The 136768-nt window shown below is 53.7% G+C and overlaps 7 protein-coding genes, 1 long non-coding RNA gene, 1 other non-coding gene and 1 pseudogene across 17 annotated transcripts in view; 6 read left to right on the top strand and 4 right to left on the bottom strand.

Moving 5' to 3' along the window:
• Window positions 1-66, top strand: part of PRR35 (proline rich 35) — a 17333-nt gene extending 17267 nt beyond the window's left edge. For both annotated transcript variants that reach the window (XM_048961617.1, XM_048961616.1), the window contains one exon: window positions 1-66. This exon is cut by the window's left edge and continues 3363 nt beyond it. The gene's annotated coding sequence lies outside the window, so the exon portion shown is untranslated.
• Window positions 67-4003: 3937 nt separating this feature from the next.
• On the top strand, window positions 4004-39055 carry PIGQ (phosphatidylinositol glycan anchor biosynthesis class Q). Of its 6 annotated transcripts, none has more exons than XM_048961634.1 (11): window positions 4004-4245; window positions 10115-10806; window positions 16215-16346; window positions 17523-17643; window positions 23204-23330; window positions 24286-24439; window positions 27371-27482; window positions 29160-29240; window positions 30185-30299; window positions 34217-34278; window positions 38425-39055. In XM_048961634.1, exons 2-11 carry the CDS (start codon window positions 10142-10144, stop codon window positions 38575-38577), a joined length of 1722 nt encoding a protein of 573 aa, XP_048817591.1. In that variant the 5' UTR covers window positions 4004-4245; window positions 10115-10141; the 3' UTR covers window positions 38578-39055. The 6 variants fall into 6 exon arrangements, with proteins under 6 accessions (XP_048817591.1, XP_048817589.1, XP_048817590.1 ...); XM_048961632.1 differs by lacking the exon at window positions 4004-4245 and adding an exon at window positions 6415-7302; XM_048961633.1 differs by lacking the exon at window positions 4004-4245 and adding an exon at window positions 7312-7698.
• Window positions 39056-43140: 4085 nt separating this feature from the next.
• RAB40C (RAB40C, member RAS oncogene family) lies at window positions 43141-68020 on the top strand. The gene is made up of 7 exons (XM_048961655.1): window positions 43141-43227; window positions 43392-43646; window positions 55928-55988; window positions 56911-56971; window positions 62975-63052; window positions 63442-63664; window positions 65218-68020. Exons 2-7 carry the CDS (start codon window positions 43505-43507, stop codon window positions 65496-65498), a joined length of 846 nt encoding a protein of 281 aa, XP_048817612.1. The 5' UTR covers window positions 43141-43227; window positions 43392-43504; the 3' UTR covers window positions 65499-68020.
• LOC125700657 (uncharacterized) lies at window positions 49867-52774 on the top strand. Its single transcript, XR_007379989.1, has 3 exons — window positions 49867-50807; window positions 50918-51012; window positions 51681-52774. It is a non-coding gene; the product is annotated as an uncharacterized LOC125700657 (long non-coding RNA).
• Window positions 68021-69729: 1709 nt separating the features above from the next.
• Window positions 69730-73173, top strand: WFIKKN1 (WAP, follistatin/kazal, immunoglobulin, kunitz and netrin domain containing 1). Its single transcript, XM_048961627.1, has 2 exons — window positions 69730-70433; window positions 71201-73173. Exons 1-2 carry the CDS (start codon window positions 70194-70196, stop codon window positions 72689-72691), a joined length of 1731 nt encoding a protein of 576 aa, XP_048817584.1. The 5' UTR covers window positions 69730-70193; the 3' UTR covers window positions 72692-73173.
• A 2062-nt stretch (window positions 73174-75235) lies between these two features.
• On the bottom strand, window positions 75236-75306 carry TRNAG-CCC (transfer RNA glycine (anticodon CCC)). The gene has a single exon. It is a non-coding gene; the product is annotated as a tRNA-Gly (tRNA).
• A 775-nt stretch (window positions 75307-76081) lies between these two features.
• Window positions 76082-78896, top strand: MCRIP2 (MAPK regulated corepressor interacting protein 2). Its single transcript, XM_048961659.1, has 5 exons — window positions 76082-76229; window positions 76350-76428; window positions 77987-78114; window positions 78200-78301; window positions 78784-78896. The coding sequence occupies exons 1-5, from the start codon at window positions 76178-76180 to the stop codon at window positions 78852-78854; spliced, it is 432 nt and encodes a 143-aa protein (XP_048817616.1). The 5' UTR covers window positions 76082-76177; the 3' UTR covers window positions 78855-78896.
• A 49-nt stretch (window positions 78897-78945) lies between these two features.
• On the bottom strand, window positions 78946-106683 carry ABCA3 (ATP binding cassette subfamily A member 3). Of its 2 annotated transcripts, none has more exons than XM_048961589.1 (31): window positions 106610-106683; window positions 102202-102294; window positions 100003-100267; window positions 98069-98196; window positions 97772-97937; window positions 96471-96730; window positions 95757-95873; window positions 95080-95200; window positions 94360-94533; window positions 93492-93673; window positions 92195-92341; window positions 91465-91594; window positions 90943-91097; window positions 90469-90624; window positions 89967-90177; window positions 89498-89648; window positions 88794-88892; window positions 87991-88183; window positions 86860-87163; window positions 86299-86572; window positions 85623-85827; window positions 85300-85519; window positions 84928-85086; window positions 84189-84361; window positions 83861-83995; window positions 83547-83741; window positions 82799-82986; window positions 82530-82700; window positions 82245-82432; window positions 82090-82163; window positions 78946-81748 (listed from the first exon to the last, which is right to left on the bottom strand). In XM_048961589.1, exons 2-31 carry the CDS (start codon window positions 102253-102255, stop codon window positions 81617-81619), a joined length of 5127 nt encoding a protein of 1708 aa, XP_048817546.1. In that variant the 5' UTR covers window positions 102256-102294; window positions 106610-106683; the 3' UTR covers window positions 78946-81616. The 2 variants fall into 2 exon arrangements, with proteins under 2 accessions (XP_048817546.1, XP_048817548.1); XM_048961591.1 differs by lacking the exon at window positions 106610-106683 and adding an exon at window positions 103641-104169.
• A 4189-nt stretch (window positions 106684-110872) lies between these two features.
• On the bottom strand, window positions 110873-115103 carry LOC125700918 (cyclin-F-like; annotated as a pseudogene).
• Window positions 115104-115762: 659 nt separating this feature from the next.
• On the bottom strand, window positions 115763-136128 carry LOC125700652 (protein unc-80 homolog). Of its 2 annotated transcripts, XM_048961657.1 has the most exons (4): window positions 124881-125679; window positions 124550-124627; window positions 123469-123609; window positions 115763-115830 (listed from the first exon to the last, which is right to left on the bottom strand). In XM_048961657.1, exons 1-4 carry the CDS (start codon window positions 125221-125223, stop codon window positions 115796-115798), a joined length of 597 nt encoding a protein of 198 aa, XP_048817614.1. In that variant the 5' UTR covers window positions 125224-125679; the 3' UTR covers window positions 115763-115795. The 2 variants fall into 2 exon arrangements, 1 of the variants encoding a protein (XP_048817614.1); XR_007379987.1 differs by lacking the exons at window positions 123469-123609; window positions 124550-124627; window positions 124881-125679 and adding an exon at window positions 135990-136128.
• Between the last annotated feature and the right edge of the window lie 640 nt (window positions 136129-136768).

The following is a 136768-nucleotide window of genomic DNA, read 5'->3' as shown; positions in this document are numbered from 1 at the left end:
GCAGGAGGTAGAGGCCAACCACACACTATTTATTGTTCACAGTTTTACGAATGTACAAAACGAAAACCAAACCATTAAAAAGAAAAACCTCCGAGGGCTGCTGCTGTCTGCTGTGTTGATGCCAAGGGCATGCACTTGGGCTCTCCATCCCAGTGCCCGTGCATCTCTGGGTTTTGAGGGTTTGTCCCCTCGCTATGACTGAAGCCAGCTGCTATGGGGACGGTGAGTTTGGCTGTCCCTGTCTTCAGAGCTGGCAAGACGGTGCTAGCATCTCTTGCTCCAGAGTGCCAGTGTGGGAAGCAGCAGAAGGGAAGGTGTGGGATTGAGTCCCACGACCTCAGTGTCACCCAGCCTCCCTGCCCCAGTGGTGCCTGTGGCACCCCGCAAAGGGGACAGACCCCCTCCTTGCCTGCTGTAGCTGCCTGGCGCTCCTGCAATGGCCATGAGTGCCTCCAGGAGGCAGCAGCCTGTGGCACTGTTCCAGCTCCAAAGGTGGAAGCATTTACCTTTGCATTTAAATAATGGATGGGAGTTGAACTACCAGGGTGCTTTATCCAGGCTGCAATCTGTGCCCTTGGGGCCCTCAGCCCACTCCAGCACGGGGCCCATTACACGGCTATTTGGTCACCCTAAAGGCATCTGATGGCTGGCCATTACCCACCCTTTGCAGCTGGCCCACCCGATAGCCATCTTCCTCTGTCACGGCTGACTAAAGCCTCCCTGCTCATGCATCCCCCCGAGTTCCTTGGCAGTGCCAAGGCTCGATCCCATCACTCCCCGGAGGACCCATCTGAATGAGGCTGAATTCCTCCCTGGTCGATTCTGCGTGGCGGAGAGACGCTGGGTCACAGCAGGTCCTTGGCTCAGCACTGAGACCAGAAGCTCCTGCTCAATGGAGCTGCACGGCTTTTATGGGTTTCTTACCCTGGGTGGGTAGAGCTGCTCCTGCTCAGGTATTCCTTCTCCTCCGGGTTCAAGAGCAAAGGACAGCTAAGGGAGGGGGGGGAGGTTTGAAGTTTTCTAATAAACAACCCCCCAGGGAAGGCTTCTCTCAGGCAAGGGACAAAGCTTCAGGGTAACTTGTGCAGGAGGAAGTTATGGCTCTGCAACCTTCCGGCACAAGGACGTGGCTCCAGGGTTTCTGGGAACAGAGCTGGGATGCAATGGGTGGGATTGCTGCATCCCAACCCATTTTTCCAGCCATGGTGCCTTGGCTGTGATCACGAAGACCAGCAACAAGAAGCAGAGGCAGGCATAGCCCTGTGCTCAATGAGCTGGGCCTGGAGCATTGCTGGATGGCCATGCAGGCTGTGCCATGGTAGGACCATGTGCAATGTGGTAGGGATGCTGGGCACTCATTCATAGCGGTGGGATCCCAGGTGGAACCAGCTGGGCACGAGAAGTGGTTCCTGCCCAGCACAACCAGTTCTCTCCTAACTTGACACGGGCAGGCCAGAGCTCGGAGCAGTGGAAAGTTACCGAACGTGGACTAAAGAAGGGCCAAGGTCGGCAAGGAGATTTCTGAGCAGATACGTGAAGCTGCTGAGACAACCTACAGCAGAGCTGCTCTGTCTGAGCAGGAGGGAACAAGGAGCTGGTTTCTGAACTGTGAGCTGGGGGAGGCAGCCAACCTCTTCAGTTATGCGGGAGAAAAAAAAAGAGTAGAAAAGCCGACAACATTTCCCTGCTGCCTTTCTTCCCCAGCCCATCCATTATTCCAGTTGGAGGTTTCCTTTCCCAGCTCCTGGATACTTCCGAATGGATGTGAACAGATTAGTTCCCTGGGTGTTTGCCCAGGGCAGAACCACTCTGGCTTTGGAGTTGGATAAAAGGCTCAGAGAGCGAAGCAGGGAGGGTTTAAGTACTTGAAAGTGATGTTGGGAGTATGTAGGAGAGCCGCGGTCTGGCTCGGGGGCACGTGGTCCCCAAGGGCAGCCTGGAAGAGCAAAAGCGAGAGCGTGAGCAAGAGAGAGAGTGAGAGCAGGTCTCCCTCAGGCCTCTCGTGGGCCTCCTTCTGCTCCAGGGGATGCAGATGATGCCGGGAACCAGCGCCGGGTGCCACCCTAGGAGCCACTCGTGGCCCAGCACTGGGCTGCCACAGCCTGGGGACAGATGAGGAAGGGGCAGCGCATGGATCTGCTCCTGCAGGGAAGGGGCTTCCTGCCGGTGCCCGCTGATCTGCACTGCCTTTGGCCCTTTTGGTCAGACAGCAGAGAGCTAGATGTCCCAAACTGGATTAATTTCTTAATCCTCTGGTGAGCCTCGTGGTGGAGAAAAGGCTGTGCAGGAGGAGGGATGGGGCTTTCCTATTGCTCTGCCAGAAGAGCTCGGTCCCTATCAGACACTGCAGAACCTTCTCCATAGGTTAGATGGCTGACAATGGGGACTCTGGTGTCTCACAGGGTGAACATATTTCCAGGGGCCAGGAGCAGGACAGCTGTAGGGTTTCCCAACCAATGCTCTCAGAGCAGTCTGAGACACTGCTGTTCTACTTCAGGTCTGTCTGAGAACAGTCCCAGCCTTCAGCCTAAATCTCTCCAAGGCAACTGAAACCCTCCATGGATGCCATGGCCATCTACGTTCCCCTTATCCTCCCCCCATCCCTGCAGATGTGATCTAAGTAAGTTTGGGTTATGTTTTTTTCACAACTCTACCTCTAGGTAAGCAATCTCATGGGATAAGCCACCCAGCACACACGTATGGCGCTAGGCAGGTGTTGTGCCCCATCCGCTGGGCACAGAGCTTTCCGTGTGCACACTCAGGCCAGAACTCATGGGCCTGGGATAAGGGGAGAAAAAACCCCAAGGGCTGAAGGTCAGTGCTAATGCCTGCCAGTGCCATGCTCTGGGAAAACCTGAATTGCACCCAAGCTCTCCTCACCTGGTACATCTGTAGTATGGGCAGCCAGACCATGCCCCCGTCTTTGAACCTTGCAGCTCCCAGTGTTGGCGTGGGCACGGGTTGTACCATGACACAGGTGCCTCCTGAGGTCCAGGGGTGGCTTCAAAACGGGTTGTGACAGAGGCACGGTCCTGGAAAGGTGAACAGGAGCCCCAGGGCCAGGCTGTGTTTGTTTATCATGGTGATGGAGCACACAACAGTGAAACAAAAGGTCAGACCCTGTTGCCCTGGGAGATGGTTTTTGAAGCTGCCTATGTCCTGCTGGGACTTGGATGGAGTGGCCCCAGTGCTTGTCATGTCAGGTTATTTTGTAGTTTTGTCTGGTAATAGGCCTGAAGCAGCCCTCCAGACCTTGTGAGCTTCAGGGATGCACTGATAGGACCAGAAGATCCCCAAGCACTAAATCACGAGCTCCCAGTCCAGGGCTCCGGAGGCAGCTCCCCATCCTGCAGCCCCTACAGTCAGCAGGGTCCAACTGCCTCCAAGCACTCCATAAGATGGAAAAATGGGGGGAGATTGATCCAAACTTCATGGCCTTTGGCTCATGTAGGTAACGGACAGACACAAACATTATTAAGGCCAAGAAAAACCTTGGCCACATTTAAGGTGGATGCTTTGAACTCGTCCTTGGCCAGGGTGGACCCCACACTACGCAAATCCAGTGCTGAGCAGTGCCTTACAGGTGGGACCTCACTGGTTCTGCATTTACTCTTCACCTTCTTTGCTTGAACCAATCAGTGCTACCTCCAAGTCAGAACACAGCCTTGCACAGCAGCAGGGAGCCATGGTTGACAGACATGGAGATAAAGAGCGTTTCCATTAGACCCCTGCCAAAATCCCCATCTCCTCCCATAAACTGGGGCACCCAACTGCACGTGACCCAGGCTGGGAGCACACAGGGAGCCGTGGAGGAGCAGTGAGATAAGTTAAGAGTCCTGACCCAAGGTGTGGGAGTGTCCCCACCCCACTTCCCAAAGGATGTTTCACTCAGGTGCTGCATATTGCTCCCTTTGTCTGAAGCTCTGCAGTAAAGCCCTTAATTGTCACTGCACCTGAGCACCTTGGGGCCTTTCCTCCTCTGATCCTGGAGGAAAGACACCTTCTGTCTGGGCACCAGACCAGCAGGGAATAAAAACTGGGTGCACCAGCCCTTGTCTTGCTGCTTCTGGTTGTCAGCACAAGAAGCTGTTGTGTTTACCCACATTCAAGGGCAATTGTCCGTCACTAACAACACACAGCACCATCAGCCCCACCACCCTAAGCCTGGCCAGGGAGCAGGACAGAGCCAGCAGGAGGGCAGCATTGCTGGGAAGGACAGGCAGCCCCAGGACATCCAGACTAGAGGTAGGAGCTGGGCTCCCGGCTGTGCACAGTCACTGAGCTGTGCTGGGGATGGGGTCACGGCCAGCAAAGTGGCCACTTGTATTTTTGGGGTTGTGGTGGCTGGCAGCTTAGCCTCTTGGCTAGTAACTTGCTTTTTACCAACTCTGGAAGCCAGTTTATTGGATTTAAACTCTGCTCAGTTCTTCAGGAAGACCCCGATGCGCCATGGCAGCAGTGTGAGGGCTGGAGGAAGGCTTGGTGCCACCTTTCAGCTCCCTGCTGCCAGGGGCTGAAGCACACTTCCCCTGCACTGAGGGAAGAAGATGAGAAATTTGTCCTCAAGCCACAGATCCAACAGGAGCCGGATTCACACTCGCTCTCATGTAGTTGCATTTGGTATCTCTGCAGATACTTGGGGAATGATGTTTCAGACGTTTGCAGTGTTTGCATTTGGGAAGGATACACCCAGTATGCCTCAGCCCAGCACAACCCTCCAGTGCTGGCTTGGGGAAGTATTACTCTTGCAGGCAGTGTAGAACAGCAGCCAGTCATGGGACACAGGGCAATCAAGGCGGAGCAGTGGCTTGCAAACAGAACAGCTGAATGTGTCCTTTATAACGATAATTATGAGAACATTTAAAGCAAGGTTAACTTCTGCCTCTCCAGGATCCTCACCAAGGTCACGTTTCTCTTAGCAGCTCCTCTCTGCTGAAGAGCAGGGCTGTAGACTCTGGGTTTTGCAGGACCCAACCTTCATATCTGTGGTTGTAAAACAGAGTGGGCAAAAGAGAAATGGTGGTTGCTGTGCTGGCTCTCGCATCTGAAAGAAGGTGTAACCCACTTCTGAAATGTTTGTGGAGGCTGAATCAGAGCAATACCTCTCTTTTTCCTCCTGCTAAGGCATTGGCTGTTTCCAGAATACATTGGTTTGGATGGAAAGAGGCTGCCCTTAGCAAACACACGCCCTGGCCAGGTGTGAAATCTGACCCTCACGGGAGTGGAGGAAAAGTTATCCTCAGCCAGTGCAAGCAGGGACTGAGCATGGCTTAGGGAGATATGGCTTAGAGAAAATAGGGTAAAGAAGTGTGAAGGACCTGAGAGAAGCTGCTGATCTTAAGAACTGGAGAGATGGAGTTCAGCCCAGTGCACTTACACACAGGGCTGTCCCTTCTGCGTAAACCCTCAGGACAGATCTGTCACTCAAACTGGCATTGAAGCCCATGCACTGTTCTGGTTGCAGATCCAGCTTTGCTCCCCTTTGATTTTTGTCCCTGTGTACATTTTGAGCACATAATTAGTGGGCAGGACTGAGCTGCTCTCTGTTGCTTTGGCGTGAATCCAGCCTAGCACCAACACCTTGGTCCTGTGTATTCAGCAAGCACCTGAGCTCAGAGCATGTCCCTAGAGATCGGTCAGTAATAGGCCTTCCACTTACTCTAAACAGGGATGAGAGTCTCATCATGGACTCCACTCTGGAGACCAGCCAGCAGAAGGAGAAGCTTCTGAAAGCCCTCTACACCCTTCAGCTGAAGTCAAACACCACTCTACAGACTGCCAGCCCGCTGCTGAGCAGCCAGCAGGGCATGGGCATGGTGACACAGCTCCAAGTCCACCAGCTGGCAGACAAGACCAAAAGCCTGTGTAGAGACCTGGACAACATCAAGAACCTCCTCCACTATCGTCAGGATGAGCTGGTGCGGCAGATCCCCAACCCCACTGGCAGCCGTTACGGGTGTGTAAGTGGAATCCATTGCTCCCGGGATGGCTCCATCTATGTGACAGCCGAGGGTGCTCCCTGGGTGCACGTGCTCAGCAGCACAGGCCAAGTGCTGAAGTCCCTGCCCTGCTGGCAAACGGGAAGGGAAGGTGGCAGCTTTTTGCCGGAGGATGTGACTGTGACTCGGGCAGGAACAGTGGCCGTAGCTGACATGACAAATGGGGCTGTCTGGGTCTTCAATCCTCACACCACCCCCTCCAAAGGAGAATGGATAAAGATCGGGAAGTTTGGCTCCCCCAGGGGTGTTGGAGTGGACTCCACGGGCAAGATCTTAGTAGCAGACTATGCCCAAGGCCAAGTCTGCAGCTTTGCACTGGACCATGCTTTCAGGGCACTGAACATTCACTCAGTCCCCAACCTGCAGGGACCTCGCTATGTCAGCCCGGCACCCCATGGAGGCTTCGTGGTAAGTGAGGAGTGCGGAGACGTCAAGGTGTTCATGAGCAGTCATAAACTCGTTTGCTCCCTCAGCAGCAAATATGGACACCAGTTTGGCAACCCGGCGGGGGTGTGTGTGGATGCAGAAGGCAGTGTGGTGGTGGCAGACGAGCAGCACCGCACCGTCCATTTGTTCCCAGAGAGCGGGGCTCCCATCTGCCTGGTGTCCGCAGGGCTGCGGAGGCCGGCTGGCGTGGCCTGCTCCCCCTTTGGGCACCTCTTCGTGGCAGACGCAGGTGAGAACTGTGTGAAAGTCTTCAAGTACCACGTGAGGCCCCGGCTGCCCTTGGGCACCCTGTGACAACCTTCAGAGTGGGGCCGGTTCCACCACAACCCTGCTGAGCTTTGGGTCCGCTGGTGGGTTGCAAATGAAGGCGCTCCTGTTGTCCCTGCACTCAACCACCTTGTTGCCATTCAGCTTTTCCAGATGGCAGAAACAAGGACTACAGCGACAACGGTTCAGCTCCACCCTTCCTGGATCCACCAGAGTAGCTGAAGGGCTGAGATAGGACGGTGGGCATGGAACTGCCTCCCCAGGGCAATGGGACACTGCTCAGACAGAGGGTTTGGGTTTGGCTGGTGCTGTGTGGGGCCAGGGGTTGGTACCCATGGTCCTTATGGCTCCCTTCCAACTTGAAGGATTCTCTGGTTCTATAAAAATTGATGGTGTGTTGGTGCTTTGGAAATTTACCACCATCCTCCTGTGTGTCTTTTCAATGAAATAATTCCTTCTCTCCCACACACACCCATCTTACGTGGCCACGCTTCTGCCTCCCTGATGTCCAAGATGGAGCACAGCCAGAGGGGTAAGGCCAGGACAGAGCTGAGTTTGCAGCACCCTCCAGGAGAACATTAAAAGAAAGGTAACAAATTCCGTGCCACATTCCTGACCTCTACAGGGAAGCAGCAACTACTGCACAGAGCGCGTTTCCTATCTGCACGTCCCATTGCTCACACAACATTGGGGCTGCACAGTTCAGGAGCCACGTCGCTATCAGCAGAGAGAGGGCAAGGTGTGGTGGCACAGGGAAGGCTGCTTTCCTCTCCTGCTCCGGCTTATGGCAGTGCAGGCTGCCCCACAGCTCCGAGGCTGCAGCTGATGCCTCCGGGCTCCCAGGGCTCTCAGCCTGGCTGTGCTGGGTGCACCACTGTGCACACGGTGCTGTGATCTGTGCCCCATAGCTGCCAGAGGTTCTTATCCCGCATCCCAAGCACGCCCCACTGGATGCCCCTTCCCATCGCGTTTGGGCAGCAGGAGGGTAAGCCAGGGACAGAGTGCGGGGAGAGGCTGCGAGGCACCGCGAGGCACCACGAGGCCCTGGAGCCGAGCGCCGTGGCTACGAGAGATAGCAGGACCGAGCGCTGGCGCTGCTTATCTCACGGGCTCAGCAGCAGCTGCGGGTTACACCGCGCGGCTCCCAGCCCTGCGAGGACGCCTCGGGTCTGTGCTGCGGGGCGAGATCCTGGAAACCCAGCGCGAAGCGGGGCCTGGGGAGAGGGGCGAAACGAGCAGCGCAGCGGGCGGAACGCGGGACGCCGGGCTGTGGGGCCGGCCGGGCACAGCGCGGTGCGCAGGCGGCGTCTCCGAGCAACCGGCACCCGGAAGCGGGCGGCGCGGAGCGGTAGGCGGCGTTGGGCCGGAGCGGGGCGCGGGGCGGCGCGGGGCGGGGGGGCGCTACAACTGCGGGCCGCCGGCGGGGAGCGCTGCACTGCGGGCGGGACGCGGGCGCGTTCCGTTGTGTGCTGCGCTTCCAGGCCCGGCGGCACCGAGGCCGGCGGCAAGAGCTCGGGGTTCCCGGGCAGGGATTTAGCTTGGGCTGCTTCGTCCCCTGCGCGCCCCGAGCGGCCCGGCATGCGTAGAATGGCCTTGTCACCAAAGGAAGGCCCTGCCATGGTCTGAGCCCCACAGCTCAGCTGCCCAGGACCCAACCGTGGCCATGGGCGCCTCCAGGGATGGGCGCCCGCAGCTCCGGGCAGCAGTGCCAGCGCCTCACCGCCCTCTGAGTGAAGGATTTCCTCCTCCCATCTCACCTCAATCATCCCTCTTTTAGTCCAAAGCCGTTCCCCCTCGTCCTGTCCTTGTCTGCTGGTTGTGTGCTGTGCTAGCAGCAGGGGCTCGATTTTTGGCTGCAGAGGTATGGGTGCAAGGTGGGAGTCGTGCCCCTGGTTTATTTCCTTCTACCTGGGGTGTATGTGACCCTTAGCAAAGGGACGGTGCTTGTGCAAACAGCACAGCAGCAACTTCTTTCCAAAAGAAACAAATGTGTGATGCAGGGACAGGTTTTATTTTAGACTTTTTTAGGACCAGTCTAATTAATTGGCAGCTGATTTTCACTGTTTTCCTGTGCATTTCAGGCGTTATTCTAATTGAGTGTCTGTCCTTTGTCTTCATGATTTTCCACCCCAAACAGCAAAACCACCCTCATTTGGGCTGTGTCAATAGGAGTGGATAAGCAGGATGTCCTGTTTTTGAGTCTGTTTGGGTCTAATGATTGTTGGGGTTTGGTGATACTGTTTCTCAGTTGGACTGCAGTTCCCTCATCTTTCCCATGCCCGGTGCTGCACCTTTCCAGTCTCAGGATGTCACACCTCCCAGTTTTCTACTTTTGATATGTTTTCCCTTCCCAATCTGCTGGAGGTTTGAAGCCCTTTGAAAAAAAATACAGATTATTAAAGGTTCTCTCAAGATGCTCTCAGGCTCCACGTCTCTACAGTTATCCTCGGTCATAGAGGAGGAGACATCATTCCTTCTGTGGGCTCCCAAAGCTGCCCTCCCCATGGGCTGGAGCCCCCAGTACCTGCAGATGCTGTGCTCAGCAGCAGAACCTCCCTGAGCACCCTGATAGAGGGAATGCCCTGGGGTGAGCTTCTCAGTGCTCCTGTGTGAGCCATATTTGCAGGGCTGTGGGCCTGGGAGCTGCTTAACCACGTGCCTCTGCTGCTGCCCCATCACCTACTCCATTCCACTGCAAATTGCCCAGTGCTGAGATTTACTCGATCAATTGTCCTGTATTAAAAAGGGAGGAAAGAAACCAAACCACAGGGACCTGCGCGCTGTGCATCCTCTGTGCGTGTTATAAATACACTCCGTTTCTCTTTCCGACTGACTGGGTCCCTCGCAGAGCAGCCAGCCTCGGGGGCTGGGGAGTTTTCACATCTCTAACAAAGCACTGAAGGACAGAAAAGGACAACGGGTGCCAGATGCCGATTGTTGTGTGCGAGCTCTCTCCTTACAGCAATTATATTTCTGTTAGAAACCTTCACCTTATTTAAAGAGACATTGTCAGCTGCCCTGAAGCTTCTTTTAATAAAAGTCTTACAAAGCCATTGAGGTATTTTCTTAATGACATCAAGAAAAATACTTCAGGTACGGAGCACTGATAAAGCAGAGATGCCTCTCCTGGTTTGGGATCTTGCATCTAATGAATTGAAGCTGCTTTGTAAGCTTCAATCAGTCAGTCATTGTAGTCTGCTTGCAACAAACTTCTTGTCTTTGTTTCTAGGTGAGAGGAGGGGATGAGTGCTGTGGCCAGGGCTGTTCAGCGTGTTTGTTACCGAGTTCAGCTCTGGGTGCCTGGGTGATACAGGAGACCTCCTTGCTGGTGACTTTGGCCAGCTCATGTTGTCCTTGCATCTAATCACCACTCCAAATTCTGTTTCTGTGTCTGTTGGCAGGTGTCCCATCCTCCAGGGATTGCTGGCATGGTCCTTAAGGTCTTCTTTCCTTCGTGCTGCTCCTCGGCAGAAAGCGGCATTTTGATCGGCCGCTGGATCCCAGAACAGAGCTCTGCTGTTATCCTCGCCGTGGTCCATTTCCCCTTTATTCCTGTTCAGGTGAAGCAATATCTCAGGGAAGTCCAGCAGGTGACTAAGGTCAGCATTTCTGTGCTCGGCTCATGGAACAACAGCAAACAGGAGAAAGAAGAGAGCCTGAGTGAGTTCTTGGAAGACCTTGGGACGATATTTTCTCATGAGCCATGGATTCAGATAAGCAAAGAGGGAAACAGCAAATTCTGGAACTGTTCTACCCTTCAGAAACAGTCTGACAACCACAGAGAAGAAGAAATCATCTTAGTGTATTATGACCAACGTAAAGTCATGCTGTCCCATCTGCACCCCCCCTTGGACACGGCTGACCTCGGGGCAGAGGATGCCTCCAAGCTCTCTGCCATCTTTAACACAGTTGCAAGCAGCAAGGTGCTCTTCATGACAGACAGATACGATGATGGGCCCATTAAGATGACCCACTGGCAGTCGGATGGCGTTGAAGCAAGTATCATTGTGGAGCTGATGAAGCAGGCCTCGGTGCCTGCCTGCATGCTGCTGACGTTCCTGCTTTCACTTGTTTCTGGGGTCTGCAACAGCAGGTGAGTGCTGCAGCCTGCTTGCATTCGGTGAGGAGATGTAGTTTGTGTGTAGGCATCGCAGAGCATTGTGAGGTTCCTGCTAAAACTCCATCAGTATTAGTCACAGAGCATCTCTTGGTGCTGCTTCTAGTTTCAGGTAACCTTGCAGGCAGCCAAGAGGAATACTTTTCTGATCTCTGAGATCACCAGTGTGCAAAAGGATGGGCTCATGGTGACAGGCAATGCCAACTGTGGCACAGCTCCTCTCATGCTCTCTAACCGTGGCAGGCTGTGGGTCAGTCTGGTGGACGTCCTGGGCAGTCCCACCACATCTGCAGACCCCATGCTAACCAGTCACACGTCAGGTTCTGTGGACAACAGCAGGCTGAGAATCTCCTGAATAAACCTGCTGTTGGAAACAGGCTGCTGCAGAGCTGCTCTGAAAGCATGGGGAGCTCCACTGCACAAGGTAGAAACCCTCGGACACCTGGAGGTGTGGGGAGGTTTTCTGGGGAGGCAGTGAGCCGTTGCCCATGTGCAGCAGGGGTAGCTCAGTCCCGCTTCAGTTTCATCACGGCTGAAATGTTTTTCCAACTATTACGTGGCTGGCAGACTGATGTGAGGGTTTTCTTAATGGCTGGATAGCTGAGACTCTTCAGTCCCTGTTTGCTGTGGAAACCTCACTGACTGCATACATCATTTAATAGTATGTCTGAACCCATCACCTCTTGGACCTCATAGGAGGTTGCAGGCAGAGCTGGTCTGTGTGACGCCTTGGTGGGATCCCGCTGTGACAACGGCGAAACTGAGTAGGATGCTTGAAATGTCATGCGTGGCAAATATGTGCTCTAAAGAGGAATTCTGAGCAGATTTGAAGGGCAGGAGCTTCTGCATCCAGTGCTGAATAACACGGCTGGTCAGCCAGCAGCCAGCCTGGTGAGTGCCAGCGTGCCAGAGCGGGTGCTGCAAATCAGCTTCCAAGCTGCAAGGGGACACTTTGATTGATCAGATTTGGATAACAGCTACTGCTGTAGTCATGGTTAAATCTTCTCAAGTGCAGCCTGAGGGTATGGGGAGCAGACTCTTTTAACAGGTTTCTAATTGTATGATGCTGTCATGAAAAATTACAGCACAGCTCTTCATATGCAGAGATTTACTGAGCAGTTGGGTTATGTGCACTGGTACATGAGGGGAAAGCTGTCCGTTTTTGGACTACTCTGCTGGAAGAGATTTAGGGTCAGAATACAACCTGTTGTAATCAGGAGCCACCAGGGCCTGCTGGGGTGGCTGTAAGATATTGACCATGCACTTGGCTGTAAGTGGAAGTGAAGGCAGAGCTTTGTGATTGGATAGAAGGTATTGAAGTCAGCTCCAAGGGTCCTTGTTTTTTTGGCTGTGCATGGGCTGTGTTCAACAACTAACAAGCAGGGTGATCCTTTTCTATCCAGGCCCATTGGGATTCAGACTTATGGTCAGCTTAAGCCCAAGCCTCACAGCTCTCCGAAAGGCCATAGCCCAAGCATAACATGGGAGTTTGAGCCTGTTCCTTGCAGCCTGGCAGGCTGGACACAGAAAGCCACAGCATGTTTATCAGCAGCCATTCTAATTTCAGCTTTTACTAAGCCCAGTGTGGATGTTTGAAGCCCAAGCAGCAGCTTTGCTAGCAGCCAGCTGCACATATCAGCAGGCAGAATGCAAGGCTCGCTGTGCTTAGACCTGAGCTGAATTCGTTCTTAACCTTGGGACATAAATGGAGGTTTATTTCTGCTTTGTTTTATTCACCTGTAGCACCTGCATGATATTTTTCAGTGGTTTCAAGTATCACTCTCGATTTATGACAGAGATTCTGCTCAACCTTCTAAGTCATTCAGTGCAGTTTAGTTCCATTTACCACTTGGTGTAGTACAGCTGAATCGTGCCAGTATCTGCAGTGCAAGAGGGGTTCAAGGATGGCATGTGTAAGCGTCCTACCGTTCCCCTCCTCCCTGTGCAGTAGTGTTGCTGTTGGATCAGGGATGTTTCCTGAAGCACCACTTGCTCCAGGAGAGCTGCTTTGGATGGTTTCCTTGGTTTGTGTGGGGGTTGGATCTTCCTGGGGGAGGAAGTGAAGGAGGCCTTGTTGCCCAGGAGCACCACATGCAGAGGCAGCCTGAAATGGGACTGGTTGGTAACGGAGCCATTCCCCAGTGAGGCTTCTTGGGTGCCTGCTTTCACTTCAGAGGTTTTGTGTCACTCAGGCTTTGACTTAGAGAAAACGAGCTACTGGGGTACATCATGTTTTGGGTGCCTTGTGGACAGGTCGCTGTTTGCCTGGGGAAGAGGAAGGTCCTTCCCATGGGCAGCTTGGTGATGGGTTCTCAGCTCTGAAGTCTCCTTCTTGCCCTTGCTCTGACAACTTCTCTGTCTGCAGTTACTGCAGTACCACTTTTGTCCCCAGATCTCTGTGATCCTAAGGGACAGTTGGATCTGAAGAGCAGGAGGAGGAGTTCAGTGACATCTGCTCAGGCTGCAGAGGCCTGGAGCTGCTGTGGAGAGCCCTGTGTTGTATGTTTGTGCTGGGTAAATAGGGAGGTAGCATTAGGAATCAGAGAAAGTGAGCGCTGACATCAACCCGACCTCACCAAACAGCTCTCTGATCTCAAATGAAAGCATTTCTTCAGCACCACCTTGTGCTTAGCAGTGCCCAGTGCAGCTCAGCATTCGGAGCGTGCAGAATTTCCCCACCACAGGCAGGGCTCCAGGGAGCTGTTTGGAGCAGCAGGATGGTTTGTATTGGGGTAATAAACTGCATGCCGTGCTTTGTTTATTCTAAAAGCCCTCTTACCATGCTCTTAATGACACCAGGACCTCTGTCTGATGCCTCACCCAGAAGGGAGGCTTTGTTCCTGTGGTTTCTAGGAAAGAGCAAAAAGAAGCCGGGGGGCTCTGCTTAACGGGGCTGTAATGTCTGTGTGTGATCTGGGCCCCAAAGACTGCTTTCCTTTGGATATCTGGAGAATCCCTCAGCCCTGGGATAAAAAAAATAATACTGGAAACTGAAGATTTATTCCTGCAGGCTATGTTAATTTATTTCCTTCTATTTGGAAGTACCCCAAAGGTCTCCTGCTTAAATAAGGCAAACATGTATCATTCATATTTTATGTGTACGGTTTGGTTTTCCATTGCACTTACAAAAACCAGTGCATATACTGTGTGACAAACAGGTGGGAGCATCTACGGCGATGCAGAGTTGCTATGCATAGGGAAGGAGACCACGCAAGAAGTATTTTTGGCTTTCTTTCTCATTACTGTTGCAGATGGGAGTTTCCATAGCACATCTTGCAACTATTATATCAAGGTTTATGCAGCATGTTTGTATTTTTATTTAAATGAATGTGTATGTAGTGACTTGACAAAGGAAGAGTGTAAGTGGAACAATTCTGTGCTGTAGCAGAGGTTTTCCAGGTTGGGACTTGGAGCCACTGGGCTACGGGGGAAGGGGAAGGGGAAGGGGGAGGGGAAGGGGGAGGGGAAGGAGAAGGGGAAGGGGAAGGGGAAGGGAAGGGAAGGGAAGGGAAGGGAAGGGAAGGGAAGGGAAGGGAAGGGAAGGGAAGGGAAGGGAAGGGAAGGGAAGGGAAGGGAAGGGAAGGGAAGGGAAGGGAAGGGAAGGGAAGGGAAGGGATGGGGGAAGGGAAGGGAAAAAGGGAAGGGAAGGGAAAAAGGGAAGGGAAGGGAAAAAGGGAAGGGAAGGGAAGGGAAAAAGGGAAGGGAAGGGAAGGGAAGGGAAAGGAAGGGAAGGGAAGGGAAAAAGGGAAGGGAAGGGAAAAAGGGAAGGGAAAGGAAGGGAAGGAAGAGAAAAAGGAAAGGGAAGGGAAGGGAAAAAGGGAAGGGAAGGGAAGGGAAAAAGGGAAGGGAAGGGAAAAAGGGAAGGGAAGGGAAGGGAAGGGAAAAAGGGAAGGGAAGGGAAAAAGGGAAGGGAAAGGAAGGGAAGGAAGAGAAAAAGGAAAGGGAAGGGAAAAAGGGAAGGGAAGGGAAAAAGGGAAGGGAAGGGAAGGGAAAAAGGAAAGGGAAGGGAAGGGAAGGGAAAAAGGGAAGGGAAGGGAAGGGAAAAAGGGAAGGGAAGGGAAAAAGGGAAGGGAAAGGAAGGGAAGGAAGAGAAAAAGGAAAGGGAAGGGAAGGGAAAAAGGGAAGGGAAGGGAAGGGAAAAAGGGAAGGGAAGGGAAGGGAAGGGAAGGGAAGGGAAGGGAAGGGAAGGGAAAAGAGGAAAGAGGAAAGAGGAAAGAGGAAAAGGAAGGTAAAAGATGAAAAGGAAAAGGAAAAGGAAAAGGAAAAGGAAAAGGAAAAGGAAAAGGAAAAGGAAAGGTCCACAGCCTATGTGGGTCTGCAGAGGTCTCTGAGGCGGGCAGCACAGTTGCCCATGCTGCATCTCTCCTGTATGGAGCTCTTTTCTCCATCACTTTAGATGAAGTAAGTCAGCTGAACAACAGTGCATTCATTTGTCTCTAAGGTGGGAGGCTGAGAAGGAGAGCTGAGTAACTCTCAAGTTAAAAAGAATGATTCACAGTATGCTGCGTGCATTTTGGAATCAATGCCTGAAAGTTGAATGGGGAGGGGGAAGAGGGTTTCAGCACTGTTTGTTGAAGTGAGGAACCTTGCATGAAGTCTGGACAAAAGGGCTTGGGAAGTGTGAGGAGGAAAGGTAGAGCAACCGTACCGAAACCAAGCAGGATTTGGAACCAGCTGTAATGCTGCCATTTGTGTAAAATGTACCAGCAGGCAGAGGCTGGTCCTGGAGGCCTCTGCTGCCATGCTGCGGGCTGATTTCCTCCCAGAGGGCCAGGGGAGGCATGCAGACGTTCATGGAAGTCTCCGGGCCTCACTCACTAATGGTCCCAACAGCTGTCCAATTTCATAGGGGAAGCAGAATCCCAGGAATAATTTTAGCATTTGGAAGGAATGTAAACCGGAGGAGCGTGCCAGCACAGTGCAAGTGAGTGGGTGAAAGAGGTAACTGAAAGTGGAGATGGATTTCTAGTGAGTGAAATGGCCGTTGTGGGCAGGAAAGAAGTGATCCCGATTATATCAGCATCAGTTTATTCCCCACAGCAGCTGTGGTGCTTTGCGTCACTGCACCGCTGCTGGGCACTCTCTGACAAACCTGTATCCCATGTGTCATTCTGGGCTGTGCAAATCAAATTGTTCCTTCTTTTGTGCATTGTGTGGCAACGAAGATAACTGAGCATCATCTAGTGCACTGCTTCTCAGTCAAAGAAAAAAACAACACGTGAGTATTGCCTCCCCTCTGAGCCTGCAGTGGATGTTGACGTTGAGTATGTCAGTGCTGTTTCTGGTTACACAACCTTCACTTTACACTAAATGTTTTGCATGGAGCTTGTACAAACAGTATGCAGGCAGAAGGTAAAGGGGATGTTCCTGTTGTGTTTCTGCAGGGTTCTGAAGTTTTGGCCTTTGTCTTTCTTGTGGAGCAAACTCTCAACCTGTGAGCAGCTGGGCCACCGCCTGCAGCACCTCCAGGTCATCAGCAGCAGCAAGAAGGCTCAAAACCAGACCCAGCTAATGAGGTATGGAATGCACACAATGACACATATGGCCCCATCTCCTTTGGAGAACCCAAACCATGGATCCTGTGCCTGCCACAGGGCTCTGAGACTGGCCTGGCTGACAGAACAGCACTGCAGGATCCTTGCTGTTCCATGTCGTGCTACCTACCTTGCTTGCTCTGCTCCTTGGTACTTTGCAGATATCTTCCCTGTTCTCTCTTTTATCCTGCCTATGTCTTTTGCCAGGCATGGGCTTTTTTTTTCTGGGAAGGACGGCTGGGATCTTGCCCACAGAAAGCCTGTACTGCACCCTTGTGGATACTGCCTTGCTGTCAGTACTTCCACAAGCTCGTTGCTTGCATGCATGCTGCCAAGGTTAACCAAAAGCTGCCATCGGTATTCACAGCACTTTCCAAAAGAGCAGAAAGGTTTAGTTGCTGCCCTCTTTTGCCTGCTCCTTTCATGCAGTAACTGGAGATCAGAGGCTCCAAAAGCAGTGAGGAAGTCAGTGTGACAAAAAGCAAACGTGCAGTGCAGTGAGTGGAACAGGAGAGGCGGGGATCTGACACAGATACTGAATGTGCTATGGCAGTTACACAGCGAGTCTTGTTCTGGGTGGTTCTCTGAGCCTGGGGAAATGGACTACCAGAGAACACTCAGATTAGCAGATTTGAAGATGTAATTGTGGTTGTTTAGCCTGAAGAACTCACGTAATAGGATTTCCTTCAGACCCACTAGCAGTCAGGGGCAGTTCTGCAGCCCTGCTGGAGTTGCTTACATGCCCATGGATGCAACTGATTGCATTGACTGCAACTGAACTACATCTTTTGGAAAGCCATCTGATCTCCATGGGGATCCTCCAAGTGCTGGTGCCCTTGGGATTGTGGAATTCCCACTGAGTATACATGTACACCTTGTCCAACATTCTGCTTTGTAGCTTCAGCCCTGCTATTCACTTCCCTTGCTAAAAGAGGTTTCATGGTGTGGCATGCTCAGAGTGGCTCGGTGTTCAGCCACAGAAGTAGCAGCAGGTCAGTGAAAGTCAAAATATGTCTGTACCGTGTTTCTTTCCTAAGTTGTCCTTGTGTCCCTGGGACAAGAGAGGTAGCATGTAAGTGAAGCCAACAGCTGCCATTAAAACCTTAGGTGCTGTCCTTCCTTTTGCTCTAACGTTGTTTCTTTTTATCCTGCATGCAGGAAAGCCAACATCTTTGTCTCTCTGCTGATTGATGTGGCTCTGGGGATACTGCTAATGTCCTGGCTGTACAGAAAGAACCAGATCGGTCACCTTGCTGACACTCTCATCCCTGTGGCTGATGTAAGTATGGCTGGAGCCATTCCTCTCTCACCTTCTCTGGGTCCTGACCACCTCTTGGTGCCTGGGGTGGCTGTAAGGAGGCACTGCCTTACACACAAGGATTTCAGAGAGTCTGGTCCGAAGTCATGTAAATTGGGTCTCCTCAAGAACAGTGAAATCTTCAAATCAAGCCTGCTGGGCTGCTCAAAAGGAACACAGCTCTGCTTTGAGTGTGCAGTGAATAGTAATTAGATGCTTACTGGAGGGCTGTTCTAGTTCCCAAAGTAACAATTATGGCTTGGGCAGAGTTCTGCAGCTGCAAGTTGGAGTGGTTATCAAGTTCACAGAAGTATCCTCAAGCTGTTGCTTTATGGGGCATTTGGTAAAAGCCAGCTGTAACCTGCATTGAGTCTGATAAACTACTGAAAAGTCAAACTTGATAAGCATGCAAGTGTGCCAGTGAAGAGGAAAATTATGGGGAAATCCAAAGGCATTAGCTAGACAGGATGCAAACACCTGAAATCCTAAGAATTCTGATGTGCAGATGGTAAACCAGAAAAACTTGCTGTGTCCTGTGCTCTTCTCAGACATAACTCTTCTTGCCCGCTGAGATCCCTCAGCATCAGCATAAATTCACAAAGAACGAGCATGACTCACGCTATCCTGCTTTTCTGGTGGCTTGCTTTAAGTGCATCACTCCAATATATCTGTTTAGTGGCAGTAAGGAACAGATAATGCACTTCAGAGGCTGGAGGCCAGACTATTAATCTAAAGTTAGCTCTGATTTTAGAGCTTCTGTGTCTTGGGAATACATGTGTAGCTAGGGTCAAGCATGGCCATAGAGCTGCACAGCTTAATACTTTCTCTGCCCACTTTTCCTACACTTCTGGGAGAGGTTGTGGATCTTTCCATTGGTTTTTCTGGCAGCTGGAGGTCATCATCTTTGCTCTTTCTCCAGCAAAGTGGGACATTCCAGGGAGGAATTCTATTCTGATTAGAGAATTCCATCAGCAGTTTCTTTTTTGCTACTCGTCCTGTCTTTCTTGGGAGGAGATCGTAGTTCCCTCAACAATGATCTGTTTGGTCCATGTCTAACACTCTTGTTGTCACAAGCCACATGTCTCTGATCATTCTCATGCACACTGTGCTTCCAGAGAGTGTGTGTGGAGTGTGTCTGGAGATCCAGCATAGCTGTGGGTCATGTTACTGCTATTTCTGCTATTTGTTGTAGCCAAACTTTAGAGGATTGCACATTTTAGGGATTGATGCAGACCCTATTCAGCAGCAGTGATGGGGTATGAAGGACATTTCTTCTGCGACACGTTTGCTCCTGAGCTACTTGAGCTATAAACTAAAGATCTTCTTTACATCTTATTCCTAAATCTTCAGGTTTTTCAGCTTACCTTACAGATATTTCAGCTGAAAAAGCTGAAGTTCTCTAAAGCTCTCCTTGTGGGATTACTGCAAGTGTCCAGCTCTCAAAAATCTGATTTCTTAACAAGTCTGCAAGGAAGTGGCTCTTGGCAGCATTCCTGTTTGCACAGGTGGCTCCAGGAGGGGTTCCATCTGCCCAGTGTCTTTGGCAGATGGGCTCTCTCTGTGCTCAAGGTGTATCTGATCCCAGCACCTGGCCTGGACAGGCTTGCTTGTGAGAGTTGCTCATTCTTTCCTCTCTCAGAAGTTTAGCTCATCTGTCACTGTGCATAAATATCGGAACGTCACTTATTTTCATCAAGCCTTCTACACCTGTAGACCTCATTACCTCAGTATCACCAGGAGCTGCTTACTTACTTGCCTGGAAGTTCACTCCCCTTTGTACGGGTGGCTGGCAGTCTGTTTGTGCCTCCATCACCAAGCTTATCATTTCAGGCCACTTAACTCCCCTTACTTTCCAGCCTCGCTTTCTCCTTCCAAACGTATTAGATTGTGGACATAAAATCACTTGGAGTTCTTTTCCTGCCTTTGGTGGGCATTGATTTATGTGCATTATGTGCAGGCCTTAAAAAATGCAGTTCTGAGCAATCCCAAAATATACCAATGACTTCAGCATGTGGTATGCAAGCCAGCACCACTTCTTTTCCAGCATGACAGCAAAATCTCCCCTTAGCCATCCAACAGTAGGTTTCCATTTTGCTGCTGAGTGTCCATCTGGTACACATTATTCCCATCGCTTGAGCTTTCTCAAGTGCTTTGTGTTGCCAAGTTCAGCAATGCTAACTTTCCCATGTGCAGAAGGAGTTACTTTTCCCTTTTTCTTCCCTGATGCTCTTTGCTGTTCTGCTTTTGGTGAGGCCCGGACCTGCTGATGATATTGACCTTCTTACATCTCTGTGTATGTTAGTGAACAGAGCATGGGATAGATAGATAGATATTAATAATCATGTCATAATATGGTACAGCTTTTTTTTTTTAACCTTATGGCTTTGATTGATTTTAATCTTGACAAAATATAATCTAAACCCTTATTGGTTTCATTGATATTAATATTGACAAACCTTCAGCTGTCTGGGGGTTGGAAACGGTGCACTTCTTTTTTTTCCTAGTCCTAGACCTTTCCATCTCAGGGAAGAAACAGATGCACGTTGGTTATTTTGACTCTCAACAACTGCCAGGCTCACAAGCCCAGCCTGCTGACGTGAAGATGGAGCCATGTTCCTTAGCCATCATTCGTCAGGCCCTGATACAATGCTTTCCAAATCAGCACTTTGCTAGCAATTGACTGCAGCTCCCACTTTTCACAGCTTGATGAGCTGTGCTGTGCTGACTGTAATAACAAGTTGCTTTTGTTGGTAACTGAAGCAGATGTGATTCAGACACCTAGGGAGTAACCGGGGTGTAGCTGCATGCAATAGAAAGGGCTGATTTTGGAGCAGGCTTTCAAAACCAAGCATGGAAAATGCGAACGCTCTTCTCTCTGTGGGTGCCCTCACAACTCCTCCTTCCTCTCCCTCCCACCAGGCTTCCCATCAGCAGTCCCAGTTTTTGCCTTCCACAAAAATACCCAATTCAAAGTGCTTCATTTTTCTGGATTTAAACTGAAGAACAGCTTACAAACCCTCTTTCTCTTTCTCCTCCTTCACTTCTTGCATCCCGACTGATCTCTCTTTTCCTTAAGCTGTAATCTCCTTGAAACATGTAAATATTTATCATAGATCTTGCCTCCAAAAGTATTGCTGGGGCTTAGAGATAATTGGATGTGAGTTCCTGTTCAGTTCTGTTCTGTAATCCATAAACAAAGCCAGCAGAGAGGATGCAGCCTGGAAAATATTCTTAGATGCTAATTGGTGAAATCACAGGTAGGTGCCCGGTGGGGAGTGCCTGGGCTCAGCTTGCTCTGCCTTGCACTAGATGCTGCACTCAGGAAGCTTATGCTGCACTTTCCAGTGCCCACAGAGCCCCTCTCCAGTGGGCTGCATGTCTTTCTCCATCCATATCACACTGCCATCGGACACCACGTGTGGAGACAAACAAGAAGAGCATGGCTGCAAAGGAAATATTTCCACAGCCACCTCATCTGAGCCTTGTTAGCTGTGGTCTCTGCTTTAGTGACGTCCTTACCCTCCTTTATGAAACCACTTCCATGTAATTCACTGTTCCTCTTTTATTAATACTGGTCACATTCAGTATGCATGACTGCAACGAGAGGGTTAGGCTCCCAGTCACCTTTTCTTGTTTTGCTTGCTATTGATCAGTCCTAAAATATCCAGCTGCAAAACAGCTTGCAAGGTTATGCTTTAGGGCTGTGTTTGGAGATGCTCTGCCCAGCTAAATAGCAGGAGGCTTGGGCACCTTCCCAGAGCTACGTGCCACTGTCAGAATTTGGTGGCACCTCTGGAACTGGAAACCTCCAGAAGCATTCAGTGCTGGAAAACAAGCCTTGCTGCTGAAGGACTGCTTTCAAGCATTTAAATATTTCATTAAAATCCTCAAATGCTTTTTCTAAGTTACAAATCCAACGCTTTAAATATTAAAGCCAGTCTATTTATAAAGCAGCTAACGGTGCTCTGCATGGAGGTAAGATCTGTGGAGTCAAATCAGTTTCGACTCGCAGGGAGATGTTGAGACAGAGGGAAAGTGAATGAAATAAATAGGCAGTCCTGCTAGTAAGGGGAAATTGGGATAGATTGGAGGTAGAGCTCTGAATTTTACACTACACTAAGAGTAGATGAGCACAAACCCATATTGCAGTGATCCAGTTGGTTAATAAAATGGAATTGGTCCTTGGAAAACATTTCCCCTGTGAAGGTAGGAAGGTAGGCTGCAGCACATCCGCTTCAGGTCTTGATTCTGCTGCATGTGCACAGTTTGCACTGAAGCTCACGTGGGCCTGGTTATATTTGGGATTTTCAGAGGTGGAATTTCATTCACAGTCTCTGTGGAACAGTGTGCGAGGCCCCTTCTTCCAGGTGTGTTCCCATCTGCTTGCTGGAGGTTACTGTTCTCAGCCTGGTGAATGAACTTCACCATTTATTTCAGTGTAGGTGGGTCGTTCAGGCACACATTGCTGGGAAGGAACAGCATCTTCTGCCCTGCCTACTGCAGGCAAAGTAGTGTAGGACAGAGAGAAAGTCCATCAATAATTTGGTCATAGAATCCTAGAATGCCCTGGGTTGCAAAGGAGCACAATGCTCATCCAGCTCCAACCCCCTGCTGTGTGCAGGTCACCAACCAGCAGCCCAGGCTGCCCAGAGCCACATCCAGCCTGGCCTTGAATGCCTGCAGGGATGGGGCATCCACAGCCTCCTTGGGCAACCTGTGCCAGTGCCTCACCACCCTCTGGCTGAAAAACTTCCTCCTCATATCCAACCTAAACCTCCCCTGTCTCAGTTTAAAACCATTCCCCCTTGTCCTACCACTGTCCACCCTTGTAAACAGGTATTAAATCACCAGAAAGAGCGAGTCAAAGCCTTCAGTGATGTGGGAATGAACTCCATCAGCTTTGTTCTCAATGACTGAGGGCTTCTTTTTCCCTAGGATGCCAGGGACACTGTGTTTCATCTTGCCTAACGCCCCACAGGGTAGAAGGAAATCTGTTTATACTGAACCATGTTTACGTATTTGTGTTTTCTATTCTGCTGTACACACACAGTTTATTCCGTTGAAAAATCACCTGTTTTGTCCATGAGCGCACTCCATGCTGCCCCCTTTTAATTCCCAACTGCTTTCCCCATGGCTGGATTACTCCCTCAGTTCTGACTTTTCAGTTGTCTGCTGAATGAAGTTGGTTTGTGCTCCAGCATTGGCCGTGGATTTCAAGAACACCACGAATCCACACTGTGAGTCTACCAGCCGTGGCCATGAGCAAACACAAGTTCATGCTGCCAGCACTGGAACCATTTAAGCAGTTCAGCTTCCTCTCTGCTGTTATGTTCATGTTCAGTAAAAACTCATTTGCTAATAAAGGTGCCTTCCTAAATAAGTCGTTGTCTACAGAGCAGCCGCTTGGGTTTTTTCCCCACTGCATTGAAGGATGTGGTGAGAATACTTGGTGGAGGGCATCAGGTTCCATACACTGGACCTGTTTGGTGTGATGGACATCTTTTATCTCAGGTTGTTTCCGTGCTTGTTTCTGTGTTTGCAGCGTGTAGCTGAAGAGCTGCAGGACCTGCTCCAGTGGCTGATGGGAGCACCAGCTGGACTGAAAATGAACCGAGCTTTGGATCAGGTGCTGGGTCGGTTCTTCCTTTACCACATCCACCTCTGGATTAGTAAGTGCAATTGTTCAACATTTCAGCCTCCCTTTTCATCTCTTCCCTCCCAAGTGCTTCATGTTTGCCTAGAGGTGAATAATGAATCAAAATGCACTGTTGCAAGTACAGACTTGTCTGTGAGTCTTCCTGCTGTGGGAACTCAAGCCAGAGCTGGATTCCCACACAAGGAAGTCATGCATATGAAATAAAGTGCTTGTCCTGATGTTTTGCAAGAAGTGCAAGTCGCAGTGGACCTCACTTACTTGGTGCCATTAGCACTGAGTGTCCAAGAGAAGGTTTTAGGTCTTATGCCAGCTCTGCCCTCTAAGTGGCATTTGATCAGAAGGAGAAGTGTGCTCTCTGGATGCAAATGCAAACCTGCCCTACCACTGACTTGCTACACAGATTTTAGAGCTCTTCTCTATGTATTCCTTCCTTGAAGTAACACGCCCCAGTTATTCTTGATAAATGTCTTGAGGAAGGAGAATAGTTATGATGGGAACAAACTCCTTAGATATTATATTTACTCTGCTCCACATCATTGATGAAAGACACTGTATGTCTCCAGACTTTTATTTTGCAGAATTCATTTGCCATGGTTTTTTGTGGGAATAGGAAGAGAAGGGAGATGGCTTCAGTAAAGCTTGACTTGCGTGGTTAAAAATATGATTAGAACTGAATGCAGATCTAAAGAAGTAAATCCTGTATGGAGCAGGGTGACTGCTCTGTTGAAGCTGATTCTGTCCTTACATAGCTGCTATACTTGGATGTAAGCCTAGGGGGAAAGAGCTTTTGCTGGCTCTCCTAAGCAGAAAATGGCCATCCAAAGGAATTTTCCAGTGGTTTGGTGGCTATGATTTCTGGAGCACTGTTTGAACAGGGGGGAGAAATGGGACAAAGGGAAAATGAGGCTTTTGAAAGTGTGAGCAGGGAAGATGTCTCACTGAAATCTTGACACTGCAATGTTCACTAGGCTACATTCACCTGATGTCCCCATTCATCGAGATGATCCTGTGGTACGTTGGTCTGTCAGCTTGTCTGGGTCTGACCGTGGCTCTCTGCATCCTCTCTGACATCATTGCACTTCTGACCTTCCACATCTACTGCTTCTATGTCTATGGAGCGAGGTGAGTTAGTCTTCTTGGTTGTCTTGGACGTGTTTGTAGTCAAAGCAAGAACCTTTGACTCCAAGATGGAGTCAGTAATACAAGTCAGCTACAAGATGGACCCTCAAAATGCAGAAAGCAAACAGCAGGTGCTGGGGATACACGGGGCTGCTGTGGCTTGATTCCTCACCAAGAAATCCACAGAACTTACAAGTTGATATACTGGAATCTGTGAGACAATTAGCACTCTGATCCCAAGCCCAGTGTCATATTGGTGGCATTCAATCCTAGCGTAGTACTCCTGAATTCACACTTGAAGGCAGCAGTTAATTTATTGCATTTTTAATGCATGTAGAAATGATAGTCACAGCAGTGCAAACAATCTGCCTTTTGATTCTTTTGTATCTTGAAATATTGACTTGTGGTAGTGACCTGGAAAAAGAAAACTGTGATAGGTGGAGGGCAAGTTCACCCTAACCTTTCACAGTACGTTTCAGTGGCACCCTGCTCAGTTCAGAACAGGAGAGGAGGAGGAGAAATGAACCCTTGTTCTTCTGGAGAGGCCCACAAGTCTCTGCCTCTGCCTGGCTTCAGGGATTCCAGTCTGCATCATGGGTGGCAGCTCTGGGGGTGCAGCATGGCTGTGCCACCATCCTGGTGGCATTTTCTGGATATACTGCAGGGCCCCGCTGCCTGAAAGCAGGACAGAGGCTGTGAGGGAGCATGTGGGAGTGCAGAGGACTTTGGGGCATGCCTTGTGCTGGGCACGTTGGAATTACTGTGCCTGCTAACATGCTTTGTTCCTGCCTTCCATTAACAAGTGCTGCAGCAAAGCATCATGCAGACCACTGAAAAGGAGCTGCTTTTGCCAAGATGAGAGAGAAAGTAATGAGTAGGGGAACCTTTGGCTGATAAAGTGCAGAACTGCCATCATTCCTCTGCAGGCTGTGAGCAGAGGCCTTCGTGTTGCAAACAACAGAAGAAATGATAGAACTTGAGTTACAGCCAGCTTAGGGAATGGTTGTATTGAGATACAATTTATGAGTTATGTTATGTTATATATATGTTATGTTATTTATGAGTTATGTTGTGAGTGTAGGACTTGCACCTGAGATCAGTACTGTTGGTAACACAGAGGTTCTTCTCAGCAGGAGAAAAAGGGATTTCCTGCTTTTAGGAGGAAGTTTTTCCCCCAGAGGGTGGTGAGGCACTGGCACAGGTTGCCCAAGGAGGCTGTGGATCCCCATCCCTGCAGGCATTCAAGGCCAGGCTGGATGTGGCTCTGGGCAGCCTGGGCTGCTGGTTGGTGACCTGCACACAGCAGGGGGTTGGAACTGGGTGATCATTGAGGTCCTTTTCAACCCAGGGCATTCCGTGATTCTCTGACTCTATGATTCCATGAACAGCTCCAGTTTTCTGGAATTTCTGTTTGGGCTGTGAGGAATGGTCTTGGTCCCTTCTGCTTGTGAGTGGAAACAGGAAAAGCATTTTCTCTGCTGATTGCTTTCCTGTTGTGAGCTGCAGGGAGCCAGTCTACCAACCTGGGCTGTGTTAGAAGTGTGGAACAGCTATATGTTATCTTACTGCTGGCACCCAGCTGTCCCTGCTGTGTCAGCTGCCCCTATGAAGAGTCAGGACGAGGTACTGCTCACCCACATCAGCACAATCACCACAACACCTTGCCTTCCTGCAGCTGGAGGAACAAATTGCTGGGTTGGGTGCTGGTGAAGTCTGAGCACCCACCCACAATAGACTTTCCAGTGAAACAAGAGCTGGCATGTGTGCACAGGCAGCAGCAAAGGTGGGGCGGGTGCTCCATCAGGTCCACCTGCATGGTGTCAAAGCAGGATATGTGGGTGAGAGGCAGGAGCCATGGATGGTGTGCAGCAGCAAGCTGGAGGAGCCTGCTGGGAACCCTCTGGCCTGGAGATGAGTGCTCTGAGCCGTGCAGTCTGGGCACCTGCCTCATCCTTGAAGCAGCCAGTGTTCCTCAGACCAAATTCTTCTCTGGGATAAGACTCCTTGCCACTGCTTTCACAATGCCATCTTGAAGCCTGAGCAGCCTTGGTGCTTTGTGTAGGCTGGTTGACCAGTCTGGCTGCTGTAGGTCAGGCTCTCCCAAGCTCTGTTCTGCTCTGTAGATTGGGTCTCCCTTACTTACATTCCTGCTCTCTGAGGCTCTTTGTCCCTCTTTCCCCTTCCAGGGACTCTTTCTTCCTTTGTGTTGTTCTGTAGGTGTCTCTACTTCTCACCTCTCATCACCTCAGGCCTCTCACCATTGCCGTTTCCTCGGGTAGTTCCAAGTGTCATAGCACCAAGTTACTAAAGCCATGGGAAAGGATTCAGTAGAGGTGCCAGCAGCCATTTAGTTGATCTTTTCCCACTCTTATGGATGAAGGTGCAGTGCTCCATTCCTCCCCCTCACCTCAGTGCTGCAGAGGCAAAAGTAAATGGTGCTGACTCAAGCGCAAGCAATAAGGCCTTGGATGCTCCTGCCATGGAAAAGGGTGGAGTGAAGGGAAGAGAGGAAATCTGAAGAAACAGAGGTGGGCTGCAGGGAAAAAACTTGCAGCTCCTGCTGCAGGGAGGGTGGTAGCAATGGCTGCTCATAGCGGCCACCTCCAGCAGAACTTGGCACTTTGGGCATGCCAACCTCTTCATCACCAAGAGCAGGGAATCAGCCTGGCTGTAGCCATGGGGCATGGCACAGTGGTTGCCCCACAGTTGTCCAGAACTGCCTGCAGCAGCCTTCCTTGCCTGTACCAGGGGGCAGCCCCAGTTGGTTGACTGAGCAATGAACATTTTATCTGCATCATTCTCGGGTTGATTTCTTTTGCCAACCCGAGTTCTGTGACATCAGTAAGCGGGTGGGCACGGGGTGTCATGATGACAGCTGCTTTGTGTTGCTGAGGAGCTCACAGCTCTGATGTGTGGCATCTTCTCTTTGCTCAGACTCTACTGCCTGAAGATCTACGGCCTGTCGTCTCTCTGGCGTTTGTTCCGTGGGAAGAAGTGGAACGTCCTCCGGCAGCGGGTGGATTCCTGCTCCTATGACTTGGACCAGGTAGTGCTGCAGCATCAGGGCTTGCTGCAGGCAGGCAGGTGATCCTGGCTGCTTTGGTTACAGAGGCTGCGGATTGGACTCGGTGATTCTTGTGGGTCCCTTCCAACCTGGGGCATCCTTTGGCTGTGTGACTCCTGGGTTTGCAGCACTCCATGCTTCCCTGTGTGCCCTGTGGCAGGTGCTGGGTGCCCACCGTGCTCTGGGGGTGCTGGAGATGCTCTCAGCACAGAGTAGACATGGGGGAGGGAGGCAGTGCCCAGCAGTGTTGCCATAGGAACTGGCTTGGCTTGCCAGTGCTGCTATGAAAAAGCCCCCCTTCATTCACATGAAGCTGGAGCCTGGTGGCCCACACTTTCTCACTCAAACAGCAGAGGCAGTTGTTGGTTTTTTTTTTGTCAGATGCTGTAACCTCTTATGAAATCCTCCAACGCCATAGGAAGGCTGGGCAGAGCCATAGGAAGGCTGGGCCACACCTACTGTTGCAGACATCACTGAAATAATAAAGTGATGTTTGGTGACCCCCAGGTGCCTCTCTGTGTTCAGCAGATGAGCTCTGGCTTCTCACACCACCGCAGCAGAAGGTTTTCTCCTTTCCTTGGTGATGGAAAAGTCAGAGTGTCTGTCAGGATGATGGTTTGTGTCAGGCTCCCCTGTGTGCTCTGAGGAGGGTTGGTTTGGCCCTCCTGGCTCTATCCTGCTGCTCACGGGAGCTGTGTTGTTGGTCTGGGTGGGATGAGACACACAGAGCTGACCTTAAAAGTCTTCAAAAGACATTAAGGAACGGCATGGAGTGGCAGAGGAGGGGAGAAACAGTGGCTGTGAAGGGGATGGGTCAGGTTGTCATCTATGTCTGCTTCTGTGCGTGAAGCTGAGCCATCAATCCACCTCTGCAACAGGGCTGTTTTATTCCTTAACACATTGTGGCTGTGTTCTCTTCCTGCAGTGCCCCCTGGTCCTGTGTCCTCCCAGTCACCAGAACAGAGAATTGAAGAGTTGGGTCTCTATTTATCATAAATCTGTATTTCTCTGTTGGTTTCAGTTGAAATTAGTTTGGCTTATGCCAGCTGGGCCAACCTGACACTAAAATAACCAGTTCCATGGGCAGTGGAGCTAATGACATCTGCTTTCCTATGGATTTTTCTTATTCCTCTCAAAATATCACATCATCCTGCCCAGTCCCTATCTTCTTTGTCTCCCAGTTACCTACTGAGAGCAAGAGCCTTGATGTCCTTTGGCCGGCCAGTTGCTGCCCATTGAAAACTTACAGCCCAATTCTCCCAAACCAAGGAGGAACAAAAAAGTCCATAGATTTCCCTACCCAGTTTCTACTTTGCAACTTTCCCAGTAAAATACAGACCAATAGTTTTAAAACTCACAGAGGCAGGGCATGGTTGAACAGTGTAATCATAGAAGGTTTGCTTCCTAAGGAAGCCAACCTAAAATAGGAAATCTTGAGCATTGTTCATAAAGGAACAAATGCTTTCAGGATCTTTTCAAACAGTCATATAAAAGGCCCGAAAAGAGAATAATTACTGAAAATATTAGCAGAATTATTCACGTAGGGAATTTAAAAGAAAGTGTTAAGAGTCTTGCAAACTCTCTGCTTCAGCATTTCCTATTACTTTTATTTTGTTTTGCCATTGTTCTGCTGATGATTTTGTTTCTTTTTTCCCCTAGTTATTTATTGGCACGTTGCTGTTTACCATCCTGCTGTTCCTTCTGCCTACAACTGCACTGTACTATTTGGTGTTTACCCTGGTAAGATTTAACCCTTGAAGGCAGCTGTTTCCTGAGATATATGGATGTATAAGGGTGTCTTAGTCATTTACTGTCATCCACAAGGAAAACACAAGATTTGTGTGAGCGTCCAGGAGGAGCTGTCACACAGCCCATGCAGACCAAGTAAGACCAGGGTACGTGGCTGTGTTTCTCCAGAGGGAATTCCCAGCAAATGCAGGGCAGCAGGACACGCTGTTCCCCTGTCTTTTCCTCAGAAGTCATTTCAGTCTCTCCATCCCACGTCTCCAGTTTGATCCAGAACAGCTTCTTCAAGGAGTTAACCTGCTGTGTTAAATGCTCTCCACCAGGCTTTGCTAAGAGGGTTAGACTTCCTTCTTTTTCCTTCTCCAATATGACCAGTCCTGTCCATGGCCTGCCTGGAGCAGTATTTTCCACACGCAGTGGCCTTCACACAGGATTTCAATATCTTTTATGAGCCCTCTCTTCTGAGATGGGCTTGACAGCAAATATAAATGCAGTCTGACAAAAGGAGCCTTAGTCAGCACAATGCTAAGCAGGAAGCTCATTTCTGACTGCTTGGCTCTTGCTTAAATGCTCTACGTGGGGTTTCTTCAGACAGAAATAAAGCATTTTAGCTCACTGCTGGGAAGGGAAATTTGCATTCTCTGATGCAGGGTGATGGAGTTCAGTGGAACTGTGAGCATGAAATCTCCCTTTTTGACTGTGCCTGCTGAAAGGGGAATTGCTCTTGTGTCCTTATGGCTCACAGCATCTACAAACATGAGGCTTCGCTACAGTTAGACCCTTAAGAAACCTTATACAGGCACTGGATACCCAGCACTGTTAGACTTTTTAAGCTCACCTCAGGAGAGTTCAGCTTATGCACAATGTCAGAGTGCAGGCCAACTCCTGAGTTTGCAGGGCTGGTATCTCATGCTGCTTACTGAGCTGTTTCTCTTTAGCTCCGTTTGCTGGTGGTGATTGTGCAAGGCCTGATCCACTTGCTGGTTGACCTGATTGACTCTCTGCCTCTTTACTCAGTCATCCTTCGGTTGTGCAGATCCTACAGACTGGCAGGTAAGTCCTTCAGCGCTTCCATATGCAAAAGTTCAGGGTTTTTGCATTATGCATTTTGTCTTGGTGCAATTGATAGCTTCTAAATAGAAAATTCAGAGGGCTGGGAAGTGGCCCAGAGCATAAGCCATGCGGTTGTCCATGCATTTAACTAGCTGCTGCAAGGAGCTGGATGTCAGTGGAAAGGCATTTGGTGCTGAATCAGAATCAGAAGCGCCCTTACGAAGCCTGTGATAAATAAAAGTGACACCCAAGCAAACACCATTTAAATCAATTCATTTATTTTTTATTCCTGTTACAGCATACTAGATCAGGTAAAACTTCTGTTAACACTGGGGTTTTTGGCTGTGAAACAAATTGCAAAAGTACTTGGAAAGTCTGCATCATAAAGAATGTGAATCAATGGAGCTCCAGTTCTGTGCTGACTTGGTTAACTGGAGTCCTGCACTGAGATGTTTGGGTCAGATTCGGAGTTCTGGCCAGGTTTTCAGATCATCATTCCCTCTTTGAGATTAACCTGTCACCATTTCGGAGCTATTTGTTGTTGTTTCCTTTTTGACAGCGATGAGCCACGATTAGTATCAGAGTAAAGGATCATTTGGAAGTGGGCTTAACTGTCAGTGGACGTGGTTAATCCAGTTAAAATCAAGCTGGTCTAAATCGTTGTCTCCCATCCAATATAAGAGCACACAGGAGGAATTTTAGAAGCAAGGAATTTGCTCATCACCAAACCAGGGCTACTCATCAAGAGCAGAGGAAGCTGCTGGGAGCTGCTGTCAGCTCTGTGTGCTGGAGTGGTGCCAGGTTTGACTCTGGGAAGGTAGAGCTGAGCCGTGTTACCAAGTCTGTTGCTTTTCCATGTGCGCTTTCAGCGTGTTCCTATCAATTTCCTGGCAGAAACTTCTTCACCCTTGAGGGCTGTCTTTGGAGAGCAGGAAATACTGCAGAAGGAAACTGATCCAACAGACAGCGAGTCGGAGGGCAGAAGGATATCTTATTGCACTGGGAGCTGTGAGGCTGTGTACTCCCATCAGTCTTGGGTTACTTCTCAGTTTTGTTCTACCCTCTGTGGAGTAATAAGCCTCTGCCCAGGCTGTGGATTCTCTGCTTGGCAGTTTGTTAGCTGACTTCCATTGCTGGCTATTTGTTTGCTCCTCTTACACATTCTGTGAAAGCAAACGCTGCAGTACTCTGCTGCCTGCTCGATGAAGAGGTATCTCAGAGTTTCTGCAGCCTATGTTCCTGCTCTAGAATAAAAACATATCGTTGGAGTGGTGACAGATGGAGCAGTTGAATCAGATTCAAAGGACTTCAGAGAGTACGCGTTGCTTCATGTCCCCACTGCTGAGGTTTTGCTTCCCTTTTCAGACTCAGAAATCTTCTTGCCTGTGTTATGTATGGCATCTGATTATTTTGAGCACCATCAAGACAGTTCTACCAACGTGAATGGATAGCTTTTCCTATCAGCAAGGGTTTAAGTTCATCTCAGTTCAGTGCTGGCTTCCAAGTCTCTTGACTCAGCTTCTGAATTGACAAAATATTATATAGGTGAAGCCTGGGCCTGAATGGTTGGAAGATCCGTCCACACACCAGAAATGAAATCCGTGTTTTGTTTCCTCTATGCGATGGGAAATACTTTGGATTGTAAAAAGTCAGTGCAGATACATCCACAGTGACACCTTTTGTGCTCTGCCTGCCAGGTGTCAGCTGAAGGGATGCTCCTTGGCTGGGATGGTTCACTGTGCTGGTGATACAGAGCCTCAAGGAAGGCACAGCAGTGAGGCCGGGGGGTCTCAGCCTGCCCGTGTCTGATAGCAGGCAGTCAGTTCATTTTCTCCATCCTCCTCTTGCCTGTTCACAAACTCTGGGGCAAACGCTGTCATTCTCAGCACGGTTCTGTCGTCATGTTCCCCCATAATTACTGCAACACGAACAGCCATCAGTGCACTGTCGTGTGGAACAAAGCAAATGGAGCCGTGTCCTGACCTCTGGTGCTGATGGTGATGCCTGTGTACAAAAACATGCCCAACCCCGAGCTTTGGAGTTGGCTGGCAGTGACAGAAGGCTGAGGGTTCTTTGCTGCTGGAGTGATTTGGAGTTTTCCCCGTCTTCCTGCTTCATCTCTTAAGTGAATTGCTCAGATTTCTGAGTGTTGTGGTACTCTGTAGGTCATTCTGAAATAAATTTGTTAAGAACTGAAGACTTTTGAACAGTTAAATAACCTGTTCCAGAGATTACTAGCTTGCATCTGTGAAAGAGCAGCATGTGACTGTGACTTAGAGAAACAGCATTTGCTGATCTAATGGCCTGATGTTAGCACAAGGCTCCAGAGTGCTGCATCACCCACCTTGCAAGGCCAGTGCCTGTTTGGTTGTACCTCTGACAAGCTGCCTGCTTGAAAAGAAGATTTGGGGATGTCTCTGACGCTTTCTAGTAGCCAGAACTCAGTGAATCCCTTTGAAGACGTTTTCACTTCCAGCACATCTGCTCTGCTCAAGACCCAGCATACTCAGACTTCTTTTGGAAGCCATTGGAGGAGTCCATGTTCCAATGTAACCCAGCAATAAACAGATAATCCCTTCCTGCCTTGTACAAAAAAGGGCTGCGTGATTTGGGAAGAGCTCTTTACTAGGCAAGAGAGTTCTCTCCCAAAAGGAAGAATGAACCGTGTAATATCCATTAATTCAAAGCTAAGGGAAAAGAGAAACTGTTTTGGTTTTTAAATGTGTAAGAGCCATTTACACAGTGGCAGAGCCTGTAAAGATAAGAGTTTTATTTCTGTTTGTACTCCTGAGTTGCTGTTTGATCTGTGACAGATCACTTCATTACTCTGGCCCCATCCTCTCACCCATAGGAAGGAATAATAGGAAAGAAAAGAAGAAAAATGCCTCTCCAGCCCTAATTGTTACCATCCTTTGACGTGTTGCATTAAATGTTCATGAGCAGGATGTCACCATTGGAACCCAGAATCTTTAAAGTATTGGGATTGTTTCGAGTCCAAGAGGGAATATGAAAGTGTCAGGTTTGATGGGGTTATTAGTGTGTTAAAAACAGGAGTGCTGTGATTAATAGGCAGTGGTGGCTTTGAAATGTTCTGAATGCCTCTGGGCTGGCTGCTCTCCTTGCTCAGTCTGAAAGAGATTCGCACACGTGCTGCAGCCCCATGAGCACAAATCAAAGGTGATCCGTGCCTCTTGTTCACGTGAAGTTCCCGTTCTGATGGAAGTTTGGAAAGGCAAGGATTACTGCAGTCAGCAGCACTGCCTGCCTGATTTCTGGGCTTTGTGCTTTCTTCTGGACTGCAGTTGCAGCCTGGGACTCAGAGGGCTGATTTTAATGGAGCGCAGAGAAACACTGTTTGTCATTAGTCTCAAAGCCGTTCTGGGGGATATCTGTGCTTCCTGTTGAAAATTAGTAGGGGTTAACAATTCCAGAAAGGTGGAAGGCTGTTTCTGGAGCACGCAGCCAACAGCTGGTCAGCAAATCATAGAGTCACAGAATGCCCTGGGTTGAAAAGGAGCACAGTGCTCATCCAGCTCCAACCCCTGCTGTGTGCAGGTCGCCAACCAGCAGCCCAGGCTGCCCAGAGCCACCTCCAGCCTGGCCTTGAATGCCTGCAGGGATGGGGCATCCACAGCCTCCTTGGGCAACCTGTGCCAGTGCCTCACCACCCTCTGGGGGAAAAACTTCCTCCTAATATCCAACCTCAACCTCCCCTGTCTCAGTTTAAGACCATTCCCCCTTGTCCTGTCACCATCCACCCTCACAAACAGCCATTCCCCCTCCTGTTTATACGCTCCCTTCAAGTACTGGAAGGCCACAGTGAGGTTTCCCTGGAGCTTTCTCTTCTCTAAGCTAAACAAAATGGTGTGGGCCTTTCTCCAGCATGGATTTAGTTTTTGTGTTCTGTTTCTTTTCAGCTGGTGTGAAGTTCAGAGTCCTCCAGCAGCAGGATGGAAAACCTCTTCGACTCCTTATGCAGGTGAGCTGCGTGTGCTGGAGGAAAAGCCCTCCAGCTGACCCCCAGATCCTTTCTTTCCTCTTCTTGAGCTCTGAACTGGTCCCACAGCTTAGTGCCCTTTGCGTAAGGACCCAGCTTCAAGGATTGCATCTGTGAAATACTGAAACAAAGGAGGTGCTTTTGGCTGGCTTTCCGCTCTTCTAAACTGCTGCTTTCTCATCTTCTAAGTGCCTCGGCTGACTCTTCTGTTTGGAGAAAATGCAGGATCTTGTGTGATGTGAAATGAAGTGGGAGAAATTTGAGAAGCATGAAATACCATGTCAGTACTGCCACACTTTGTGGCTGCATGCAGCTGCACCTTAATAACTGCTGCACACTGAGATGAGCAGAAGAAGACAGCTGGAAGCATCTGGAATGAAGGATGGTTAAGGGCTAGGGAAAGAGTTTCACTTCCAGATGTGTTGAAAAGCTGCAGTTGTACCATGAGGCAGTCAGGGCAGGTGTGTGGATGGGACAAGAGAGGGAAGGGCCCCCTGTTCTCCTTAGTTGTCCTGTCAGGGCGCACAGGACAAGGCAACCTGTGCTTCTGTAGGACTGCATTTCCATGCTCTGTCACCGGAGATAAAAAATCAGTTTTCTTCTGCACAGAAGTGCTGTGATGGTAGCAGGGAGGTTGTTGTTACGCTTTCAGGAGTGATTCTGTGAAACTCTCCCGACTTTGCCGTATTTCAGGGTCGTTGTTGTTGCTCTTTGCATCTTGGGAAGGAAGTCTGTGAGTCAGGAGATGGAATTACAGAAACCATTTGCACACTTGGAAAGTGTGTGGGAAGGAATTAACCGCGGCTTCCCAGATCTTTTGCTTTTTCCATCACAGGTCCAACCCCAGCCCCATTTTGGCATAGGTGAGCTCAGCACCGAGCTCGCACATCATCCAGCAGCGATTCAGAAGGGAATCCCTCCTGCAGGTTCCTGCTGGGGCAAATTGAGTGTTTTTAAGGCACGCTGATCCCACTTCTTTTCGGTAGGATGGCGGTGGGAGAACCAAAATCTGTCATTCTCCTTCCCCAAAAAACTCCATAAAAAGGAAGCGGTGGCCACGAGTGGTGAAGCAGAGGAGCAGCTGAGCAGTTTGGCAGCAGTGTGTTTGTGAGCCGAGGTGGATAGCTGCTCCAGAGGAAAAATAGCAGGGCTGAGATAGAGAGCAGAGGCAGTGAGTCATATGAATGCGATGAATTTTCCTATCTAGAATATAGCATAAGTCATCGTATCAAAAGGTGGAAGCGCTGGAGTGGATGTCGCTTTTGGCCTTCTGCTCAAGTAATAATGAGCACAGAGTTGGTAAAGGCACTTTTTTCTACTCCCTTTGCGGTGGTGGAAATGAAAAATGGGCTCCTGTCAGAAATTCTGCTGAATGTGCTGCTTTCTGATAGGTCTTTTGAGAGGGAAATCTAAGAAGCCTGCTTTTAAGTGACATGCTGAAATTCTGATCTGTGCTGCACGATGGTTTTTCCCTTGCAGCAGTATCACGGTGGCTGTGTCCCCTCCCCATATGGTGGCCCTCTGATGCCATGTGTGATCAAAGTGTGGTTACATGCATGCGACCATGCCTGCAGTAATTGAAGCTGCAGGTGACTGTTACAATCCAAGCTGCCCTTTGAGGCACTGGTAATGGATGAGAAATCAATAATGCTGGGTTTGAGCATTCGTGTTCAGCTTGTGGTTCAGCCAAGTAGTCACTCTTACATTTAAGGAATGCTGTCCAGGCACAGGCAGCTGGGGGTGATGCTCCCATTCCAAATGCTGCTAGTTTTTCTCCATAGCTGACATAGCTGAGTGTTTTCATTAGTGTTTAAAAGTATTCGTTTCAGTCCACAAGAAGGATTTCTGGCAGCGTGGCTCAGCTCAGTGAGGACACACAGAGCGTTTAATTCATCTGTGTGCCTTCTGCCAGAAGTGTCATCCTTCAGAGCAATTGCTTTGAGAAGGGTTAAGCGAAAAAGGAAAGCAAAAGGGAGCAGCTCCCTTAGGAAACAAAGGATGCAGATGAGTATGATCAGGGCGTAGCATAACTCTGAAGGACAGAAACTGCAAAAAAGGAACTCATGGTGCAGCTTCCCTAATAAGCAGTTGCCTTTCTTTTGCTCGTTTGTTTCCATTTATAATAGGAGAGACAAAATATCTTGTGCTGGGGTTACGTTACTTCTCAGCAGAGAATGGCATCATCTCCCTGCCCAGGGAAACATTGTGTGCATCCTTCCAGCCCACACAGCTGATAGCCAGAGGCGTCCTGTCCTCCTCCAACGGCGCTGTGCAGAGCTGAGGAAGCAGGCAGTGATCATTGCTCGAGTTTTACTGTGCTGGGGTTTTTTATTTATTTATTTTGTGTGCACGTTTTGTTTTCTAATTGGGGAGAAAGGCATGGTTTCTTCCGCCTCCCTTCTTTCTTTCCTCCCTTCTTTCTCTCCTCTCTTCTTTCTTTCCTCCCTTCTTTCTCTCCTCTCTTCTTTCTTTCCTCCCTTCTTTCTCTCTTTCCTTCTTTCTCATCTGTTTTTCCTAATTGCTCACAGCCACAGTGCAGTGAGGTTGGTTATCGTGTCGAATAAATGCTGTGGTCCATCCCTGGCCATAAGGCTGTGTTTGAAATACGAGCTGCAGGAGTTTGGGTTGCCCATGTGTGAGCTCAGCTCTTGGGTTTTGGGTACAAACGTTCATTTGGGTGGAATTCAGCTTCCTGTGAATCTGTTTGAGTCACTGTCTTGCAGCTGGACCCTGTGCTGGGTCTGTTCATTGCCTTGCCCTGGCCTTCTTCTAAACTTCACAGGGATGCTTCTGAGCACAAGCGTTTTCCTCCTTCTGTTCTTTGAAACACATTTGATAAAGGTCTCTGAGACTAATTCTAAAGAACTCTTTGCTTAATTGCTCTTTCTTGAAGCTCCATCTTTGCAGGCACCCATCGTTCATCCCTTCTCTCCATGAGCACAGGAGAGCTGAAGCAGGCTGGTGGCATAAGCAAACTCCCAGAAAACTGGTCATTCATCAGTGGACAAAAGAAAAATTCAGCTTCTGGAACAGCAGTGTCTGTGTGTGTTTTTATTGCCCCTGTCCTTTCTGTGACTGCATTTTCCACCATGCATTCTCACCTCTTTCCTCGATCACGCAGCTGCTTGCTTGGTTCCAGCATACCTGGACCCTTTTATAGAGGAGGATTTCCTTCCATCTCTCTCCTCTGTCCAGTCTTCCCGAGGCTCTGTACGTCTCCTTGCCTTGGCACCTCTCACGGTCTGTTTTCTGACACCACTGTTTCTGTGTAATCATCTTCACTTTTCAGAGTCAGTCTACTGCTGTGCATCCTTCCCATGCATCTGAATTTGTCCAGACTGGCTCCTCTGCACCTCAGCTATCCCTCTGCCCCGAAAAATACTTCACTGGAATGAGTTTCCAAGAGCTGATGTGTTCCCTTCTCCATCTGTCTGACTGTCCCCATCATCCAAAGAACCAATACAGAAACTCTGTGACCTCAGTCAGAGGCTGTGAGCTTGCATAGGGACTCCAGGCAGATCTTTCTTGGGGCAGGGATTGAAGTTGCATTGAAAAGCTATGAATTCAGCCAAAGAGGTTTATTTTAAAATGATAGTGAGCAGCCCTGCCTGGTATTGCTTTGTATCCATCCTGTTCTGCTAGGACAGGATTCCATCAAGTGCTGAGAGAGATTCAGCTTAAACAACAGCTGTGGACTGGGGGCTGGCACCTTAAAAGGGAAATTCTAACTGACATTTAATGGAGAAGTTGCTACAACTTCAGTGCATGCCCAAAGGAGTACTGGTGTGTGCAATGAAGCCCCCCATCTCTCCAGCCACTACAAGCTGCTAGTGCAACAAGGTGACAGTCCTGCCTCTCACTGTAAGGTGAGCAGCTCAAATCCTTCTGACATTTACATCTGCTGCTCTGCTTGAAAACTGTTCTAATAATACTGTTTGCCAGGCTTGGTTTGTTAACGTTTCAGGGCTAAATAGCTTTAACTAGCAGGGAGGGAGTTTGACGTCTTCTGTAGCTGTGTGATGTTCTAACAGAGGCAGTGCTGCACAGAGCTTGCAATTACTGCCTCGTCTCCCTGTCCCTCCTGCTTCAGGGCATTTTCACTGCTGCTGTCTCTCTTTCTTCTCACAGATCAACCCTCTATCATATGGCAATGTGGTACAGACATACAGGCTGCCGACCTACAGCTGTTACCCCAAGGATTCCTGGGCGTCCCTGTGCAAGAAGCTGTTCCTTGGAGAGCTGATCTACCCTTGGAAACACAAAGGAGAGAAACAGGAGTAAAAAAACAAGACAAAACAAAAAACAAAGCAACCACAAGAGCCAGGACTGCAAGACTTGGTTAGAAAAACATATTGATTCCTAATGCTTTTGGACCAAAGGTATCTCAGAGCCAGCAGCTGCTGGATCCTTTTAATTACATTTTGGTAACGTGGGAGGGGCTGAATTTTTGAAGACAAATATTTTTAAATATTATTCTTCAACTTTCCATTTCCCCTACTGTGTGTTTGAACTGGTTTGGTTTCCAAGCTGTTTCTTGTTAATGCAGTGTTCATCCTACCTGAGATGTCTGCCTGCTGGCACCAGGGGCTAATGATTATTTTTGGAGCAAAAGGTTAAACCCACTGGTGGGTTTAACCTCATGGAACCAGCATTTAGTGTAATCAAGGAAGTACCTCCTGAGCATTTGATGCTGTGTACGTCTTGTTGTGAATTCACAGAGCCGTATTAAAAACAGCCCTTCTGGTGGTTCTAAATCACAGCGTTGAGGTGCGTTCCACCAAAGGATGTTCTGAATCTTTTATCTGCGATCAGAGCAGAGAGGAGCAGCTTTTGGTCACACACTGAAGGCTGCACAGTGGGATTATTTGGGTTTGCAGGATGTTCTTTTCCTTTGCATCGGGCTTGGATGCAGCACCAGCATGGGTACTGAGCTTAGAAACAATGGTACTGCAGGCCCAGAAACAAAGGCTGCTGTTTGACTGTGCCTACATGAGAGACAGAAAGTCTCATCGATGTTTTTCAGCAGCCAGTAGTGAGGTGGGGAGAGCTGAGCCCTGAGCTGACAGCAGAATTGGAAGTGCAGGGTGCACAACCCCAAACTGCCCGAGCTGACAGCAGCAAGCTGAGGCAGCTGAGAGCCTGGGACCCTGCCAAGCCTCGGGGCTCTTTCCTTCAGCTGCAGTCTAAGGCAAAGGCAGCTTTGCAAAGCCCAGCTGAGCCCAGCTGCAGCTTCTGCCAGAGGACTGCAGCAGCCTGGTGCTGTGCAGCTGAAGCAGCTTGGGGAAGCATGTGCTGCACTGTGCAGGGTCAGTACAACCCCTTGCTTCTCAGGACACAAATGGGAGCCTCTTCATGTGCTGCCTCATCTTTTGCACTTTCTGGTAGTCAAAGCCTTTTTTAAGTTATTTCAGATGAAGTATTAAAAGCCACTTCTTTCTCTGGACCTCTGGACACATTGGTCATAGGAGGGTGTTTCTGCACTGAACTCTGCAGTGCAGCAGCAGCTGGCTTTCCTGCATCCTGTACTGACAGCATGCTCATTTTGATGTCTGTTCCCCTTTCCAGCAAGCTATTCCTGCCTTGGGGAGAGTGCTTCTGTGCACAGGAGTGTGATGTCCTGCTGGGTACTTTGCTGGTGTGCAGTCAGTCCTTGCCTAAAAGCACACACTCTCCAGGTCTGCTTGCTCCTCTTGCCCTGGCTGAAACAACAATGCAGCATCACTGCACCCGCTGCTGCTCTGCGCTCCCAGGCAGCTGCAGTAACTGCAGCAGAGAGGCATGCTGGGTCTGCCCTCTTTTCCTTGGTCTCAGGGGGACCTCAGCTCTGTCCAAGGGAACTGAGGACTGTTGAGAAGGGTGTGTGTGCTGGCAATCTGCACCTCCATTCACAGGATACATTTCCTGTTCCAATCCCGTGCCTCATCCTTGTGCTTGGATGCATCACAGAAGAGCAGGGGTTATGGCTGCAGGGATGTCAGACGCTTTCAGTTGTCCATGGCCAGGTCTGTTTGGTTTGCCTGTGGCTGCTCACAGCCTCTGACAGCACTGCCTCTTCAGCTGCAGCATGATGGGAAGAAAATGGAGCTCTGTAAGTAGGCGTTTGGTCCGGATTTTCCTTAGCAGGCAAACACAGGAGCTGTCGAGGGCTTGCAGCTTTCTTAAGGACATCACCAGAGGAGGCAGCATTAACAGGTACTGCTACCTGTGATGGTGTGTTTCCTTCATTCCAGTGGCACAAAGTCCCCCAGCCACCGTCTGCTCCCCCTGGCTCTGGGTGGAACATCGCTGGCTGCAGAAACTGGAACGGAGCTTAAGGCTCCATCAAGGAATGGTCAGTGCTTAATGATCAGTGCTTAACAGCCCTGTACACGGTCCACTATTTTATTTTGTTCAGCATCAGTGCCTGAGTATTTCTCTCTACTCCAGGTTTGAGTAAGGCTGGATTGTGATCCATTCAGTGGGTGAATGCTCTTAGTAATGTATCTGCCTTCAGCATTAAGTCAGAGTGGTGGAAAGGCATCCTGACCTGGTGCACAGCAGAGCAGGTTTACACTTTAGCCCCTCTCATGTTTCCACTGGAGTAATTCAATGACATTCCTCTATTTCCTCCCATGCCTGCATAGCTTAGTTCACTAAAGGCTGAGGGAAACTTCATTATTTTTGGTATTGTGGAAATAATGTTCCTCATATGCTGCCTTTTCAAATTGATCTGTAAGACAAAACAGCTCAGGATGGTTCTAATGCTGGCTGCCCTTTGGGATCAAGTGACCTGAAAGCCCCGAGGACAGCACAAAGCAGCAAATGTGACCTTCCTGCTGGGGACCTGCCAAACACGTTAGGCATTCCAACACCAGGTCTGTTACTGAGGGCTGATACTGACACCAGGGGTGGCGAGATATCAGAGGGAAAAAGATTCTGCACAATCTCCAGAGCCTGGATCTCGTGGGTTGAGAGCCTTGGGTGCCCAGCTGGGGATTAAGGGCTCTCAGTGAGCATCATTCTCCAGTGCCATGCAGGACGGGTGCCTGCGCTGCTTACTGTTTTGGACTCGATGTCCTTATCCATGATGGTTCCTGAGCCTGTGAGTTTCTTCTGCTGGACACGTGCCATGTCTGTCCTCTTCCTTTCCAGTCACTGACGTGAAATAGTTTTCCCCCATCCTTTTCTGATGCTGCGCTGAGACATTACAACAACTTAGCAGAGATCCTGCTCGGGAGCGTTTGACTTCACGTCATCCCTAATTACAAGGTATGATCAGCATCGTCTTCCACAGCAATTCAAACTGGCCCAGTGCTGGCATTTCCTTGGGGAAGAGACTGCTGGTGAGGCTGTGGCACTAATTTACCCTCAGATTCACATTATCCAGCTAAGTCCCCAGACGAGAAGCAGTAAAAGCTTTCAGGTCTTCTCTGCCTCCCACCACACACGCCTCCTAGCAGGCGACAAGCAGGCTTTGCCAGCCGTCATTCAAAGATGATAATCTTGCTCAGTTTTTTGTCCTTTTTTTCCTTTTCCTGAATACCCCATTTTGCCTTTATTATTTATTCCATCTTATGGTTCCCAGTGCTGGCACAACACTTGATCTGCCTCTTCACACAGGCGTGATTTTTGTGAAGGAAAATGTAACTCAGTGCACGTAAAATTCCATCCTAGATGGAAGTTCTGCCTTTGAGAAATACTTTCCTTTCCTAACCAGCAAAGCATGTGACAATGCCGAAAGGAAATCTCAGTAATTACACTGCACCGAGGGCTCTGTTTATAGTTTTGGGAGGTTAATCCCTGATCCATCGGCTGGGCTGTGCCTCGTACTGCTGGCACGTGTGAATGTCTCATCGTTCCCAAAGAAAACAAGCACTGCATGTGTGTTTTACCCGTATGTTAACTTGCAACAGTTAACTGAGCAGTTAACTGGGGATCATTTGGGGTGACCCACCCCAGGTAGGGCTGGGTGAGGATGTCAGGGTGAGGACGGTGGATTGATGAGCGTTATCAGGGCTGCGGCTCCCAGCCCAGTGCTCCGTGCTTCCTCATGCATTTTCAGTGGCTGCGGGAAGGCTGTTTTAACAAAGCCTCGTCTAAAGGAGCCCTCCCAAGGGGCTTTGGATGGTGTGGCTCCGAGGCAGCAAATGAGCTCGAGCCCATCGAGGGATGCTGGAACCACCGAGGGGGGGGACACGCAGGGGCGGGTCCGTGCACATCTCCAGACTGGCACACAGGGTTTGGTGCTCACGGCTCCTCAGTGGGCCGAGGACCGACGCATTCATCCCTCCCCCTCCTTTGCAGGTTCCCCCGCTCGCAGTGTGAGCCCGTTCCCCGTGGAGGAGCATTCGGTGGGACCGACCCCGGTTCCCGAGCCTTTCCCCGGGTGCGGGCAGCCCCACCAGAATCTCACCCCGCTCTGTGCACTGGGGTTTGGGGACGCGTGTGAGCGTCACCCCGCGCAGAGCCGGGCCGTGCTCCGTGCCCCGCTTCCTGCTAGTGAAGCGTGTTTGCTCGGAAATGACCCGCGGCAGCAGATGGGATCTGGGGTACGGCTCCACGGTCCCACGGTGAGGCCAGGCGCCGCTTCCCAGTCCGGCCCAGCCTGAACCCGGGGAACCCGCGGGCTCCGTACGCCGCTTCCCCTCCCAGCCTCGCATTCCCGTCATGCTCCGTTCCGACGCTGCCCCGCGAGTCCGCGTCCGCCCCGCGCAAGGCACGTCGGGACCTGTAGTTTGCGGTCTCCTCGGCCGGCCCCGCCCTATCAGGGGCGGGTCTGGGCGGGGCCGCGCGTGATGACGTGTCTCTCAGCCAATAGCGCGCCGCGAGCGGAGGGCGGGGCTCAGGCAGCGCCTCTCCGGTTGCCGAGCGGGCGTTGCGCGGCGGCGCCAGGCGGAGGCTGCGGCCGTGGTGGCGGTGGCCCGGCCCGGCACCGGGGCGCCCGGCCGCGAGGTGAGCAGCGCGGGCCGCTCGGTCGCCGCCCGCCGCGGGGCTGCGGGGCTCTGGAGGGCGGGGGGCGGCGGGCCGGGCTGCGCGGGGCGGCGGGGCCTAGCGGCGGGCCGGGCGCGGGGCTTTGTCGGCGGCCGCGGGCTGAGCGCCGCTCTCCTCCCCCGCAGGTCCCGCTCCTCTCCGCAGATGGGCCGCGGTAAGGCGGAGCGCTGAGCCCCGCGGGAGGACCTGAGGGCGGCCGTCGGCCCGGCGGCGCCTGGAATGCGGCTGGGGAGCGAGGATGGGCACGCAGGGCAGCCCGGTGAAAAGCTACGATTACCTCCTCAAGTTCCTGCTGGTGGGAGACAGCGACGTGGGCAAAGGGGAGATCCTGGAGAGCCTCCAGGACGGCGCGTCCGAGTCCCCGTACGCCTACAGCAACGGTAAGGGCGAGGCGTTGGGGGGGGGGGGTCGGCGCTGCGGGGGCTGCGGGGGTCCGTCGTGGGCCGCCCGGTGCCCGGTGTGGCCGCCCGGTGCCGTCCCCGCGGCTCTGCCCCATTCACTGCCCGCTGCGTGCCGAGCCGCGCTGCGAGGAAGCGGGTCTGTAACAAAAGAACGGGAGCGTTATTTGCAGAGAGGAGCTGCTGGGCTCCGTGTGCTGCTGCTTCGTTTGTCCGCCTCCTACCAACGTCGAGGTGTGTGATGGAGCCCACGGCAAGCTATTAACTGTAGTGTCACAAGACCGTGATTAAAAGCCGAGGAGTGGCACTGTGCTATTTCCTGCAGCCCCGCGCTGCAGTTAAAGCATAGCACAGCCCGGCAGGGTGCGGGTCCTGGAGTGGCGTTCAATCTGTCATCCTTCTCTCTGGCCTCAGCGCAAAATAACGGCCCCGGGGGCTCAATAGAAGCCATGCAATGCAGATCCTTCGCCCTCCCCGCAGCTGACCCGATGGTTGGAGCAGTTGGTGCTCGGTTTTCTCAGTGAACGGCAGCCTGAGAGAGCCGGGTGCTTCTCAGGGCTTGGAACTGAAGCAGGCCTTGATGTAAAGGCATGGTGCACTCAGCCCTCAGAGCTGCCAGCAGCACTGCAGGAGTGATGGAAGTGCACACCTGGTACCTCCGAGGAGGCAGTGACTCAGAGCTTGGGAGGGCTATGAGATTAGAGTAACAAATTCTGGAAGCAGAAGGCTGTGGTACCGCTCATCCGTGGGGATGTGTGGCTGTGGTTTGGCTTTGAGGAGCTGCTCGGTGCTTTTAAGCATCCCCAGAGAGAGTTCCCATCCCTAAAGAACCCCGTGGTGGGAGCGATGGAGCTGCTCCCTGGGAATGAGGCTTACTGAGCAGGGCGGATCGAAGGGTGAAGTGGGCTGTTGGCATTGTGGTCGTGTTATGCTGTGGATGTTTTTGGCTGTTGTTCAGATGCTGATGAGGCAGGAGTAATGAGGGTGGTTGGGAAGTGAGTGTGTGTTCTTTGATACACGTGTGGAACCCAACACTGTGACTTAGCTATGGCTGGGAAGGGAGCCTCGCTGCACCCATTACTTTGTAACAGCAAAGTAACACCGTCTCTTTCTAGAAAAAAGAGATCTCAGTCAGCTAATGTCTTCAGAACCTTCCTTTTCTGTAAGCAAATGAGCCCGTTCTTAGTTAGGGAATTGAGTCACATGCTGTTGGTTTTTTGTTTGGTTGTTTTTTTACACTAATATGTGCTTTGATAGTCTCTGCTTCTATTGCTTCTGCTGAGCCTGTGATCGGATGGAGCAGCTTTGAAATTGGAGAGAGTTTGATCCTGAGCTATCCCTGACGGCCTTGGCAATTGGATGGCATCAGTCTTGGAGTGCTGGGGATGCACTGAAGGAGCAGGTCTCTGTGCTGTGTGCAGCTGTGCCCCATAGAGCATCCCAGGTGTGAAGGCACTTGGTGTTAGTGCTTGGCCTCCTCCATACCGTCTGCTTAATGCTGTCCTGAAACCACATCACAGCACTGTGGAAGGGTTCTCTTTGTAAGCTTCACTCTCATCAGTCCTCCTCCTTCCCTCTCTGACCGTCCCCCCACCCCACATCCTAATCTGAAAAAACTGATCACCCACAACTTGTTTCTTCTGTCCCAATGGCAAAGCTTGCCATCAGTCAGTGTCACTGTGAAGTGGAGTTTGCTTGAGGTTGATCCTGTGACTGGAGCACGTTCTGTCAGCATCTACTTGGTGAGGAACCACTGCTTGCTCCTGAAAGCCTGGAACTCTGTGATGTGTATTTCTAAAGCATCATAGATCCTTCTGTCTGTTCTCGTTCAGGACCCCAGGAGCAGAGTGTCCCTTCTCATTGCATTTGTGTAGCTTGGTACCTTGTGCTGCATCAGACCCTCAATGCAGAGCTTCTGGAGGCTTAAAAATGGCTCTTTGGATCAGAGGTTTGAATTTCAGCTGCTACCTGAGTTTCTCACCAGGTTGATGCTGAAGCTGCTGAGGCTGTGGGTCTCAGGGAGCACCAAGTCAACTGTGCTCCCTGCAAAGAGTGGATCCATCCCTTGGGAGCACTACTCGTGCCATGCAGCTGGATGTTGCCATCCCCAGGCTGGGAGAGTTTGGAACTGAGGTGGAGTTAAAGTTGCCTTTCTCTTAGGCAGTTTCGAAAGGCCTCGAGTTAGCATTTGTGCTGCTCTTTGGAGGAGGATATTCCCAGCTTTCTCCCTCAAACTTCCCACAGAGCCATCCCTGTGCAGCCTGGTGCTCATCACAGCAGGACCCATTGCCTGCTGAGTGCTGTGTCACAGCCTTTCTGGAACAGCTGGCTGTCAGCAGCTTACCCCAGAGCAATCCTGCCCAGCTCGTTGGGTGGCTTGCTGCAGGAGGCAGCAGTGTGACTCACGTGGAGTTGCTGCACGTTGCTTCCCTGGGTGCCGTGCAGCAGGAAGAGGCCAAGGCAGGCTCTGCCACTCTGATGTGGATGCCTTGTGTGCTCTTTGCTGATCCTTGCATGGCTGCATGATGCTTTGGGAGAGGGCTGCCCCCTCACCTGCTGCTGCTCCTGTAGGAAAGCTGAAATGTGTGCTCAGGACAGAATGGAGTGTGTTTCTGAACAGATGGCTTTGATTGGAAGGGGGATAGATAGATGTTGTTTCTCTCAGTTCACGTTAAGCTATCTTCCTCACGGCTTCCTTACGTCTGCTCTGCTCTCAGGCAGTGCTTGGAGCAGCACTGATGGCCCCGTCCTGTTGTGACCACCCCTCTGCAATGTGACTGTGCCCCTTGTTTCCCCCTTATGAAGTGCTGTTTACCCGCAGATAACATTGTTTCCTCAGCAGCCACCTCCTTGGATGTGCTCTCCTCTGCTGCTCTTTGTGCAGTTGTCTCAATTCGGAGCTCCCACTGCTGTTGTCTCAACCCTTTCTCTCCAGCAGTTGCTTTCTCACCCCCAGCAGTTCACCCCAACCCTCAGCCACCAGTGTGTGACCAGGAACATCACCCAGGGGCTGCTACAAACATCTGTTCTACCTGTGCAGCTTATGGCACGGCAGGACTCCGTGCATCTCTGGCAGCACTTCGCCTTCCCCTCTTCAGCACATGGCAATCAGTTGTGGCTGTGGCTGTGCTGGGTAAGAGCTCTGGCTGGGGCAGTGCTGCTGCAGTGACAGGTCTCTGTAGTAACTGGAATCATGGTTTATTTTGAGGTTTTAGCACTCTGATGGGAGCTGTGTTGAGGCAAAGCATTCTAAATGGAGACTTGCTATTGTCTTCCTGTGTGGGATCAGCCTGCAGGGAAAGCTTCAGGTCAGCCGTGCTGCTGGAAATCTCTTCCAGCTATGGAAGAGTGGGGAGTGTGTGTGAGCCAGGTCAGTGTGTCTGCCAGCGCCTGCACCCGTGTCCTTCAGGGATGGTTCTTTCCGTGTCATCAGGGATGCAAAACTGATCTCTTTGGAGCAGGCTGTGGCTTGGAAACAATTCCAGCATCTCTTGTTTCTCTCTCCTTTATTTCTTTTCCTTTGTTGTGTGATGATAATAATTCTGGATGTACTGCATTGATCCTCTGTCTCTGTTGTGGGACTGCCCGGCTGTGGCTTTAGAGCCCAAACAGGCCCAAGTCCCAAGCAGGTCTGGATGTCTTCTGCTGTCTTTTAAGTCAGGACAGGGGGTGCTCAGTGCATTGGGTGATGTGTGTCACCTTCCAGGTGCCCTCCTGGGGAGGGGAGCTGAGCACTTCCTTACCCTGAATAAGAGCTTTGCTGGTAGGGGACTCTGAACCTCAAGCCCCCAGGGTGATGTGAGCCTGGCACTGTAAATCTGGAATGGCTAGAATGCTCTTCTAATGAATTGAGTTAAAGGTTTCTCTTTGTTGTTTTTAGGGTTGTTTCTTCTTTCTGTTTCCATTTTACCCGATTCCAAGATGAGTCTGCTTCTGATGGTGTCTATTTTTCCTATCTAAACCACATAGGAAAGCCCACATAAAATTTCCTTCTCTGCCCCATCTCCCTCAGCTCCAGTTTCCAGCTGTTCCCTGGCATGCTCTCCTCAGCAGCTCCTTCCTTCCCTCCCTCTCACTGAAGAGCAGAGCATCTCTCTGTGCACTCACAAACAGCTGCACTACGAGCTTAGCTTTCCGAGCCAAGGATTTACAGCCTTGCTTTGCTCTCACCTCCTTGCCCTCTGACAGCCAGGCCTGGCAAGCAGGGTGCTGTATTATGCTGTACAGCTTTCGATTTGATTTGGAGCTGAGGAGGAGCAAGGAAGCTCTGATATGAGATCTCAGCTCGCCTGCACTGTTGTGCTGAGAGCCCCATCCCATGGGGAGCATCAGAGGTCTGCGCGATCCTTCAGGGGCTGCAGTAGCACTAAGGCTGTGACAGCAGTTCTGGGACTGAGTTTGCTCACATGGGGGTCCTGCTGGTGAGGAGTGCTCCCTTGCACATGGCTGTACCCTTCTGGACTTCTTCTCTCCCTCCCCATTAGGACAGCAGGCAGCACTGCTGTGTGGAGTTGCAGTGGGTCCATTCAACAGGCAGAACCTGCATCAGGCACAGGAGCAAGGAGTCCATGCACGTGGTGTCAGGAGGTGCCCGCATTAAGCACTGGGAGGGCAGTGTACTGAAGGTATTTCACACAATAACTTAGCCCTTTTTCAATGATTTTTTGTTGTTGTTTTTGTCTCCGAGTGCATCTTGGTGTTTGTATGGTGACCCAGCAACAATGCTGATTGTTATGGTGCCCTGCCATGCATCCTCACTGGCTGCCTTTGTTTCTGGGTGCAGCTGTATGGTTTTTATGGACATCAGAACTGCCGAGGATGAAGAAACTCTTTTGTTTGTAGAAGCTTCTGTGCATAAATTCAATCTTGATGTTCTTCTAAAGAACAAATCCACTTAACATTCCCAGTTCTGGACTGTCTTGTGGCTGTTTCAGCAGCTTGCTGGGTGCCCACTGAAATGGCTGGAGTTCCAGGAACAGATTTGCTTCTGGCTCCAAATACAGATTTCAGATACAGATGTCATCCTCAGCGTGGAACAGTTCCTCTGTGGGTATCCAGTGCTGCCAAAGCACCGCTGGGACGCGGAGCAGCAGCTGGCAGGCGAAGCACTCAGCAGGGCTGGGCATCCTGCAGGGAGTGAATGCACATTTTGCTTTTGGCTGGCTATAAACAAGCAATTTCTGGTCTGAGGTTCTGGCTACCTTGGAGTCGATAGCTGGATGCTTGGGAGCAAAGCACTTGGGAAACATTCTTGTGAGTCTCCCATCCCAGCTGTGATGCGCTCAGAGCTGAGTCGCTTCGCATCGGGTTGTGCAGCAGGAGTAGGGCTTGGATTGCTGCTGTGAGGAGGAGGTGATGAAGGCTGGAGCAAATGGCCCCTTGTGCCCTGCGTGGAGCAGCGCTGATCAGGGTGTTTGCTGGGAGCAGAGACCTCTGGTGCCTGTTCTGAAGGTAGCTTCCCATCACACCACGCTGCAGCACAGCAGTAGGAGTGCTGCTTTGTGGCCTTCTGCTCCACCCCTGCAGTCACCAGCCTGGGCTGTTCTGCAGCACTGCTGTTCAGGAACTTTATCACCGTGCTGACAGAAACAAAGCAATGCTGCGAGGTGTGTTAGTGCCAAAAGGCACAGACCTGAGATGAAGCCATCTTTGTTCAAAGCCATATGTTTTGTTGACCCCCGTTGCTGATGAAGATAATTTGTTATTTGTCTATGTGAGGAGTAGGTAATTGAATGCATGACTCAAGCTGATGAGCTCATGTGTTGTTTGGAAGGGACTTTTCTGTGGCTTACAGCTCTGAGCTGACGAGCTCAATTGCTGCTGTTAATGTGCTGTTGCACACGCTTTTTAAGGTCGGATGATTTCATCACTCGTTATTTGGACAGATTGAAATTCGCTTTTTTTTCATCAGCTACTGCTTATGTGCTCGTACCACCTTTCTCTGAATGATTTAACACCACTTACAGGCAGCACAGAGTCGGTTCAGCGCTGGTCCCGGCGCTGCCTTCTGCCCAGGAGAGGTTTGGTGATAAACTCCTGGTCCTCAGCCTTCCCAGCGGGGCACAAGCCCTGTTGTGAGCAGGTCTCATCCCCATGGAAGCTCAGCCAGGCGAGGTGTGCTGGCTGGAGCTGCATGTCTGCTGTGTGCTGCCCGGGTGAGATGTTAAAACCCAGCCACGTCAGTCATGGCAGAGAAACTTCTTGTTAACATCTGTAACACCCAGGGACTTGGCAGGGTAAGAGGTTGTCTTTGAGCACTTCTCAGTTATTGCTGACGTTTGGGATAAATGAGTTTCTGCTCTGGCTGCTTCAGGCTGTGCTGAAGAGCACAGGAATGCCGTTACAAACGGAGCCCCTCAGACGTGCTGCTCGCTGCACTGCTTTTTGCTTAGCTTTAATAACCTGCTTGTCTCTTCTCTGTTCTTCTACCTGAAATGTTTGCACAAGCTCTGCATGGAGGACAGGGAGGGAGCTTCCAGCAGCTTGTCTGGCACACACAGGGAAGCATTTCCAGCACAGAGGCTGACCGCACCTCCCAGGTGTGTGCGGGTGCGTTGGGTGCTTTCCATCAGCAGGCCACTCCATTTTTGCCTGCGTTGGTCTCAGGTCGGTGAGCTCACTTTATCCTGCTGTCAGATGAAACTGACAGCATTTCTAACCATCTCTCTGGCTGTACTGGAACACAGAGCAGTGCCAGGCTTGGTTCTGTTCCCCAGCAGCATCTGGGCTGGGACTGAAAACTTCAGTATTAATTATGGTGTTCTTGCTGGGCTCCACAGTATTATTTTGATGTTGTAGGTTAGCAACCGATGGTATTATCCCTCTCTGCTTAGCTGCACTTCTCAAAGTCCTTCTGATTAAGAAACTTTACTGAAGATTTTTTTCTGAACATCTTTCTAAAGAAGGGAACAAAAGATGACTTGTTCCATTGGCTCGCCCTGAAGTGTTTCTTGACATGTACGTCTTTATGTGATTGTTCTCACTGCCACAAGTGCAGCTGCACGGGATGCTGTGACTGCTGATCCTTCCTCGTCTGTTGAGTACGGATTTCCCTGACTCTCGTGCCTCACATTTGCTGCAGTCTGCAGTGCACCATGCTGACTGCGAGGTGTTCGTTGCTGCCCCGCTGTGAGGAGAAACAAGGTTTGTTCCTTACCCCGACGTTCTCCTGCTCTGCAGTCACAGTGTGTCTTCACGTTTTTCCAGTTATTTATTTGCCATATGCTCTGAGACCTGCTCTGCTTTTTCCCAAGCATCTTGTTGAACGCGGCGTGTTGCAACCGGCTCCGGTTACCTGAGGACACTGAAATTGGAGGCGGCTGAATCTTGGAAGTGTTCTCTATTTCAGGTTCCAGCTTTGCTTTTCTTCCTTTTTCTCTGGCCAGGGTGGCACTAAGCCTGTTCTCTCTGCTCCCCAGTGGGGACTAAGGCCTGCTCTGTGGGGGTTTGCTGCTTGGTGGGTGCTGCATCATTCTCCAGCAGCACACAGGGTGAGTGGGGAAGGAGGGCAGGGGCGTGCGGGCTGCCAGGTCAGGCTGGAGTCCTTGCAGAGGTGAATTCAGGTGTCCCTGGAGTTGCTGCTGTAGGGGAGTGGTGGGGCTTGAGAAGGATCCCATCCCTCCTGCCATCAGATGCTGGCAACATGAGCCTATTTACCTTAGTAAATACCTGGTAATGTGGACCCAGGCCTTCCTCTGGACTTGGCAGAGCTGATGACCTGTAAGAGAACAGAATGTCTGGGTGGAAACTGAATGTTTTCAGTTAGACAGCTGTGGCACATTGTCTTTGCTTGTACTGATGGCAAAGCTGCCCTGTCTCAAATAGAAGTGGGCTCCTGGCCTTGCTCTGAGGTCCCTCTCCTGGGGCTGCATCTCAGTGTCGTGTCCCCACTCAGTGCCCAGGGCTGCCCCATCCCAGTGCAGAATCCAGCACTGCTCCTGTTATTCCTCATGTGGCTGCCAGTGCACATCCCTCTAATCTGTTAAGATCTCTCTGCAATGCTTTTCCTCCCTCCAGGGAAGCAGCAGCTCTTCCCAGTTCTGTGTCTTCTGCAAACTGACTCAGTGTGTCTTCCAGCCCTGGATCCAAGTTGAAGAAGACATCAAAGAGAACTGGCCCCAAAACTGAGCCCTGCAAACCCTAGCAGTGACTGAAGCAGCAGAAGGGTTGCTCTGATTTGCACCCACTGTAAGGGATAAGCAGAGTGGCACTAGGACAGAAACTATCTGTAACTATGCCAGTGTCTCACTTGAATGCACCACATTTTTTCCTTTCCTTTGGGAAGTGATTTTTGGATGTCACCTGGAATGCCCTTTGATCCTGATTCATATATGAACTACATTTGTGTTTGGTTGTTTGTTTTGAGACATGACAGGCAGAGGCTGGAGCTGCTGCCAGCCTGGTGCAGTGCTGATATGGAGAAAAGTCCTGGGGACCCTATGGGCAGTTTGTTGCAATGGGGGCAGCTCTCCCTCCCCTCTGCCATGGCAGCTCCCTGTGTGTTTGCCCACCTGTAGGGCGAACATGTTGGCTTATCAGAGCCTCTCTCAGGGAGGATGGTACTCAGAGACCTAAAATGCACTGATGGCTCTGGCAGCTGCCACACTGCCTCTGTTGAAGGAGCGCTGGACTCGTTTTCATCCCAACACCTGCTGAGGATTGTCTCGGAAATCCAAAGGAGAAAATAATCTGTGTGCTGTTCTGATTGTTTTGTGGGAAAATTGAGAAGAGTTTGTGCAGATCCTGCTTTGTAAGGACAGAAGATGTGTGCAGGAGATTGTGGCAGGGTCAGCCTTGAGAGTCTACAACTGCAAAACTCCTGTTTTCCAGAGCAGGAACTTACATAAAGAACCACTGTGCTTACAGCAGTACAGAGCATTGGTTGCTTCAACATTTGAAGCAATTTTCTCAATATCTTCATCATTTGAAGGGGAGATCTCAAGAACTGCATGAAGTACAGCTCGAGAGCAGCATGAAGTACACATCCCTGTTATCTTTCTGCCTTTTCCAGTGACTTCCCAGCCCCTGTGCCTGCTTGTCCACCAGCCCTGCTCTGACTTTGGCTTTTGGCATGCTGCTGCTGTGCAGAGGGTGCCCAGTGCTCAGTGATGGTGTCGGGACACGTCCTGCAGGGCAGTGAGTTCCCAGGGGAAGGAGGCTGGCAGCCCCACCACGAAGTGCTGTCGAGTGCTGGAAGAAAAGTGTCACTTCTTGGCGGGGTTTTGCTTTTCCTGGTTACATCAGATGTAATCTCACAGCTGAAAGCTCGAATTTTAACTCGTCCGAGTTTTGTTTCAGCGGGCATTGATGTGAAGCATCCTGTGTTGGCATGAGTAATTTGGAATCGGTCAGAGATTCCTATGTACACCCTGCCCATTCCCATGGGAAAGTGGCTGGTGGGCAGGTTTCCCATATATTGCCTGGCAGAAGGGATAAAGGTTGGGATGCCCTGGAGCTTTGCCCAGGAATGATTATGGTGCTCGTGCGTGAAGCCCGGCCCTGGGAGGGGAGCGGGGTGTCTGTCCCCAGCCGTGGTGACAACAGGTTGCTGCGTGCCAGGTCGGCTGGCAGCTCCAACAGTGGGGTCATGTTGGCATCAGCATAAGCAGGAGCCTGAAGAAGAATAGCAGAGGGGTTGGACTGAATGCTAAATCACAGGGAACAGCCCCGACTTGTTCACCAAGCGTCGCTAGTTTGGTTACATCATGCTTGGTGTTGGTCAAGAGAGATGGGCTGATAGCTGCTGAGCTTTCAGCAGGGCTGCTTGCCTTCTGCAGGGCTGTGTGTCTGGGGGGCCAGGCGGGTGGCAGAGAGGCCAGGAAGGCTGCAGGAGCTGCAGGGATGTGGTGTGGGGTTGTGGCTGTGCATCCCTGCTGGAGGAGCTGAAATGGCAGTCCTGAAATGAGCCGTATGCAGCTGCCAGCTGAGGTGATGCTCGGGTTGGGGAAACCACTGATGACTACAGGAAGGAAAATTTAACACCTTTGCTGAGTTTATCAGTTTCTGAGCTGCCCAAAATGGAAATAAATAAATAAATAAAAATCTGTGGTACAGCGTGGCTGGCTGGGAGCGTCAGACTGCCAGCAGCGCTCTGGGCGACGATGACATCTAGTGGCTGCTGTGCCCGGCCAGCAGCAGCTCTGGGACAAGGAGCTGAGCTCCAGCCTAGGCTGCACAGCAGCGCCTCGGGCAGGGCCAGGTAGGGGCAGCCCTGCTCTGCATCCCCCTCAGTGCTGCACTGAGTTCAGGGGTGGCTGTGGCTGGCAGGGCAGCAGCACATGGGTTTGGCTTGTGTCACATAGGATCTGCTTCCTGCTCTGAGCACTGAGCCAGTGCAGGACAGATCCCTCCCCAGAACAGTTAGGTGCAAGCTTTAATGGAAGGGTCCCTTTGAGCTGGCCTGATGCACTGTGTGCATGCAGAGGGGAAGCAGAGCTGAAGCTGTCACAGATGTTGCAGCTGCACAGTCTTTGTTCTCACCACTGAGCTGGTAGGTGGAGGTTTTTTGCTCAAAGTAACTTGTACATTTAGCCCTTAATTCAAATGTGAGTGATGCGGATTGCACACAAAAGAATTACAGGATGGGTTGAAAAGGACCACAAGGATCATCTAGTTTCAGACCCACTGCTAATATGCAGGGTCACAGCCACCAGACCAGGCTGCCCAGAGCCACATCCAGCCTGGAAGGCATCGCTAGTTTCCAGCTTACTTTACCACGTGTGTTTAAATGCTGATTGTAGCCTAGAATAAAAAGACAAAACAGCTTTGCTTTTTGCTTGGGTGCACACAGCTTCCTCAGGCTGATTTCATCGCAGTCCTTCAGCGGTGCCATCCCCAAAGGCCGCTGCTCTTCTCTTCCAGCTGCGATGTGCAGGAGGAGCTGTGCATGGACCAGGGGACTGGCAGCTCCCAGAGTGTGAAACCCAGCCCTTGTGCCCTGCTTTGTGTGCTGTGAGCACGAGGTGCTGGATGTTGATGCCTCTTACTTTGCCCCGCTTTGGGAGCTAAGAGGATTCACAGGGATGTCCTGCTCTCTCGTGGGCATGGAGCAGGCTCACTGCTGCTTGCTGTCCCCAGGGATGCGGGTTTTATATCTGCCAAGCAAATAAATACAAACCACTCGTCTCTGGAGGATGATAAAAAGTAAACTATCTATTTTCTGTGATAAAGCACTGGAAATAGTTGGAATTTAAGATAATTATCTTGATTGCTTTTTATAGCACCCTGCAAAGACTGAAATCTAATTTGTTTCTCTCTAACAGGGAGCTCCTGCTGATGACTCAGACAAAAATCCATTTGCCTTATTGACAAACTTGTCTGTTTGGTTTTCAGGGCAGTGTTGTTGCAGAAGGGACATACAGGTGGTTACTCAGCAGTGAGTTTTTAATACATGTTCAGAGTTTGATATCTAGTAGCTGGAGGAGAGAATGAAGCTGATGCAATCGGAGGGAAGTTACTTGGCATTGCTACAGATGGCTGTAAATTACTTCATGCTCTGCAGTGGGTGCAGCAAGTGGTAGAGATCAGCCAGATGTGCAGGATCTTGCAGGGAAGCTGCAGGAAGGGTGGCTGTGCACAAAATCTGTATCTGAAGGTGCTGGGCACTCCTCATGTGACTGCAATTTCGGGGTCTTCTGCTGCTCTGGAGCTGGGGCCCTATGGGAAGCAGTTGTCCGTGCTGTTTTCTCAGCTGTTGTTGAGGAAGGAGTGCCTTCTGCCTGCTCAGCAGCCGAGCTGCTGGAGGATCCTCCTGAAGTTGCATCAGCCTGATTCGCAGGCACACGTGGCCCTAATGTGAAACCCCTCACATTGCTCCCCTGCTGAGAGGAAGGAAAATGAAATACAGAGGTGATGGAGCATGGCCGTGCCGTGGTGGGGCTTGTAACTGAGGGTTTCTGGGCTTCTCTCTCACTGGAACCCAACGCTCACATTGACTGCCCTGCATTGCTCTGCAGTACAGGCTGCTGTGTGCTGCTGTGCCCTCAAGGACGAGTGTAGAGGATGGTCATAGAAAAAGTAACGTTCTTCCAGAATACATTCACATTGAGTCAGTTCTTCCATCACCGAGTTTGAGACTTTCCTTGTTTAATGAAGTAAACAGTTTAATTTGCATGTCTCTATTAGCAAGCATAGCAGGTGTGCATGCCTTGTAGTTCTTCACTCCTTTTGTCCTTGCAGTCGGAAAGCAGCAGCTGCGTTCTCTGGGCAGGCTTCTCAGCATCACCACCTCCCTGCCTGTTTGACCCCTGTTCTTTTCTCTCTAGGAATTGACTACAAGACTACTACCATCCTGCTGGACGGCAGAAGGGTCAAGCTGGAGCTCTGGTGAGTTTGGCTTCTGAGCTGCACCACAGCATGGTGAGTGCAGAGCATCCCTGGCTGTATGCTGAGGCTTGGTAGCTCCTCTCCCCAGTAAGTTATCCTAGTGAATCAAACCCCTTTCTGTGACTGAGCAGCAACAGCAGCATGCTGTCCTTTGCCAAAGTGGTTCCATTTCAGCCTTTCTGCACCACAGCTGACTCTGTTCCCATACAGCTCTAAAGGAGTGATACTGTTTTGAAGGTGATACTGGACTCCACTGAAATCCTAGAGTTGGAAACAAATAGAATTAGGAGGACAAAGCCCTCAGTTCCTACGGAAGCCTGGATTTGTCCATGACTTGGTCACCATACAGTCAGTGCCTGGAGAGCAGGGTGTATCCCTGGCACTGGGATGGAGAAGTGAGAGCACTGCACTGAGAGGTGACCCTTCCTTACCTGTCAGCGCTGGAAGAAGAGCTGGAGCCCATCTGGTCCTGCTCTGAGATATAAACTGCTAAGATGCCCCAACAGTGCAGGAGGAATAGCCTGCCCCTGTTGTGCTTCAGCTGGATCGAGTAGGGAGTGACACAGGTCCTGAAACATGAAAGCAAACTTGTCTACCAAGGCGTGTATGAAATAACTGGAATATTAGTGTTCTGTGTGAACTGTTACACTGGGAATGAATGACACATTCTCAGCCTCAGAGACTGACTCTAAGGGTGTATGATTTCATGGTTTAATTAGAATCCTGCTCTCTCAGGAACTGATGTCCTCATTTTTCTAACAAACAGCTCATTTATCTCTCTGCCCTATGTGATTGCATACGCTCCTTCTATTTTGTGTTTCCCTTTCTTGTAAGGTGCCACTTTTCCCATTTGTAGCTCAGTGGGAGATGTGGAGTCTGGGATTTGTTTCTTCCTACCTTTCACAGGCTTTCTTTGTTTCAGGGACACGTCGGGGCAAGGCAGATTTTGCACCATTTTCAGGTCGTACTCCAGAGGAGCCCAGGTGAGCACTGCTGTCCCGTGTTTGACAGGAGCCAGTCCTTTTCTTTGGGCTGTGACAATCTTTCATGCTGAGACAAATCAAGCATCAAAAGGATGGGATCTGTGAAAATACCAGGAGGCACCACAGGTCTTCCTGTGCTCTGGTTTTCTTGTTTTATGGAATGATAGCAGACAGAGGAGTGAGTGACACTCCTGGGCTGCTGCTGGGATGTTCTGTAATGGATTGCTGTCTGTTGTTTCTAGACGAGGGTTGAGAAGTTGGAATTACAGAGAATGAGGCAATTCTAACCTGAGATCTGCCTTAGCTTTAATGTGGGGGCTCCTAATTTCAGAGGCTTATCAGGTATGTTTCAAAACAACACCAGCTTTCCCAATGGAGTTCTTCCTCTGTATTGCCACCAAATCAGTTCCAAAAATAAGGTGGCTCCTGCTTGTACGTTCGGTGCAGGCGTGAAACTAAAGCAGCTCACTTGGATCTTAAACTAAGTTCCTTAAAACATGAAACAGAGAGTTAAATTTTGAGCTTCTCCTTTGGGCCTTGTTCCAGAATAGCATCTAGATGGTGAATGGCTAGTAAAATCTTTTGGTCTTCTGAAAGAAATGCTATTTAACAGTGCTTTTTTTGATGTATTAATAGTCATCCTTTGAGTAACATCCCAGAGTCCCTCCAGATAAAGGATCATTAGCTTAAAAAAAAAAAAAAAAAAAATCTCATTAAGTTAAAAGAACTACAGTGATTGCCTTTCTTTTCTTATTCAGAAAGTTTGGCAAAAGTCCTTCTACTTCTACACAGAACTTCACCCTGCTCACACTGTATTTCAGAGAACTGTACAGAGCTCCAGTCCTAATGCAACCTGCATGCTTGAGGTGGTGTCCTTTCCCTTATAAGCAAGCAATGCGGCACTGTGGTTTTCTGGTTGCCACATGGCTTGGCTTTGGGCAGTCTTCCTGAGACCTTGCTGTCAAATGCCCAAATCAAACAGGGAGCAGCAAGCACAGTGTCTGCACAGGGCTCCAGCCAGCAGAGCCTGCACAGTGTGTGCCAGAACTTGTGGCTGCCGTGTGATGAACTGGGACAGATGGGAAAGGTGAAATAAATGGTGTTGAGAATGTTCAGATGGATCAAGATATGTGTCTGTTTAGCAACTGAAGCAGAGCTGTAAGGCACTGGGAGTGCATCCATTGGGTTCCTGCAGCCTGTCTTCTGCACACAGCACACCTGAGGCTGGATGGGGGAAGCCAGCTGACCTGAAGCTTGAAACGGCTTTCTTTTACCTTCCTTCCTTGTAATGAGGTTCTTGATCGTGTTTGGTTTAGAGGTAACATCTTACCCTTCTGCTTGATTCATCAGCATTGCTTTAGGAACTCTCACTGTACAGTGGGGAAGGTTTTTTTGCCTTGTCCATCTTACCTGCACACCGTCCTCAAGGAAACACGTGGACAGGCATTCAAGTAAATGTGATCAGCCAGCTTGGCAGAGGCACCTGTAACATGAATGGTCCATTGCTGAGTGCTGGAGTATGCACTTCACTTAGGCAACAGAGTGCAGCTTATGCTTCTTTCTCAGGGTCTGTCTTTTGTCTGTGCCACAAATCCCTGTTGCAGAGACCTGCTGTGGTGCCTTGGTTCCAACAACAACCAGTCTTTACCCTTTGTAACTGCAAAACAGCCAGAAGCAGCAAGCCTGCCTGAAGAAGAGAGAGCTCCCAAGTGAAACGTCTCCACTGCCTGCTCAAAGATGTTCTTGTGATGAGTGCTGCACAGCGAAGGGTGAGCGGGTGCCTTCTGAAGGCTGAGAGCTGCAGCCCTGGTGCAGTTCTCTCCAGGTCTGAAGTACAGCTTCAGGTGGTTGGCTCCCATGTGGCATCCCAGCAGTGCTCCTGAATGAGCAGGAATGCAAGTGTCTCTGAAATAACCTCCACGTCTTCTGAAAGCGGAAAGTATGCTAATTCAAACTCTTCATGGTTAACCAATGCAAGAGGGATGTTAGATTTGAATGATGAAGATCTCTGCTGCAGGAACAGGCTTGAATAGTTGTTGGCTTCTGCATGCTGGAAATAAGTACTGTCAAAGCTGGGCAGAGCTGCCCTTCCTCTGGGAGCAAGCTGCCACCTAGTAGTTGGTAACACAGTTTTACTGATAGCATAAAGACAGCTCAACCCAGTGTGGTCTGGGTGGTGAGGAAGGCATGAAGTGTTCCTGAGTTCCCTGTTTCTTCCAGACGTGCTCGATGCTGTGTGTTGGGCTGAGTTTCTGTGCTTCAGCACTGCTTTCCTCTCTTCTCTCTTGATGTCCTCAGACTTCAGGAGTTCTGTGGGAAGCCTGATGCAAGCACTGTTGGAAGCAAGAGAAACAGCTTTTTCTAACCTAACAAACCAGGAGCTCAGGAAGAGCAAAGAGATGCCAGAGGGGTTAAACTCTGCTTAAAGTGCAGCATGATATTTGTGCAAGAACAGCTTGGTGTAAACCAGCCATGAACACCTTCGTGCTGGAAACAAGCAGAAGGCTTTTATTGAGCAGAGATGGGGCTTCTGGGCTGGGCTTCCTTTAAGGAATAACAAGGACTAACTCAGTGAGAGCTGGGTTTCCAGAGAGCTGTGAGGCTGCTGGGAGAGCAGGAGGTGCTCAGGTGCCATGACTGGCCCTTGCTGGAGCTGGCTGAGAAGGGGTACGTGTACATGAGTGGAGAGAGCTTAGGAAAATACACAGAACAGCTGCTGGGGGAAAAGCATCTGCAAGTAAGGGAAGCACACCTGGCTCCCCTTCCCACCTCGTTGCTTCTTGAATGGAATGATAAGAATTTAATCTCCTCAAGTTAAACCCTTGCTAAATGGAAAAGTGGTCCCCAGGTAGGAGCCAGACCTTGTGAGCTTTCCTTTCTGACACAGCAGAGCTTTGTGCTTTTGCTCAACCTGGGCTGCAGGATTCTTTCTGAGCACCTTGGTGCCTTGCCCAGGGTTCCATGCTGCTGTTCAGGCTTCTGGCTCTGGAGCTGTGTGGTTTTCTTGTTGGGGAGGAATGTCGCCCTGTTGGAAACATCTCAGAGTAGCCTTGCTGTCCCTGGTGAGCTGGCTTCTAATGAGGGGACCTCTTTCAACCATTGCAGACAAGTCCCAGCTCTCCAGGCAGTGTGACAGAAGAAGTCCTTCAGGAATGGTTACAGACTACCTACAGAAAGTCAAAATGACATTGAGGAACGCTCCCATCTTGCAGCAAGGCTGCAGCCCTAACAGAACGATGAGTGTTGTTGAGTTCTGCTTTGGCAGCAGGTTTGAGTGGTTGCTGTCTGTCCCACTCAGGGCTTCTCAGCACGCAGAGAGCTGTGGGCTTTTTAGCAGCTCAGCAGGCTCCGAGATGCAGGCTGTGCAGCTTTCAGGGTGCTGCAAACACTCTACCTGCCTCTGGTCATTCTGAGGGCGTCCAGCTGCTGGAGGAGTCAGCTCTGCTTGTCACAGTGCTTACTGCCAGCTCAGTGATAAATAACCCCCCATGTGTTACACCGTTGGGAAATGCTTTGGCAGCAGGGAGCAGTGCCCTGGGCCAAGGTCCCAGGTGCCAGCTGGAGAAGGGACATGGTGTTCTCCTTGCTGTCTTTGTTTATGGCTTACTTAGTCCCGCGGGCTGCAAAAGTCCAGTCTGGGGGTTCTTCCAGGCTTCCTCAGCAACCAACAGCTTTGTTCCATCGGTGCACAGTAGCAGCAAGTGAGGCTCTCCTGGCTGCCCTGTCCTCTGCGTGCCAAGGTTTGTGGCAGCGGTGGGAGCACTTGTTTTCAAGCACGCTGCTTCTGCCACCTTTCAAAGCTTGCAGATCTGCTTGCTGCAGGTGCTTAAGCCAGACAGAGATGTGGTTTGATTCTCTTTGATTATGTGGACAGGACTTTGTGTGAGCTCCTGCTGTAAACAAGCCTGACTTCTGGCAGTGTAAGGGTCCACGTGTGCTGCTGGGTACAATAACAGATTATCCCTGTTCTTTGTTCACTGCATGATGCACTCACGTGGAAATCTGTCACTGGGAGCTCAGGCTTGCACCAATCCCAGAAGTGTGGAACAAAAGCAGGCTGGAAATGGACTTTGACAATGAACTGTGAAAAATCCCAGGACAGTGCTGGGGGATAAAGTCCTCTCCCACCCACCTAGGGGCAGGCTGGGGAGAGGCTGCTCAGCTCAGGTGCTCTCACAAGGTGTCTTGTGATGCTAAATACTGAGAGGTATGGAGATATCGGGGTGTTGAGAGCCATCGGGGCACTTAAAGAAGGTTTTAGGCTGCAGATGGGAATCTGTTCATCTGTCTGGTTGATCACAATTCTGCACATGTTATTCCACAGGAATCTTTTTTCTTTATAAACCTGGAAGAAACAAAAAAGCCAACAGCTCTTCCTCAGAGCTGTCTGCAGAGCTGGAGCCAGCTCCCTGTGTGCGTGCGTGTCTGCAAGCTGTTCTTTGCAGGGGAGAAAACAGCGATGTTCATTTGGGAGGCAGTGTCTGGAGCACACCTGTGCTGCCTGGGAGAAGCACAAGGTCCCCTGGCTGAGCCCCACGTGGAGCTGCTTCCTCCCATTTGCCCCAACTGGGGAGGATGGAGACAGGATTGGGGCACTGGGCAGGGTGGCCTTGGTGTCTGCTCTTGGGAAGCTTTGCTTGACAATCTGAACTCAAAGTGTGTGTGTGGAGTTGTGTTATGACTTGGGAAGCTGTGCTGGCAGGCAGTGTAGAGTTAGAGAGCGTGATCTTGACCTTCCACTTGGATCCTGAGAACTTGGGGTTGTGGTTTTGCTGATGTTTTATCCTGATTGCTCTGCAAAGCAGATCCAGGCTGCAGCTGCCAGCAAGCTTAAAGCCACACTGCTCTGAGAGCGTGGTTCTGGCAGAAGCTGTCCTCACAAACCAGCTCTTGGGTCTGTGTCTGTTGGCTCAAGGAACTTGTCAGTCCAGAAGGAAAGCAAGTAGGGCCTATTGAATGCCCTGGCAGTTTGTCTTGGAAGGAGGTCCTCAAACCTCTTCCTCTGTTGTTTCCTGATTATCATTCGTTTACATGTGCAGCTTTGGAAGTTGGAAGTCAAAACAGGCAGAGCAAATGAGGAAAGTAGAGGTTCCCCCCCAGTCCTGTCTTTTTTTTCCCCCACCCAAAGAATGCACTTTATTTTAGTGATGTCTCTCTCCTGGTAGCAGGTAGTTCTCAATTTTGTCACCTTAAGATCTCCTTTGCACCAGGACTTGCTGTAGGGCTGGCTGTTCCCTGCGGGTTCCTGATTCCAGGAGGACTGGCTCTGCCCAGCTGCCTGCCCTGTGACACCCTGCAGCCAGGCTTGGGCTGTTTGCTTTGCTCTCAGCTCAGTCCAGCTGCCTTCCACGTGAGCTGGATCTGTCCCCAGAAGCACTTCTGGCTCGCTCACGGGGCTGAGCAGTGGCCATCAGGTTTGTGCAGGAGGAATGCACAGAACACAGCCCTGCTTCTCTGGATGCAGAGTCACTGAGGCGGTTCTTTGGAAACCCCCTGACCAAAACAGAACTGGTGTCTTTTCCAGAGTCGATCACTTGTTGGAAATAGGAGCAAAATCCTCCCCAACAGATCTGAGTTAAGTACAGAACAAGGGGGAATGGTTTTAAACTGAGACAGGGGAGGTTTAGGTTGGATCTTAGGAGGAAGTTTTTCCCCCAGAGGGTGGTGAGGCACTGGCACAGGTTGCCCAAGGAGGTTGTGGATGCCCCATCCCTGCAGGCATTCAAGGCCAGGCTGGATGTGGCTCTGGGCAGCCTGGGCTGCTGGTTGGCGACCTGCACACAGCAGGGGTTGGAACTGGATGAGCGCTGTGTTCTGTGACCCAGACCATTCTATGATAGACCTGCTGCATCAATTTTATCCCTATCAAGCACATAAATAATGCAACTGGAGGAACATTCTTTGAGCCTTTCAGTTTTTGGGTCTAGAAGCGGTCTTCTGGGTGAATCTCCCTTTTAGTTTGCCTCATATGCAACCTGGTGACTGCACGTTTTCTTCCATCAGGGAATTCTCCTGGTGTATGACATCACCAACCGCTGGTCCTTTGATGGGATAGATCGATGGATAAAGGAAATAGATGAGGTGAGCTGCATGAAGGGCCCAGGGGCGTGCTGGCTTCCTATCAAACACCATCCCTTCACACTGGGGCTGCTGGCCCTTCTGGCCCAGGGGCCAGGCACACTGAGGGGAGGCTGGGGAGATAAATGTGGCACCAAAGTGCACAGGTCACAAAATCCAGGCTGGGGCCACCTCTGATACGGGAACAGGAGTGGTTGTGCTGTGGTTCCCTATCAAGTGAACTGTAGAGAGGAGAAAACAAATTGTCCTTGTTTATGTAGCACTGACTGCTCAGCATCAGAGCAGCTTCTACTCTCTCTTGCTCTTCACCTCCATTGAAGTTAGGCAGGGCTGGCTGCCCTCACTAAAGACAAGCCATGCCTATTTTTCCATGTCCATTTTTCTTTTTGCAGCATGCCCCAGGGGTGCCCCGGATCCTGGTGGGAAACAGACTTCACCTGGCCTTCAAACGACAGGTGCCCACAGAGCAGGCGCGGGCGTACGCTGAGAAGAACTGCATGACGTTCTTTGAGGTCAGCCCACTGTGCAACTTCAACGTCATCGAGTCCTTCACAGAGCTGTCCCGTATCGTCCTCATGAGGCACGGCATGGAGAAGATCTGGAGGCCCAACCGAGGTGGGAAGTGAGAAAAGGGGGCTGTGTGTGGGCTGGAGCAGAGGGAGCGCCCAGATGGGGCTGTGTCTGTGTGTGTCTGTGTGTGTCTGTGTGTGTCTGTGTGTCTGTGTGTGTCTGTGTGTCTGTGTGCTCATACCTGTGGGATCTGAGAGCGCCTGCCCTGGTGAACAGCCTCGAGTCAGGAGAGCTGAGCCAGAGCAAGCTGCCCGTACTGGTGCAGCTCCAGAGGGCAGTTCAGCATGTCTAGGCTCTGAACTGCTCTGGGACATCCTTACACCTCTGCATTTACTCTAGGTAAAGCTAAAGGCAATTAAGCTCACAACTTGAAAGCACTTCAATCAGATGATTGTGTGTGTGGGATGCACCAAGCGTAAGCACCTCTGTCCTTAGCCTTGTCTGAGCCTGTATCTCCTGTTCCAGAAAGATAGGGAGGCAGGGTGAGCCCAGGGCAAGGAGCTGAATGGGGCTAAACCCCATCCCTGCTGTAGGCTTGGAGCAGTGAGTTGAGGTATTCCATATATACCCAGGTCCACAGTCTGTGGCATGAACAGAGCCTGCCTTATGTCTCAGCCCGTTGAATTTGAAGCAAAACAGTCTTGGGATCCCCTGTTCCTAGCTGGGGGTAGCAGCATGTCTGACTGACAGGCTGGGCAGAAAGAGTTTCACACTCCCATCCGGGTGACCTTTCTTTGTCTGGGTACTCTGTTCCAGTGAGCAAGAGCAGATCCTGTGTGCTGGCCCTGCTGGCCAAATGCTCTGCCAGATTCTTTAGGACTGGAGGCAGCTTTGCTTGCTGCTTGGGAGCAGTGAGCGGCTGGAGGTGAACGTGTGCCCTCCTGTGGCCGGCTGCTGGGAAATCCCATCCCACGGGCTTCCCACAGCTCATTCATGTGGCTCAGCTGAGCTAAGAGCATGCTGGCAAGCCTTCTCCTGGCTTGAAGGGAGGTTCATTACTGTGAGCACCCTGCAAAGAGCCGTCCCTGCAGCTGCTCCTCACTGAGCAGGTCCCAGGCAAGGCTGCCCTGCAGCAGGGCTGGCCACGTTGCCTCCTTCCCAGACCTCTCCTTGGGGCCAAATGGTGACTGGGAAGTGGGACCATGAGCAGGGCTGCACCAAGCAGAGACAGTGCTGCCTGAGCCCAGTGCTGGCACCAAAGCTGATGTCTTGCAGACTTGTGCTGGCTTGCAGCGCTCAGCTGCAGCCTGAGAGGCCTTTATTCCCAGGTTGTTGTTCTAACAAATGTAATTTGGTGAAGCACTGATGCAGGTTGCACAGAGAGCTGGTGGTGCCCTGTCCCTGGAGATGCTCGGGGTCAGGCTGGAGCCGCCTGATGGAGCTGTAGGTGTCCCTGTTCGTTGCAGGGCAGCCGGACCAGATGATCTTGAAAGGTCTCTTCCAACACAAATGATTCCGTGCCTCTGCTCAGGGCTCCAGTGGAGTTGCCATTAGCTCTTCTCCCCTGACCAGCAAGAGCTGCACAGCATAAAGAGGTATAGGAAGAAAGCAGCCTTGCGCCGTGTCGGCCCTGACTGTCCGCTCTCTCCTCCCCGCAGTGTTCAGCCTGCAGGACCTGTGCTGCCGAGCCATCGTTTCCTGCACCCCCGTGCACCTCATCGACAAGCTGCCGCTGCCCGTCACCATCAAGAGCCACCTGAAATCCTTCTCCATGGCCAACGGGATGAACGCGGTGATGATGCACGGCCGCTCCTACTCCCTGGCCAGCAGCGGGGGAGGCAGCAGCAGCAAAGGCAACAGCCTGAAGAGATCCAAATCCATTCGGCCGCCTCAGAGCCCCCCCCAGAACTGCTCACGCAACAACTGCAAGATCTCTTAGCAGGACGGGCGCCGTGAGCTCCATGTGCTCCCGCACGCCCATGTACAGATGTTTGCACACTGCACCCTTTCCAAGGATCCTTTAGGATGGGCCTCGGCTGCTTTCCCCGCGCTGCACGCAGGCATCAGCGATGTGCTCTGCTTTGGGCCCGGGTGTGAAGCGTGCTGCCGGCTGCAGGGGGGAGAGGACTCTGCCAGGTGACCCTCTGGGAATGCTTTGGGCTTCACCTCTCGGCCTGGGGTGGAAAATTCAGCAGCTGCCGGGTTGGGGAAGGGGGGAGAAAGGGGGGGAAAAAAAGCTCATCCCGTTTCGATGGAGAAATGGATTTAATGGCAGATTGAGAGGCTTAAGGGAGTAGGCAAGGAGAATCTGTGCTGCGGCTTTAACTCTTGGAGTCCTGAGCGAATTGCTGGTGCAATAGTGGCTGTTGGATGTAGTTGAGGAATTAAAAAACAAAGCTAAAAAAGAGAAGGGAGGGGGGGGAGAGGGAAATAAGTGACTGTTTTCACCAAGATGTTAACCTGCTGTTGCCAAAAAAAAAGAGAGCTGAACTGAAAAAGGCAGGAGTTGGCCATGAGGAGGCTGAAGGAAGCAGTCTGCTTGCCTTCTGCCTTTCTTTATGTAAATATTATACATATATATATATTATATATATATATATCACTTGTTTTGTAAGGTGTTTTTTTTAAGAAGCAGTCAGGGAAAATTTTATGCAGCCATGTAAATAAAGCAGGGGATTAATTTAACCAGTGGCAGCCAGAGGGGCAAAGTGGAGGACGTGAAGATGAGAGTACACAAATGCTGTGAGGGACTCTGACCCACCGCATGGGTCGATAGGAGGTTTTTTGAATGCTGCATATACAGAAGGAAGGAACCATCGGTGCATTCCATACCCCCCAAGCTGCTTTACTTTGATCATTCCATGAAGTGTGAGCGCCGGGGGCAGGCTGGGGTCGAAGCAGAGCTGAGGGGCAGAGCGGAGAGGCGGAGGTGTGGGGTTGATGCGAGGCAGCGGCGGCTCCAAGCCCCCCAGGTGCCTCATTCAGCACGAGGACGCAGAGCCAGCAGGGACCGAGGAGCCGAGTCCAGAGCAGAGGGAAGACGTGGACCGTCCTGCGTCAGAGCAAGTCTCGGCCATCCCTTCCGGAGCCCCACCTCCGCCGTGCCGCGCTCTGTGCGCTCCTGGATCCTCGCACTGGCACCCCGTGTCGGCCCCGCGCCCTGGCCTCCTGCTCTGCTTTCCCGAAGGCATCCCGCCGAGCTCCGGCTCCTCCTGGATGAAGGTGGGAAGGGACCGAGCGGCTTTTCCTGCTGGAGCGTGAAGGAGCTGGAGCGGGGCTGCATGTCCCGTGGGGGTGGTGCTCAGCTCAGGGCTGCGGCAGGAAACAGGAGGGAGCCCAGGGCTCAGCGGTGCGGGACCGCGGCGGTGCTTTGGAGGACGCGTGCTGCACTGAGATGTGCGCGGTGTGGGGGATGTCAAGCAAGGGCCTGCGCGTCTGCGGCTTCAGCCCACGGCAGCGTCTTGTTCGTGCTGCTGGTTCACCTGGAGACTGAAATGCTGCCAGGCTGGGGGCTGGCAGCGTTACTGAGCGGTGCCAATGGATTCCCTGGGGCAGCCACGCCGTGAGCACTGGGAGCCACCCGCGTGCAGCAGAGCAGCGCTGCTCTGTCCCGCAGCCAGCGGCTCGGGGCCCCTCTCGCACTGCGGGGCAGGATGAAGCCGCAGCGATGCTGCCGAGCTGATGCCCCTCGGTGCACGCAGCCCCCTGCAAAACAAAGCCTGGTGCCGGGGGGGGCGTTCAGGGCTTGGCCCTGGCACGCGTTATTGCCCGGCTCAAATGAGCGAGGAGAGAATTCAAGCCCTTGCCGAGGCGAGGAGAAGAATCCTTTGTAGTGCTGATTTGGCTCGAGAGCAAAGCGGCGCCGATTTCGGCACGGAGTCCGAGGGATTTCCAGAACCTGTCTGAGACGGCCGGCACCTGTTCGCCATCACTTAACACAAGGCAGAAGACAATCGCTGGCTCTGCAGCCTGGCAGGCTGGGGACATACAGCCGACAGGTGACGCACCGGCGCTGAGAGGGGCGCTCGTGGCCGCCTCCTGCCTGCAGGCACCCGGGATCCCTGCCCTCACACACCTCTGCTCGGTTCTGCTTCGGTCCCTGTGCCGCCTCCTGCTCCTTTTGCCCGAAGCTGATGTTCTTTTTGTTCCTGTAAGTCGAGAAGATCCCATCTGGAAGGAGAAGGGAAGATGGACCCGGAGTGTTTGTTCGGCCGTTTATTGTTATTGTTTCTTAATTTAAAAGGAAAAGAGGTTCTTGCATCTGATGTCAACACTAGTCTGTAGCTGCTCCCCACCACTTGTACCATTCCTGAGGGGTTTTTTTGGACTGTCCTTTTATTTTTGTATTCCTTTGTACAGTCAGTCAGTGTTGTTCAACTGATTATACATGGGTTTGTTTTGTATAAATTAAAGCCTTTTTTTGTTTTGAACTGCCAAGCAGGAGGTGCAGGAGTCGTATCTCTTTAGGGGGAGATGCTGGGGAGGAGGAGGAGGAGGAGGTTGTGTCCCAAGCTGGGCACGACCTGCTGAATCCTGACCCATGGAGCGGCTTTGATGGCCGCGGGGAGGCGGTGAGGCTGTGCAGCCCCCAGCCATGGTGAGCCCCCCACCCTGTCCCGCTCTCAGCCCACCTCCCCATGACCTCCCTCTCCCCCTGCCCTCTCGCTGCCCCAGGATCAGATTTTCCACTTCGTACCAGACTGGCCACGCTTGTTTTAACAGCTTAAGTGTAATATTGCTGAGTCTGGGAGGGAGCCGGGGGGAAATCAGATAGCGGCTGCAGCCTGGAAAGCCCTGAGCTAAGGTAAAAGCCTGCCTGGGGAAGAGGCACGGAGAGCTTTTTGTTCTCCATGCTCCTCCTTCTCATTGCCCCACTTGGAAGCGGCTGTGTTGGCTTCAGGTGGGGGAAATGATGGTGGGAGCCATCCTTACTGCACCTTAGTGCGCAGAACGGGGGGTGCTGGAAAGGCAGAAGCTGTGACAGCGCCTTCAAGTGGAAAAGGTTTATCACAGGGGGGAGGATCGCTGCTTCTGCCCTAAGGGCGGAGGGGGGCTGTGCCGGTGCCCCGGAGGATGGGTGCAGAGCTGGATGTACGACGGGGAACTCTGCAGCGCACTCTGCAGCGCGTGCTTTGGGGGCGGCACGGGGGGGTTCTCCACGCACAGGGCTGTGCGCATGGGGCTGAGCTGCAGGCCGCGGTGCCACCTCTCAGGTTGGGCTGCTCTGACGCAACCGAGTCCCTGTTTGCAAAATCCCATCCTGCCCGCCGCCGTCCCAGGGCAGCGTAACCTCTCCCGCGTGCTCAGGGCCGGCTCAGCACTACGCTTTATCTCCCCCGGCCGCATCCCGACCCTCCGCAGCGCCGTGTACCCGCCGGGGGGCTGCGGCTCCTCCTCGTGCCGGCCCCGCTCTGCTCCCTGCCCGCGCAGCGGCTCCTGGCACGGCTCAGACGGACGGGAACCCAGGGGAGGGAGCGCGGCCGGGTTGTGCGGGGCTGTGCGGGCTTCGGTGCTCCTGGGGCTCCGGGCTGCGCTGGGACAAAGGCGCGGGGCCGCGGTCAGCAGCGCTGCAGGAGTTAACGCTCCCCCCCCCCCCGCACCCAGGTCCGTCTCCAGCGGGGATTAGGGCAGTCTGGCTGGGAGCGGGGCCGGCTCCTGCCAGCTTAGGGCCGGCTTCGGAGGTGCTCTACGAGCGGAGGTGGGGTTGCAGTGTCCAGCCGCGGTCTGGCACGGCCAGGCGCTGCCTTCAGGCGCTCCCCCGCTCGGGGTGCACGGCAGGTCTCAAAGCCGGGCTGTAAATCATCGGCATTTGCTTGCTGGAGCGGGGACGGGGGCTGGCTACAAACCTGGGCGCTCGTGGGGCCCTGGACGGCCGGCAGGAGCTGAGGGAACGTGGGCCTGAGATGGGGGTCGTGGCCCCACGGCGCGGCCGCGACGCCCCGCGCTGCAGCTGGAGATGCTGCGGGGCCGGGGGCTGCGGCTGCCTCCCACCCGCAGGCCCGGGGCGGGCAACAGGCTCTGGCTGTTTTCTCATCCTGCAGGAATTCGGCTCCATGGGCCGGGCATTTTTTTCCCCTCCTTTCACTCTCTCCCTTTGGAGACTTTCCGCATTCTGCCTTTGATCTCCCCCCTGTGTTTGTCCAGCCGATCGGCTCAGACGGGGTTAGAGGCTGAGGTCAGCGCCTTTTCCATTCCAAACACCCAGAAACATCAGTGAGAAGGGAGGGGATTCAGATTACAACCTTCCCGTCCTCCCCTTCCAACCCTGCCCCACACGCACGCAGCGCCCGGACCCGCTGCCACTGCACGGCGAGCGCTGCCCGGCTGCGGGTGCCAGGGATGCGCTGAGCCCCCCCGGCACGGGGACATCGCAGCGGCCGAGGCGCTGCCGGGAGCCGCCGCTGCGACACGACGCCGTGCCCGGTGCCCTGAGAGCTCAGCGATGGACCGAGGTGCGGGGCGGCATCTCCGGATAGACAGCGTGCACCCGGCGTGCTGAACCGCAGCGGTCTGGACATCACCTCGTCCTCCTCCTTTCCGTCTCCCGACTTTCCTTTCCGTCTCCTTCCCTCCGTCCAATGTGATCAGCCCCGAGCCTGGTGGCGAGGCGGGGGGGGGGGGGGGGGGCACACAGATGCCTCGCAGGAGTTTCGACCGCCCAGGACCGCGGTCACGTCCTGGCGGGCAGCAGCTCGGTGGGGCTGAGCCCATGCGCTCGGCTCTGCTCCTGCTGCTGCCCTTGCTGGCGGCCGCCGCCGGGCTGAGCCTACAGCAGGCCAGGATGCGGCACCTGGGGGTGTGCCCCAACCAGCTGAACCCCAACCTGTGGGTGGACGCTCAGAGCACCTGCGAGAGGGAGTGCCAGGCAGACCAGGTGAGCGCTGGGAGCTATGGGGAGTCAGGGGCATGGCTGGGATGGGTTTGGGTGCTGCACCCGTGGGGGGGGTGGAGAGGGTGGTGAGCAGAGGGATGCTCTGGGCTGCGTTGGAATGGGGGTCCTACTGGCAGTGGCTGCAGTGCCCAGCAAACTCAGCCTCTCTGCAGCCTCACCCCAGGAGTGTGCAGTGCCCCAAGTGCTTCAAGCACCTCTGCAGGCACAGGTTCAGCTTACGGCCCTGTGGCATCAGCCCTGGCTGGAACACCCCCATCACACACCCCCAGTATGCTCCCACCCAGTTACTGAGGGATGCTGGCATGCTGGGGCTGCTCCCCCTGGCCACTCAGTTTTCCCTGGGCAGGAGCATGATGCTGCCCATCTTCAGGGAGCAACTCCTCTGCAGCTCATTGCTGTAATGAGTTCTGCCTGACCTCAGCCTGTTGGAGCCCGCAGCCCCCGGGCCACAGCGCAGCACAGCCACAACAGCAGGAATGGCCCACATCCAGGCTGGGCGCCTGTGGAAGCCCAAAGCCCTGTACCACTGTGCCGTGGGGGCCATCACTGCTGCTCTTCACTCCCACCCGTCAGCAGGGCTGAGGTGGAGCTGAGCGCTGAGTCGGCCTGGAAATGGTGGTGGGGGGCTGGGAGGGAGCTCCGTGTGGCTGGGAGCATCCAGGTCAGGGTTAGGGTTGGTGTTGGGATCGGCACCGGGGTTAGCATGAGGGTTGGTGTTGGGGTGCTGACCGCCGTCCCCTCCTGGCCAGGACTGCGAGGGCTTTGAGAAGTGCTGCACCAACGTGTGCGGGCTGCGCAGCTGCGTGGCCGCGCGCTTTGCTGATGGCAGCCTGCTGGCACTGGAGCTGGGCCGCGGGCCGTCCTGCGAGAGCTTCGTGTGCGCCCAGCAGGGCTCCGACTGCGACATCTGGGACGGGCAGCCGGTCTGCAAGTGCAAGGACCGCTGCGAGAAGGAGCCCAACTTCACCTGTGCCTCCGACGGCCTCACCTACTACAACAAGTGCTACATGGATGCCGAGGCCTGCCTGCGTGGCACACGCCTCACCACTGTGCCATGCAAGCACATCTTCACCTGGCCCGACACCAGCCCTGTGCCACGCGAGACCACGGCCCGGCCCACACCAGGAGCGGGCCCGGAGCCGCCGGTTCCTCCCGCGCTGTACAGCAACCCCTTCCACCAGTCGGTCCGCGCCGGTGGCACCGTCAGCTTCCGCTGCGACGTCAGCGGCCGCCCGCGGCCCGACATCACCTGGGAGAAGCAGAGTGAGCGCGCCGAGAACTTCATCATGCGGCCGGACCAGATGTACGGCAACGTGGTGGTCACCAACATCGGGCAGCTGGTCATCTACAACGCGCGCCACGAGGACGCCGGCATCTACACCTGCACGGCCCGCAACGCCGCGGGGCTGCTGCGCGCCGACTTCCCGCTGTCGGTGCTGAAGCGTGAACCCGGGGCGGCCCCGCGGCCCGGCAGCCCCCAGCCCTTCCCCAGCGCCGAGTGCCTGAAGGAGCCGGACCGGCGGCGCTGCGAGGCCGCGGAGGTGCGCTGGCACTTCGATGCCAAGCAGGGCTCCTGCGTCACCTTCCGCTACGGCGGCTGCGGGGCCAACAGGAACCACTTTGAGACGTACGAGGAGTGCCACGCCGCCTGCGTGGGCAGCGCCCGGCCCACCTGCCTGCTGCCCATGGTGCAGGGACCCTGCCAGAACTGGGAGCCGCGCTGGGCTTACAACTACATCCTCAAGCAGTGCCACTCCTTCGTCTACGGCGGCTGCGAGGGCAACAACAACAACTTCGACAGCAAGGAGACGTGTGAGGACGTGTGCCCCTTCCCCAAGAGCCTGCAGTGCAAGGCGTGCCGCCTGAAGAGCAAGATGGTGCTGAGCCTCTGCCGCAGCGACTTCGCCATCGTGGGGCGGCTGATGGAGATCGTGGAGGACCAGGACTCCGGCATCGCCCGCTTTGCCCTCGAGGACGTCCTCAAGGACGAGAAGATGGGCCTCAAGTTCTTCAATATCAAGTACCTGGAGGTGACGCTGATCGACATGGACTGGAGCTGCCCCTGCCCCAACATGACGGCCGAGGACGGGCCGCTCATCATCATGGGCGCCGTGCACGACGGCATGGCCACGCTGGATCCCGGCAGCTACGTGCGGGCTGCCAACGACAAGAGGGTGAAGAAAATCTACGAGCTGATGGAGAAGAAAACCTGCGACCTCCTCAACCGCTTCCAGGATTAGGGCCGGGCCGTGTGGACACGGGCTGCAGAGCCCAGGGGGACCCGTGTGAACCCACAGCTTTTACTGAGCGACGATCACCGTTCTGCAGCTCCATCCCTGTAACTGCCACCCCATGTACCCCCAGCCCAGACAGCAGCAATAAAGAGCCAGGTGGGGTTGCAGAGGAGTCTGCCCAGACCTCCCCACCCCGTGATACCCATCCCACAGCACTGAAGCCCACAGCATCACCTGGTTCTGATGGACTCCAAGCCATCACCCAGGCGCTGTGGGTGCAGCACTGCACGTGTGACACTGCTCCTTTCCTGCACGGCCTGACATGCTGTGCCCCCTCACCACGAGGTGTGGTGTGTCACAGCCTGTGGAAGATGAGGCTCTTGGTGTTGGCCAGTGTGTCAGCCTGAAAGCACCTGCAGGCGTGGGGGAGCATTGCCAGCACGAGGAGCACCTCCTGGAGCCCAGCACCCACCGTCTCTCTGGTCTCCACCAGCTGTTGCAGCAGCACTGTGTCCCACAGACCACCAGCAGGGTTGCTGCGGGGGAGAGGGGGACTGGTCAGATAGATGGATGGACAGACGGATGGGTGGATGGACAGATGTGCAGGCAGAAGCTTCATCCTCAGGGCTCCCCAGTGCTGCCCTGTCTCCCAGAGCTGCCCTCATCCTCCACTTTAGGACTCTTCTCAACTGCATGCTGTGGGCAGTGTGTGTAGGATGATGGGCAGTGCACGTGGGGTTGGAAGGATGGACGGACAGGGCCACCAGCAGCTCCAGGCAGGCTGCTCAGGCTCACAGGCCCCCATGTACCCCCCCTCCCTCAAGGCTCCCGCCTCGATTGAAGCCCACACAGCTCTGAGGGGAGATGTGGCCTTCCACAGCCTACAGCTGCCAGGACATGAAGCCGGAGCTGCAGTCCAAGCCATGGCTGCCTGCTGCCCCCCAGCCCTCTCCCCATCCCTGTTGCACAGAGGCCAATCAAGGTCCACAGCCCCTGAGGGGAACCTCTCCTCTGTGCCCTGCTCCTCCACAGTGCTTTGGGGGTGATGCAGGAGTGCTGCTCCCCAGCCCACGGCACCTTTTCTGGTCCTGGGGCACATGGCCAAAGCAGCCCCTATGCAGGGCTCACGGCACGCCCCGTAATGCTGATCCCTCCCCACTTGTGCCCACCTTTTTCCATTGCACAGTCCCTGCTTGGGGAACAGCCCCACATCAGCCCCAGGCAGGGGATGCTCCCACACCCAGAGCCTCAGCTGCCAGCAGCATCTCCCAGGTGGGATCTCTGATGTCTCATAATAAGGCTGTGCTTGCAACACCACCATGGAGGGATGGCAGCTCAGCATTGCACAGGGCACCCCCAGCCCTGTCCCAGCGGGCTTCAGGATCCTCAGCCCCAAATATGGGGATATGGAGAGGGCCCTCAGCCTGCACACTGAACCTCTGCCCCAGCCCAGGGATGACTTTTATGGTGGGGCTCCTGTCGTGGTGATGAGGAAGGACACGGCTGTGCCTCACCACAGGCAGCTATTTCTGCCCCTCTGCACCAGGCTGCTCCAAGGGCAATATTTCTTGGTGAGGAATTCCTCCCCACTTAAGAGCCAGCGTTTATTTTTGTTTCATCAATGGAAACTGATCCCTTCCAGCTCAGTGCTGCAATCCCTGGAATGGACATCTGGGTGCGACTCGGGCCTGAGCACATCGTGCAGCAGCCGGGAGGGGAGCAGGGCAAGATGTAGGGCTGGGAGCAGGGCATGGTGCTGGGCTGGGAGCAGGGCATGGTGCTGGGCTGGGAGCAGGGCATGGTGCTGGGCTGGGAGCAGGGCATGGTGCTGGGCTGCACTGTGCATCCCATGGAGCAGCACTGCCTTTGCACATGTGCTGTTAGTGAGAGGGCAGCCTCTGCTCTGCCATTCGGTGGGTGCTGCAGTGCTATGTGAGAGCGGAATATTGTGGATTTGGATTTTTGGTTTTTTTTTAAATAAAAGTATCTAAGTGGAGAACCCAGGTAATTTGGCTGTCTGGTTTGCAGCAAGGGGCAGAATCCCAGAATCAGAATCCCAGAATGGTTTGGGTTGGAAGGGCCCTCACAGCCCATCTGATTCCATGCCACTGTTCCCTCCCCAGCTCAGGCTGCCCATGGCCCATCCGTGACAGATGTCCCCTCCACGGATGCTCTGTGCAGCAGTGCCGGCACCTCTCCACCCTCTGAGTAAAAAATTTCCACCTCACATCCCATCTGAATCTCTGTCCTTTTACTTTAAAGCCATTCCCCCTCGTCCTGTCACTGCCCCGTGGTCGGGCGAGCGGGGCGGAGGCACAGTGCAGCATTACCGCAGCCCCGCCAGGACCGGGGTGCCGCCTATTCGTCGTGAGAGCCGCCCGGCGCAGGGCACAGAATGGGGCGAAGAGCAGCGATTTGCTTTAAGAATAGAAATTTTAAAATGAATTTAAAAAAAAAAAAGGAAAATAAAAAGTGAAAAATTAAAAAAGGAAAAGAAAAAATAAAAAAAGAAAGGAAATATAGTTTAAAAAGTAAAAAGAAAAAAACCTGTGCGCCGCCCGGGAATCGAACCCGGGTCGCAAGAATGGGAATCTTGCATGATACCACTACACCAGCGGCGCTGCTGCTGAGCACCCCTGCGCTCCCTTTGTACCATCCCTGCCACCATCTCGGGTGGGGAAACTGAGGCACGGCCACCTGAGCGGCGACGGCTGCAGGGTCACGGTCACACTGAAGCTCGGCCCCACCGCAGCCGGAGGAGCGGGGCTGTGCGCGGATCCGCCGGCAATGCCCGTCAGGCGCCGCATTCCCGGCCACGTGCGGACCTCCGCGCACCGCCCCGTCCGAAGGTCACAACGCGCGGGGCCGCCCGGTACTGTTCGGGGCGCGTTGCCGCCGCCACCGCCGCTCGGGAACCGCTACGGTCCTTTCCCGAACGGAAGGCCTCCTTGAGCGTCCCCCGAAGCGGAATGAGGGATGCTGGCACCGCCGCAGCTCCGCAACACGCGGTGTAGCTCCCCGGCTTTGCCGTGCACCGGCACCTCCAGCCGTGCCCCCCGGCACGGCGCTGTGCGTCCCTCGTGTGCCCTCTGCGTGTCACCCGGCTCCTGCGTGCTCATCTCGAGCAAAGCTCCCGCCTGTCACAAGCCCGTTTCTGCGCCCTCCTCCGTCCTACACATCGCCCCACGTGTCACCATGGCCGCGCGCCCTCTGTCCCGCATTACGTCCTACACACCCCATGTGACACCGCGTCCCACGAGGGGCAGAGGGCTGCCCCGCAAACCCCACAGCCCCGCATCCCACGCGTTAACGATCCTCACGCTTCTCTCCCCCTCCACGCGTTCTCCCCCACGAGAGCGGCGCGGTCCCTTTAAGGCCGGGGGCGTGCCGCGGGCCCGGCCCGGCCCGTTAAAGGCCCGGCACGGGGCGCGGGGTGCACTCGGCCGGCGGGAGCGGCGGGGCCGTGCCGTGCGGTGCCGGAGGGGCCGCACGATGTACACGCTGACGCGCGGCCCCAGCAAGCTGGCCACGCAGCGCCGCACAGGTACCGAGTGTCGGGTGGGAGGAGGGGGGTCGGGGGGGGGGGGGGGAGCAGCACCGCGGGGCGCACGCTCCGCTCCTCCCGGCCCTGACTCCTGTAACCCCCCCTCAACCCCCCCTGCAGGTCCTACGCAGCAGCCGGTGGAGAGCAAGGTGGGCGAGCCGCGGGGCCGGCTGCAGCCCGGAGCCTGGCCCCCCGCCAGGTGAGCCCCGCGCCGCGCCGTGACCTTGGGGAAAGGTGACCGCGGCCGCGCGGCTCCGAGCAGGGCCCCGGGGAGGGGACTGGCACCGCAACCACCGCTCTGAGTCCGCCGAGGGGTCCGGGGGGGGGTGGCCGTATTGCTGTGCTCCCCCTCAACCCCCCCCCCGTCCAGGCCCCGTGCGGAGCCCCGCGGGCGCAGTTCCGCAGCGCAGCTGTGCGCCCTGCAGGGCCCCGAGGGCTGCGCGGAGCCCCGTGTGTCCGTACGTCCATGTGTCCGTGTGCCCGTGCGCTCCCCGCGGGCCGCACCCCCTCCCCCCCCGCCCCCACCCTTGGAGTTGTGCAACCGCCGCAAAAGTTCAGGGGCGGCGGTGGGGCCGCATCGCGGGGTTCTCTCCGTGTCAGCCCGTATCGCTGCGCTGTGCCCGGAGCCCCTCTGCTCGGCGCTGTATCTCCCTTCCCCCCCCACCCCCATGCACAGTCCGAAGGGCCAAAAGGGAAGAAGTCCGGGGGTCCCCGAGGCGGGGGGAGGGGGCCGTGTCCCTGTGCTGCGATACTCCCTGTCCCCGATCCCAAAAGTCTGTGGACAAGGGGCAGCTTTGACCCCTTTCCTCTGCCTTCAGGGAACAACCAAGAAATGCCTCCCCCGCCCCACACCTCGCACATCAGCTGGAGCATCCCCCCCCTCAGGGCAGCTGTGGTGGCAGCGTGGGGCTGGGGGCTCGGGGGTCATCTCCTGGCCCCCCACACCTCCCCCCTGTGCTCCTGGGGCCTCTCAGACTTTGTCCCGTGAGTGGTGTGACTCCCGGACTCCTCCTGCCCCACAGCTGTGCCCGAGGCTCTATGCTGACCCTTCACATGGATCCTGTTCCATGCCGATGGTTTCACCTCGTCCTGCTGCTCCGCGTGCCTTTTGGGCAGCAGCTTTCCTGGAGGGGTGTTGGGATGAGGCAGCCCCTGAGCTGCTCCCCTGGTGCACAGCTGTCCTCTGTTGCTTCCGTTGCATTGCTTTCGTGTTACCCCACAGCTCAGGCACTGCTTGTGCACCCGGCCCGTGTCCCACCCCCGTGCCTCAGTTTCCCTCATGTTGGGCAGAGCTGTGCACCTGCAGCACACTGGCTCAGAGCTGTGCAGAGCAGCAGCAGCTGTGGGGTTCCCATGTAGCACCTGTGACAGCTGCTGTGTCCCCAGCTGGGCAGCCCACAGGGCGAGGTGGGGAGGGCAGAGCACTGTGCACCCTGATCTGCTTTTTTCCCCGTTATTTCTGGGCTGTCTTCCTGCTGCCTCCATCCAGAGCAGAGCTGGAGTCTGGAAAGTACCTGTCTTTGCTTGGCTGTAGGGGCTGGGGACTGCCCAGTGTGGTGGCCTCCTTGGGGGCAACCTGGCAGACAGCTGTGTCCACTGGTCCATCCTTCCCCTCTGCTGGAGTGGGGTGGCTATGATAGGGCAGTGCCAGGCTGGTGGCACAGAAGGGCTGTGTGGCGCACACAGGATGGCAGGGATGCGATGCTCCTTGCGTGCCCCCAAGTTGCCCTTCTTCCCTTAATCCCCGCTTTCCCCAGCCCAGTCCAGAAGCTCATCTTCAACAGAGTGAACGGCAAACGGCCGCAGGTTCTGCTGCCACACACCTCTGTGCCTGAGGAGAGCTACACAGCTGCACACGAGGAGAACGTCCGCTTCATCTACGAAGGTGTGAGGGGCTCAGGAAGGTGGGGGGGGAGGGGGCTGCAGGGTGCTGCCTGCCCTGGGGTTCATCCACAGCCCTCCATCCACAGCCTGGCAGGAGGTGGAGCAGCAACTGGACGGGGGGCAGAGGGGGGAGAGCGCCCGTGGGCCTGTGCAGTACGTAGAGAAAACCCCGAACCCCCGGCTGAAAAGTGAGTGGGGAGTGTGGGGGGGGGAGCAGGAGCTGGGGGAGCCCGTGGCAGGGCTGTCTCCAGCTGGGGGTGGGATGCTGTATTGGGAGGGGGTCCCACGGGCTGTGCTGGAGAGCCCAGGCGGGTGGGACATGGGGTGTCAGTGCTCCTGGGCTGGGTGGGTTGGCCCAGCACTGTGCGGTGGGGTCTGGCTGTGGGGTCATATCAACACCCCTGGTTCTGCTGTGGGGTTCTGCTCTTCACTGCCCTGGGCACACAGGGTGAAGGCATGGCAGGGATGTAAAGGGGGCCAGGTGTTGGGCTGGGCAGTGAGAACGTCCCCAAGAAGAGCAAACGCCCATAAGCCATTCCCTGGGGCAGGGAGCTGGGGAGGATGGGGGTCAGAGGGGTTTTTTTTCCCGGTGGTAAATGGACGGTGCTGGTGGGAACACGCTGTGCTCCTCTCCAGCTGCTCTCCCTTCTCTCCCTCCCCTCTCTTTCAGACTTTGTTCCCATTGACCTGGAGGAGTGGTGGGCGCAGCAATTCCTGGCCAAAATTGAGAACTGCTCATAAAAGGGAAGGCGATCTTTTTCACTGTTTTTTTTTTTTTTTTTTCTCCTTTTCTAAAAAACGAAACAAAACAACAACAAAAAAAAAACCTATTAAAAAAACAAAACAACCAAACAAGCAAAGAAAACGCAAACAACAACAGCAAACCACAAAGCCAAGAACCTCCGGTCGGACGCGACGCACCGTGATATTTAAACACCTTTTTCAAGGCAACAGCAGCCCGTGCCCCTCTGCCAACCCCGAGGACAGCGGGAGCGGACCACAGCCATGCCCGGTGCGGGGCGGAGGAGCTGCGTGCGGCCCCGGCCGGGATTCCTTAAGTGCCAGTTCTGAGCCCGCTGCAGCTCCGGGACACTGCGGGGCGTGCGGGCGGCCCCCTTCCCTCCCCCCCCCCCCCTCCCCGCTGGAGGACAGCGGGTCACTGTAGCAGGACAGACAATAAAGCGCTGAAACTGCCTGTGGGTGAGAGGCTTGCGGCCGGGGACAGTTTGGATCCGGTGGAGCATTGGTGGCCCGGCGGAGGGGCGCAGAGATGGAGAGGTTCGGATCGTCCCTCTGCGGCCGCCCCGTGGAGCTGGAGGTGCTGCTGCCGGGGGGCTGAGCGTCGCGGCCGGGAGCTGTGCAGGGCTCTGCTATCTCTGCAGCTCTGTTATCTCTGCGGTCCTCACAGGGGTAAGGAAGTGGGAGGAGGGGGCCGGGAGCAGCCCTGCAGCACAGCCTTCATGCGGGACAGCCGCTGCAGGGGCTGCACCCCACGAAGGGCCCCGGTGCAGCTTTGTCCGGGCTGAGTCCCTGTGCAGGAGCCCCATCAGGTCCTTCCCAGACCAAGCCACGCAGGGCAGGGAGCCGCTCACTGAATGCAAAGAAAGCCAGAAAACACCCACTGGAAAAAAAGGAAAGCTTTATTCTTGTGGTGGGAACAACAACTGTACTGCAGCCTGGCGCAGCAGCCACAGCACTTTCCCAGGCTTCCCAGATGGTGCTGCAGGAGGGGGATCACGACAGGTAGCAACAGCAGCGCTGCCTGCTGACCGTGCCCCAGTGCAGCAAGTCCCGGTGTGGGCTGGTGCTACAGCAAAGAGAGGCACGGGGCTGCCAGGATGCAGGATCGGTGGTACCCAGGGCAGCACCTCCCATAAGCCCACACAGCCCCCCTGCTCCTACTTTCCCACTGCTGCCCCTGTGCAAGGCAAAGCCCCAGCAGCCCTGCTGCATCCTGCCATTGCCCTGTACAGAGGGTCCCAGCCTTCCTGGTGGCCCCAAGAGAAAGCAGCATTGCTTTCCTTGCGCTGCTCTCCCACATCATCCCCCCACCCCCCACAACACAGGGATGCTTGCAGAAAGCACAGTCGTTGTCCCAGGGGCTGTGCTCCCCTGCTGGCTGCTTGCTAATAACCACACAACCCCATGAAGATCCGGGGAAACTCTTAGTAACATGATGCACCATCATTATTTTTAAACAACATTAGGCAGAGGGAAAAAAAAAAAAAAATGGAACAGGAAAGGATGATTCAGTTACAGGAACAGAACAAAAACCCAACCCAAAGGACACCCCGACCCGACAATGCAATCACAGGGAGGGAATCAGCACCCCCTGCCATAAATATTAATTCATTTAGTATGTGCAATTGTGTGTAGGACTATAGTGCAAATAGCTCTGCATTGATCACGGAGCAGCTGGAGGCAACTGCCCGCAGGTGACACAGGGACCAGTTAGAGACAGATGAGAATCAACCGACACGTACAGAAAACAAACAAACAGAAAAGCAACGCAAACGCTGGGAGACGTCGAAAATAAATCCTGGGTGCTGCCTGCGGGCACTGCGCACAGCCAGGGCAGCGTGGGGTGGGGGGACAGGGAGCAATGTGGGCACAGGCTGTGCTGCAGTGCTGCAGAACACGCTGCAGGGCAGTGCTGTTGTTTAAACCTCTAACGGAAGCAGTGCCGAGGCAGCAGGCTGCACCTCCAACCATCGCTGCCCACACACGGAGCCCCGGGCTGTGATTCATCTGTGCCAGGCGCTGCTCCATGAGCACAGCCTCTCCCAGCACAGCGGGGCTGCGCCAGGCTCCCTCTGCCCCTGCTTTTGAGCAGTGGAGGCAAGAGGAGCTCCTGAGGTTCCCTTTTGTCACAGAGCCAGGCACGGTGGCACCGAGGGTTTTGGTGTCAAGGGAACAATCAGCATACGCTGCTTGTGCCAGCTTCCCTTCTTGCATCTCCATGCCATTAAGGCTGGGATGGGGGTTTTGCGTCCCCTCCCCCTGGCACAGTGCATCCCCATGAACCCAGCAACCATTCTGGATCTAAGCTATTGGACAGCATCCTGATAAACCACAAGCAAACCACCTCACAGAACACAACTCAATGTGCGCGTGGAGACCGCAGAGCCGCTTCCCAGTGTGCGTGACGAGGGGCAGGATGGGGGGGCACGGGGACCTGAGGCTCCGGCACAGCCTGCAGCACCCACCAGCACCCAGCCACCCCTTCCCCTGCTTGGAGGGCCTTTCTTTTGGCCACAGATGCGGGTGGAAGTGGCAGACACACACACTCATTTACACGTGTGCGCGGGCAGCTGATGCACACGGAGCCCTGTGCTCCCCATCGCAGGAGGTTACGACTCCATCCTCTCCCCCCTCCCCAGTGAAAATTTTCTTACATTTATACATTATTTAAGACACACGCTGATATATAAATTACTGTCTCTATATATACTATGTATAGGTGGCGGGGCCAGTCCATGAAGGAGGACGTGAAGGGCTCTTGCTCATTTCCCTCTGTCCTCTGTGTAGTGTTGGAAGCGAGTGAAGCTCATGAAGACCTGCTCCAGGGATATCTGGCTAACCGAATAGTCTTCTAAGCGATACTTCTCTTTGGCTTTCTCCAAGGCCCCAAAGACCTGCAGGGAATGGCACAGCAGCATCAGTTACTGTCAGGTACCCCCAGCATAGGAGTCAAGCTTTCCCCATGGAGACCATGGGGCAGGGTGTCCAACTCCATTAAGAACCACACGTCCCCTGGGTTGGGGTCCAGCAGGGAACAGCAAGGCTCAGACACTGCAGGCTCAGGTGGCTCTGAGCCCACCCAGAACCAGCGCTGTGCTTCCCAGGAGGGAGATACGGGTTGGGAAGGATGCAACAAGCAAACACAGCCCTTCCATCACCACTGTGCAAAGTGGCCACTCCCCCTCCTCCCCTCCCTTCTCTTCCCATGTATCACACGTGCTCCAGCATCCCTTACCTGCGCCCAGCTGAGGTTCTTGTTGGTCAAGTGGTAGTGCACCATGCCCTGGTGCTCGTGCTTCAGGACACTGCCTGCAAGAGACCAGCAGAGAGAGGCTGTGAGCTGTGAAATGGGGGAGCTCACGTACACACCCTGCCTAGCAGCTCAGGTACCTGGGAAAGTCTTCTCCACGAAGGCCTTGAAGGCCTGCAGCTCGCCCTCCTCATCAGTCCGCGTTTTGGCCAGCAAGGTGTAGCCACTGCCAAACTTGCTCTTCAGGTGCTGGGGGCTGCCCAGACACTTGAACTGCCCGTTCACCATGATGGCCAGCCGCGTGCACAGCGCCTCGCACTCCTCCATGCTGTGGGATGGGAGGGAATTGCTGAGCAGGGTGGGGGCAGCAGGACCCCCAACTCCGCCTGACCAGCTGTGGGGCCGGGCACTGCTGGGACACTCACCTGTGGGAGGTGAAGATGATGGATTTGCCACACTCCCGTGTCCGAGTCACCGCGTCCCAGAGCAGACGCCGGGCCACGGGGTCCATACCAGTGGAGGGCTCATCCAGGAAGATGACGGGGGGGCCACCAATAAGGGCAATGCCAGCACTCAGCTTCCGCTTGTTACCACCGCTGTGGGGGAGAGAGGGGAGCATTGAGCACAGGAAAGCCAGGCACGGCAGAATCCCCCAGCCGGGGGGAGCTTTCGCCCCCCTGGAGCCTCCTCTCACCTGTAGGTCCTGACAAGCTTGTCGGCGTGGGGCTCCAGCAGCAGCCCCCTCAGCATGTTCTCCACGCAGCTGCCGATGTAACGCTCAGGGATGCCCCGCAGCCTGGCGTACATGCTGAGCGTCTCACGGCCCGTCATGTGCTCCAGCAGGGCATCAAACTGAGGGCAGTAGCCGATCCGCTGCTGCACCTGGGGGCACGAAGAAGCTGAGGGGTTGGCTCAGCTGCAGCTCTGCACTGGGAGAGGGCCTGGCACCCACGGAGCTTTGCTACAAGGCTCAATATCACAGGGTGCCTAGGGCTGGCAGAGATGCGTGCATCCAGGGATTGAATCAAAACTCTGATCCGTGCTCAGGGTGGGTCAGATTGTGACTCATCTCTGGCCTTGCAATTGCCTGGGCAATTCTCAGCTGTCAGAGGTCTGGAAATCTCACTTGCCACCATCTAACTGCACTAGATCACATTTTCCACATAGCCATTTAGAGAGCTAAACAGTTTTAACGAAGCCTTTGCCACCCTCAGAAGGTTTGTGAGATTTCCCTTCATTTCATATCTGCTAGTCTCTTCTCCACAGGACTGCTTTCAAGTGACCAGATTAACAGGGAAAGCTGGACCAGATCAGACCACCACATCCCTGGTGCACCACATTGCCCCTGGCACCCACAGCCGTGCCCTCCCCAGGGGCACTCACAAGGGGCTGAGCCCAGGCAGACGTAGGACACAATGTGCTGCCCCTGCAGCCCTCCGTACCTTCTTGATGTTGGCCAGAATGCTGTGGCCATCCACGAAGGCATCCCCCGACGTGATGCTCTCATCACCCGTCAGCATCTTGAATGTGGTGGTTTTGCCTGCTCCGTTGAAGCCAAGAAGACCAAAGCATTCCCCTTTGCTGACTGCCAAAGAGATCCTGTCCACTGCCAGCAGGGATTCCCGGCTGTCATAGACCTGGGGATGGCAAGGTGTGAGCATGCTGGTCACATCACATGCAAGGCATCTGAGGGCACAGCAAGGCCAGCAGGCCGTGCTCACAGCACGGTGCTCCAGAAGGGCCACGTGCTCCTCACCTTAGTGAGCTCCTTGATGACCAGAGGGCTGCTCAGTGATGACAGCAGCTCTGGTGGTGACTCCAAAACCTTTTTCCTCTCATCTGCCACATCCCGGTCCTCAGGCAACACAGACACACTGTTCAGCAGTGCCACCTGAACACAGGGCAAAAAACCACTGTCACCTTGCTGCTGTGGGAGCAGCTTTGTCCAGACAGGCACTCCCAGCTCACGCAGGAGCCACTTGCTCCATCAGCCCTCTCTCAATAGGGACAGCACGCCTCTCTGCCCTCCCGCACGCTCCACAGGACCTGCACCACGTTGCTGCCTCCCACAAGCTTCAGCTCACCCATTTCCGCCGCCTGCAGATGCCACAGACCAAAGTTTTCAGTCTCCAGAGAAGGTTTGTCTCAATGAGGAAGAGGAGGAAGAGGAAGGAGAAACCCTGGACGGTCAAGGAGGTCAGGTATCGCCCGATCCCAGGCGACTCCCAGGAAAAGTAGTTCACCTGATAGCTGATATCTGGGTTGGAACAAAGTCAAATCAATCTCTACTCCAGGGAGAAAAGTTTCAGAGAAAGCTGGGAGTTCTGCCAGCCTCAGCTCCACCCCAGCCCACACTGGGATCCCTGCCCACAGCTCTTTCCAGCACTTCTCCCTGGAGGATTCAGCTCCTGACCCCAAGAAGATGCTCAGTGAAGGCACACAGAGGAGACAGGAGATCTATCAGGACTGGGTTGCCTTGGGAGCTCTGTGAAACCTTCCTTATTTTACATTTTCCTCCAAATCAGTAGTAAGAAAAAAGATTCCTTAACTAGATTGCTGTCACTATCAAATGCTCCTTCTGCTTTAAAATGTCACTGGAATTACTGCCCAGGCTGGGTTAAAGGCCCCGTGACACCACAGCCACCTGTTCAGGTGAGCATCTCCTCCCCAGGCACTGGTAGGGAATGCCAAACCCCCAGCCCTGCTGGTCCCACACCAGCCTTTCCAACACTCCCAGCCCCCTGCCCACCCCAGAGGGAGCCCAGTGTGGCTGCAGATGAGGAAGAGGGAAGGGCAGCAGGGGCAGGCGATGGGGGGACTCACTGAATGCCTTGCATATGAAGATGGCTTCAACAGAAGAGGTGCAGAACTGAATGAACTCATAGTTCTGGTAGAAGTCACTGATGCACTGACCCAAGCAGTAATTGGGTAAGGTGAGAAAGATTTTATCCAGAGTTCTGGAGAGGTCCACCAAGCCTAACTCTGAAAGAGGATCAACAGATTGGGTTTAGAGAAAGACCCTGATATATCTCAGAAAGAGAACCAACACATTTTATCACGTTTAATTGGTGAGAAGGGGCTGTTTAGGTTTTTCTGGTGCATGGGACAGACCCAGGATCTAAGTGTGACAGAGCCCTCTCAAGGGCTGTCTTCTTTGTGGTGGCAGGGCGCAGGGCTGGGCAGGGACTGACCCACCTGGGATGCTCATGATGGTGACAGCAAGGAAGGTGGCTGTGCCCGAGAGGATGTTGAAGATGGTGAGACGGGTGTAGGCTGTGGCTGCCACTGAGAAGAAGAAGCTGAGGAGGTACATAAGGGGGATGATGGCCCAGCCATAAAGGAGGAAGATCAACATCACATCGACAAGGTGGCTGTCTTGGGTGAAGGCTTGCACATCAAATGCTTGGAATATCACCTGGGGTGCAGCAACGTGAGGAGAGAGCACGTTTGTCTCGAGAGCAAATGATGCCACCCCAGCTCCTGCGACAGGAGGGATGAGGCTGTCAGAGGTGACTTACCAGCATCAGAGCACACGGAATGAGGAAGTTGATGATGTCCCAGAGCAGGGCTGACAGCCAGAAGTTGACCACGTAGACGCCGCTGACAAACTGGACGTGCTTGGCCTTGATGGCCCGCTCACTGACCAGCAGGAGAGCAAAAGTGCTGGCGAGCGAGGCCATGCCGTACAGCAAGTTGATGGCGATGGCAAACCCAGTCTGGCCTCTGCAGGGGAGCAGCAGCAGCGGTTAGAACAGCAACAGCGTGACAGACCAACGCTGAGGTTACGTGAGGGACAACACAGCTGCACTGCCCCAGCACACCACTGCCAGGTCCCACGCATCATCCCTCTGGAAGACATGATGCCCAGGCCCTGGCTCCATGGGCTGCACTGCCACACAGCTCCTCTGCCGTCCAGCAGCTGAGCTCTGCAGGGAAAGGGTCCCCAGCCACAGGCTGCGAGCTTCTAAAGGGGAACCCCCAACCACTGAGTTGTGTGTGTTGAGCTACAGGCTGCCAGGCTTAAGGCAGGTCAGTCAGCCACACAGCTTTGCTACCCTGCCTCCAGAGCGCAATCACAGCCACGCTGAGGTCTGAGAAACTCTTGTCTGAGTCTTCTGCCAGCACAATCAAGCCAATGTGTGCCAAACGCATGCTGTGAGCCCTAGCAGGAATGCAAGCACCAGGCAGACTTACTCCATGAGCTGGTCCTTGGCCTTCTCGGTGATGTTGCGGGGCTGAGGGTAGTTGGTGACTGTGATGGAAGCGTTGGGGCCCATCAGCACCCTGAAGACAGCATTGTCAGCCAACATGAGGGCAGTGGCTGGAGAGTGGTAGGCCTGGTTGTTGAACAGTGCAGTGACCACCGTGTGGTTGTCAACTCCTTCGAAGGAGGCAGCGGCGATGTAGTGCTCATTGAAGGCCCCCCCCTCCTCAGATGCTCTTGAGATGAGGTACTCCTCCAGGCCACCTGCAGAACACCACTGCTGTTACAAGGGGATTCCAGGCAAAAGGAAGGCGATTGAGGCCAACTGGAGAAAACCCCAGCAGCACCGACCCTTGTTGCCCACCCTGCCCTAATGGTGGCCACAAACACAGTGCTACAGAGAACACAGGTCTGCCCAGGGGAGGAGGGGCAGGAGCCAGCTGCAGTACCCCCCTGTGCAGGACATGATACCATAGGATATGCCAAACGGGACCCAGCCCTGGCAGGAAAAGCCCCCACTAAGCATCACCCAGTGCTCTGCAAAGCCTCACCTGGCACCTCCAGTGGTGACTGGTGCTGGGCATCCAGCAGCTCCACGAACTGCTCCGCCAGCTTCTGCGGCAGCCCTGAGGCGGTGGGGACGGAGAAAGGCACGATGGTCTGCCCATAGGGCTCCAGGGTCAGCCTCAGCATGGAGGAGTCCCTGGGCCCAGGGAAGGTCTTGGCCACGATGAGGGCGAAGGCAGTGAAGATGAGAGGCACGAGGAACTGCGCTGCCACCATCTTCCAGTTGCGCCAGCTGTACATGGCTCGCTTCATGAACATGGCATAGAACTGCTGGCAGCACAGGTAGAACTGGGAAGGGAGAAGCCAGGTCAGAGCCTGCCCTGCCACCACAGGCAGCCATCATCCTGCATGGAGGGTGTGAGTCCAAAGCCCCCTCCCTGTCCCTTCCTCTTCCATCAGTCCACAGCTTGCCCCACCACCTGCTTGCAGCAAAGCAGTGAGCAGGATAGTTGCTTGATTCAGTGCAGCAAGTCAGCTGCCCAAAATCCATAGCTTCCCAATGGGAAGCAGGCACTTTGGGGGCTAAGGTGCTAAATACCAGCTTCGGACAGGTCCTTGACCTCTGCTCGAAGCTCAGCACTGGAGGTTCACAAATGGGGTTGGTGCAGCACAGCAACATGTCAAAGCGGCCAGGCTGAGACACCCAGCCCATGCAAGCAAGCACCTTCTTTGCTTTTTAAACCACAAACATCTTTCTGTCTTTCTGGTTGCAGATATGCCCTTGAGAAGGACAAGGCAACTTATCACAGGCGTGAGGCAGCAGGCCGTGAAGGGCCCAGCGAGGGAAGGAAGATTGTTTTTCTCATCTCCCCGCTGGAAATGCCAAGGGATTTAGCAATAGCAGGTGATAAATGAGCAGGAATCATCTGGATATCTTCAAAACAAGGCATCTCTACAGTGAAGAATTAACATAAAAAGGATAGCAGAGACCCACCCCAGCAACCAACCCCAAGCAACTCTTGAAACAATGTGCACTGAAGTTTCAGAGTTTGCTTCTACATTCACAACTTCCAAATTACACAGGGTCAGACTGGCCTCAGGCAGGCTCTGTATGGTAAAACCAGTGCAGGGGTCCCACAGGTGCCATTCCTGTGGCACTGACACCCTGCACTCACCCCAGTGTTGAGCTTGATGCTGGAGCAGTCCTCTGTAATGAGTGCCCCGCTGTCATCTGTCATGTCTGTCATCCCACTCAGGCTGCTGGAGTCATCCATGGCCCAGTCGTTGGAGCGCCGCTCGTGCTGGTACTGCAGAGCAGGCAGCTGGATGGCCTGGATGTCCATGCTGGAGTCCACCAGCTTCCCAACCCTGTGCCAGGATGGAGAACAGATGGTGAGGCACCAACCCAGAGAGGATCAAGCTGGAGACCTCAAGAGACAAAACCCACACGTGCACACACAGCTCAAGTGCAGTTTGTGCCAGGTTAAGTTTTCAAACTTCCTTCTCTTCCCCAGGCAGCTGTTTTTCTCCCAGTCTGGGCATTAAGACATAGAACTCAGTAAAGGGCTTATGGGAGGAGAGTGCTGCCTGCATGAAGTTTCTTCCACAGTTGCAACTGCGGTTTGGCTTTTGTTCTTTTAATGCAATCAAAACTCATGTTCGTTTTTGCAGGGAAAAGGCGGAAGAGGAGCTTAGTGGGACTTCACGCTCAGATTTGGACTTCATGTTTCCAGTCACAGACCCCAGCCCAGCCCACACACTGCCCTGATCCCAGGCCCATACCCCTCATGAAAGCTCTCACAGAAAATGATTAAAGCACACGAGTTGTGCTGCCAGCCCTGAAGGCACCCTGAGCACCTGCTTCCAAGGACTGACCCTGAGATGGAGGACCAGCTCCTCCCCACGTGCACACTGCTCCTCCCACCAGCTGGACCACAGCCCAGGTCCCTGCTGCCATCCAGGCCTGCCAGCTCCCCACCTCAGGAAGACTTCCTCCATGGTGGTGACCGAGGCCCCATAGCTGGCAATGCCCAGCTCCTCCCGCTTCAGCTCCAGCTCTGTGAATAGGGCCTCAAACCTGCAAGGATAAATGAGGTGTCAGGTTTTGCTGCTCGCCCTTTCTGCTGGCATAAGGCCAGCTCCACCAGGCAGAGCTCCCCAGAGCTGGGTGGAGACACCATCCACAATGATGTCTTAATGGACAGCAGATAAAGCTGCACAACGTGGCATCCCGTATCCTCAGGCCCCAGATTTCAGCCTAGTCAGAGGAGATAAGAGATCTTACGATGCTCTGGGTGCTGCTTCTGCAGCATTGAGCCCCCTCCTCCCCCCAGGAGCAGATTTCAGGCTCCATTTTCTGCTGCTGCTTTTGCACAGGTAGCCTCAGCCATCCTTGTTACATCACGCTATCCAGAGACTCAATGCTCCCAGCCTCCCATACCTCATCCCATGCAGTCACTGCATGGCAGGCATGCTGGCGAGACAGCAACACAGCAGCAGACTCAAGAGAGGACCGTGGTGAGAGGAGGAACCAAAGCCACTTTCCCTGGACCAGCACTGCAGCTGTACCCTTGCATGTCCCCCTGCACCTTCCATTCCCAGCTAGCCCATGATTACAGCAGCCAGGCCTCAGTGTGCACAGGGGGATCCGTGCACAGAGGGAGGGCAGATGATGCTGTTTACCTGTGAGTGCTCTCTTTGGGCAGGATGAAGGACAGCTCTGCCCCAGCATTGCTCTCCATGGTGGCGTTGGGCACGTACTGACAGATGAGGCGGGAGATCTCCCCCAGGTTACAGTACGGCTCCTTCACCATCACCATGTGGTATCCAGCCCCTGGGAAGAGGGGGGAAAGGAGGGTAAGTCACAGCACAGCCCGGGCCAGCCATGGCTCTGAGGTGCTGGAGCACAGAGGGGCTTCTGAGCACCACAGGGCCTTGCTGGCTTTGCATGGGCTGCAGGGAACGCAAAGGCCAGTGAGAAGGGCTGAAAGCAAGTACAAAGCAAAGCCTTTTGCAGTACCAGCCAGCTCTGCGCAACTAGCTGTGCAGCCATGAGGAGTGAGTGTGGGTTCCAGCCTCCAAACAGGCCTAACAGCATGAAGGGGAGGGCAGGAACAAACACTCCAGCACAACCTGCCTGCTCCTTCCTTACCATATTTACGTTTGAGGAAGAGGGAGGAGCCGCAGCACTGCAGCTCGCCCTTGGCCATGATAGCTATGCGGTCCCCCAGCAGGTCAGCCTCATCCATGAAGTGTGTGGTCAGCAGGATGGTGCGGTTGCTCCTCTGCTGCTGGAGGAGGTCCCAGGTGGCCCTGCGAGAAGCTGGATCCATCCCTGACGTTGGCTCATCCAGCATCACCACCTGCACATCGGAGATGAGCGCTGGTCAAGAGAGGCACAGCAGTGCCAGAGATCTGCTCTGGATCCAGAAGCCCCGAGCTCCCAGTGTGCATGCAGCGGTCTTGTCTGGAGGAGTATCCAAGCAGCACAGCTGCTCCAGAGCTCTGGGAGCTCTGCCTTTCATGGCAGTGCTCCTGCCTCCTCCTTGTTGCCACTTCACTGGCCCACAACAGGTAAGGGACAACCTCAGAGACAAGAGCCCCTGCTGGCGCCAAGAGAAGGATTCTCAGTGAATCCCACAACAGCTGCTTGCCTTGGAGTCCCCGATGAGGGCGATGCCAATGGACAGCTTGCGCTTCATGCCACCAGAGAGCGCCTTGGTCAGCGAGTGCCGCTTGTCCTCCAGGTTGAGGATCCGCAGGATGTGGTTGATCTCCTCGGGACACTTGGAGGCTGGGTATCCCTTCAGCTGCCACACGAGGGGAAGGAGGTTAAGCACAGTTGCAGTGGCAAACATCCCCAGCAAAGATCCTTCCCACCTCATCAGCCACTGGCTGCTGAACCCGACCACAGCCCCCACTCCACGCACCCTCCCGCATGCAGGCAGAAAGGCAAGGCAGTACAGAGATGGCCTCTGCCTACCCTCTGGGCATCACCCCCAGCCTGCATGATGACAGACCTGTGAGCAGTGCGTGCTGCCACCCAGTGAGCCCCATGCTGCCCACCCACCCACCCCAGCACCAGCTTTGCATGCACTGCCAGGCAGTGCCCCCAGCACTGCACTCACCCCTGCATAGAAGTAGAGGTGCTCCTCCACTGTCATGTTGTCAAAGAGCACGTCGTGCTGCGGACACAGCCCCAGGCTGCGGCGGATCAGGACCATGTCCTGTGAGATCTCATAGCCGTTGATGTATGCCTGCCCACTTGTTGGGGAGTACAGACCTGGGAGGAGCGACCCATGAGCTTGTGTTGCTCTGCCAGACAGGCTGCAGCAGTCAGCCAGGACACAGAGGTGTCAGACTGCCTGTGACCTGCACAGCCTCTGTCCTGGTGTCACCCTGGGGCTGATCGCTCAGCTCCCTCCATCTCTCCAGGCAGCAACACAGCTCCCAGCCATCCCCATCATAACTGCACCATCTCATCTGACAGCTCAGTGAGCCCAGGGTGCAACAGGGAAGAACAAAACCCCTCCCCAGTTGAAGAGATGAGGCACAGCTCTGCTCCCCCAGGAATGCCACAAGCCCTGCCTGCAGGGCCCCAGCAGCTGCCCCTGCCACATGCCAGCCCCATGGCAGCTCACAGCTCCTACCTGTGAGCATGGACAGAGTGGTGGTCTTCCCAGCACCGTTGTGTCCCAGCAGGACAGTGATCTGCCCTTCATACATGTTAACCGTCAAGTCCTTCACTGCCTCTTTTGTCTTGTTTCCCACTTTGAAGACCTGTGGAGATCACATTAACAAGTTGATGCTGTATTCACAGCGAGTGCTGTCAGATCTGCTCCCTCTGCACCTCCAGGCAGTGCAAGGCCATGATAATCACTGCGGTTGGCATTAGACAGCAGTGTCCAGCAGGCTCAGTGCAGACATCACTCACTTGTGGGTACCAAACTTCAGTCCACAGCTAAAAGATGCTAGCTCTGGGAAAGGTCCCTCCCCACACTACAGGGCCTGAGGAGCAGAGGGCAGCAAACATGGGTAAGCTCCCTGCAGGTGGCAGCATTCAGAAAACCAACGACACCATGCAGTGGGCAGTGCTGTTGTGTGGGTGAGCATACACCATTCTAGGACTGCTCTTCCTGGACCACCGTGCTCCAGCACTGCAGGGTGAGGCTGCAGTTTGCCCACAGCCTTACACAGCGAGGATCAAGGCATGCTGCAATTCCAGGGTACTGCGAGGCTGCTTGAAAAACTGTAGCAGGAAAAGACGTGAGTTGTGCTCCTTGCAGAAGCTATGTGGCCAAGAGCTGCCCTAATGCAGAAATAGCACTGGGGGGCACAGGACCAACAGCTGCCCTAGTGCTTGTGCTGTGAAGGTAATACCTTGGAAAGGTGCTTGATTTTGATCCCTGACACGAGGTCAGCAGGCTCCTCCTCGATGTATTGGCTCTTCAGGGCTTTCTCAGGGTCCTCCTCCTCCTCCTTCTCTTTTCCAATGACAGTCCTGGGTTGCCCACACCAGTAGGAGGGCTGACAGGAGAAGACAGAAAAAGCCTCAGGCACGGGCCCACACCAACCCATTCCCCACTGCTCTGCCACACAGGTGCCCCACTGCAAGGCTGCTCTTCCTGGCCCATCAGATGCTGGGCAGTGCAGGCAGAGTAACCAGAGGGCAGAGCTGCACCTCCTGCCATCCCCTGGCTGCCTCTCCCTGTGACTTTTCCCTGTCTTCATTTCCACAGGAAAGGCCAATGTGGCAGCAAGAAATAAAATTGCTCAGGGAGAAGCATCTCGCCCAGAAGAGCCTGAAGAGCAAATGCAACAAATAACCACTCCAAAAAAACCCTTGCATCCTGTAACAGAAATGGGCTAAAGTCCAGTGCTGCAGTTTCACCCTTTTGGACCTGGCTTTCTAAGAACGAGGGCAACACAGCGACGTGCCCAGCACAGGGCAGCACTGAGCTGCAGCACAGTATGACAGCCTTCCAGCCCATGGGGGCTTTTGACAGCTGCATTCCTGCTTCACCAAGAGCTCTGCACAAGTCTAGCTACAGAAAGGGAGTTGAAACCATGGTGCAATAAGGAATTGAGAGAGAAGGAGGAAAAGCCTCCCAATGCTTACAGTCAGAAGCGTTGCTGTCACTGCGGCTCAGGGGATTCCGTCACACAACAGTGACAGGCTGAGGATGACACCAGACCTGGTGATGGCACCGGGCTGGCAGTGACAGCACCACAGCTGATGGGTGACAACCCGCAGCCATATCCCCCCCTGTGGCTGCTGGTGATGGCTCGGGGCAGACCCAGCCAAACCTCACTGCTCAGGGCAATCCCAAGTGACCACCTGCTGACTCCCACCCCAGGCTTCTCTCTAGTGCAGGGTGAAGAAGTTAATGCTTTTCTCTCATGTTGGGGGCATGGAGACAATATTAGTAACACCATGCGTGCCAAGAAGTGTCGGGACAAAGACTTAAAGCCAAGAAGACCTGCAAGATGTACGTCACATCAAAAAAGCTGACTAGATCATTCTTCTAATGAGGACACATAGCAAGCACCTCGAATTCTGGAAGCTGATAGTGCCATTGTTTCACTTTAGTCTGACCTGCTGCATTGGCAAAAAGCAGGGAACATCATCAATCCGTGCCATAAGCCCTGCTGGGAGGGGTGTGTAAGCAGTGCTCACCGTCAGGAAGAAGTACCAGGGCTGAGGCACGCCGTACTCTCCTGGGAAGACAGCCTCCACATACCAGGCCACCAGGCCATAGAGCACTGAATCCAGGAGCAGCATCCCCAGGACTTGTGCCAAGGTGAAGTTGTCATCCACGCTGACAGGTTTCATGAGGTCCCTCCACTGGATGCCAGTCCCTGCAGGGACACAGGACGCTGCTCACCTCTGCTGAGGGAGCTCATTCATCCCCAAGAGGAAGGAGCAGAGCAGAGTGCATTCCCAGGCTTGTAAGATAGCACTGCCTGCTCTAACTCACTGCTCCACAACGAAAGGCACACACGTGGCCCCACAGTATCCATTTCATACATGTAGAGAAAAAAAGAGGAGCAGAAGCATACTAAAATCTCAAGGTTCCCACTCCATTCCTTACACATCTTTCATCACACCCCCTGCAATTGCCCTGGGAGAAACCATCTCATCTGCAGTCGCTGCCCCTCCACCCCTGCAGGCTCCTTTCAGTGACACTGCTCTGCAAAAACACTGCCTTTGTTGGAGCAAACAGCAAATTCTTATTGACATACAAATTAGAGAACAACAACAAGAAAACAAAAAACCAACACGAACATTGGAAAGGAGGAAATGCAATTAATTAGCATCCTTTAGAAGAAAATTAGCTTTGCCATCAAAGTGTCTGGCAATAGCCCAGGCTTCATTTCATGACTGTCAGACACATGGGTTCAGAGGGGCAGAGCCCTGGTGCTGCTCAGAGCTGCAAAGCACCCAGCAATCACCTCTCCTGCTCTTGCTCCGTCTCTGCCGAACTTCCTTCTGCCCCCCAACTGCCCATCCAGACCCACCCTGGCAGAGAGGCTCCTGTGCTCACCTTTCCCTTCAAACATGCCTATGAGCTGTGCTCCCATGGCCATGGCCACGTTGGAGATGAGGCAGGATGCCAGCTTCTGGCTGTGGGACATCAGGTCGTAGCGAGGCGAGATGAAGAAGTAGGGGATGTAGGAGAAGAAGTACAGGAAGCCTCCAGCAGCAGCTGCGACATTTGCTGTGAGCACAGAGAAGAGCAGAAGGGGAAACATCAACCACACATTGGTGCTGTTGAGCATTTCTCACCAGCTTGCCACCCTTGGAGATCCAAGCTTTTGGAGGAGCTGTGGTTACAGGCGGATGATGACTCGCCCCAGCCCCACAGCAAGGCTGAAGTACCAACCCCACAGTCAGCATTGGAGGAGGCTCTCAGCCCAGCCCAACCCAGCACACCTTGGGGTCACAGCAGGTGAATGAGGCCCCAACACATGAGCTGACATGGATTGAGAAGTGACAGTACACACATCTCCTGCCAAAGCATTGTGTGGAAAACGCAGCCAAAAAAAAAAATCAACAAAAAGAAGGGCCCCAGCTCTGCAGTCAAAGCAAGTTATTCCACACGCAGCAATCTCAAGCGGCTCTGGAGCTGGCCCTGCTTTGGATGCACCACTGACCTCCCAGTATCCCCAACACCCAAATCAATCCACAGTTTTACAGCACAGCTCCTGGGGATGGCATGGTTGGCAGACCCAGCCCTGCAAGGAGGCAAGCGGGGAGGACTCACCTCTGGAGAAGAAGGTGCTCACCATGAAGTTGAAGGAGATGGTGGAGATGGAGAAGATGGCGAGGAAGGTGAACACCAGTGTGGGGTCACTGCTAGTGAGCACAGCTCCTTGTTCACTCACCTACAGAGAAAAAGCAGTTACCTCTGCAGCTGGCAAAGCTGGCCATGGCTGCAGGCACACGGGCATCCCATACCTAATGGTCTCCATGGTTAAAGACAGATGTAGAGGCAGGTAGGAACACCCTGGCCCTCTTAGAACAGTCCAGAGGGAGGAAACAAGGGCTGTCCCCGTGCAGGGTCTATGAGGACACTGTGCTCTGCACCCAGAGAGCCACCTCGTGCTTCTTGTGCCACGGGTGCACAGCGAGGGCAGCCTGCATCCCCCGAGCATGTAGTGCTCAGCAGTGGGACAGGTCTGCTCCTCCTGGGGGAGGAACTGCTGGCAAAGGCAGCTTTGGGTGCAAGGTTGTCAATTCACACCCTTGAAGCTGAGAGAGACTCAAATGGGCTCTCAGGTACCCTCTGCAGTGCTCAGGCTCTGTCCACCCAACAGCTCCAGGCTCTGAGGCACACGTATGAGGCCTGAGTCACTGGTACAGACCAACCTGTGACAAAGGAGCCCTGCCGCCCTCGTGCCCCATCAGCACAGAGCTTCTGGCCTGAGGAAACACACTCACCTTGACACAGAAGAGCACGGTGACAAAGAACACAGACACCAGCAGGAAGAGGAAGAACATGAGGAACCAGGCGCTCCAGTGCAACCAGTTGCTGAGGCCCATCATGTGCATGTATTCCTGCAGGGAGGTCACACTGTCACCCATGGCTGAACTCACATGACCCAGGCAGGGGGATGCAGGCACAGCAAGGGGAGGTGGAGACTCTCATTGGAGTGGTACTCAGGAGCTGAGCTGAACCAAAGCACAGCAGGAGGGGCTGGCAGCAGAAGGGGCAGGACAGCCTGATCCGGCTGCAATGAGCACTGCATCAACTGAGCTCCCTGCTGCCCACATACACACACACAAACACGTACATAGCACAAAAACACAAGTTTCTAAATTTAAAAGGCCAAAGCCCTGTTTCCCACATGCTGAACTCCTGCACCGGCCAGAGCTGCTCCTTGCCAAGCTGCCCTTCAGCCTGCAGTCTGGCCAACTGCTCCTGGCAGCAGGATTAGCAACATTCCTCCAGGGCTTTGCTAACCCGCTGCTGCCAGCGTGCCTGCCCACCTCCATGTGCTGGCTGCAAAGCTGCAAAGCCAACGGGGATTCTGTCATTGCCTGGCTCATTTAAGGGGTGAGCAGCTCAGCGTGCAAAGTACCTGCAGCAACAGCAGTGAGTGCTACTGGCCCCTGGCCCACCACGCCACAGGAGGTGTGCAGCCCCAACATTACCTTCAGCTTCTTCTCCTTCTCGTGCACAACGGCACGGACGATGTTGAGCGAGGTGTAGGTGAAGCTGAGCATGAGCAGCAGTGGGAGCTGGTTCTGGATGGCGAGGACGAAGAGGTCGTTGACATAGGACGGGTAGGGGAAGCGCTGCACCACCACGGTGACGTTCTCCAGCAGGCTGGGGGCAGAGCTGTTGGTGTGATACTGCATGATGGCCCGATCCACGGCATGCTGCACCGCCAGGAAGCCCTCCCGGATGTAACCTGCAAGGCAACAAGATGGGGAATACAAACAGGCACTGTTCCTGGGAAGCAGAGAACAGCACAGCCCCCTTGGAAGAGAGGCAGCTGGTATGGGAGGGACTTCTGGGGAAGAGGAGCAGGAAACGTTACAAGAGCTTGTAAGAAAAGCAAAACCAACACAGCTGTCGTGGCACCACCATTCCAGAGCAACTGAAATCTTCATTTAAAGGCAGGGGGCAGAAAACCTCAACATAAACTGCAACCTTTCTGCACGCATGCTTTTGTTTTCCTAAGGACAGAGATTCTTGGTCATCATCAGTCACCAACACTGCCACTGAGCTCAGCTCACACGTGGTCCTTTTTTGGGATGTATTTTGGTGAGGGGGAACACAGCCCATTGCTGACACATTTGGCTTAAACATTTTGTGCATTAAAAAACAAAAAAATCTTTCACTGCTTTTTAACTGCTCTGCTTTTATTTGGGATTTCTGCCACTTAAAATGAAGCTCAGATTCTGTTTAGAAAGCCTCAGATGAGCGTTTTAAGAGGTGGTTGCTTAAAATGAGCTGGACAGATAAGGAAAAGATGAGAATACGTAATCACTAACAATGTTTTTAACTAATTTGCTAAACAAATATTGTAATGAGGGAATTGACCTTAGCTTCTGGTCACCCCACCCTGCAAAATATTTGAACTAGGAGATATGGTCCTATCGTTCTCAAGTCTATTCACACTGATGAGTGAGTCTGCCTGCTCTCTCAATCCTTTTCTTGATGTCACTGTGGAGCCAGAAGGAAAACTGGGAGAAATAGCCCCTTTGCAGCCACAGAGGAAGCTCCCAGGATTGAGAGCAGGGCTCTCCTGGAACCAGTGCCAGTTCCTGCAAGGCCCTGCTGCCTCCTGCTCAGTCTGAGGTTTGGCTTTCGTTAAAAAACTGTGCCCAAACCACAGAGCTGAAGTCTTTAAACAGCATGAGAACTCCTAGACGGTTTGGGCTTTTACCATTCAAAAAGCATTCAAACAGAGAGAAGAGCAGCATCCAATGCCTCCCGACAGCCCTACCCGGCGTTCCGCCATCCGCAAACTTGGCCTCGCGGGGCCCAGGCAGCTGGAAGAGTGGGAAGAGGTAGCTGGTGTGCCAGTCCCGGTCCAGGTTGGGGTTCAGCCCCGTCTGCTCACTCCGTGGGGCGTTCCTGGGGCTGTACTTGAAGCGCAGCTCATAGTCCACCTGCCAGGAGAACAGCGACGGCCGCGTCAGGCTGACCACAAAGGCACAAACCTGGGTTACGCTCCCGGAGCGGCTGCTGTTGAGCTGCTGGGAGGGCTGCACGCAGAGCGCCCCGGCCCTGAGCTGCTCACCTGGAGGGGCAGCGGGTCTGTGCTGCTGCTGAAGTGGTGTTTGAAGATGACGGCAGCCAGCACGCTGCCCGAGCGGTTGTCCCGTCGGACGTAATCCTCAAACTCTCGCTCCGAGGCGAAGCCCTGGGCTGTGGGGCAGGAAAGTTGTGAGCAGGGTGCGCGTGGGCACAGAGCAAAGCGGTGCTGAGCTCCCAGCTGCGATGCTGGGCAGGAGGGATGCACCCCAGGCACAGCTGGAGTGTCCCAAATGTGGGAGGTGTGGAATCCGTGCGGGACGCAGCCCTGCCATCCCCAGGGACAGAACCAGAGTCCATAGAGCTGGAAGGGACCTTTACAGACTATCTAGTTCAACTCCCTGCAATGCACAGGGACACCACAGCTGGATCAGGATGCCCAGGTCTTGATCCAGCCTGGTCTTGAAGGTATCCAGGGATGGGGCATCAACCACATCATGGGGCAATCTGCTCCCGTCCACCACCACCCTCACTGCAAAAGACCTTTTCCTTACATCCAACTTAAATCTCCCCTCTTTAAGCTTGAAACCATATCCTCTTATTCTATCACCACATACCCTGATAAAGAGTCTGTCCCCTTCTTTCCTGTAGCTCCCCTTTAGATACTGACACGGGGCTCTCAGCCTTCACAGCCTTCTCTTCTCCATCTGCACATCCCCAGCTCTCAGCCTGTCCCATAGGAGAGGTGTTCCATCCCTTGCATCATTTCTGTGGCTTTTTTCTGGATGCACTCCAACAGCTCCGTGTCTCTCCTGTACTGAGCACTCCCCATCTGGATGCAGTGCTCCAGGTGAGGTCTCACAGCACAGAGCAGAGGGGCAGATCCCCTCCCTCGCCCTGCAGGCCACAATGCTCTGCATGCAGCCCAGGATACGGTTGGCTGCCCAGGCTGTGAGGGCACATTGCTGGCTCGTGTTCAGCTGCCACCCACCAGGACCCCCAGGCCTTTCTCAGCAGGGCTGTGCTCAATCCTTTCACCCCCCAGCTTGTACTGGTAGCGAGGGCTGCCTCAATCCAAGTGCAGACATTGCAACTGGATAAGTTGAACTTCACGAGGTTCACCTGAGCTCACTGCTCAGCCTGTCTGGGTCTCTCTGGATGGCACCCCATCCCCCAGGTGTGTTGACCAGATCCCACAGCCTGCTGTTGGATTTCCTTTCACATTATCTTCAGTTTGAAACATGAAGTGCTAAAATGTTCTGGGCAAGGAAATTTCCGAATGCTTCATTGTGAGGAAGTGACAGCCACTTTCAACTATTTTAAGGCCATAATTTTCTAGATAGGAACTGTAACAAGATATGACAAAAATCAGAGCTATAGTTTTCGTGAAACAAAAATAAAACCATTGCCTTGACATTCTGACAAAACTGATGCATCCTTGGAAAAGAGCATCTGCACCACCAGCAGACAGCGGTAGGACAGAGGGAAATGATTTTAAATTAAAAGAGGGAAGATTTAGGCGAGATGTGAGGAGGAAATCCTTCACTCAGAGGGCAGGAAGGCGCTGGCAGTGCTGCCCAGAGCTGTGGGTGCCCATCCCTGGAGGTGCCCATGGCCACAGAATGGGCAGCAGAGCTGGGGGGCACAGCCCATGGCAGGGCTGGGGGGGGCCCTTCCAACCCAACCGTTCTGCAGTCCTCTGATGTATCCACATAAAAATTCATTAGGGAATTTCCAGCCAACCCACCCATTCCCAGGATGGAAGGCGGATTGATGAGGCATAAATGAATCCCGTTTGGATGCCCTTTGTCCAAACCTTTACCCAGATTCTCCCTGTAAGACCAGGCCGCTGGGCACAGCTCTGCTTTGGGCACCTCAGCCCAGCTGGCAAGTTCAGCCCTCAGAGCGCTGCCACCACCCCAGCACTCAGACCCCAAAAGCATCAGCACCCCCTGAGCACCTCTGCACAGCTCTGCTCACCTCGGATGCTGATGGGCAAAGCTCTCTCCACAGCTCTGGCGACGCTCTGCACAGCGCTGCTGTTGGAGGGGACGTACGCCAGCTCCCAGGGGTTGCTGGAGTGTCGTCGGTAGAAGAAACCTGGCAGGTCATCCACGGACAGGGACGGGTAGATGGTGGCGTTGGGGTGGCTGACGGAGTGCACGCGGTGCCTCAGCGCGATCAGGATGGCAGCAAACAGCAGCGGCAGGCAGATCTCTATGATGGTGACCAAAATCTGACGTTTCTGAGGGGAAGCCGGGAGGGAGGGGTGGAAATAAATGTCGACGTTGGAAGAAGGGAAAGAAGATCCCCAAAATCACCCTGCGCCTCAGAACGCTTCTTGAATCTGAAGCTCAGTTTGGGGCAGCCAGTCTGCAGCAGCACCCTTCTAACCCAACTACTCTGTGATTCTACGGCTGTGCCCCATTCCTTGGCCCCCAGCCCCCACAGGAGCTGCCTCCCAGACACTGCAAGCTTTCCACTATCTGCTATATTGCTCAGCCTGTGTGTTAAATAGCGTTTTAAGTGGGCTTTTCCATGGCTGCTGGCAGACAGCAGTGCACCGCTACGGGAGCTCAGCCCCGTGGGGGATGGAGGTGGCTGCCATGCTGTGCCCCTCCATGGGCAGCAGATCCCAGTTGGCCCAAACACCGGAGGGGAAATGGGACACTGGGTGGAGCTGCACCCCCTGTGCTTCCTCCTGCAGCACGAGCTGCCAGCACCCCAGCTAATACACCTCATCCAGCCTCAACCACTGCAGCTACAGCTCCTGAGGTTTCTCCACACGTGCCCAAGGCCAGAGAGCCTCAGTGGGAACCTGGTGCTGTGCGTGCTGGCAAAAGCAGCAAGTGCTCCAAGTGCTCCTGCTCAGACAGCAGCAAGGGGCACTGCAGCCTCTGTCTGCCACAGGTGGGACAAGAAGGGCACAAGCAGCACCAAAGAGGTAATCTTCCCAACGTGGCCACCTCCGCAGCTTGCTGTGTCTCCTCCCTGCCTCCACTCCAAAGCTGTGCTCCAAGGCTGCTCCTTCAGATCTGCCAACACCAACCCCTGACTGGTGCTGCACATTAGGTCAGAACCTCACAGGCTCTCTATAGAGTGGAGAAAGGTTTTGTTTTTCAGATGGGAGGAAAACAGTGAGCAAGCTGGGCATTCAGCTCCATCTGGTCATCACCTCCAGCTGGTCCCAAGGGGATCAGTGACCACTGGGCACCACGTCAGAGAGAGGGGCACAGCCCCAAGTAGGAGCACAGGGTCAAGCCCAGCACCACAGCAGGGCTGGCAGGAAAAGGAGTGCTCCAAAGGCCACGCTCATAAAAGCGAGCATTGCAGATGTCTGATGGTTTTATAACGCAGCTCTTGCAAACCAGCTGCCTTCTGCTGATTTACAACCAAATTAACCCTCTAATAGCCCCTTGGACTGCCTCCAGAACAACTGCCTGACTCTGTGAACTCAGCAGCTAGCACACATTTACCAGCATAGCCTGGTGCTACTGCACAAGTCACTCAAACTGCAGTGCTTCAGAGGCACTGGGGACACTCATCCATAATCATACAGCTCTGAGCAAGGCGTGTCCTCAGCCCTGGGCCCAGCACCCAGCTTCACAGCACAGCTGACAGCTGTGGAGCTCCATGCCTTCACCGGGAGCACATCTTCTGCCAAAGGCTGAGCATCCAGGAGTCCACAGCCCCTTCGTGGCACTGGGGGAGGCCAGCTCCTGGGCAGCGAGCCCTAAGCTCCCTAAGCCCCTTAAGCAACCAGTTGCCATGCACAAAGCTGGGATGGGAGTAGATGCCAGGACAGTATGGTTTAAAGCAGCCCACGCATCCCTAAAAGCTGCTTCTGAGGACAGCACAAACTAATCGAGAAAAACCAACCAGGTCACAGTAGGTTTACAGCAATCACCACCTCCAGAGGATGTCAGAGGGTTTGTGAGACAGCTCAGAAAGCCACTGTCACACAGGAGGCCACGTGGGTTGTCCTGCCTGTGGGAAGTGAAGCTGCACCCAATAAAAGTGAGGGCAATGGTGAAGTGTGGAAGGAAGGGGATGGGGACAGAGCAGCAACGCCTGCTCGTCCCTCCCTGACATACAAGCACAGGAACCAGGATGCTCTGCAACCCCTGCTGAGTGACATTTGGTGGTGCCCAGGTGCCTGAGCGCGCCGTGCCAGCCTACCTGCAGGATGTAGTTCTTCCAGAGAAGCAGCCCAAACTGCCTGAGAACAACCATCCTCCCATCGGACGGGGACCGCCGCCGCTCTGCAGGACTCTGTGGAGAGAAGAGAGCAGTGACCAGCGTGCTGCAGACCTGAGCTGCCTCCCCATCACGAGGCCCCACAGCCTGGCAAGCTGCTCAGCCCCAGGCTCACTGCTTGTGGAGGGTGGGGCAGAGGATGCTGAGCCCCACAGATTTCACCTGCACCCCTGCAGCAAGGCAGGAGCAACAACACGAAACCCCCAGTGATGGCATGAGCAAAGCAGCCACCTCAGTGCATCCAGGAACATCCCATGCCCCCGCAGCCAGGAGGGCAGCTCTCCCCATTCCCAGCCTGATGTCGCAACAGCTGGCTCAGCCCCACAAGAATGGAAAATAACTCCACTGTTCCCTCTGAAAGGGTCATTAAGAGCCCTCAAGAGCCAGAGGCGCCGTGGTTTCTGGTGCTGCCCAGTCCTGGTCCACAGGACCCTGAGCAGAGAGATATGCAGTGAGGGAGCTGCTGGTTGGAAACGCAATCTGTGAGCACTGAGATGTTGTGGTCACAGAGCCCAGACACACATGGGATGCTGCAGCCACCACGCAGACTGTGACACTGCAGTGGGCACAGCAGGAGACAGCAAGAACGCTTCTGCCCCATAGCCTTGCCCCAGCACTTCCACTCACTGCTGGGGATAGCAGGGAAGCTGCTGCGTAGCCCTGGGACCCACATCAGGCAGCTGCAGCCTCTGTAGGGGTCCTTTACCCAGCCACAGGCAGGGAGACGTGTTTGTTACAGAGAGGGAGCATAGAAACACAACACCTGCCCTGACGAAGGCCATGAAACCTCTTGTAGCCCATTAATGTGGGGCTGGTTAAGATTTCAGGCTGCGCCTCTGCTTCCTGCATTGCGAAGGCTTCACAAGTGCTGGTTGTGCAATGCCAGCAGTGCTCTTCCCAAACAAACCCTCATGCCAGGTGAGAGGCAAGGGTGAGAAAAGGTCTGCGCCCTGCAGTGCTGCACCCCAGCCCTTCCCTTCCCTGGAGGAACCTGCAGCCCTCAGCCAGCCCTGAGCACTGAGGGGCTTCCCAAGGAAGTGCTCCTGCCCAGCTGTGCTGACCTCGTGCTGCAGGACAGAGGAGGAAGCACAGCCCTGCTCACGAACTTGGACTGTGCAACACACCAATCGTCTGCTGCACAGCCCTCAACCCACAGGTCTTTGTGGCAGGCAGCTGAATTCCCTTCAATCTCATCACACGCAGCAACTGGGACAAAGAAACGCGAACCACAAAGCTGAGGGCAAGAAACTCTCAAGTCAAATACTGACAGTGTGCAGCTGTGGGCTGAGAGCAGCAAATCCCCTTCCCACAGCAGCACCCCGCAGCCGTGCTGCACACACACATGCACACACATCACCTACCAGCCACAGGAGATGCTCAGCAGCACGTTTCCAGCTCTGTCAGCACGGTGTCAGCTCCCCAGACCCCACCTGCCCATGCTCGGATCTCGCAGCGCTGCTCGAGCAGAGGCAGCCAGGCAGCCAGCTTGCTTTCAGCAGATGCTGCACAAAAGCACGGCTTGCAAACACAAGGCCAGCGCTGCCACACGGCCTGCAGGTGCCAGGCAGATGGAGCGAACCCTCCGCCGTGCCGCGGCTGAGGCTGCCCTGCCCACGGGAGGAGGGAGAGGTCCCTCCCAGCCCCGCAGCCCCACCACCAGTCAGCTGAGCAGCAGCGGCCAGCGGGAGAGAGGGAGGGAGGAGAGGCGGCTGCAGGCACAGCCCTGCGATGGGGAGGAGGAGCAGGGCAGCGCTGGGGCGCAGATCCTCAGCTCCCATTGCCGGGCGATGCGCTCGGCTCCAGCCGTGCCAAAGCACGAGCTGTTCTGTGAGACCCACGGAGGTCTGGCTGCAGCCAGCGAGGGATGCCTGCGTGCCATGGAATCATATCATAGAACGGCCTGGGTTGAAAAGGAGCACAGTGCTCATCAGTTCCAACCCCTGCTGTGTGCAGGTCACCAACCAGCAGCCCAGGCTGCCCAGAGCCACATCCAGCCTGGCCTTGAATGCCTGCAGGGATGGGGCATCCACAGCCTCCTTGGGCAACCTGTGCCAGTGCCTCACCACCCTCTGGCTGAAAAACTTCCTCCCTCCTCATATCCAACCTAAACCTCCCCTGTCTCACTTTAAAACCATTCCCCTTGTCCTATCACCATCCATGTCACAACGTGCCATCAGCACAGCTCCAGCAGCTGGGTGCTGGGTGGGATCCGCGCAGCTCTGCAGGTAACACAGTGAGCACTCATGTGCCCAGCCCGCCCTCCACATCCAGCCCCTGAAGCATCCTCCTGCCCTGCCACATTCTTTACCATCCCCAATTCAAAGCCCAAATGCAACCTCTGAGCAAAACCCACCAGCCTTACGAGATGCAGAAGACCCCCACAGCAGCGAGCAGCAGCTGTGCTCGTGTGTCCTGTGCTGTGCAGTAAGCAAGAAAAAGCAGAAGAGGTCTGCTGCAGCAGCACAAAAGGCACCTCAGGTACCACCTCTTCCCAGCAGCAATAGGGAAGGAACAGCGAGGGGACTTTTCATCCTACACCATCTCATCTCCACAGGCCTCTGGTCCACACGTACCCTGTGAGATGATCCCTCTGCCACAGGAAAGCATGGGACTCCCCCAGCCCTCTCCAGACTTTGACCCACGCAGCCAAGTATGTGGCTGCACCCCAAGCACAGCCAAGGAGCAGAAACATCCATCCTGCACTTATCTGAAGGGCATTGGGAGCCAACTGGGGGGAACTGAGACCCTCCGTGCTCTGTTTCTGGGGCACAGCAGTGTGATGAAGGGCTGCAGCCCCTGACCTGCATCCCTCCTGGGGGTATCACGGCTCCCAGGAAGCACCAGGCAGCTCTCAGTAACACCAACACTGTGCAATATCAGCAAACTTCATTACAGCCAACCATTTTTCCACCCTAACAAGTGCCCCAAGAAAACATCCTCTGAACCTTCCATTCAGCACAGAACAAAAGCAAGAAGCTCAGTTACAGCAGCAGCTCCTCTGACAGACATGAGTGTGAATCCCAGGTTTGGAGCACCCACAGGAATGGATTTTTCAACCTAAGCATACATCAACCTGAAGGGAAAACCTTTCTTTAGAAGGCACTCCCTGGCCTAGAGCACAGTGCCCAAAGGATCACAGCACAGCTTTGGTTGGAAGGGATCCTAGAGATCATCTGCTTCCAACCCTGGGAAGGGGACACACAGCCAGTGTCTGTGAGAATCACAGAACGGCCTGGGCTGAAAAGGCCCACAGTGCTCATCCAGTTCCAACCCCCTGCTGTGTGCAGGTCACCAACCAGCAGCCCAGGCTGCCCAGAGCCACATCCAGCCTGGCCTTGAATGCCTGCAGGGACGGGGCATCCACAGCCTCCTTGGGCAACCTGTGCCAGTGCCTCACCACCCTCTGGCTGAAAAACTTCCTCCTCATATCCAACCTAAACCTCCCCTGTCTCAGTTTAAAACCATTCCCCCTTGTCCTATCGACTGCCTCCACAGCAGGATATAATCTCCGTCCTCTGCCAATAACCCCTTTCTGCACGGGGTGCTGATGGATGCTGAGCACACAGGTGCAGCTCGGCTCCCCGAGCTCCGTGCTCGCAGCAGGGCACGGCCAGCAGCACCGGGCAAAGCCCACGTGTGCCCGCAGCCGGCGGTGGTTTCAGAGCTCTCGCCGCATTTTTGCTCCTCCGACGCACCGTCACCATAGAAACTCAGCCTGGAAATGGCAGACGCGGCTTTTTTTAACCTTCCCCCGGCTCGGGGAGGGAGCATCCACGGAAGACGGGCGGCAGCGGCCGCGTCCCCAGCGAGGTCTGCCCGGAGCCGGAGGTGATGCAGGAAGGGAGAGGCTCAGCGGGGAGCACCGAGCGGCTCCCGGCACAGCAGCGCAGGGCCGCGGCAGCCTCAGCCCCGACCGCTGAAGGAGACGCGGCGAGCCACGCAGCGCTGAGCCAGCGGGCGGCCTGCAGCGCGGCCATGGAGCGCGGCGCACAGCCGGGAGCGCACCGCACCGCACCGCCGGGGCAGCGCAGCCGGAGCGGCCGGACGGCGGTGCGCGACGGGCGGCGCGGCAGCTTCGCACGGCCGAACCCCGCGCTCGGATCCCGCACCGCTCGGCCCCCCCGCCGGAGCCGACCGCACTCGGGCGATGCGGGACGCGGCTCCGGGAGCCGCCCGGTACCGAGCGCCGCCTCCCCGGAAGGCCGAGCTCCGCCCGAAGCCGGGCCGCGGAGCGCTGCGGGATCGGACGCGGCGCGGAAGCGGCGGCGCGGGGTCCGCTCGGTCCGACCCGACCCGGCGCCCGTTCCCCGCATCCCGGCCCCGCACTCACCGGCCCCCGCCGAGCGGGCGGCTCCGGCCTCAGCGCCCCGCCGGCCCCGCCGCCATCCCGGGCACCGCCCCGCGCACGCGCGGCACCGCAGGGGGGGGGAGCGGCTGCGCGTGCGCGTGCGGGCGGTGCGGGGCGGGCGTCGGGCCGAGCGCGGTGCCGGGCCGCCCTTGGCTGCTCGGTGGCACCGCGGACGCCCGCAGAGCGCGGCCGGCCCCGGCCTGTCGCCCTTCCCCGCTTAGCGGAGAAGCGATTCGTGCCGCTCGCCGTTCAGATCCGTCCCTGCGGCGGCTGCTCAGAGCTGAACGCCTTCGGGAATCGCCCCCGCTGCGGTGCTTTCAGATGGGGGTGGTTCTTGTGAGCGGCCCTGCCTGCCTGCAGGAAATAGAGGAAGAGACAAAACCGGGGCAGGGGTGAAGCTTTCTCACTAAGGGAGAAAGGAAAACCGCAATATCAGCTTTAAAAATAGCCGTGACTCCATCGCCACAACCAGCACCGGAGTGGGGGGGAAGACGTGTCCCCGGTCCCAGAGCAGAGCCACAGCTCTGGAGGGCTGTGGGGGGAGATGCTGGCACAGCCCTACAGCAAAGGGACGAAGGCTGAGTGCTGGTAGCAGTCTGTGCAGCCAGCCCTGGCAGCAGGTGTGTGCAGAAAGCGATGCTGTGCCATAGGCACGAGTGGGGCATCCCCCCATGCAGCAACACAGCAATGCTCCCGTCTGCCTAGCAAAGCTCTCTGCAGGGCTCGTGTGCAGGAGGAGCTCTGCCAGCTCTGTGCACACACACATGCTTTGGAGCACGTTGAACAGTGCGGGGTGAAGATGGAGGTGCCTTCTCTTGAGCACAGCATGCTTTGCTGGTGGGCTTTGTTGAATTTCCGCATTGCTTGTGACCACATTACAGCCACAGTGCTTGCAGCCTTCTACAAACACAATAGGAATGGGAGAGGCTCTCTGTGCCCTGGTGCTGGGCAGTGTGACCACAGTCCTGGGCAGTATCTGGGGCATCGGTGCCTTTAAAAGCCATTCCTGAGCGCTGAGCCACCCTCCTGCATCCACACCCCAACTCCAGCTTGGGCTGATCCTTCCCAATTACAGCTTCCCCGTGACCTGCCCTATTGCCTCATTCAGCTCCTCGCTGCGCCTGGCTTTGAAGGAAGTGGAGCGATTAGATCAGAACATAAGGCTTGCCAAAGAAAGTATTTACAGGCTCCTCGTTGCTCCTGGAACAGAAGATGAGGGATGTCGCAATGAGACAGGGCGACACGCGGTGACTCAGCTCACACCCTGAGATGTGCCAGGGCAGGAGACAGGAGATAACAGCAGTGACAGCCCTGTCCCCGTCACCCTGACGGGGAGCTGACAGTCCTCGTTTGTGGGTGTCCCCTCTGGTGACACCACACTCATCGCGGATGAGGACTGACCCCAAGGAGCACACAGCCCTGCTCCTGTGGCTGCCCCTCTCCCCTCACATCGCTGCTTACCACCACATTCCTGTGCCTGCTTGTTCCCAAGCCGATGGCCTCGATGCAGCAGCACGTTTCATGCCAGCAGTGCCAGGCTACACATCCTGAGCCCTGAGATGGGCCCTGGGCTGCTTGGCTGGGGCTGAGGTCTGTGCTGGGCACAGTTGTGCTCAGCATCTCCCCAGGAACTTTGTTAGCTTCCAGGAACCAAACCAGCCACGTCTCAGTGCTCGCCTGGCACCGCAGAGTGGAAACTGCCAGCACCGCTGCCCTGGGTGACCACAGACTGTGAGCACTGGGTCACAGGCGAATAGAGCTGACTTCTGCTGAGTTCACTTCCCCTTGTCCTGCTCTCTTCCAGCTCGTCGGCTTTGCTGCAGCACTGGCTGGTGCAATTCAGAGCCTGTGTTTGTTACTCCTGAGCACCACCTCCAAGGCGGAGATGCCAGTGCCAGATGCAAGTGCCACTGCATTCCTCATCTGCTGAAGAACATCTCCGTGCAGTGGCACTTGCTGCTGGGCCTTGAGATGAGCAGCAGACCCTGGAGAGCCCATGGAGCTAGCAGGACACGAGCCCAGCTCTCACACATGGCCGTTGTGCCTGGGGCACACAGGATCCTAAACCCCTTGCCCAACCACTGGGATCTTACCAGCAGTTGCACTGGAAATGCGTGCATGCACACAGATACCCAAATCCTCGCTGGCCACAGGCAGGTGGGCCTGGCTCTGGGCTCAGCTCCCTACACCACACAGGACCTCATGCGGAGGACATGGGATACCAGGCTGCAAAATGGGTGCAGGAGCCCTCAGCAGGCTCAGCTACCCTTGCCAGAAGGAATACACAAAATAGAGAAACCTGCAGGGAGAAGTGGAAATGAAATTCTTGCAAACGATGGTGGGTATCTCCTAGCCAGTGTGCAGCATGTCAGCAACCATGAGGTTCCAATGCAGTGCTGTGGTGAGAGAGCCTGCTGGGGATGGCCTGGCAGCAAGGCAAGCTCACCAAACACAAAGTTAAAATAATCTAAATTAAGTCCTTCAAAACCAGCGGTTTCTTTCACAAACAGGAAAAGCAGCAAGATGCAAAGCCCTCAGCAAGCTGAAAAACCACATTCGTGCAGATGAAAAGTTATTTTGAGCGCTATTTGGTTACAGCACCAAACTGAAAGCTGGTGTTTGCAAATCTGCCAGAAGGAAGGAGAGGGCTGGGAGCCGTCTGCAGCAGGCAGGGATGGGAGTGCTGTCAGTGGGGCTCTATTTGTAAAGCAAACGCTCAGCAGTTCGGAAGTAAGGGTAGGAATGAGTGGGCAGGGACTGTGCCAGAGCTGTGCTCAGGAAGGGCGGCAGGGGGATGCAGCACAGGCAGGCAGGGCAGCGCCCCGGGCTGTTGGTTGTTTTCAGTGTGACACTGCGTTAGGGCAGGCTTTGCTGTGATGCCAGATCGGAGGCTCTTGAAATCTTCAAGGATTCTCCTTTTCCTTTCCCATCACTTTCCTCATGGTTTCTCTTGGACGGGCTTTGACTTGGTGAAGCACTTTGTATTTTGGTTTACCAGATATTCTCTTCCTAAACTGAATGTCATCAGGTTGTGATCACTGGCAACAACCATCAGAATTACAGAGCTGTGATCAGAAATTAATGCTGTTTTAAAAAGTAGCTCCAGGTGCTCATGTGAATTGAGCAGTGCTGCACCTGCAGCCATGTTGGGGTGCTGAGCCCCTAGAGCAAGGTAAGAGTTGTTCTGTAGAAGCACTGGTAAGCACCGTCACAGGGATGCTTTTGCAGAGACCAAGAAGCAGAGGATCAGCAGAAGTCAGCTGTGCAGGCGGTGCTGAGCGATGCAGCTGACACCACAGGTGCCTCTTTTCTGTGCTCTGTAACCACATCTGTTCCATCCTTCCACAGCACAGTCAGCATCTGGAACCTGCCCTCAAAAGCACAGAGAAGTGAGGGGGAGACCACCGTTGCACAGGGGACAGATAGAACTTCCCAGGAGCTGCTTGCCTGGTTGTCAGTGTAATCTGGCTCTTCTGATAACGGCGTGAAGGCAATTAGATAAGAGGCTTTAATTTAAAACAACAACAGAAAACCTTCATCCCAGGAGGTTGCCTCTTCCATCCGGCAGGCTCAGGGATCTCTAAGACTGAATGCAGCTGTGTGAGGTTCTCATTTCATGGTACTTTCCATCCCATTACAGCATTACAATATGATACACACACACATATAAATACAAAACAAGTGACACACAGTGCAATTGCTCACTGCCCACCAACTGATGCCCAGCCCACCCCCTGTGCCAGAGCCACAGAACTGAGCCTCCTCCAAAGGTTCTGGGTTCTGTGGCAGCCAAGGGAATGGCTCCAGCCAACGGGATGTGGGTTTGGTACCCCCAGAGCCACCCCCACTGGTTCCCATGGAGGGGGCAAGTAGAAGGAATCTGAGGTAAGGAGAATGAAAGCAACCTGTCACTTGAAAATCAGAGGCTGTGGGACACCCTGCTTATGAATTCCTCCACGTAGCTACAACAGCCATAGAATTGTGCAATATCCCGAGTTGGAAGGGATCCACAAGGATCAAATCCAACCCCTGGCTCCACAAAGGGCCACTCAAACACCCCTCAGGCCACAGTTGGCCCTTCTGCAGGTTCGGATTCAAGTTGCCACCAACTGGAATGCACAGATCCCTTTTTGCAGGGCTGCTCTCCCGTCCCTCACCCCCCATTCTGTACATACAGCCAGTTCTGCCCCATCCCCACTGCAGAACTTGGCATTTGCTCTTCTTAGTGCAGATGCTGACCAGCCTCAAATTTGTCCCGATCTCAGTGCAAGGTCTCTCTACCCTCAGAGGACCCAACACTCCTCCCAGCTTAGCATCATTCACAAATTTACTTCATACAACTTCCAGATCTTTATTAGAATCAACAGTAAAGAGAACCAGACCAAAGATGGAGCCCCACAGAATCCCTGTGCTGACAAGTAGGGCAACTCTCAGGCCATTGCCTCCCCTTGCCCAACACAGCCATGTTTTGGTCACCACAGGACATTTTTAGGGTCACATCACCATGGCCATCTCCATGCTGACTGCTATCAATACAGGGACCCTGACAGCAGAACACCAGTTGCTGACTGACTGACATCTGGAAAGCACACATCTGAGGAGCTCCTCACCTACACCCTTCCTTCCCATTCTGGAAACTTTTGCGGACAATTGATCATCCACCAAAGAAGCTTTGGCTTCTAGAAATGAGACTCTTCTTTCAGCAGCACCTCAACAGTGACATGGAACCCCTGTGCTGAATGGCTCTGCAGCTCTTGCTTAGTCTAATGAGATGGACAGAGACAGTGCTGAGGTAGGTTTGAGAGGTATTCCGCAGCTGCCTTCCACGGAACATGTAGGACTGGCACCACTGACAGAAGAGTAGCCTGAGCTCCCTTCACAGCTGGGATTTCTTGAGGCAACACAGGCTGAAAAAACTCTGTGAGTTTCATCTGGAGTCCTGGCCTTCCTCGGCGGTGCTGCGTGCCCAGGACACTCGACAGAGAGGCTGTCCTCATCACTGGAGTCCTGACAGCAGTGCTCTGCTGGATCCATGTACACCACTGTCACATCCAGGATTCCACTGGGGCTGGTGACTGAGGGATGAGAGAAGGAAAAGGCCAGTCAGAATTTGGGCAACACCAAGCTAACAGTCGAGCAGAGAAAAAAAGTGCAAGTGTAAACCTTGTCGAGAGGGGAGGGTAAGGGTAGAGCTTACCCTCATTAAAGTAATTTAATATTTCCCTCTCGCCCTGTTTGGAGAGGTACTGCCCAACTTGGAAAATGAAAGGCCAGAGCCTGTGTGTCAATAAAACAAACAGCTGACAGCGTTCCAACACTGGCTACAGTGGGACCCATTCATTGAGTTTGGCCTACTGCTGCAGCAGTACCTGAAAACACCGCCTGTGAAATGCTGAGTGGCTGCAAAATCCTTCAATAAGTTCTGAAGCAGTGCAGAGAAGAAACATTTACCCTTGAAGAGTTTAACAATTATAATCGCTGGGGGAGGAAGAGAGTTTCCCCAGATGCTCTTCTCCTGAAAGTTCAGGCTTATCTCCCAGTAAAGAGTTTTATGCAAAGATAAAAAGGCAGATGTTGAGTTCTCTCATCTGTTTTTTCTTATAAGGCTAAAAGCCTTACCATCTCCATCTCTCTCGCCTTCGCTTTCCTGATCGCCTTCATAACCAGAGCAGGAATCTAAACTCCAGTCCAGGAAGCTGTCCAGAAGACTTTCTTCCTGGGTGGATAGCTCAGCTGTAGGTGTAGTCACTAAGCTGCCCCTGTCATCCTGAGTGCTGTCTTCCCTCCTCCTGTAGCAAGAACATCCAGAAGTCACACATTAAAAGCCAACTCTGCTTCTCCAGCTCTTCTAATAGAGATGTCAGGCCAAGGTAATGGCAGAAGGAATGGAAGCTCAGGATGCCAGAGAGGAGGAAAGGCTCACACAAGTCTTTACAGAGCTTTACAGCCATGGGTTATACTCACCTTTTAGATCTCTTCCCGGAGGGAGAGCTAAAGAAAGCTTTAATTTCTATGACATTTGTGTGCAGGGGACTGGGTTTCAGGTCCTCCTGCTTCACACCCAGCAGTGAACAGAGCTGGCTGTAGCTCATCACCTGAAAAACAAAGGGTTAAGAATTAGACCATGTGATTCCCTCTGCCAGGAAGCAGCTATTTTATCCTTATTTATCTTTATTTCTTTCCAGGAGAAAGCTATCCTGTTGAGTCCTTCCTAGAACTGCTGTTCAACCACAGCAGTTAGATTCCCAGCAGACAAAATTTAGAAGCCCCAACCTTACCCAGCCATTCTCTACTTCCAAAACCTGAAGTTAAAACCCATTTCTCATTAGTGGAAGTTTTGAACACCCTGCCATACAGGAGATATTTCTCAAGGAGTCAGATTTCAGCAAATGCACTACAACAGCAAACCCACCTTTTCTTGGCCTATTTTGTCATAATGCTCATCTTCAGATTGTCTTTAAGTGCAGTGAGACAACACCTGCCTGTAATCCTTAGGGACCTCATCATGGAAACTGGAAAGAAAGACCAGGGCTTTAATCTTAGAATGGATTATATAGAACATTGTTAGCAAATTCTGGCCATGTAAGCACCTTCCCTCTGCCCACCTCAGCTCTGTGCCAAGGAAACTGGCATTTCAGCAGAGCTGCTAAGCATGCAAGCATCCAATTCCGTTTCTGTTTCTTGAGATATTTGACTTCCAGCCTTTCAGAAATGAATTATTTTTGTTACTGAACTCCTTCTGGAGCTCATCAAAAAGCTGGTCACAGTCACCTGAAAACAGTGATGCTGGCAAGCTGAAACCTGCTGGGCTTGGGGAGCACCAGGGCTTCTGTAACCCAGGGCCACTGCCAGGCAAGACAAACGCAACAGCCGTCACTGAAGCAGCCCCTAGATGTCAGTGCCCTGGGGTAGGGGGAGTAAAGCAGTTTGCTAAAGCCACCTCCTCCCTTTGGAAGGACTTCCAGCAGGGCTACGAGAGCCAGAATACAAAAACACTCCCAGAAGAGTTCCCCAAGTTTTACCATTTTTGGTGAAGGCGCAGCACACACGGCAACAGGTCTTCAAGAGAGAACCCAGTGCACTCAGACAGCTGGCTGGTCCAGGGATGTGCTGGAGGAGGAACAGGCATTACCATTTCACAGAGCTCGCAAGTTCTATAGTCAGACAGAGCTGTTAATGGGGTAAAGATCATGCCTGTGTGGTGACAATCTTTAGGAGCTTTTGCCTGCACACAGCTGAAGTTCAGAATTTGCTTCTAGGATAGGCTTACTTGAGAAATGGAAGCTATGCCTAAGTAGAATTCTACTGCATAGATAAGGGCAAAGCCTTTCAGTCTCATTTAAATGCAGGGCTCGCGTTATTGCATTGCTACAGACCAAACTCAACTCCACTCTCACATATTACACCTTTCCCCCCTCCCACACTCCCCAGGGTGGTTGGGGCACCTTGCCCACAGAGGCTCCCTGAAGGGACAAGGCAGCCTGATGCACTTTGCTGCAGCTCCACTGAACGGGCTGCTCCTTACCGTGGCCATGCAGGATCTTAGCCAGCAGCAGTGCTGCAGCAGCCAGCCGAGCTGGGGAGTACCCGAAAAGGCTCGTGTTTAGGAGAGACAGCTCACAAATGAAGCTGTAAAGGTGAAGAGTTCTTCTCTCCAGTGAGACTATGTTTGACAGCACTTCTTTGTAGTCCACAATAGTAGGTATCTAATGCACAAAGGAGAACAGAGGTTGGCAACACAACTCAAGCACCAAGTATTTAGACCACAGTTGTTCTCACAAGACACTGCTTTCATTACCAAGTATTATTTTAAATTCTATACTAACACTGAAATACTCCCCAGTGAAACAATAAACTCTGAACGTGCCTTAAGAAACTCAAGTTTTAATCTCTACAGGGAGGCAGATGGTTTGGTATCTGCATGCTCTTTAATGTGCAGTCTCCACAGGGAATACAACTTTGTTCTTTTTATACAAGAGATCCACTTCAACTGCAGCCCCAGGGATAAAATTGCCCATCCGCTTCCCAAACTCACCCTTATCTTTAGTTAATATCTTATTAATAACTTAATATCTCACATGTGGGAGACAAAGGCACATGGCCAATCCCTTTTCAGCAGTCTGTGGGGACAGGACAAGGGCAAATGGCCATAAACTGGAGCACAGGAAGTTCCACACCAATATGCAAAAGAACTTGTTCACAGTGAGGGTGACGGAGCACTGGAACGGGCTGCCCAGAGAAGTTGTGGAGTCTCCTTCTCTAGAGATATTCAAGACCTACCTGGATGCCTACCTGTGCAGCCTGCTGTAGGGAGCCTGCTTTGGCAGGGGTTGGACTCGATGATCTCTAGAGGTCCATCCCAACCCGTACAATTCTGTGATTTTCCTTCTAGGGCACAGATGATCACAACCATCATTCTGACCAGGTCTTCATATTTGTACGTGTTGTCTGTTAGCCATACAGCCTCCTGTATCATCAAGATCTCTTTGCTGATAAAACTGCAATATCAAATGTTATTAACAGTCAGACCCAGCAGAAAGAGAATTTGTCTGTGGGGACATAAGATCCTAAGCCTGGGAGAAGTATTGTACAAATTTACAAATACCAACAGTCAAAGCAGAGTTCATTTGCTAACTCCTGGCACTGCACAAAGTGCTGGGCAAGTCACCTTCAGCAAGGAGGCTCCTCCTGTCAGCCATCAGTCCCTTCTGATTCACCCAGCACACCAGGGATGTAGCAGAGCTCAGCTGGAAGTTTACAAAAGATTACCTCTCAGTGCAAATCCAAAAGCTATGCATGGGCACACCTGGCAGTTCCAGAAGCCCTGTGTGCCAGGCTATCACTGAACACCTAGCTATGTGCTGCCCAGTTCTTAAGTTACACTGAAAGACAAAGCTGAAGAGGCATGACAGCAAATGAAACCTAACACACACTGAGGAGAGCAGACTTCTGCACATCACTGCTCTAGAATCTGAGCACAGAACCATCAGTATTCAAAAGAAATAGCTTTGTAGGTACCAGTAAAAACTGAGACAATTAGTCTGATCTGTATCTATAATTAAGCCATCAGCTCATCTGTGTATCTTTCAATTGTGCCATTTTCCTCAGGGATCCAAGTAAAGCTTGCATACTTACAGCCTTCATTGTACAGGTACGCTATCCCCAGCTTCACAGCAGCTTCAAAGTTGCCTCTTTCAGCAGCCCTGAATGGGAACAGAGAAGATACTTCAGGTTGAAGTCAATAGATGCTTCCACATCAGACAAGTTACTGCAGTGAAGGCCTGGCTGTGAATTTGTTGTTTGCTGATCACGAGCACACCTGATTTCACTACAGAAGTTACACGTGAGTTATGACGTGGCTCTTCTTGCTGCAGTACTTTCATACATCCGTCCAGGACAATCTGACAGCTCACAGGAATCATTTCCCACTCCCATGCAACGCCCCCAACGCAAGAAAGCAGGTTTAGGTGCCTGCACCCTCAGGGATATGCCTCAGTCCCTGAGACAGTTTGACAGCACACAAAAGGCAAGGAAAACAGGAGAGGAAACTGAACCTTTCAGCTGGATCAAGACCACTTCAAACTTGTTATTCCCTCCCACCTCAAAAGTGTCACAGGCTTTAGCGTTCCTTTTTCTGCACTGTAGAGCTTTGCCTGCAGCCTGGCTCTGTTTGTATCACTTTCATCAGGTAGCAAAAATAATTTCAAGGCAGGCAGCTGATGCACTGGGACGCAGCAACATTCGTTACGGTGCTTTGCTCCCAGAGGTCACATCATATCCCAGACCAACCGAGGAGAAATCACTCTCTCCTGTGCACAGCCTCTGCAGCCTTCCCACAGCCCTTGAGGACGGTAGGGATACGGCATGGCAGAAAAGGGATTTCCCTTCTGCTGGGGAACAGGTGCCCAAGGAACGTTCACATCCCACGTGCCGCTGTGTAACCGCTCCATGCCCGTGCCCCACGTGCTTCTGAATGGGCAGCACAGCTTTTGGTTCACTCAGCCGCCTGTGGCACAGCACATCAGGCTTTCTGCAGGCATGGGGAATCATCCCATCGCTTTGTGCCTTACAACGAGTCCAAAACCTTCTCGTCTCAGACTCCGACTTCCAATCCTTACACCTACAGAGAAGCAGATTCGGTTTTTCTAATATCCTTCAACTCCAAGCCCATATTTTCCCAAAAGAAAAGAATTCCGAGGTAACCACCTACAGCTCAGCGAGCGATTTCAGTGCCTATTTCTGACTGTGGCAATTATTCAGTTCAGAGGTCCCACTTAATTTGAGGTGCCTGTTTTTATTCAGACAAAGGCTGCAGTTGCAGCTGACTCTGCAAGACTGCAATAGGAGGTGGTGACACAGCCTTGGGCTTCCGTGTTTGTGCTAATCCCACGTTTCCTTTCTCTGCCTTGCAGGGCAGCTCGTGCTGGAAGCAGCCAGGATCGCACTGTGAATGAAGGTCGGCGTGGGAGCAGCTGCTGATGGGAGCAGGAAGTCCAGGCTGATGCACTCTGAGGCATCTCTTGGTGCGGTACCAGAGGTGGCAGTAATGATGTCGGGGCACAGCTGCAGAAGAACGTGAGGAGCTCCCCATCAGGAAGCCACAAAACCTGCAGAAACCGGCAGGAGAGCCAGAGCGTGCGCGGGAGCCCAGGAGGAAATGCAGCCCAGGAGTTTGAGCGGCGCCTGGCACTGGAGTGCTGCGGCCCACGGCCAGAGCTATTCTGCCTTCGCCGGGCCGGCTTCCCAAGCAGGATGTGCCTGTCTGCGTAAAACCAGAGGGCTGGCTCATCCAAACGCTTGCTGATTGTTTGGAAGATCAAATTCTGAAGCTCAAATCCTTCCAGCCTCCAAGCTGGAGGCAACATCTCCTGGGTGCAATCATGCGGCGCCTGAGCGAGAGGGTGACCCGAGATGGCTGCACAAGAGTCACCTTCATTTCTCTTAAATTTCTCTTAATTTCTCTTAAAATCTTACTTCCAATAACCCCACTGGGTTACCCTTGTGTGGGTCTCTTAGAATTTGGATCTAGGATGTGACTGTTCCATTGGTTTATAATGTTCCGCAGGAGCGATGCGGAACCATGGTGAGGTCACAGTCGTTGCTGGGGTGGCAGGGCTTGGCCCTCCGTGGCGAGCAGAGCTGGTGCTCTAGTGAGCGAGTGGCACACAGAGACTGAGCTCTGAGCGTTTTGTGGCAAGGATCATCCTTGAGAGCCCGTCAGAAGCACCGCTGCGGCGTGTGTGTGACCTGGGCACAGCCTGGACTGACCTGGACCAAGAGGTGAGCTGGGCTTGGTGCTGCGTGGTGGCTGGAAGGAGTCTCAGCAGAAAAGCTGGGCTGGGGAGGAGTTCCCAGCTCAAACGAGGCCCTTCCCAATGGCTGTGTAACGCTACAGTGCAATGCAAAGTGCAGCAGTAACAACAGGGTGGCAAAGTCCGAGGCTGCAGCAAGCGAGGATTTGCCCAAGTGCAGCAGCTGTGGACACACAAAGAAAGGAAAAAAGCTGCTGAGCCTTGGAAGGCCTCAGGTAGCAGGGATCTCCACTCAGACACCCTTGCCTCCACTGCCAACCCTTCAGTGATGTCTGGGAAGAGTTTGTGTGCACCTGAGCTGCCCTGCCTTCCCACCAGGTGCTCAACCACTGCCTCAAGCTGTGACTGACCACTGCCACACAGCCCTGCAAAACTGCTGCTGGGCCCCAGCCTTCACCTCAGACAGGACAAAGGAAGAAGAGCACAGACTTGATGCAGTGCAACTTGTGCTTTAATGACCCACGGAGCGCTGGCTGTGCCGTATCCAGCACATTTTTAACAAAACCCCACTGAAGTCACGGTGGAGAGCCGGGTGCTCAGCTGGGGACATGCACTGTCCGGTGACATCACAAGCACGGTGACATCACAAGCACTGTGCTGGGGCCGTGGCTGCCACCAGTGAGTGCCACAGCCGTGAGCGCTGCGCAGCAGTGTGGACACGCTGCGTAAGCTCTCGTCCCGGCTGGCAGTGAGAGTGGTGGTGGCTGACGGGTGCTGCCCGCTGTCGCTGACGGTGCTGCTCAGCCATTGGGCTGGAGTGTGAGCTGGAAGGGAGAGGGACTGCAGCTGTGCCTGGTAAGCCAGAACTGTAGGTTTGTCAAACGTGGGAGTCGTACCAGTGCATCCATTGCAGCTGCAGCAAGAGGAGAAGATGAAGGGAGTCATTTTCATGTCAGGAACGCAAAATGCGTGCTGCTAGGTGTATAACTGGTGGTGAGATGGAGGACAGTGCTTGCTGGGAGAAGTCGTGGCAGTTAGACACAAGTTGGATCTAGACTTGGCACAGTTCTTGCAACCTGCTGCTTCCCAGACACTGCCCTCCTCCAGAGTCCATGAGGCATAAAAGAAGAAAGCTGCAAAATGCTTATTCCTCATGATTCTTCCCTTGTTGATGCCTCCTCTAGGGTTCCTGTCCGAGAGGACATTTTGTGGATCCCAGCAGGTCCGGACTGCAGCCGGCTCCTTCCAAGAGCGGGGAATTCCTTTGGAGACAGCCCAACCTTGCTCTAAGAAGTTCCCCATGGCTCTGCAAGGAGACGACTGCTACTACTATTTCAACTCCGTCTGTCTTAAGGTATGGTTGGGAGTCTTTTGCCTGGATGCTCCTCCTTTCCTCGCTTTGAAGAGGAAGGGCTGGAGCAGGGGGAGACTTGCTGGCGACGCGTTGCCTTCATCAGCAGAGGCATTGTGCGCTCCCTGCTACCAACCTGGGCCGACAGCACGGACACCTTTCAGGCTGTGCTCTTATTCTCCTGTGTGCTTTCCTTTTGCTCACAGGGAGACAGATGTCCCTTCCGCCACTGTGAGGCGGCTCTGGGGAGTGAACGAGTCTGCCGACTGTGGATACAGGGCTGCTGTTTCCGCAACGACTGCAAGTTCCGACACATGAAAATTGAAGTGAGTGTTTGCCTGAAGATGAGCTCTCCACCTCCCTCACGCACGACCTGCAGCGCTGCATCTCTCTGCAAACCTCCTCTGCCTGTTTCCGTGACCCTTCCTTTCTTTCTCTCTTCAGAAGCAGCGCAGTGCGGTTCCCTGCTATTGGGAGAATCAGCCGGGAGGCTGTCAGAAAGCCCACTGCCGTTTTCTTCACTTGAAGGAACGCGGTGGGAACGGACCGACCGTACCACCAAGTGACGGTGAGTTCCTGATGGCATGAAGCATGACAGACTTAATGATGAATATTAGTTCTGAGCAGGTGCAGGATGTCAGGTAACATTCATTGGGGAGTGCAGGGAAGAGTGGTGATCAGTGAAATATTGGTTTGTGTTTTGGCTGTCAGAATAGCGGTGGTTTTTTTTTCCAGAGAGAGGTCAATGCATTGCAGGTCTGTGCCGACTGCAGAAATGGCACAACATTTGAGCAGGGGAAAGGCAAACACAAGAAACTATGCTTGAAAATTGGAAGCTTGTGGCTTGGTGTGCTGAAACCTTCCTCCAAAGAGATGCTCTTCAATTATTTCTTGTCTCCTTTCTGCCAGAAGCTGACACGAGCCTTCCTCTGAACAGCAGCCCTGCAGAAAGTCTGGAGAACCAGACTGAGGTTGACACGGCAGCAGAAGGAGGTACAGATACTGAACAGGCATCTGGGTTTCAGGCGCTGCCTTTCTACTCCCATGTTCTGATTGTTCTCTCCTGGACTGTTCTCTGCAGGTGACATCCCATCTTCCTCCCATGGCCCCGCTGCGCAAAAGCGCAAGCAATGTGATGAGGAGGAGGACGACAACGCTGAGGAACTGCCGCGCAAGAAAAGAGTCAAGGGTGAGCACCAGGAGCTTGTTGCAGTGCCTCAGCACAGTCATGCTGCCACTCAGCATTGTTGTGTGTCAGAGTTTTCCTTGCCCTGGACTATTGCTGAGTGCAGCTCTTGGCACCTTATCAGCAACCTCTTCCTTTTCCTCCAGCTGGACGCAAGGTGCGCGGGAGGCCTATTGACTGGAAGACCACCTTCCCCACAATGCGGAGACGGAAGCGGAAAGCAGCAGAGATGCAACCATCTGCTGCTGAGGACGCCGATGAGCCTCCAGCCAGAAAACTGCGTATGGTAAGAGCAGCAGTAGTGCATATGAGAGGTTTACACTGCTCTTGTAGTAATGGTAAAAGTTTCAAATGTTCCACAGGTCTTCTGTTTCCTCTGAAGGCAGCAGGTGTCTCCCACGGCACTTGTGGAAATTCTCTGTTGCAATTAGATGTACACGGATTTTGTCCATGAACGCTGCGCTGCTAAAAACTCCCAAGGTCACCTGTAACCTTCAAGGGAACGCTTTCTTCAGGAGCAATGCGCTTCTGTATCTGGGATCAGGCTCAGCAGCGCCCAGGAAGGGAGGAGCAGTCCTCAAAGATCATCCGGTGTTCCTCCTGTCCTACTGTGGCCAGGGCTGCCAGCCACAGGACTCAAATGCCTGGAAACCCAGCCAGCCAGGCCCAGAATGCCTCTGGCAATGGGGCATCCACAGCTTCTCTGAGAAGAAGAGCTACTTAGAAAATCTTTGAGCCCTGCTTCACACACACTGTCTTGTTTCTTCCTAGGCGATCCTTGCTTCAGTCCCGCCTGAGTACACCATTGTCAGCGTTGAAGTCCTGAAGCTTCCAAGCAGGTGATGACCGCTACTTGTTCTTCACCAGTGCCCTTCTTCCATTGCACATAAGTTCTTTCACATCAGGGGACAAGTGGAGTGTCTGAGATGTGCCGTGGCATAACCCAACAAGGGAAGAAGTCATCTGCACTAATTTCAATTGCTCACTCAAAGTCTCTGCTGAGTATGTCATGGGGAGCAGGAACTCAGTCTCTAACAGGTGGACGTAACAGAGGATGACTTCTTCACGCATTTACAGTCAAACAATGAGGCTGGCAGTGTGCTTCTGCTACAAAACCTGGCCCCTGTTGGCTGGACTCAAACTGCTCTGTCTGTACACATCAATTCCCACTGTGACACATGTGCCTGCTGGTATTCTGCACTCTCAAGGCAGCCTCAGGTTAACTGAATTGCCATCCCTATGCGAGCGTGAGGTGCGGGAGGGGTTAACCACAGATCTCAGAGCTGGTAGCTGAAAGCGTACCTGCAGTTAGAAATGTCAGGTGCTGATTGTTCTCTTCCTTGTTCTCCCCAGTCTGGAACTGCTTCCGGGAAGCCAGGCAGACTCTGTGGCACCAATGGAGATCCCACATTTAACAACCTGTGCCACGCAAGAAGTTGACCAGGTGCAGCAGCTGAGCTGCCCAGAGGTGGGGAAAGAACACTTCTCTGAGGATGAGGACCTCGAGAAGTTACTGATGGAATTCACAGAAGAAGAACTCGATGCAGAAATTGATGACGACTCTCTGGATACAGATGAGCTCCTAATGGAGCTCTGAGACCAACGACATCACAACATCATAGTCTGATTGTATATTTTACAACAACAACAACAACCATCAATTAAAACCAATCCTATTTCTTTTCAACCCTGTTCCTCGTCTTTCTTATTCTGAGAGGACGCTCTTTCTCAAACTGTGCAATGAGTCTTAAAGCAGAGTCAAACTGGTCAAAATCAGCAGTGCCCGCATTCTGTTCTCCTGACTTCCATGCTGGTCAGAGTTCAGGGGCCGTGCACCCACTCCCCAGCTCTGGGCGGCTGCCTTCAGCATCAAGAGCACAAAGCACTGGTGTGGGCACAGAAAAACGTCCATCCGCAAGGCCAAGCCTGAAACCTCTTCCTTCCTCCCCCCTTAGCAAAACTCTGCATTGGCTTCAAGTGGAAGCTCTGGGGTTCTGCTTCCTTAAACATTGCTTTTGTGTCAACAGCAGCGCTGCCACCCCCACCTCCCGCTTTCTCCCCCTTCCCTCAGGTCTCACGCGGCATGGTGCGGTTCTTCTCCTTGAACAAAAGCTGCACACCCAGTACAACCAGCACACCCCTTTCCTTGCCTACACCCTGCTTGCCCGTGGGCAGCAAGGGGCAGCGCCTTGCAGCGTTAGGGCAATCCCTTATTGCATCTGACTCCTGCTTCTCATCCCATTGCCCATGAACAGTGGTGGAGTCACTCAGCTCCTGACAGCCCAGTGCATCTGCACTGGATCCTGGCCAAGGGGGCAGCATGGAATTGGTGAGGCCAGCAAGTGCTGGCGTTTGTGCCGCTGGCGCTAAGCAGCAGAAGGTGGCACCATCCATGGAGCTGCTCTGTACAAGCACCTGGCCCAACCTGGGTCGGGACGCCTCTCAGCGATGAACATAGCCTCAGGGCTGTCTACCAGTGGAAGCTGGGGCAAAGTCCTCCCACTCGAGTCAGCCACAGTCATCATCTGCTGAGGAATGCCAGTGCATGGTGAACGTCTGCTCTAAATGCAAGGCGATGGAAACCGTGAGCAGAGGCCAGCTCACTCTTCTTACATTCACTTCCCTACTTGTTTATGTCTTTAAATTATAGCATTTCTATCTCAAATGTGGCTTTACATCCACACATTTCTCTTTTTCTCTGTGTGCCTGTGACCATCCGTACACAGATGTAGGGTATTATGTGAGCCAGCGTGGATCTTGTCCTTTCAGATTAACAGGTTCCAGTTCATGTGCAATGTTCTAACTAGGAACAGTAATGCCCTTACAGTAATAACTCCCATGTGCACCCTAGGCCCTGCTCCTATTAACAGAATAGCAGTTATTATTTGCAGGTTAGACACAAAGTCGGCAACCCTCATCGCTCTACGCAAAGACGTCCACAAATAAGGACAGACAGAGTTGCCACTTACAGAGAAGACCATCAGGAATTGTTCGTGTAACGTGAAATGCCCTCCTCTACAACCTCCAAAGAATAAAGGTGCTCAAAGCTCACCTTTCAAACACATTGAGAGGTTTTCAAGAAGGCCATATGTCTTCACAACTTGCTGCAGACTGTTTCCTGGAGTGTGTGCTTGCATGTGACTGCCCTGGCAAGCATGGCAACGTGGTAGAAGTCTGATCAACATCAGAAAAACTGCATTCAATGCAGAAAATCACAGAATTCCTGGGGTTGGAAGGGACCTCAAAGATCATGAAGCACCAGCCTCCTGCCACACGCAGGGCCACCAACCTCCCCATTTCATACCAGGCCAGGCTTCCCAGGGCCCCATCCAACCTGGCCTTGAACACCTCCACGGATGGACGGGGCATCACAGCCTCTCTGGGCAGCTGTTCCAGCACCTCAACACTCTCACAGCAAAGAACTTCCCCTGACATCCAACCTCAATCTGCCCTCCCTCAACTTCAAACCATTTCCCCTTGTCCTGCTGTTATCCACCCTTTTCAAGAGCTGGCTCCCCTCCTGTCTGTAGGCTCCCTTTAGGTACTGCAGGCTGCAATGAGGTCACCCCCCGCCTTCTTTTCTCCAGGCTGAACAAGCCCAGCTCCCTCAGCCTGCCTTTGTAGTGGAGGTGCTGCAGCCCCTCATCATCTCTGTGGCTCCCCTGCACCCTCTCCAACAGCTCCCTGTCTTGCTTGGCCTGGGGGCTCCTGCCCTGGACGCAGTGCTGCAGATGGGGCCTCACAAGAGCAGAGCACAGAGGGACGGTCACCTCCCTGTCCCTGCTGGCCACCCCTCTGCTGATGCAGCCCACGATTCCATTTGTTTCCCAGCTGTCATCACACACTGCTGCCTCACGTTCGGCTTTTCAGCCATCAGGACCCCCAGCTCCTTCCCTGCAGGGCTGCCCTCCACCACTGCTCCCTCCACTCCGTATCCATGCCCGGCATTCCTCCAGCCCCACTGCCAAACCCTGCACTCTGCTGCCTCGAACCTCACCACGTTCACCCGGCTCCACCTGCCCACAGCCCATCCGTGTCCATTCGCACCCCCAGCGATGGGCGCCCGCAGCTCCGGGCAGCAGCACAGCGCCGCACACAGCAAGGAGCTCCCGCGCACCGCGCCTCGCACGCACCTCGCGAGCACCGCAGCTCCGACAGGGGCACGACGCGGATCTCCCCGCTGCTCAGCACGTCGCGGTGCGGCCTCGTCTCTGTGGGAGCGGACGGAGGCTGAGAGCCGCGGCTCCCCGGCCTCGCCTCACCGCGCCCCGCCCGCCGCCCGCCTCAGCGCGGATCCCTCGGCGCCCGCCCGCACTCACGGAAGTATCCCAGCAGCGACACGCCGCGTCCGTGCCGGGCCAGCGATAACGCGTGGTACTGCATCCGCGGGCTGCGGCCCAGGTCGCCCAGCACCGCCACGCACACCCGGCCCGCACCGCGCACCGCCCGCCGCCGCCACAGCACCTCCGCCACCGCCACCGCCACCAGCGCCACCAGCGCCACCAGCGCCACCGACGCGGCCAGAGCGCCGCCGCCGGCCGCCATCTTGGGAGCCCGGCCGGGCACAGCGCCCCCTTCCCGCCTGGCCACGACGGCTTCTGGCGTTCATTGGGAGATCGGTGTCCGAGCGCGAGAAGAAGGGCGTTTGGAGGCTGCGTGTGTGAGTGACAAACACTGAGCGACGACGAGAGAAGGAGAACCCAGAGAGCGAGCTCGCGGTGCTCTCAAGGCCCTTCGCACGCTCACACACACATCTGCCAGCGTCCAAGACTGACCAAAGCGCGATGGAATGCAGCACCATTAACATCACCTGCACACAAAACACATCCAAACAAGGATATCGGAAGGCGGATCCATCTTCAGCACTGCCTACAGAAAGTCTACTGCCTGGGCAACAGCTTTTACACCATCCTGGAATGGTTCTGCACACAGATTTCCTCTCCCCATTCTCCCCAGTCCCCGCCTGCCAGCACTCACAGCTCTGGACCCTGCCTGGCCCTGTCAGCGTGCCCACCCAGCACCGCCATCCCACGGAGATGGATCAACACGCTCAATGCGTTGACTGCTCAGGACTCGGAGCAGGCAGAAACATACAGCCCTTCCTCTGCACGGCCCTGCATTTCCAACCTGCACACCCCCCTGGCCCTTCGTCCCCCAGCTGTGACCGTCTGCTCACCTGCGCACTCCGCACATGCACTCACCGCTGCCAGAATAGTGCTCTAAGAAACGATTTCCCACTACTTTCCTCAAAAACACTGTGCACCACCACTTACAGCACACTACTTCCAATCGCAGATGTCCTTCGTCTCTCTCTGAGCAAGAAGGTCCCCCCTCTGACGGCAGTCATGAGAAAACGGCATTGAAGCTGAGGACGAAGATCTGGATTTGGTCTGTTGGACTGGTGTGCTGAGTGCATTAGCTGACCTTTAAAGTCCCGAGACATTTCCTGGCACTGAAGCTGGCAGTCAGGCTTTCTGTGAGACCACAGCAGCGTACCTGTGGTTAAAGTGGCAAGGGAAGGCATCCTGCCCCACAGAACAGCACCAAGTTACACGTGAGTTATGACGTGGCTCTTCTTGCTGCAGTACTTTCATACATCCGTCCAGGACAATCTGACAGCTCACAGGAATCATTTCCCACTCCCATGCAACGCCCCCAATGCAAGAAAGCAGGTTTAGGTGCTTGCACCCTTAGGGATATGCCTCAGTCCCTGAGACAGTTTGATAGCACACAAAAGGCAAGGAAAACAGGAGAGGAAACTGAACCTTTCAGCTGTATAAAGACCACTTCAAGCTTGTTATTCCCTCCCACCTCAAAAGTGTCACAGGCTTTAGAGTTCCTTTTTCTGCACTGTAGAGCTTTGCCTGCAGCCTGGCTCTGTTTGTATCACTTTCATCAGGTAGCAAAAATAATTTCAAGGCAGGCAGCTGATGCACTGGGACGCAGCAACATTCGTTACGGTGCTTTGCTCCCAGAGGTCACATCATATCCTAGACCAACCGAGGAGAAATTACTCTCTCCTGTGCACAGCCTCTGCAGCCTTCCCACAGCCCTTGAGGACGGTAGGGATACGGCATGGCAGAAAAGGGATTTCCCTTCTGCTGGGGAACAGGTGCCCAAGGAACGTTCACATCCCATGTGCTGCTGTGTAACCGCTCCATGCCCGTGCCCCACGTGCTTCTGAATGGGCAGCACAGCTTTTGGTTCACTCAGCCGCCTGTGGCACAGCACATCAGGCTTTCTGCAGGCATGGGGAATCATCCCATTGCTTTGTGTTCCTCTTCTGTTCCTCATCTTTCTTATTCTGAGAGGACGCTCTTTCTCAAACTGTGCAATGAGTCTTAAAGCAGAGTCAAACTGGTCAAAATCAGCAGTGCCCGCATTCTGTTCTCCTGACTTCCATGCTGGTCAGAGTTCAGGGGCCGTGCACCCACTCCCCAGCTCTGGGCGGCTGCCTTCAGCATCAAGAGCACAAAGCACTGGTGTGGGCACAGAAAAACGTCCATCCCCAAGGCCAAACCTGAAACCTCTTCCTTCCTCCCCCCTTAGCAAAACTCTGCATTGGCTTCAAGTGGAAGCTCTGGGGTTCTGCTTCCTTGGACTATGCCTGTGTCAACAGCAGCGCTGCCACCCCCACCTCCCGCTTTCTCCCCCTTCCCTCAGGTCTCACGCGGCATGGTGCGGTTCTTCTCCTTGAACAAAAGCTGCACACCCAGTACAACCAGCACACCCCTTTCCTTGCCTACACCCTGCTTGCCCGTGGGCAGCAAGGGGCAGCGCCTTGCAGCGTTAGGGCAATCCCTTATTGCATCTGACTCCTGCTTCTCATCCCATTGCCCATGAACAGCGGTGGAGTCACTCAGCTCCTGACAGCCCAGTGCATCTGCACTGGATCCTGGCCAAGGGGGCAGCATGGAATTGGTGAGGCCAGCAAGTGCTGGCGTTTGTGCCGCTGGCGCTAAGCAGCAGAAGGTGGCACCATCCATGGAGCTGCTCTGTACAAGCACTTGGCCCAACCTGGGTCGGGACGCCTCTCAGCGATGGACATAGCCTCAGGGCTGTCTATCAGTGGAAGCTGGGGCAAAGTCCTCCCACTCGAGTCAGCCACAGTCATCATCTGCTGAGGAATGCCAGTGCATGGTGAACGTCTGCTCTAAATGCAAGGCGATGGAAACCGTGAGCAGAGGCCAGCTCACTCTTCTTACATTCACTTCCCTACTTGTTTATGTCTTTAAATTATAGCATTTCTATCTCAAATGTTGTTTTACATCCACACATTCCTCTTTTTCTCTGTGTGCCTGTGACCATCTGTACACAGATGTAGGTTATTATGTGAGCCAGCGTGGATCTTGTCCTTTCAGATTAACAGGTTCCAGTTCATGTGCAATGTTCTAACTAGGAACAGTAATGCCCTTACAGTAATAACTCCCATGTGCACCCTAGGCCCTGCTCCTATTAACAGAACAGCAGTTATTATTTGCAGGTTAGACACAAAGTCAGCAACCCTCATCGCTCTACGCAAAAACGTCCACAAATAAGGACAGACAGAGTTGCCACTTACAGAGAAGACCATCAGGAATTGTTCGTGTAACGTGAAATGCCCTCCTCTACAACCTCCAAGGAATAAAGGTGCTCAAAGATCACCTTTCAAACACCTTCAGAGGTATTCAAGAAGGCCATATGTCTTCACAACTTGCTGCAGACTGTTTCCTGGAGTGTGTGCTTGCATGTGACTGCCCTGGCAAGCATGGCAACGTGGTAGAAGTCTGATCAACATCAGAAAAACTGCATTCAATGCAGAAAATCACAGAATTCCTGGGGTTGGAAGGGACCTCAAAGATCATGAAGCTCCAGCCTCCTGCCACACGCAGGGCCACCAACCTCCCCATTTCATACCAGGCCAGGCTTCCCAGGGCCCCATCCAACCTGGCCTTGAACACCTCCACGGATGGACGGGGCATCACAGCCTCTCTGGGCAGCTGTTCCAGCACTTCAACACTCTCATAGCAAAGAACTTCCCCTGACATCCAAACTCACCGCTGCCAGAACAGTGCTCTAAGAAACGATTTCCCACTACTTTCCTCAAAAACACTGTGCACCACCACTTACAGCACACTACTTCCAATCGCAGATGTCCTTCGTCTCTCTCTGAGCAAGAAGGTCCCCCCTCTGACGGCAGTCATGAGAAAACGGCATTGAAGCTGAGGACGAAGATCTGGATTTGGTCTGTTGGACTGGTGTGCTGAGTGCATTAGCTGACCTTTAAAGTCCCGAGACATTTCCTGGCACTGAAGCTGGCAGTCAGGCTTTCTGTGAGACCACAGCAGCGTACCTGTGGTTAAAGTGGCAAGGGAAGGCATCCTGCCCCACAGAACAGCACCAAGTTACACGTGAGTTATGACGTGGCTCTTCTTGCTGCAGTACTTTCATACATCCGTCCAGGACAATCTGACAGCTCACAGGAATCATTTCCCACTCCCATGCAACGCCCCCAACGCAAGAAAGCAGGTTTAGGTGCTTGCACCCTCAGGGATATGCCTCAGTCCCTGAGACAGTTTGACAGCACACAAAAGGCAAGGAAAACAGGAGAGGAAACTGAACCTTTCAGCTGGATCAAGACCACTTCAAACTTGTTATTCCCTCCCACCTCAAAAGTGTCACAGGCTTTAGCGTTCCTTTTTCTGTACTGTAGAGCTTTGCCTGCAGCCTGGCTCTGTTTGTATCACTTTCATCAGGTAGCAAAAATAATTTCAAGGCAGGCAGCTGATGCACTGGGACACAGCAACATTCGTTACGGTGCTTTGCTCCCAGAGGTCACATCATATCCCAGAACAACCGAGGAGAAATCACTCTCTCCTGTGCACAGCCTCTGCAGCCTTCCCACAGCCCTTGAGGACGGTAGGGATACGGCATGGCAGAAAAGGGATTTCCCTTCTGCTGGGGAACAGGTGCCCAAGGAACGTTCACATCCCACGTGCCGCTGTGTAACCGCTCCATGCCCGTGCCCCACGTGCTTCTGAATGGGCAGCACAGCTTTTGGTTCACTCAGCCGCCTGTGGCACAGCACATCAGGCTTTCTGCAGGCATGGGGAATCATCCCATCGCTTTGTGCCTTACAACGAGTCCAAAACCTTCTCTTCTCAGACTCCGACTTCCAATCCTTACACCTACAGAGAAGCAGATTCTGTTTCTAATATCCTTCAACTCCAAGCCCATATTTTCCCAAAAGAAATGAATTCCGAGGTAACCACCTACAGCTCAGCGAGTGATTTCAGTGCCTATTTCTGACTGTGGCAAATATTCAGTTCAGAGGTCCCACTTAATTTGAGGTGCCTGTTTTTATTCAGACAAAGGCTGCAGTTGCAGCTGACTCCCCAAGACTGCAACAGGAGGTGGTGACACAGCCTTGGGCTTCCGTGTTTGTGCTAATCCCACGTTTCCTTTCTCTGCCTTGCAGGGCAGCTCGTGCTGCAAGTGGCCAGGATCGCACTGTGAATGAAGGTCGGCGTGGGAGCAGCTGCTGATGGGAGCAGGAAGTCCAGGCTGATGCACTCTGAGGCATCTCTTGGTGCGGTACCAGAGGTGGCAGTAATGATGTCGGGGCACAGCTGCAGAAGAACGTGAGGAGCTCCCCATCAGGAAGCCACAGAACCTGCAGAAACTGGCAGGAGAGCCAGAGCGTGCGCGGGAGCCCAGGAGGAAATGCAGCCCAGGAGTTTGAGCGGCGCCTGGCACTGGAGTGCTGCGGCCCACGGCCAGAGCTATTCTGCCTTCGCCGGGCCGGCTTCCCAAGCAGGACGTGCCTGTCTGCGTAAAACCAGAGGGCTGGCTCATCCAGACGCTCGGTGATTGTTTGGAAGATCATATTCTGAAGCTCAAATTTTTCCAGCCTCCAAGCTGGAGGCAGCGCGGAGGCAATATCTCACGGGTCCAATCGTGCGGCGCCTGAGCGAGAGGGTGACCCGAGATGGCTGCACAAGAGTCACTTTAATTTCTCTTAAATTTCTCTTAATTTCTCTTAAAATCTTACTTCCAATAACCCCACTGGGTGACCCTTGTGTCGGTCTCTTAGAATTTGGATCTAGGAGGTGACATTTCCATTGGTTCATAATGTTCCGCAGGAGTGATGCGGAACCGTGCTGAGGTCACAGTCGTTGCTGGGGTGGCAGGGCTTGGCCCTCCGTGGCAAGCAGAGCTGGTGCTCTAGTGAGCAAGTGGCACACAGAGACTGAGCTCTGAGCGTTTTGTGGCAAGGATCATCCTTGAGAGCCCGTCAGAAGCACTGCTGCGGTGTGTGTGTGACCTGGGCACAGCCTGGACTGACCTGGACCAAGAGGTGAGCTGGGCTTGGTGCTGCGTGGTGGCTGGAAGGAGACCCAGCAGAAAAGCTGGGCTGGGGAGGAGTTCCCAGCTCAAACGAGGCCCTTCCCAATGGCTGTGTAACGCTACAGTGCAATGCAAAGTGCAGCAGTAACAACAGGGTGGCAAAGTCCGAGGCTGCAGCAAGCGAGGATTTGCCCAAGTGCAGCAGCTGTGGACACACAAAGAAAGGAAAAAAGCTGCTGAGCCTTGGAAGGCCTCAGGTAGCAGCGATCTCCACTCAGACACCCTTGCCTCCACTGCCAACCCTTCAGAGATGTCTGGGAAGGGTTTGTGTGCACCTGAGCTGCCCTGACTTCCCACCAGGTGCTCAACCACTGCCTCAAGCTGTGACTGACCACTGCCACACAGCCCTGCAAAACTGCTGCTGGGCCCCAGCCTTCACCTCAGACAGGACAAAGGAAGAAGAGCACAGACTTGATGCAGTGCAACTTGTGCTTTAATGACCCACGGAGCGCTGGCTGTGCCATATCCAGCACATTTTTAACAAAACCCCACTGAAGTCACGGTGGAGAGCCGGGTGCTCAGCTGGGGACATGCACTGTCCGGTGACATCACAAGCACGGTGACATCACAAGCACTGTGCTGGGGCCGTGGCTGCCACCAGTGAGTGCCACAGCCGTGAGCGCTGCGCAGCAGTGTGGACACGCTGCGTAAGCTCTCGTCCCGGCTGGCAGTGAGAGTGGTGGTGGCTGACGGGTGCTGCCCGCTGTCGCTGACGGTGCTGCTCAGCCATTGGGCTGGAGTGTGAGCTGGAAGGGAGAGGGACTGCAGCTGTGCCTGGTAAGCCAGAACTGTAGGTTTGTCAAACGTGGGAGTCGTACCAGTGCATCCATTGCAGCTGCAGCAAGAGGAGAAGATGAAGGGAGGCATTTTCATGTCAGGAACGCAAAATGCGTGCTGCTAGGTGTATAACTGGTGGTGAGATGGAGGACAGGGCTTGCTGGGAGAAGTCGTGGCAGTTAGACACAAGTTGGATCTAGACTTGGCACAGTTCTTGCAACCTGCTGCTTCCCAGACACTGCCCTCCTCCAGAGTCCATGCGGCATAAAAGAAGAAAGCTGCAAAATGCTTATTCCTCATGATTCTTCCCTTGTCGATGCCTCCTCTAGGGTTCCTGTCCGAGAGGACATTTTGTGGATCCCAGCAGGTCCCGACTGCAGCCGGCTCCTTCCAAGAGCGGGGAATTCCTTTGGAGACAGTCCATCCTTGCTCTAAGAAGTTCCCCATGGCTCTGCAAGGAGACGACTGCTACTACTATTTCAACTCCGTCTGTCTTAAGGTATGGTTGGGAGTCTTTTGCCTGGATGTTCTTCCTTTCCTCGCTTTGAAGAGGAAGGGCTGGAGCAGGGGGAGACCTGCTGGCGATGCGTTGCCTTCATCAGCAGAGGCATTGTGCGCTCCCTGCTACCAACCTGGGCCGACAGCACGGACGCCTTTCAGGCTGCGCTCTTATTCTCCTGTGTGCTTTCCTTTTGCTCACAGGGAGACAGATGTCCCTTCCGCCACTGTGAGGCGGCTCTGGGGAGTGAACGAGTCTGCCGACTGTGGATACAGGGCTGCTGTTTCCGCAACGACTGCAAGTTCCGACACATGAAAATTGAAGTGAGTGTTTGCCTGAAGATGAGCTCTCCACCTCCCTCATGCACGACCTGCAGCGCTGCATCTCTCTGCGAACCTCCTCTGCCTGTTTCCATGACCCTTCCTTTCCTTCTCTCTTCAGAAGCAGCGCAGTGCGGTTCCCTGCTATTGGGAGAATCAGCCGGGAGGCTGTCAGAAAGCCCACTGCCGTTTTCTTCACTTGAAGGAACGCGGTGGGAACGGACCGACCGTACCACCAAGTGACGGTGAGTTCCTGATGGCATGAAGCATGACAGACTTAATGATGAATATTAGTTCTGAGCAGGTGCAGGATGTCAGGTAACATTCATTGGGGAGAGCAGGGAAGAGTGGTGATAAGTGAAATATTGGTTTGTGTTTTGGCTGTCAGAATAGGGGTGGGTGTTTTCTGGAGAGAGGTCAATGCATTGCAGGTCTGTGCCGACTGCAGAAATGGCACAACATTTGAGCAGGGGAAAGGCAAACACAAGAAACTATGCTTGAAAATTGGAAGCTTGTGGCTTGGTGTGCTGAAACCTTCCTCCAAAGAGATGCTCTTCAATTATTTCTTGTCTCCTTTCTGCCAGAAGCTGACACAAGCCTTCCTCTGAACTGCAGCCCTGCAGAAAGTCTGGAGAACCAGACTGAGGTTGACACGGCAGCAGAAGGAGGTACAGATACTGAACAGGCATCTGGGTTTCAGGCGCTGCCTTTCTACTCCCATGTTCTGATTGTTCTCTCCTGGACTGTTCTCTGCAGGTGACATCCCATCTTCCTCCCATGGCCCCGCTGCGCAAAAGCGCAAGCAGTGTGATGAGGAGGAGGACGACAAAGCTGAGGAACTGCCGCGCAAGAAAAGAGTCAAGGGTGAGCACCAGGAGCTTGTTGCAGTGCCTCAGCACAGTCATGCTGCCACTCAGCATTGTTGTGTGTCAGAGTTTTCCTTGCCCTGGACTATTGCTGAGTGCAGCTCTTGGCACCTTATCAGCAACCTCTTCCTTTTCCTCCAGCTGGACGCAAGGTGCGCGGGAGGCCTATTGACTGGAAGACCACCTTCCCCACAATGCGGAGACGGAAGCGGAAAGCAGCAGAGATGCAACCATCTGCTGCTGAGGACGCCGATGAGCCTCCAGCCAGAAAACTGCGTATGGTAAGAGCAGCAGTAGTGCATATGAGAGGTTTACACTGCTCTCGTAGTAATGGTAAAAGTTTCAAATGTTCCACAGGTCTTCTGTTTCCTCTGAAGGCAGCAGGTGTCTCCCACGGCACTTGTGGAAATTCTCTGTTGCAATTAGATGTACACGGATTTTGTCCCTGAACGCTGCGCTGCTAAAAACTCCCAAGGTCACCTGTAACCTTCAAGGGAACGCTTTCTTCAGGAGCAATGCGCTTCTGTATCAGGGATCAGGCTCAGCAGCGCCCAGGAAGGGAGGAGCAGTCCTCAAAGAACATCCGGTGTTCCTCCTGCCCTACTGTGGCCAGGGCTGCCAGCCACAGGACTCAAATGCCTGGAAACCCAGCCAGCCAGGCCCAGAATGCCTCTGGCAATGGGGCATCCACAGATTCTCTCAGAAGAAGATCCATTTAGAAAATCTTTGAGCCCTGCTTCACACACACGGTCTTGTTTCTTCCTAGGCGATCCTTGCTTCAGTCCCGCCTGAGTACACCATTGTCAGCGTTGAAGTCCTGAAGCTTCCAAGCAGGTGATGACCGCTACTTGTTCTTCACCAGTGCCCTTCTTCCATTGCACATAAGTTCTTTCAGATCAGGGGACAAGTGGAGTGTTAGAGATGTGCCATGGCATAATCCAACAAAGGAAGAAGTCATCTGCACTAATTTCAATTGCTCACTCAAAGTCTCTGCTGAGTATGTCATGGGGAGCAGGAACTCAGTCTCTAACAGGTGGACGTAACAGAGGATGACTTCTTCACGCATTTACAGTCAAACAATGAGGCTGGCAGTGTGCTTCTGCTACAAAACCTGGCCCCTGGTGGCTGGACTCAAACTGCTCTATCTGTACACATCAATTCCCACTGTGACACATGTGCCTGCTGGTATCTTGCACTCTCAAGGCAGCCTCAGGTTAACTGAATTGCCATCCCTATGCGAGCGTGAGGTGCGGGAGGGGTTAACCACAGATCTCAGAGCTGGTAGCTGAAAGCGTACCTGCAGTTAGAAATGTCAGGTGCTGATTGTTCTCTTCCTTGTTCTCCCCAGTCTGGAACTGCTTCCGGGAAGCCAGGCAGATTCTGTGGCACCAATGGAGATCCCACATTTAACAACCTGTGCCACACAAGAAGTTGACCAGGCGCAGCAGCTGAGCTGCCCAGAGGTGGGGAAAGAACACTTCTCTGAGGATGAGGACCTCGAGAAGTTACTGATGGAATTCACTGAAGAAGAACTCGATGCAGAAATTGATGACGACTCTCTGGATACAGATGAGCTCCTAATGGAGCTCTGAGACCAACGACATCACAACATCATAGTCTGATTGTATATTTTACAACAACAACCATCAATTAAAACCAATCCTATTTCTTTTCAACCCTGTTCCTCGTCTTTCTTATTCTGAGAGGACGCTCTTTCTCAAACTGTGCAATGAGTCTTAAAGCAGAGTCAAACTGGTCAAAATCAGCAGTGCCCGCATTCTGTTCTCCTGACTTCCATGCTGGTCAGAGTTCAGGGGCCGTGCACCCACTCCCCAGCTCTGGGCGGCTGCCTTCAGCATCAAGAGCACAAAGCACTGGTGTGGGCACAGAAAGACGTCCATCCGCAAGGCCAAACCTGAAACCTCTTCCTTCCTCCCCCCTTAGCAAAACTCTGCATTGGCTTCAAGTGGAAGCTCTGGGGTTCTGCTTCCTTGTACACTTCATGTGCAATGTTCTAACTAGGAACAGTAATAACTCCCATGTGCGCCGTAGGCCCTGCTCCTATTAACAGAACAGCAGTTATTATTTGCAGGTTAGACACAAAGTCAGCAACCCTCATCGCTCTACGAAAAGACGTCCACAAATAAGGACAGACAGAGTTGCCACTTACAGAGAAGACCAACAGGAATTGTTTGTGTAACGTGAAATGCCCTCCTCTACAACCTCCAAGGAATAAAGGTGCTCAAAGCTCACCTTTCAAACACCTTCAGAGGTTTTTGAGAAGGTCTTCAAAACACACAGATGCCCAAGCACTGGTGTAATTATCCACAAGGTATTTAAGATGAGAACATACCTGCAGTGCAGGAGGGGAGCATCAAGTAACCATTACCATAATAAAGGGATCAACATGACCTAATTTCTGATAGGTAACTCATTACTCATATCTCCTTCCCTGCCTAACCATCACTACAACAAGAGATGCCAAACCAAACCCAGTATTCCAGTCACACTGAGCTGGAAGGACAATTCCCATAGAAACAAAACACACAAATACTGCTGCGAGTCTTTGAGGCTAGAGGAGTGAGAAACCTAGCTGTCGGCACAGCAGACACCCATCTACTGCACGTACTTTGCGGCTCTCCTCGCATGCAGGCATTCCTGCGTGCAGTTCCGGCTCCCGGGGGCAGAAATAAGTCCGTGCACTGCAGGAGGGGCCGGCACTCACCGCTCAGAGCGAGAGGATGTCCTCAGCAGGAAGGCCCTTCAGAACATCCTCAGCAACGTCAGGACTCGGGGCTGTTTTCCCATCCTTCTCTTATCACGGGAAGAGAAACACCCACAGCACCTCTCCACCGCGGACCAAAATCCGCCCAACGGCGCTACCGGTTGCGCGCACTGCCTTTTAAACGCGGCGCGCCGCCTGATTGGCAGAGAGGATGACGGGAGGTGGGACCGTCCCCGCCCTGCGAGTTGCGATTGGGCGACGAGGATGCCAATTCTAATTGGGGCGGTTCACGCTCACGGCGGCTACAGCGCACGGGAGTGCGAGCCCTTCCCGCTGTCCCCTCACGAGGGCGCTGTTGCCGTGGCAGCAGCGCCGTTTGCGCCCCGTTTTCTTCTCTTTGAGCCCACGGCTGCAGCGCTGCGCCGCGCAAAGTGCTGGCGTTTTATTTCTTATTTCCACCTAATTTCGATCCCCCGAGTTTCCTGGCCCTGCAGTGCTGCACTGTGGACGTGCTGGTTGTGCTGGGGCTGCCTGTGCCCTGCGTGGGGATGGGCAGGGAGCAGCCAGGAGTCAAAGTGCAGAGCTGGGTCGAGGGCTCAGGGAAAAGCCTTCAATGTGTAAAGAACGTAAAGAGCAGGGAGAGGTGGAGGACGGAAATGGCCGCCAGGCAAGCAAAGCAACGTGGGGGAAATCAGACAGTGCTCCAGCTGACCCACAGCTCTTGTGAGGCTTTGGGACATGAAATGAGTGATTTGCGTACCTTCAATAAACAATGCCTG

Source organism: Lagopus muta, chromosome 15 (assembly GCF_023343835.1).
Source record: "Lagopus muta isolate bLagMut1 chromosome 15, bLagMut1 primary, whole genome shotgun sequence".
NCBI classification, from domain to species: Eukaryota; Metazoa; Chordata; class Aves; order Galliformes; family Phasianidae; genus Lagopus; species Lagopus muta.
The sequence above is the reverse complement of the archived record's forward strand: the minus strand, read 5'-3'. Positions and strand labels throughout refer to the sequence as shown.

Coding starts and splice junctions, on each gene's coding strand:
- PIGQ (XM_048961634.1), top strand. CDS start 10,142: ATGGTCCTTAAGGTCTTCTTTCCTTCGTGCTGCTCCTCGGCAGAAAGC. Junction 10,807..16,214: donor TCTGGGGTCTGCAACAGCAG/GTGAGTGCTGCA, acceptor GTGTTTCTGCAG/GGTTCTGAAGTTTTGGCCTT. Junction 17,644..23,203: donor CTCTCATCCCTGTGGCTGAT/GTAAGTATGGCT, acceptor CTGTGTTTGCAG/CGTGTAGCTGAAGAGCTGCA.
- RAB40C (XM_048961655.1), top strand. CDS start 43,505: ATGGGCACGCAGGGCAGCCCGGTGAAAAGCTACGATTACCTCCTCAAG. Junction 43,647..55,927: donor CCCGTACGCCTACAGCAACG/GTAAGGGCGAGG, acceptor TTTTCTCTCTAG/GAATTGACTACAAGACTACT. Junction 56,972..62,974: donor CGTACTCCAGAGGAGCCCAG/GTGAGCACTGCT, acceptor TTCTTCCATCAG/GGAATTCTCCTGGTGTATGA.
- WFIKKN1 (XM_048961627.1), top strand. CDS start 70,194: ATGCCTCGCAGGAGTTTCGACCGCCCAGGACCGCGGTCACGTCCTGGC. Junction 70,434..71,200: donor GGGAGTGCCAGGCAGACCAG/GTGAGCGCTGGG, acceptor CCTCCTGGCCAG/GACTGCGAGGGCTTTGAGAA.
- MCRIP2 (XM_048961659.1), top strand. CDS start 76,178: ATGTACACGCTGACGCGCGGCCCCAGCAAGCTGGCCACGCAGCGCCGC. Junction 78,115..78,199: donor CGTCCGCTTCATCTACGAAG/GTGTGAGGGGCT, acceptor CTCCATCCACAG/CCTGGCAGGAGGTGGAGCAG. Junction 78,302..78,783: donor CCCGAACCCCCGGCTGAAAA/GTGAGTGGGGAG, acceptor CCTCTCTTTCAG/ACTTTGTTCCCATTGACCTG.
- ABCA3 (XM_048961589.1), bottom strand. CDS start 102,255: ATGGTTGTTCTCAGGCAGTTTGGGCTGCTTCTCTGGAAGAACTACATC. Junction 90,625..90,942: donor ACCTCTACTTCTATGCAGGG/GTGAGTGCAGTG, acceptor CTCGTGTGGCAG/CTGAAGGGATACCCAGCCTC. Junction 82,987..83,546: donor TTCTGGCCAACATCAAGAAG/GTACGGAGGGCT, acceptor TCGTGCCCCCAG/GTGCAGCAGCGGATCGGCTA.
- LOC125700652 (XM_048961657.1), bottom strand. CDS start 125,223: ATGTTAATGGTGCTGCATTCCATCGCGCTTTGGTCAGTCTTGGACGCT. Junction 124,628..124,880: donor TGGCGGTGGCGGTGGCGGAG/GTGCTGTGGCGG, acceptor CCGCTCCCACAG/AGACGAGGCCGCACCGCGAC. Junction 123,610..124,549: donor GGAGCTGCGGTGCTCGCGAG/GTGCGTGCGAGG, acceptor CATTGAATGCAG/TTTTTCTGATGTTGATCAGA.